The 113,067-nt window shown below is 34.3% G+C and overlaps 1 protein-coding gene across 1 annotated transcript; it reads left to right on the top strand.

Moving 5' to 3' along the window:
* The first annotated feature begins 45,969 nt into the window (after positions 1 to 45,969).
* LOC149085605 (putative sodium-coupled neutral amino acid transporter 11) lies at positions 45,970 to 97,052 on the top strand. Its single transcript, XM_089233743.1, has 13 exons — positions 45,970 to 46,123; positions 47,622 to 47,678; positions 53,063 to 53,150; positions 58,797 to 58,930; positions 62,438 to 62,513; positions 69,498 to 69,563; positions 70,213 to 70,319; positions 74,052 to 74,131; positions 76,130 to 76,200; positions 79,546 to 79,707; positions 84,850 to 84,962; positions 93,613 to 93,738; positions 96,689 to 97,052. The coding sequence occupies exons 1-13, from the start codon at positions 46,067 to 46,069 to the stop codon at positions 96,953 to 96,955; spliced, it is 1,404 nt and encodes a 467-aa protein (XP_089089869.1). The 5' UTR covers positions 45,970 to 46,066; the 3' UTR covers positions 96,956 to 97,052.
* Positions 97,053 to 113,067: the final 16,015 nt, after the last annotated feature.

Genomic DNA, 113,067 nt, shown 5'->3' with positions numbered 1-113,067 from the left:
TAGAGGTGGGCCGCCAGAACGTATTGGAACAGGATTAAGCCAAACATGCGATTTATAATTTTATCGAATTTAAAGCTTTACAAGAATAGAAAATAATATTCCTAACATTAAAATACGAGCAGCAAATAACCGTAAACACATACTTGTTTAATCTTTGTAACAACAAACGTCTGTAGATTGAATTTTATCATAGTTTAAGAAAATTATAATACTATGTTCCTTAAAAGACATCAGCTTGAATTTTGAAAAGAAAGTACTCTCGCGAAAAATCATATCCCGCCCGAATTTATATGATATTTACTATGATACGAATATATTAACGATATTGCGATGCATCCGAATATTAACGATGTATACAATAAATTTAGACGCTATTTTCAGATACTCTGCAGAGATTAACTGTTGTTCACTCATTTAATTTTTCCAAAAAAAAATGGGGTAAAACTACTCTTAAAATCGAAACCATTTCCAAACCAAGACCGGTCGAGAGACAAGATCGTACCTAAACTACGTGGCTAGTTATCAATCGATTAAAAGTAATAAAATATCGTAAACTCTTAAAAATAAAACTGTTATTTGATATTCTTCTGAAAGGCTTAAATAAATATTCTTATTAATTTTAGTTTTCTTGTATTGGGTTATTTTTCACACACACACACAAATATCTTCAGTATATATATACCGAATTAGTATATATAATTTTTCTTTTACTTTCCAAAATGTTCTAAATTCTTTTGAGCTAATAACTTTCTTTAGAAAACATTTTTCACAATAAACGTTCGAATTTCACGACAAAAACTTGAAGAAATTCAAAACCTTGAAATGATAATAAATTGGCCTTTTTTAAAAAATAATTAACATTATTTTTCATCTGCTAAATATATATACGATGATATATAGTTAACACACACACATGAAACTGAATTGTTCTATTGGTGCTATTCAAATTACAAAAGTTGAATTTATACCGATTTCTTGAAATCGTTAAATAGTAAATCTGTGAACTTTGTAATTACTGCTTGCTTACCAATGTGCAAAAATTAAGGCTAACGACAATATGGGTTGTTCCATCCTCAAAACTACAAAGAAAGCAGTGTACATATGTGTAAAGGATAATGAAAGCGATGTTGATACAAAAAAAGAAAATATTGCTGGATTTTTCCCATGAAAACAAAAGAAGAGAATAAATATCTCCAGGAAGCTAATAAGCGATACACATCTCGTGTATAACGAATAATAGAACTTTATAAATTTGAATATATTCACTACACACATGGGGCACGGTGACCTGAAGAACGAATTCTTGAAGAAAATGATCATTACCATCTATAAATACTACCAAATACACTTCACCGTTTTCTTGTAACACTAAAACCGCTATTTATACATCGTCAGCCGCATCACGCGCTGGTTTATATACCTGTAATACCCGTCGTCTCCGATTGCTCATAATAGACCTCCGACAGCATTAAAGATGTGCTGTGGTGAATGATTCAATCGGTCTCAATTCGTTGCACAATATCAATCAAGAAAAGGGAGTTACTGTACTGCGTGTGTGCATTGCAATGGCCATTTAAGGGAGGACCCGGGTTTTACCCTCACAGATGACACGGAGGTGGTCGAATAGAGTTGGTTTTCATACGGTCGTAAGAATATTTATTCATAGTCAGTTTCTGAATTAAAAAACAGGTAGCAGCACGTGAAACATACATTGATGAATTTTACATATCGTCCCCCTCATGCTAGAAACAAGAATGTGCAAATTTTCACATTTTTTATCAGCTGGTTCGATACCTTATTTTGCTATCTGAGTTTTGCCAGAAACGCGAATGTGTTTCCCTATCGAAACACGTCACGAAACATTTTAGGAAAATAACTTCCATACAGTAATATGAGTAGAGTGAACATTCAAGCGTCATTTCCCGCAGTTTTTTTTCAAAGGACATTGAACATTCGTGCCTTTGGCATGAGGGGGGATGATATATGTGTGTACATGCCAATTTCATTGAAACTGAAAAAACTGGACTGCAATGTCCAAATTTCCGGTTTTGGCCAGCCAGTTCGTGAAGTCCGATAACAAAGGATATGATTCGGGGTCATCACCAAGTTGCCGTATTTTTCATGATAATTATGTCCACGTTAGCTATAGCAACACATTAAACCGCAGTCACGAGGCGGTAATCATTTTTTTCCAAATGTGACAGAAAAAACTTTGTCCGTATTATATAAAAATAGTTTTTCTCTCAAATTTGCATTTTTCCCCTTGTCTCTCTCTCTCACACACACGTGGATTTAATCCAATACAGTTACTATATACTGTATAGCCATTTACTACACGTTGGAGATGACAAAATGGATTTGATGCCTGCCGGACCGTATTACATCAGTAGATCGAACTTTGGCCAGGGATCTTCGGTCGCTTCGTGAATAACCCGTCAAAGCCTGAATAATTTCTGAAAATCGGACTTTGGCCTAACGTCTCAGCCATTTCGCAAATTTGCCGCGCTTCGGACTTTGGCAGTACCATACACACTGTTAGGTTCCAAAAAAAGAAAGTTTCCACACAGTCACCTCTTCGGGGGTAAAATAGTATTAAATTGCCTTAGTGGCAGTAAAGCAGGGCCGGTTTAACAAGTAAAACCATCTACATGATACTTATAAAACACAAAATTTCTGGCATTTTCTACTTTCGAAGCATGAAAACCTGGATACCAAGTGGAGATGAAGTCTGGAAGGAATATTCACATGCCTCTGCAGGAAATCGAACCACCAACTTCACGCGAATCGGAGGAATGCTTCATATCCGCTTGGCATCCAGTCTTTCGTACTTTATATGAACAGCGGAGAGTGACGTCGCGCACGTTTCCCTCTCTATACATTTTCTACTTTCACTTCCAATTTGGAAGATATATGGCAGTACATCTCGTACACCTGACACACAGAAATTATATATAACTTAAGTGCACGGGCGCGGTAACCTAGGTCGATAAGATGCTCGCCTAAAGTACCAAAGGATGTTTAGAGGTGTCGCGAGTTCGGTACCCGGTTCGTCCTTGTCAGAAAAATTTCCTGACACAGGGGTCCAACAAAAACGACAATAAGACCGCAGGAAAAAATTGCTACCGCCAGGAGTCCCCCATCGAGGAGTTAGCGTACCAACCCTTCGACGAGTATAAAAAACAAACCTGCCGTTCGGAATCGGCAATAAAATGTAGGTCCCGTCTAATAAGCCCTCGTGAGCAGAAAATGACCGTGGTGCGACAAAAATGATCAAATGAATGATCAACTTAAGTGCACGCAGATATACCGTACATACAAAACATTTCCCAGCATGTATTAATTCGTTGGAAATTCGTTAAAAGAATGTTTACTAGGTGAATGCGCGGTTTATAGTAGAAACACTCGGGAATAGGATTAGGAATGTTCTTCATTATGTGCTCATTATACCTTGAGTTCTATATAAGCATACATCTTATATCATTCACATGAGAAAACACCAATTAAAAGTAATCTTCCACGGAAAGAAAATACCACTTAAAAAAGACGAAAATCGAAAGGTTTCTCAGGAACCAAAGGAATATAAATGCTTAAAAATCATTTCTTAAACAATGACTGTGAAAGAGAATCAGCAGAGCATAATTTTCAGTTGCTTAAACACAAGTTAATATCATGTTGGGTGTTACGTAACATCTTCCCAGAGAGTATATATATTGGTATTTTAATTAATGTAAGCATATCTTTCAAAATTACTTTTAGTAAAGAAAATTCTGTCATCTCAGGAGTTTCTAACGTAGCGGATTTCGAAAGAGAACTTGAAGGGTTTGATCTACATACATTAGCAGACTAACACAAATAAACTTTTCTAAAAGTTGTATATTTTAAGCTCTCGTATTGAATAGGAATTTCAGTGTGAGGTAACTTTCATCAGAAATTTAAAAAGGTGCGATTACCACAAAAGATTGCATAATCATTTTTGAAGAATGTTTCGAATATTTCTATTCGAGTAAAATTATGGTTATTTAAATATTTTATTGTTCAAAATGCAAAGGCAGAGTCATCGCAGGGGTGTGCGACAGGTGCAGTCACACCAGGCCCCACACTTACGACATAGTCCAGGCAAACTAAGATAAAAATACCCTTAATCCTGGCAAAATTGCAACAAAAACTTTGTAAATTGTATTTTAATCAGTAATCAATAATAAACAATATATCCCAAATCAGACAAAATAAGAAAATGGGAACATTGCTAAAAACGGATTTCAAAACCTTGTTTACATGAGCCAGATTGGAGATAGCGAGACAACTTTTTTTCCCTCGTAGAGAAAAATAAAGGCAGAAAGATTTACACCCTATATACAGTATATTGGTGGTTTCTTCCTCTTTCCCATAATCCTTTATTGAGATTTTTCCCTATAGCCAGACATCAAAGAAACCGATTTTTTCATACCCCATGTAAACGGAGCTAAAATAGCGGGCAGTGATGCGTCGTGTTAGGTTGTGTTTTTCATTACTCTTGTGAGATTTTTTTTTTCTGATTTTTTGTGCATTTGTAGTATTATAGCAACTGATTTGCTGTATAAAAATGGACAGTACTGATATTTTTACGATTTGGGAGCAAAAATTAGACAATGGAGCAGACGTAGTTAACGTTTCGCAAAAGGAAGCAGATGGTATAAATGAAGATAGCCGGAGCTATCGCAATGTACGTAGTTTCAACTGCTGGAATAAATGTTCATGTTTTGCGTCGGAAGACATTTAATGGTAAAAAGAGAATTGAAATTACAAAACAAAAGGCTAGCCGAGAAGAAATACCAACGAAAAGTTTTCGCTTGTCGTATTTACTCGCGTAGGAAAAGGTTTCTGTTCGATTTGCACTGCTTCGAAAACCTAGGCCATTGCGCGAACAAATATCTAAACAAAAGTGTCACTAAAAGCCAAAAAAAAAAATCAATGAAAAATGGGAATTAATTTAAAATAAAACTCGGAAACTAATTATAATTTTGATGATTGGAAATAATATAATTCCAGATTCATCAAATATTCAATATTGATTAAAAAAAAATTAGAATCAGAAAGTAAAATAATCGGAAATTGATCACCGATCATTTTTGTCGCACAACGGTCATTTTCTGCACACGAGGGCTAATTAAACTGGGACCTACAACTTATTGCTGATGTTGAACGGCAGCCTTTTTATTCTATACACACCGAGAGGTTGGTGCGCCAATCCCTTCATGTGAGACTCCCTTCGGTAGCAATCTTTTTGTGTGTTCATGTCGCCGTTTCTGTTGTACCCCTGTGTCAGGAAAGTTTCTGACAAGGACGAACAAAAACAAAAATTTATGAAAAACATAATTTTCAGAATTTGTGAAAGATTTCAATACTTTTGAGGCCCCCGTGTTTGATCCAGGATCCCGGGCCAGACACAGTGACGTCAGATCTGAGGATGCAGTGGGTGCAAAAGCACCCACTGCTTTTGTAGCACCATTCCCCCACCCTAGAAGTAATTCAGCATTCGGTTCTAACTGAAGTTTCTAGCTCGTGTTGAGGTCGATTCAGAATGGCCTCGGACTTTCTTCTGGACAGACGAAGCGCATTTTAACTTGGATGATGCAGTCAATACTCACAACTGCCGAGTGGAACAACTTGTTGTGGAACATGCGATCTTGCTATTTCACATCGTATCTGAAAATGATCCCCAAAAATGATAGCAAAAACAATTGTAAAAGTGTTTAACAATTGATAAAATTGTAAACGTTTTCCTAAATATGTCATTTCTTAATAAAACGCCCTCCGGTGACGACATGTGCAACTAATTTTTCCCCCTGAAACAAATTCTCATCACTTCATGAAGTCCTCCACAAAATTTCCCACTTTTCTGATGGCTGGTTTCGCCTGTAGGTTCCTTAAAAATAGGGTCTTTTAATTATGGACGCTCTGTATATGATATCCTCCATGTGCAATCTCTATTAGATCGTGAAAACTGCGAGTTGCTCCTGTTTCTGCATGATTTCACCGCTGCGATACCACATCCAGAATTTTTTCGATTGGGAAATCCCGAGTATTTGTTAAACTAATGAAGGGGACAGAGCTACGTTATGTTGCAAAAACATTTTGTTCTTATTCGTGCCTACATTATGATATCGCTGTCGCTGGGAGAAAAGCAATGCTTCTCTATTTTATGACTGCCAGTCACTGGAATACACAGCGAAACTACATCACAAAATGTTAGTAGGGAAGGTAACCACAGCAAGATCATTTTTCAGACCTAGACGGATTTGCCCCCGACGCACAGTGGTCCAAATCGGGAAATTAGCTGGAAAAAAATAAAAAATGAAGTTCTTGCTCGGGAGAAAAAAAACCATATATGGGTGTATAGAGAAATGTCTGGTGCATCTTGGGGTGATATTTGTTTATATCCCGGGGGGTCAAAGGAAGGTAATGACTCAGTCAGATGAGGCTCTGTCATGAAAAACTTAACTTTCTTAGGTTGTTACTCGGTTGCGTTAGAATGAAACCATGAAGTTCTTTTTGATATATTTTCATTTTTAGTTCTCTGTCCTTTTCGGTTAGTTATTTTCCAAGCTCCGAGTAGAGTAAATAATTTTTGTAATTCGTCCTTAAAGTTTGGCTTATTTTTGAGTAGTTTTGAGTACAAGAAGTGAGTTATAAAAAAAAGGTTTAACTCTGTTCAATCGTGAAATGTTTTTTCGGATGTTCCACACACTGTTGGTGAACGTTTTGCACTATGCGTAGCCAACGCCAGCCGCTCCTTTTTACGTAAGAAATTTTTGAAATGGCTTTATGTGTGACTCGTGTAGAGTTTTTTGACGTTATTCGCACTAATGGTGGGTTGAGCTTGCCTTTTAAAAAGTCAGCAGACCTGTTAATCCAATATATTGATGAAAAGTCAAAATTTGAACATAACCTGGAAGTCAAGAATAGTAAGTTTCATCTGAAAATTAAATGTTTCATCAGTTTCTTATCAAAAAAGTGGAGAAGTAGTAACAAGACCTTGACACGTTTCTTCTAGAAAAATTCAGCATGGCGATTTTAAATGTTCAATCGGTAATCAAGCCCACAAATCATAGATTTTGTTTATTTTCACTGTTTATTTTTAATGTTTTGTGTTATAAGAGAATATCTTATTATTTTTAGAGTAAAAAAATTTTTGATTTTTTACATATTAAACTTCAATTAAGTGTTCCCCCAAGTTTTCACGGCGGCAATATTTTGTTTAGAATGTGCTTTGGTATTATTATAATTTTTTAAATATTATTCGTGATAAATATGAGTGAAGCATTATTATATTTTGGAGACAGTCAAGCAGAAAAGTAGGAAACATCAGTAAAAGCTGAAAAGTAGGAAACATCAGTGAAAGCTGAAAAGTAGGAAACATCAGTAAAAGCTGAAAAGTAGGAAACATCAGTAAAAGCTGAAAAGATTAATTATGGAAATAAGCAATTATTTCATTGAAATAGAAAGAATTGCAAAAATGTAGAAAATGTAGTAATCATGCCAAAATAGTTTTAAAATTACCAAACGTTAGTATTTTTCAATTATACTTCTCAGCCTGTGTGGATGCCTATTTTTGATGTGAAGCAAAAAGATTTTTTCAAAAATATTCATTAGTTTCCGAGAAAACATTTTTTTTCCTCCTAAATTCGCTATATTGACCACTGTGTGACGGATTCTTCTACAAAATATCATAGCTATCGAACTTACAAATAAATATCTGGAAAGCTACTGAAGAATGAATCGAGCTGAGGCATGTAAAAAATAACGCATGCTACGCAATACTCTGTGACTTACCACCAGCTCCAGATAAGCTACTCAATATGATTCGTTGTTCCTGCAAGACAAACTGCGCTACTTTACGATGCTACTTAGCAAGCGTAATAGACTACTCTTTTCAACACGTTATGGGTTGTGCCAAATCAATGGATGTAAAACAACCTCACTTCTAACTATGAATCTGATGAAAGTGATGAATGATTAATTAAAGTTGCTTTGCTTTATTGAAACATTTCTTTAATTATCTTTCTTTCGTCTCTTTTTTTCGTTTGGTCATATTTCTCGATCTCTCGGTAAATTTTTTTTTTCTCTTTTCTCATATTGCTGCAATTGTATGATAATAATAATAAACTATTTGAATTTGGACAAAAAATATTTTAAGCAGTAATTTGAAAGAAATAGTGGACTTTTGTGCACTGTTTAAAGGTGCTTCAATTTTAAGTCTGATTTTGGATACGTTGTTTCCGTTCAGTAATGATTATTGATTAAAAAGTAATTTAAAAAGCTTCTGTTGTAATTTTGCGAGGGTTCATTCACAAATTGCCTGGGCTAAGAAGTGAAAAAGATAAACATGTATTTATCAAATACATTGTTTCATAGTTTCAAGATGTCTAAGTTTCAATTGATTTGATTCTAAAGATGTTCATCAATTCTGAAATTATTTGTCATCAATTTTGTAATTAATTCCGTCATCAATTTTGTAATTAATTCCGTCATCAATTCCGTAATTAATTCCGTAATTATTTTTGTCATAAATTCTGTAATTATTTCTCTCATTAATTCTGAATCTCCATCAATTCCGGGATTTTCACCTAACAATTCTAGGATTTTCACCTAACAATTCTGAATTTCCATCAATTCTGAGATTTTGGCTTTGATTAATTCTGAATTTTCAATGGTGAGTAGATATTTTTCAGCATTCGTGTAGTTTCTGTGATAATGCATGAATTTTTGGATGCCCGATGCCCCCTCCCACAAAAATATGAAATCGTTCTAAGGAGCCCCGAAATTGTTTTCATACCAGGCTCCGCCTCTGATGTGGGCGGCCCTGTACGACGGTTATGTGCAAGAGAATTTATAATTTTTACAACGTTATCTTTGGGACTCGAAACTTAACCTTCACATGTCCAAGATCAAAAATTCGATAAAAGACCAAGATGGGGGTCAAAACGGCTTCAGTATATATATCATGTATTTTTCAGCTTCAAAAACTTACTTGTAATAAAACAGTGTAAATAAAACTTAGTGTATAAGATAACCTACATACATTGAAAATATACAAAACTAAACTTTTCTTGAATATTTTTGATAAGCTAAAATAACTATCCACGCGTACTAAAAGCACAAAAAAGGCAAAAAAAATGAATTTCTATCTGATAAAAAACATCAATAAAACATACATATTACGTATTTCATGACGGATTATTAAAGCCACAATATCTACCGAAATATAACCGTTAAATTATAACGCAACAATACAATTTTCGTGACACCACATCATTTCACATGAATACCAAATTCACCACTTTCTTAACCGCTTTAACTTTTAAAAAAAATGTGGAATTATGAAAATTATGAATAAAGCAAGTACCAGGAAGAAATACTAGAATCTTATTTTACTAAAGAAAACAAATTAATGCAAAAAATGTAAACGTAAAAAGTATTTCTTGTACCCACATATTTCACAGCGCACATGAATAAAAATAGAAACTTAGTTTATCATCTTAAGGCATAATATTGCGAACTTTATCCGCTAAACGTTCAACTCGGCATTGATGTCCTTGATAGAAAGCAAAAAAATTGCATCAAAATATTAAAAATCTTTCAATAAAAACCACAAAGTGTTCGAAAAATAATAAATGTTTGTGTGTGCACAAATATATACAAAATTAGAAAATTTTAAAATCTCTCTGTATCAATTCAATTCAATTTTGTTACTTCAGCATAATTCTCCTAGCCAGGTAGCAATATATACAGTATCAGAACGCTTGTGTAATCATAAAATTGAATATTTACTAGCAGCCAACGTGAACACAAATCCCTCTGTATCGAACGTGGAGAAAATTAGAAATTATTATTCTCTAAGAAGCCACAAGAATTATGAAATGAATCGTAAAGTTTTAGAGAATAACTTGGTCACCAAGAATTCATTAGCACAACAAACTTGTAATTGCACAGCAAAAGCTTCTGCATCTTGCTTTTCCTCGATGACAACAATTTAAATGTTGTATATCGTCACTGACAGTGAGTGTAATCAACAGACTCCATTAGCGCTTAGGTGGGAATGGGCTTGAAGGGGGTCGATCCCCCTGGGCAAGAAACACGTGTAGTGGCATAATGAGCTTAAACTCAATCATCTTTAACAGAATATTTTAAATTCTCGCGTATTATTGGTTTACATTTTTCTTGCGAGGACAAGCGTTTCGCTCCGGGTGTTAAACGACCAATACTAGACAAAATCTATGTCATATTTCATAATGAGTATTTACGCAAGTAAAAAAAAAAAAAATTCCCCCTTATTTTACGTCGTATAGATGCAATTTCTTATTCAATACATACAATTACAAAGAAATAACTATCGTTATTTCTTTGTAACTTTTCTTCGCGCGCGAGTAAGGTTATTACACAAGACTGATTCCTTCTTTCCGGAGAATTGACTTTGCTGTTTCAAGAGAAAGGTTAGCGGAAGTTTTCAAAGACCGGTCGAATCAGTCGTGGTGGTAAGTCAATGGGAAGAATTTAGAACGAAGCTGTACTCTGTTTTGCACGACGTCATACCCTTTATTCGAAAAAAACTTGTTTATACATCGCACCCCCTATGGTTCACGGATAACATACGTAAACATTATCTTGAAAAGAAAAGAGCATTCAGAGAGTGTAAAAGTGGGCGAGTTGGCCTGACATTGTTTACAAATAAAAGAAGGGCGTTGAAGAAAGCGATAAAGGATAGTAAAAAGTAAGTTGAATCTAGGTTCGCATATAACATTGGCTCTGACCTAAAATCATTTTTTAGGTACGTCAATAATGGATGTAAGGGGACAGTTTGCCTGCTCTCAATAGGAGGATCTAGAGCAGAAAGTAGTGTAATAGGTATATGTAGTACTTTCAATGACTTTTTCGCTTCGATTTATAATAGAGAAAAGGATATTCAGTGCACGGGTGTTGCATGGGGTAATAAAATCCTCAACGATATTCAAGTGCAAAATGCGGAGGTCCTAAATCTTCTGAAAAATGTATGTGCAAAAAACGCACCAGGATCAGATGATATCTATTCTAGGGACCTCAGGGAATGTGCTAATTAATTGCTAGGGCCAGTCACACAGATTTACAAGAGTAGTGTTGCTGACGGTATCGTCCCAATGGATTGGAAGCTTTCTATAATGTTGTTCCGATATTTAAAAAGGGTAGTAGAGAAGCTGTGTCCAATTATCGTCCAGTGAGTTTGACGAGCTCCCTCTCGAAAATTTTGCAAATTATTAAAAGGCAATTGGTGAAGTGGATAGACAAGAATAGTGTATTGTCGGATAATCAGCATGGGTTCAGGAAGGGGAAGTCATGTGTAACTAGCCTCCTTTGCTTCTATGATCACGTGACTAAAGCTTTAGATAATAGCAAAAGTGTAGATGTTGATTATGAGATAGGTCACAACAGGTTATGGTGAACGGGAAATTCTCTGATTGGACAGGCGTCAAAAGAGAAGTTTCTCAAGGAAGTTCCCTTGGCCCCAGGGCCGTAACTAGAGGGGGCAGGGGGAATCTGTCTCGAGCGGCAAAATTTAGGGGACGGCAGATTTTTAGGTGGGAACAAAGCCATTTACTTACAAAGCCACCATTACAAAATTATCGAATTCTAAAGTTGTGGGGGTGACAAAATAATGCTTGCCCGGGTGGCAAAAATCCTAGTTACGTCCCTGCTTGGTACCATACGTTTTTCACTGTTTATCGATAAACTCGATCAAGGCGTCGCTAGCAAATTCGCAGATGACGTAGTCGGGAATCAAAGCGATAACGAGTTGCTCCAGGCCAAACAGCATTGCAGCATGAGCAAATGAATGGAGCATGACGTTTAGCGTTAACAAGTGCATGGTCGCTCACTTTGGTTCGAACAACAAACGTTTCTCTTACGAGCTGAATGGTGTCACTATCCCGGATGCAAATAGAGTCAGCGATTTGGGAATTCTCATTGACGAGCGGTTTAGGTTTTCTAAGCATTGTTCAGCGGTGTTTAAAAAAATGAATAGAAAGCTGTTTTATTCTTGAAAAGGTCTCTTCGCATTCTCCTATAATCATTCTTATCCTTTTTTGAGACTTTGTTCGTCCTGGACTGGGGTTTGCTGTAAGGTTTGAAGACCATGGCTACAGAGGGACATAGACTTGGTTGAAGGGATGAAGAGAAGAGCTACGCGTGTCCTTGCTGGCACACAGGGCTTGAGTTATGAGGAGAGACTTGTTTACATTGAAAGAGCGCAGGTGTCGGGGGGATATGATCGAAGTTTTCAAAATTTTCAACGGGATGGATAAGATGGACCATGAAATATTAATAGGCTGTCAATCAACTGCCTTGACAAGGGGACACCAGTATTGATTGGTGAAGGAGAATTCTAGGTTGTGGTATCACAGGGAATTTTTCTATGATAGGGTTGTTAATAAATGGAAATTCTAACGCGATAGACACGTTTAAAAAGAAATTTAAACTATTAACATGTTGTGGTAAACCGAGAAGCTATCTATACTTAGAATAAGACAACCATAAATATATTTTATGGTCATTGCATAATATTTTATCATTGTGTATATATAGTTTTTAGTTTTTAGAATTGAATTTTTAATTGGGTTGCTGTATTTTAGCCATCCATATTTATTATGGGCATCTTTTTCTCAGCCACATCGTTGGGCATTTTGCCTGCTGTGTCCTTATATTTGTATTTGTATTAAGCAGCCGAAGGTTGTTGCAATAGTCAATCGACTATCACGAGGACAGATCACCTGCTTCAATATGGAAGATATATAGTTACGGTAAATGTGATAAATTGGTAATTATTCATAATCACCATTCGTCTCGGTAAGTTTGATAAATATAGAAAAATCAACGGAAAATCACTTAAATTCAACGGAAAATCACTTAAATCCAAATACTTTGCAGAACATATGAACAAAATTCATCAAACTAATCAAAATGGTGAGTGATTCTGAATAATAAACAGCGATTATACATAACCACCGGATTAATTGATTTACCGTAATATTGTATGCACTATTTGAGGGAAAATATTTGTTTATCAAAACAACTCTATATTGGCAGCTGCTACAGAATTGGGGAGCCGATTCTTCATTTGTTGCGACAAAAATTCATTTGTTGCTATCTCTGGAACGGATATTCGTCATTCAAAATTTGAAAGTAAGACGAAGGTATTCCAAAATTGCTTGCTCTGTATATTACGTCATAAAGTGACTCATAAATGATACAGTAGAACCTCTCGATAACGGACAGCCATGGGACCGAAAATTTTGTTTGCTAACGGGGAGTGTCCGCTAATACGGAGGTACTATGTACAGTAGAACCTCGTTTATACGACGTTGGGCTTCGGTCGCGATTAGTTCCTATAAATATTGATGTTGAAATGTATATGTTACTGTGTGTGCCTAAAAGTGAACACCAGTGCGGTGGTTATGCATAATCACCAATTGCCTCAATAAAGGAAGTTTGATTTGAAATTTCATTACATTTTTTCTCTTTCACCTGCGATTATGAATAATTCTCAAATAAAAATGGAAAGTGCGCTATAAATATGGAAAAATTTATACCCTTTCTTCTCTTCGTTAAAGCAATTAATTATTTTTACTCGTACATAAGTGCACTACACGTATTTTGCAATAAAAATTTAATTAAATTAAAATAAGAGTGAAGAAGATAAAAACATTCATAACGACATTATCAATCTTGTAATGTTGGCTTTCTTCTTACGTATTAACATGTGCAAGCAAAACTAACATTGCAATTCGGAATCGCCATTCTGGACCATAGTTACGTTCCGTTAATCAAGCAATTGATTGCCGGATTATGATATTTACCAATACAAACTTTGGATTATTCATAACGACCGTTGAATATGATAAGTTCTAGATTAATGGACAAAAATTAATAAATTATAGTTTTGAAAAAAAGTTAGAGTTTGTCTGATTTTACTGTCCGCTATCGAGAGTATTCGCTAACTGGGAGTGAAATACATTAAAGCCCTATTCCACGGGACCGGGGATCAGAAAAGTGTCCTCTAACGGGAGGTGTCCGTTAGGGCAGGTTCCATTGTACTGATAAAATTCTCTAATTTTTAACGTTAATCTGCGATACCGTTGCGATGAGAGCATCAAAAGAAAAGTCGTTTGTGAGTTTGTAAAAATAACACAAAAGAAAAGGACAAAGAAATTACGCCCACGAGAGAAGAGAACAAGAAAACCACATCACTAATGAGGAGCACTTGCAGGTATCAGCTAAGTTTTTGTACTTCTTGCATTCCATGATGATTTTTTTTTTCCGTTCTCGTTAGTTTTTTTCCCCCCTCTTTATCTCTTTCTTTCATTTTGTGTGTAGTTGTGCCTAAATATTTTCAGTATGTTGGCAGACAAAATGCCCAAAGCTAACAATATAAAGAAAGAAAAAGAATATCTCCATCAATTTTTTATTCCGTTATTATTAAAGGATAAATTACTAAAGTTGCAATAACTCTTTTCTAACAAAAATATATAAAAAGCAAATAATTTCGTACTTTGTATTCTCCTCGGACGTCTCGGTGGGACTAATTTGTTGTAACTGTACTATGAGAAATGCTGCAATAATTTCATTTGCCAGATCTTTTGTAAAAGATTAAGGTATTCATAACTTTGATGTCTCTCAAAAGTCAAATAATAACTAGTACACTGAGTAATTCTGAGCATTTTGTTAAACATTTCTGTTAGAATGATCTTCCGCCAGATAAATATTGAGCTTTTGATTTAATGACTTCGAATTTTGTAATTTTTATTTCTTCTTATTTGATGGTTATCAGTATTTCTTACACAATTTCTGAGAATATTTCAGATAACCTTATTGAATTTATACTGATACCGTGTCTCTATTTTTGTAGTTTTGAAGAATGGGATTCATTAATTCAAGAATTAATTACAATTTGTTAGATACAATTTTACTGTTTTTAAGTTAGTTACAAACATAGTCTAAGTTGGAACAGGCTTGATTACACAGCAGTACTTAATCATTACTCGTTGCTCTCAAATTAACATCATGATCATGAGACTAGACATTTGAAACTAATCTTCCGTGAATCATATACGCATACTTCAAGAACTTTACTTAAGTGCAAGAATTCTTTTATATCAGTCATAACTTTTGATACACTTTAGAAAGAAACTGCATGGGTTTACTGTGAATAGAAGACGTAATGATGATGTTCAGCACCCGTGAAAAAATCGCATAAAGTTTTAAGCACGTTCTTAGTCATATGAAAAGACTTAAAATGTAAACTTTGTCTCCTAAAGATCAGATGGTTATCTATTCCTCTGAGTACAAAGCTACTGAGCCGAGAGACAGCTGCCAAGTCGAGATTCGGTAACGAGAAGAAGTTTCGAGGCAGCTCTTAAGAAAATTTCTTGTGCTCCACAAAGTTGTCAAGACGGTTTTTACTGAAGAATTTGACTAATTTTCTCTCACACGAGGAAAATAAAGTGATCTTTATTACCACTACTGGTGTGTCTTCGATGAAACTCGCAATTCTCTTCAAGGGCAAATTCGTATAGTCTTGTATAGAGGCTGAGAAAATTATAATATTTCCTCGGTATTTTAACACCTTCAAAAGGGATGGCCATTTAAGCACGCGCGATGTAATTTAAATTCTACGTAGAAGAAATCAAAAAAAGAATTTGAAGTACAATGTTATCAATAATCATGTGCAGAACAGTATCAGATAATAAATACGTAACTTAACCATCTAAACGACTAAACAGATCATAGCCTATATGTATTTAGAAAAAAAAAAACACTCTCAAAATACGGTCATTAACTTGTTAATAAAATTGATAAAAGTAAGTATTCAACTGCCTTTATATAATGAAATTCATTCATTCATACCTATTGTGTATAGCAATATCAAGCCAGATTCAATGAAATAAACTTCAAACAGTTCCTTAAAATCATAATACTCTGCTTCAAACAAAGTCGCCAGGCCTTTCTATTGAAGGCGCAACTTCTGGACAGTATGGAGTTTATACAACTCATATACAAAAGAGCTTTACTGGCTTTTCAAAAGAAACACACACATGATTCTCTCTTGTAAACTTATTAAATTGGTTAACTTCTTGAAAAGACGCAAAGCGTAGTGTTTCGGTTCATTCGGCGTAGGATTCTGATAACAAGTAGTAGTCTTCGACAAACACGAACAAGAACAAAACTTCGTATATCATTATATAGGTTTTCTAGAATAAACCAACGTATTTTGAAGTACGTGGAACTGAGAAATAATTTCGTTAGATTATAGTAAAGATTTAAGTACGATGACAAAGGTAAATAGAATAGTATTTGATTGTAAGAAAATGATTGTAGGAATAGCTCGTGTATTTTTATTTCCCAATCCAATGGAATTTTCAAGATAATACGATCTTATAGGATAATATATTCTTATGAAATACATGCATTTTCATATGCACAACAAAATTCAATGGAGAAACCAATTTATCCATACTAATCACGTGAAACTAATCTTCTTCCGATATTTCAAAACATAATTGCAAAATGTGTTTAGTCACTTCCTTGCGTTTGTTTCTGTCGTGAAATAAGATTATGAGGATGGGAACACTTTGGCCTCGATATAGAAGTATTCACACTGATTGTGAACTTGACGTTATATTTCATTCAAATAACCCTTTAATCCGCTGAAAATTAATATCTCATACAAAGTTAACAAAAAAATAATTAGTGAATAAAAAAAAATTAAGTTTAGAAATAACTTAAAATTACTCTACGCGTGTAAACAGATACTTTTTCTTTTACACCTACTTTTTGAACTCATCTCTATTTATATTGTTCTATAATATGTCATTTAAAACTGGACCGTGCACCTGGATAGCTGTATAAATTTACATGGCATCTTACAACTCTTCAGAAGCTCTTTAGAACGGTACAAGGAATACACAACTGCACTTCAAAGGAAAAAACTTCTTTTAGTGAGAATTATCATATACAAACAAAAAGTTTTCCCATAAACATTTTGTTTCTAAGCGAAAAAGTTTTGTATTGGTCTATTTTTTTTTTACTTAATTTCTGAAATTAAATTTTTGTCTTTTAGTTATCTTAGTGTTAAATTAGCTTTTTATGGACACAGCTTTTTTCTTGCAGAAATTGTTGAACTGAATTGTATCATCGACCAGATATTCCAGCGATTTCTAGAAAACGTAAGGAACGGTAATCGATTTATTCAATGTAGATAGTGAAGTTCTCTCAACCACCCTGTTAATTAAATTTGTGATGTATCTATCACAGATCAGATAACATACTATAAAGCACATATTCAAATGTGCAACTCTAAATTCATTCTTGAGAGCGAAGAGATGTGTTAGATTTCTTATGAACCAGGTTCAGACGTTTAATCTCCTTCTAGTGTGAAAAATACGGATGAAGTAGGTAGAATAAATCTCCTGGTTCCCATCCTCCAGGGCAGATGACAACAAGGATATGACACGTCCTAGTTATTAACGAAAATTCTTTTACGGAAAATAATGTTGCCAGAAAACCCTAGAGACGTTTCTCATACTTTCTTGCTACCAGCACTTCCTCAGAGTAGCATTTTAGGCTTCATGAGTTATATTTTGGATGTAAAAGTCAGCTATAAATATTATAAATAATATTATAAATATTATGCAATATTCTTAACATAATTTGATCATCCTATATATATATCTCAAAATATTTAAATAGATTTCACTGTTCAGAAATGCATTTAATACTTTATTTCGTCTATCTATGATGTACAAAATTCACTATACCAGCTCTGTAACACTTCATGTTAAAATTCAATATGCAAAAGTTACAGTCAACCAAAAGAAATTGTTCGATAACTTGCAGAACAGGTTATAACTGAATAAGTGAATGAGAGAATGAAGTGATAATTTATGAAACGAGTTCAGTTGTGGTACAACAAGAACTGAATTGGGATGCCGAAAATACATTCATAAAATTTGTTTGATGATGCATTCACAAAAACTTAACACGATAACTCAAGTTGATAGGACACATGCTCAAGTTTGGTCGTCCACCAAAAGCGACTGTGGGCGGTGAACATGTAACACGTATCCGTCCGTAAGCGCAAGATTGACCTCAATGCACAGCAAGTGAGCGAAGATTGTTCATTGTAAACGATGTTGAGAGACCAAATGTTGACGATGACAGGATACGAGCAACTGACGACACAGGAATGGCATTCGACGTGTTTTTCTGCCTCTCCTAAGTCCAGTGCATTTGTGTTTGGTTCAGTTTTTTAATATAATTTGACGCCACTCATATTTTTCCAAAATTTTTTCGCTCAAAATACTTCATGCTCTTCGTGAATATGGAAGATAAAAAATTAAGTTTAAAAAATTTCTTCAGTGCCGTACTTCAGAAGACACCTTTGTAAAACATGAAAGTCTGAAACTGTGATTAGAATTTATAACCCTAGTAAAATATTATTCATTATGATTTCCTATCGCAAAGTTGTGATATAAATAATTATTTCTCTGTGACATATAAACACCATTATTGCTACAATGAAACCTCCCCTAACGGACACTCCCCGTTAGTGGACAAAATTTTAGGTCCCATGGGTGTCCGTTATCGATAGGTTTTACTGTGTTAATAAAAGTGTTTCACGCTCCAATTTCACCCGGTATGAAGTACATTTGTGACTGAGTAGAGCATGGGGAATAGCATCCGGTGGGAGACATCAGTAGCCATTAGTAGTCCGACTAAATGTCGGCTGTATTGCTGACGTTTTTTGTCGGTTGTAGTCGCTTCCAGTGGACGACCAGTCTAATACACGAAATGATATTCAAAGTTCGAAACCGCTCAATACTTATCAGAACCTTTCTTGACGCAGAGGTAGCATTCAGGGCAGTCTTAAGAGCATCATGGGCCCCCCGGGCCAAGCGATTTTCTGAGGCCCCACCTGGTTAATTCTAGAAAATTTCAACCAGATCTCATTTCTGTGGGGCCCTCAGGAAGCCCCTCTCCTCTTGAGGCCCCCAGGCCGTGCCCGGGTGGGCCTATGCGTTAAGACGGCACTGGTAGCACTTCCACCTGTTAAGGGAGATACCACTGAAGACAATCACACTAGCATATAGTTACAAAAAGTCATTACATCGAGTGGTGAGGGCACCAATCTCTTAATAGACAAACGATATTCGATAAAGTTCATTTCTGGCAGCGTGATAGAATTTTTATAACTAAGTAACCATTTTTTTTCACCTTTTTTACGTACAAAAGTTGTGAGATCCGTGATGACCCTTCTTAAGCGTAGGAAGGGTCAAGGTTCAGAAAGGAGGACTGGACAGATGCATACCAGAAGTCGAGGGACGGTGGGCAGAGATAGGTGGTCAAGGGAAGGAGGTGACAAAAAGAGACATTCGGAAGAAGAGGATGTAAGCAGCTCATGGGAAGAGCTGGCCAACCAAATTATACATAAGATTTAAATAATTCAGTGTACGTAAGTAACATATATATTAATTGAAAGTTATACCTCTGGCGACAAAAGTGTAGTTCTCGCCGTGTTTCGGCTACGTCGTTTTTATACAAGTATTACAGCAGTTCTTTCCCAGATTGTAAAATGCATTTCAATCTACACACATCTAATTACTACATGATATAACAACACTTCCATACTTCACACACACACACACACACAGTCTATTTATTCCCCTTTCTCATTTTCATTTACAAGCAAGTTTCTAAGACCAGGAAATCTTGACTAGCAAGCCCTTGAATTTGGTAGATCAACAAAAAAAGATTCAGCTCAGGTTAATGCCAGTTCTGTTTTCAAATTCAGTTTTTCCGGATTTAACTTGTTTATGTTCCCAAACCGATCGATCGCAATTCACCCATCATTTAATTTACTCTCAACACTTAAATAAATGTAATTTTTCTCCTGAACTGTTATGGGTTTCTTAGAATGCCTATCAAGTGTTACTGTGACAAGATTATCTAAGCAAATTTTCTATAAGTAGCAAACAAATCAAATTACACTATAATCACTAGAAAGAAATGGTTCACTTTAATTTTTTCGTCTTTTGAAACATTTTATAGCGAATGAGTGTCCAAGCAACAAAGAAATGAAAAAGATATTCACTCATTTTTCCTGGTTTTCTCACTTTGGTCAGGAGAACAACACATGAATACAATAGCCATATTGTATTCATGTATTGTTCTTTCTATGTGGTTTTTGTTCTGTCTTTTATATGTATTTTGTGTTTGTTTTTGCAAATAAAAAAATTAAATATCTCCTAAAGTTTAGTTTCAATAGATTAAACGAATGAAATTTCATACGTATTTCGGTCATGCCTTTCTTCATCATCTTTTTTAGACCAACTCATACAAATTTTATTTGAAATCACAGCTGATTCTTCTCATATGCACTCCTAATTTTGAAACATTTACAACATACACGATTCACGTGAAGAAGTTATAAAGGTTCCAGCAAAATAGGAAAATTTGAAAACACAAAAGTTTTTTTTTTGCTTTAGCATAACTGTCATTTTCTTGTTTCTAAAACACTTTCGAAGCAAATGCTCAAAATAATTTCTTTGTGTGAAAAATTTCCAATGATTATATTTCTTTTCTAAAAGTTACAAACAATACGGTTTTTGAGTAAAATATTGTACTACGAAGAAAATATAGATCTATTTATTAATCAGCAAGCTTACTACAATTATTCTCTCCGTTCGTATTCGAAATATTTAATGATGTCACCCAGTATGTACGTCTATGTTTTTTTTATGGGTAACTGAATTTGGAGATCCATTAATTGTAAGAAGTAGCAAAAAACCAAGAATTTCAGTCATCGATATCACGATAAATTTTCATTCAAATAATTACGGGGTGAATTCTTTCAGTATAATAAAGAGACGGAAAAATTTTACCATTCGATATTTTTCTTATTCGGAGCCATAAACTTCTGTGACAAATTATTACAAATATTTTTAACAACACCTTATTATTTTTTTCAAGGAAGGAAAAAATCATCTCTGCCTCTACCGGGAGTTGAACCTGGGTCCCTCGATTGCCGGACGAGTGCTCTGACCACTAAGCTACAGAGGAGATAGAGATTTTCCTTCGCTAGAGCGTATATATGTGCCGAACGGAACCGTGCAATGGACGGGGAACCGATCAGCCAATAGCTCCATTGCACGGTTCCGTTCGGCACATACATACGCTCTAGCGAAGGAAAATCTCTATCTCTTCTGTAGCTTAGTGGTCAGAGCACTCGTCCGGCAACCGAGGGACCCGGTTTCGGCTACCGGTAGAAGCAGGTATGAGTTTTTCCTTCCTTAAAAAAAAAAAAATTAACGTCTCAAATAATAAATATCTTCACTGTCTTCCGTATATCTTGTATTAACAAGTGAAGACCGACATTCATGTCAACACTTTACTTATTTTTGCAGATATCTGTTTTATATTTTACTTTAATTTTAGAATCAGCTGTAATTTTTTTTATTATTTTCAGACACTCTTTCGGAAAAACCCTGTATATGTTGTACATATGTTCGTAAAATATCTGTTCGTTATTGGAGAATCTACGAGTTAAAACTCTATTCCAATGTATTCTTCAAGTATTTACTTATCAGCATTTCTAAGAAATTATTCTTGATTATTTACGTGTAGGTGTTGCAGCTAATTAGCTTGCGTAATTAGTTAATTTTGCAATTTTCTGCGTGATTTAACGAGTAACGTCTTCGATGAAGTTCATCATTCTTTCATCATCGAATTTCCTAGAGTGCTGCTGCACGCACTTCTAGAACCACGAGAACGCTATTTCGAAGATGTCTTGAATTCTGCAGGGCGTTGTATCTCTTTTCTAATTATCTTTAGAAAATCTGGAGATGGTTCATATGAATATGTATAAAACAGAATGATTTTTAACATAAATCACATATTATGTCTTAATAGTAAGAAAAATGAGTTATTCCAAAATCGCCAAGGGCTTTAAATCAATGTATAGGTGAAAAAATTAATGAATTCTGAAATCTTTGGTTAGTAATAGTGGTTCGTTTTTTTAATTGGAAATCGAAAAGTTTTTATTTTATAAAAATTTGTTTTAATTACAGAAATGTTGAATTATAATGGAAATTTTCAAAATAACAATTGCTTAAAAAAATATATGGTTTTATTACTCGGTGAATATAAACGTATGCATCGTACATATTACCCGATAAAATTATGTATCATTTCGATAGAGTTGCATGAAGATCGCTAGGTTTTTCTAGATTATAAAAGTTTCAATCTGTTTAAAAGCAATGGTAATATTCTAGAGGGGGACGGAATTTTTATTATTCTAAAAATAGAGGGGATTACTTTTTAACTAGATCATTTTCTTAGACAGAATTTTAGGCAATTTCTTTATTGCATTAGATGGCATTTTCCCCTATTTCTCTTAAAAAACTAATAAATTCCGACATGACAGCTTCTGAATTCCAACATGGCTACCTGGAACTCAATTGTCTCATTCCGATTCACCTCACAAAGAAAGAAATACACAGTTGGTACTAAACAGTCTTGATTGGTTTAAGATCAGGACTTCGAGTGGGCTATAGACACATCTGTGAGACATTGCTTTCTCGTTCTGGTAAAGACAATTGCCGGTTCCATAGTACGGCCACAGCGTAGGCATGGGCGGAAATACGGGGGGCATGGGGGGAGCACTCCCAACATCAAAGGTAAAGTCGACTGATCTAATGTATTTGCGTATATATGAATTTACATCATCATCATGCCCCCTTCCCCCAGCAACAGCAATCATCATGCCCCTCATACTTTCAAGTCTATTTCCGCCTATGAGCGTAGGAATGACGCGATTGCATAGAATTCAATATAAATTATATGCATCAACACATTTTTACCCTATATCTGTTCCGTATCATCTCGTATTTCTCCCGTTCTTTCTTATACAGCTGAGGTCTGGGACACCCACACCTCTAGTAACATCGACAAACTCTTGAATCTATCCAAAATAAATTCTCCCGCTTTATTCGCGACTGCTGGTTATCTTTTAGTTCAGTTTCTGATCTTAAACTCGAACTTAATCTCCACCCACTCATTACTCACCGACTTATCTTCCGCTTAGTCATGCTTTACAAGATTATTCATGGTCATTTAAATTTCAATAATTAAAATACGGAAAATAAAAGGTCATTAAAATACGTCCGGTATTCTGACGAAGCCTTCCTATGCCTCCAATAGACGTGACCACCCCAAAAAATTAAAACCTATTTTTGCCTCTACAGGTTGTTTTAAATTCAGTTTCTTTCCCAATACCATAGTTGAATGGAAAACAAGCCCCCCCCCACCTTCTACTATTGTTAACTCCCCCACGATCTCCGATTTCTTGTCAAATGTTCTAAAGCATATGTGTACAAATCTACTGTGTCCCCTTGTATAGGCCTTGAATGGCCAACAATATTGCATAAATAAATAAATATCGATAAACAAATGGGTTTTTACTTACTGTGTAAATGGATAATTTTGCTCTCGGCAATAAGGGATAAGAGTCGTAATTTTGTTGATTATTTCGCTTTAGGACGCAAATGGATAAATAATTTTCCTCGTAGTTGTAGTGGGATTACAATGACAGGGACACAACATTAACTAGTGGCCTAAGACCACTATATAGATCTCAACCGCAAATATTTCCTTGGACCGAAACTTTACCATTGTCGAACATCACAGTTGGTGCCAAACACTCCAGCAGTTGGCGTTTTTACTGGCTTATTCTTTCAGTAAAGAATGATTTTGAATCTTGATTCACATTCCATAGTACTGTTTTACACTGGTAGAGAACTCGGTTTCTCTTTAAGAGAAACTAAATTGCCATGAAGTCCCAGTTTCATTCCATTGCCATCCGAGTGTCACAGTGGTAAGATGCTCGTCTACCACCATGAAGGCTGCCGTCAGGTCCACGGATTCGGTCCTGGGCAAAGGACGCAGAAAACTAGTTCTTTCTACCAAACCTGAGGTCACCACCGGTAAATGGCGTCTTCATTTCTACCCAACTGGATCAGTTATAAATTGCTGTATGACGATAAGAACGGAGTTGGTATGTGGTAAAATAATAATTTCACTCCATTTTCTTTTACCATCAGTGAAATTATTGAAACTGATTAATAATCATTCACTTCACCCGTTTAACTATGCGGCTTTTCTTTTATCGAATGGATTGCTCTATAAAGAAATATTTATACTTTTCTTTCTCTGTTAATATACAAAAAGTGACACAATGCGGTTGTAGGATAAAAATAACACGTTTTCTACTCACTACTTTCAGTTCCATAAGATGAGAAAGCGAAAATAACGCTAAATTCTTTTTGTTTCCACCTGAGCTGTCAGCATGTGAGGATAGATGAGCTTATTAAGATAGAATCTCAGTACCTTTCTCACCCTCAGCACCAAAATTATTGTGTCTTCAATTTGATGTACTCCTGACTGCAAACGGATTGGATTACCTTTATTCCTATAAAGCGTCTCTTCTAATATCGTATACTCCGTCGTATTTTATTACGTATCAGTTTATTTGTAATACCACATTGAAAGAAAGAATGAAAACAAACATGAAAATTCCTTAACTTTCTATCTTCAATGTCAGTACATTGGCTTTTTACGATCTTACCGAGTTATATTTGTTTCCGTTCTACTATATAAACCCTTAACTGGACCTCCAATTGACAGCCTGCAATTTACGACAGATTTACTATCTATAACTTCACTACATCTATTTTCTTATACTTAGATTTTTTATTTTAGCCGGACATTTTAGCTTAGTTATTTATATTTATATTATTATTTATCTTATATTTTTATTATATAAATATTTGTTATATAGGTATAGTTAGCATTTCATATTTAATTGTACGATGTCTTTGACGTGATTCAGTATGGAGCTTCCGCATCCTGTAACTGGCCTTCACAAAATGGGCTCAAAACTTGAATTATGTTTACAAAGTTATGCGGATTTCGATATCTTCAATGAACAGTTTGACTATGATACTAAAGAGCTGGTAGAGAGAGATACTGAAGAATGCAATTAGCTGGAACACCAGCTGTCGATTTCATAGGAATAGGCATTATTCGAATGTGGATGTGTTCATGAAGTTTCATTTGAAATAAATTTTTTTTTCTTTTCCAACTCGCAATTCCCTACGACAATCATCTTATAGTAATTCATTACCATTAGCTACCGAAAGGGCAGGCATGTATAGAGGTGGTAGGAGCAGGCTGCTGTATCCAGCTACCACAAGAAAGAAGAAAGTGCCCAGGGAGAATCCAATACACGTGTATATGCATTGGTTCGGAGACAAGAAAGACAGAGTCTTTACAAATCAGGCTTAATTTAATGCAATCTCTGAGTGCAGAGAAAGAAAAAATATATACAGTACGGAGCATGATTGATACATAGTAAGCCTTGCCATTCAACAAACAAAATGAATAACACAATTTTTTTACGTTTTCCCCTAATATCAATTACATTTCCAATTTTAATTCCGACTGGAGAAAAATATCCTAAAACTAATCCCAAGAAGAAAAGCGCGCATATACACACCACTTGACAACTGAATCAACTGTCTTGGCACGTCATTAACGTACTTGTGGACAAGGAGATTATCCTAGTCTTAAGGTCTTTATAACTCATCTCAACAATCAATACAGATGTCGATAAGACCGAAAGACAAAAACAAACGTTGTCCCAACACATGAAAGTACGAGGCTGCTCATCTTTTTTTCTCCATCAAATGAATCTATGGAAAAAAGACAAAAAAAGAGCAAATATATTCTAGTTTTTTTTATTTTTTTCAAAATATATATAAGTTCGAAATAATTTAAAAATTAATAGAATCTTCTTGCGAAGTCGAGAGAAAAAAATCTGGTCTATTATTTTTCAATTCTAGCAAAATAATCCGGAACTTCTAGAACTGAAACTATTTTCATTGTGAAATGAATTTTTACTGTTTAAATGAATACGTATATATATACGTAAGCATATCCCAAGCTGAAGCAGAATAAAAAATTGCAAAGAAAAATTTAAATAGCTAGAAATTGGAGTAAACTAATCTTATGAAATGTAAACTAACATGACACATATAATACGATGTGTTTCAAAAAGAATGACCGACAGATTTGATTTCCTAGGATCAAGAATTGTAAAAGAGGGAACTTGCACAGAAGAAATAAAAAGACGAGTTGTTCTGGGTAAAACAGCCATGAGAAAGCTTAATATAATAATGAAAGACAAAGATGTCTCAATGAAAACAAAAATTAGAATTATAAATGCGTTGGTCTTTCCTGTCTTCGTGTATGGATGTGAGAGCTGGACACTACGGAAAGCAGATAAGAAAATAATTGATTCCTTCGAACTTTGGTGCTGGAGGAGGATGCTGAGAATTCCATGGACAGCTAAAAGGACTAATAAATCGGTTATCGAAGAAGTCAAGGTTGACTATTCTCTAGAAGCAACAGTCATTGAACAGAAACTCTCTTACTTTGGCCATGTAATGCGTACAGAAGACTCACTAGAAAAAATGGTAATGCTTGGAAGAATGGAGGCAATGAGAGGAACAGGCAGACCAAGCACCAGATGGATAGAAGAGGTGTTGCAAAGCACTGGAATGAAGCTAGCACAACCGAGACATGCTGTGAATCACAGACCAGCTACGAGAGCCATGATCTATAGAGTCATCAGGAGTCGAAATCGACTCGATGGTTCCTAGCAACAACAACAAGCATGTTTAAATTGGTTATTATACATAATAACTGGTTATTATGCATACTTACTAATGGTCTTTGTAAATTCGATAAATTTATCACTTACTTATAATTATGCATAATAATCAAGTGTCGTTGGCAAATGTTATAAATACTTGGAATTTATCGCCTTTATTTGTGATTATGCATAATACCATAGTATAATATGTAATAATAGCATAAATATGAAAAAAATTCCAAATGAGTCTAGTATGTGTGAGGAATATAGTTGAACCCCGATATAATGATACCCAATTTTACGATTGTAACCCTGATATAATGACACAATATATGCATGAATTATGATGTCTAGTATATCATATACTACGATTTATAATGTTTATCAAATAAAATTCGCTTGGGTGCTATGCATACTCACCGGTAAAAGTGATAAATGCAGGGAAATTTATCACTGAGTGGAACAAACCATTGAAGAACAAGAAAACAGAACGATGTGTGAAACATAACAAAAACCAAATATTTTACAGAACGCTTGAAGCGTGCGCATCACACGACACAAATCGCTGCATGAGCTGTGACGGCGAATCATCTTCATCTGCATATCCAACACAATATGCATATACTACTACGTTCCAGAAGTTCCGAGACTTATTAATTACGAAACAATGAATACAGACAGAACCTGTTTATTTGGTGTTTTTCTTCAAAGTAGCTATCCTGTGTAATTATGAATTTTTGCCATTGTTCATATAAAGATGTAAATGCGTATTGTGCAAGTCTTTTTTTGTTTAAGGACCAACGATTTTCAGGTTCTGAAAAGCGAGCAGTGACGAAAGTACTGGACGATGTGACAAAAAAAAAGGCTTGCAATCCACATTTACAACTTTGCATGAACAATGGCAAAAATGCATAATTGCACAAGGTAGTTACTTCGAAGAAAACAACCAAATATAAACAGGTACTATCATTCATTTTTCCGTAGTAAAATGAGTCTCGGAACTTTCTGAAAGTTGTAGTACAATGGTCATTCAAAGTCACACCGGGACTGTAATAGAAATTTTTATATTCCGTTCGGCGTTAACGAACTTGATATTATGATAACTACATAAGTTTTAGTAAGGAATAAGTCTCTGATCTTCACTTGTGTTTTCGACTGATTAAAACCAAAATGCTAGTTTTAACCCTCAGAATGCTCCTATCATCCACAGATGATGAGCGCAGTAGCCTGCTCAGTCATCCTGTGATGATCTGAATTTTTTCTTTTTAACATAAAGTTCTTAAAATGACGTATAGATGGCGTACGCATGTACATATATATTCTACTTATTTTTTTCATTTTTTATTATTTCTCTATTCTCTAACAGGTTTTTTTGTACTATATAGAACGGGTGTACGTTGTTGAGTAGTGGTAGATTGCCTGCCTCTCCCCAATCACTTTTTTTTTTGTCGGTGATTCTTGGGTTGAAACAAAATTGTCTGTTTGTATCGCACCCCTTTTTTTTTCGATTATACTATACAGTGAAACCTGTGCGAAACGGAACGTCAAGAGACTGAAATAACATTCCATTCGGGTTTCCGTTTTATAAAGGTGCACACACGTGAAAACACTAACCAGTGAATTGACTGGTTTTCAGAATTGGGTTTGAATTGACTCAATTTTTGCTACATAAAACTACCATATTTAAACATGATCATACTTTCATCCAATTACATGCAGCCTGACCTAGGAAGAGCGCTCATATTGAAATTTGATATTTTTATGTGATGAAAATTGTTATAAATGTTAATTGTTCACTATTTGTGTAATATGTTATGTGTATGTCAAGTTCTTCGTTCTACAGCGCCACCTGTGAGTGAACTTTGAACCTTTTTTTTTCAATTAATCAAAAAAAAAACTGATGATAAGTATGACCACTGACCACGTCTGCAATATTGCAAGACGGCCGCTGTGGTGGTCGAGTGGTCATAATGACGGACTCGCATCGCGGGGACCCGGGATCGAGCCCCACCGTCACCACAGTGGTGGTCGGCTGAAGTTGGTTTTCTGTGGTTCCCAAATTCAAGGCACAAATGCGAGCCGATCTCCCCGTTAAAAAGTCTCGCCACAGAGGGCAACAGTCCTATAAACAGTACAAATATTCAGTCATTACACTACACTCACTTCACTTCTGAGATATAGATGGCAGCACTAAAAAATCATACACAACACTAAATACGCACTCAGACTGTTAGGTACACATACTTACACTTCCGGCACAACTCACTAGGTAGTAAATTGCCCATGGCGATAGACCTGAGTTGTGCTCGGCTTCAAAAAAAAAAAAAAAATATTGCAAGACGAAAAATCTGGCGTTATTTCATCTTCTACTTAAATAAAGCCAGTCACTAACATGAATCACCTTACGAGGACATGTGCTATAGAAACCTTGCGTAATTCATTAACTAAATGAAATTTGTAAAATTTAAATATTTTAATTATACCTGCATTCTCAAATTTATTAACTAATTTGACAGTGACTCTATATGCATACATATCAATAAAATAATTTGGAGAATGAGTTTATCTTTTACGAATTCGGAATATTTTAAGCTTTTTCCTTAAAAAACACTAACACCATTTTAAAATTTCGTTTTCAAAAACACGTGTGCAAGGGCACCTTTATTCCGAAAAATACGTTACTTAATCTCATGCATGCTCACATAGAATTTAGTTTTGATCTCAGGTTCAAATTCAAATACGTCGAAAGACAAACTTTTTTTGTCAGACTCCCCAGAGAACAGTGCAATAAATTTTCGCTCATGATGGTGTGTTATTTTACCCAAGCCTCAAAACATCATACTGCGATTTGTAGATATGCTATCGCTGGAGAACCCAAGAGACTCGTTGATACCTTTTGGACATCCATAATAAAGTCTGTAGCAGTTTTTTTTTTTCATACAAATGTGGAGTGCGTTTTGCTGCTGAATAAACAGCTTGTATTAAAATTTTAAATTCGGTTATACATTATCTGTAAATATTTACTTTTTCCCGTCATTTTCAAACACATAATTTATAATACATGCGTAAGAATATACCTCTGCTATTTTTTAAAGAAATAAAATGAATCAAACAAATGTACGAACAATAAGAAAAATGTATTTTTTTTTAAGTTGAAGATAACTACTTTGATGATGATTAATTGCATATTTTCGGGAAAATAATTGCCGGGACTGAACAGGAAAAAAAGCACTCGTGCTTCTGCATACTTCAAATGTTCGTTGAAAATTAATGATAATGATTGTAGTTGAGCGTTCTTTCTATCCCCACCCGGAATTGTATTTCACCAATCGCACTTGACGCCTCCGAAGAAAATGATGAGGAGCAAATACTGTACCTGCTCCGGTAATATTTCTGTGGGATTTCTTCGCCAGAAACCATTGCATCACTGAAATGTCAATAATAAAACACTATAGTATTTATTTTTTCCCCCTCTTGCTCTTTTTTGAATAATAAAACAACGTAAATCGAAAAGACCTACTTTTTTTTCTTTTAGCTAAAAATAAAATACACAAACCATTTTTCATTGCAAAATAATCATGTTTGAAAAAATACTGTTTTTTTATGTTGCTGTAATGATGAATGAGATACTTGTTGTTGTGATTATTGGAAGGCAAATAGAAAGCTTTAGATCTTAACTTTTTTTTTAATTTTCGGCTTGATAAATATGTATACTTTACTGAGCAAAACTTGGCTTATCGCCGAGAAAATCTCCAGACTCAACCATATAATATGAGTTTTGATTGGTTAAGTGCGGAGAGTACCAAACAACTTTTGAAACAAATATTTTTGGAACTACACGTCGGGTTCATATGCGGTAAAATATAAATAAAACAAAATACAAGTGAAAGTGATTCTGTCTTGATGAGCTGTCTCTCTGATGATTAGATTTCATTTTTTCAAAAACTGAGTAAAGCTAACCAGAAATTTTCTGAAAAGGAAAATTTATTCAGTAACACAATAACCCATATTTATAAAATGTACACAAATATGTCAAAAAAATCAGATATCGATGCAAGAAACGACGTTGGCTTCTTGAAAAAATATTAATTCTCACACACAAAAAATTGCACATCAAAGCTTGCATACTATTAGTTATAAACAACGAAATAAAAATTCATATAACTATTAGCCAATTGTTGTCTAGTTTTGGATTTAGTCAGTTTTTTTCAATGTTTGAAGCCCAGCAATTGATTAAAATAAAATGTGATTCCCAATGCAAGTCTCAGAAAGTTTTCGATGAGCATATACATATTTTTATTATTATTAGTTTATATATACTGCCTGGTTTCACTGATAATTGGTTTCATTGGGATGGGGTTCACCTAAGTAGGAGGCGGATCTGGGAGGTTTACGATAGGTTTATGTCAGGTTTTTATACTCCCAGACCAGGTAGACGCTAATATGGGTTAGTTAATGATGATATTGATGGTATTCACAGGGAACTAACTACCTACCTCTGACTTGGATGGCTTCTCGATTGACACTGAATCACAGGGCAAATTAAAATGTGTGATAATAAACGACAGGAACTTCGGTAAAAAGAAATATTTTTTAGAAACTATGATAGATGTGGAGAGCCTAGACCTGGTAGCCATTACAGAATCTTGGGAAAACGATGGGGATGAACCAACTATGATTACGAATCTCAGGATACGATACTTTTATTCAAAAATAGATCTGTCAGAAAAGGAGGTAGGGTCTTGATTTACGTGAAATCATGATTGCAGACTGGAGAGTGTAGCATACAGAGTAGGGATATTGAAACTGCATGCGTTGAGCTTGAAAACAAAAAAGCGCCATAAGCTTATGGTGGGAGTTTGTTATAAAGATCCGAACTACACCTCCAAACTTCATGAGAAATTTTCCTACATGTGTAAGCATAAGAGGATTGTCATATTAGGGGATTTCAATAGCCCAGATATCGAATGGGAGAACCTATTGGATAGAGATCAATATGAGAAAGGCTTTCTTAAGTTGGTGCTCGATAATTTTTGTATCAGAAAGTATCAGAAACCACTAAGGGCACATCTATTTTGGATTTAGTTCTAACTAGTTCCGAGGATCTTGCTGAACACATTTCGGTGGAGGACGAATTTCCTTCTCCAGTGATCATCGTCAGTTTTCTCTGTAACTTTTCTTCTGGTAAAGCTGATAACAGTAGAATGATTTCTTGTTTTCGAAGAAGGAACTTTGATGTTTTGAGAGAAAGGTTAGTAGGAGTTTTCAGAGACCGGTTGAAAGCAGTTGGTGTGATACGTAAATGGGAAGAATTTAGGGCAAAACTATCCTCCGTTTTGCATGACGCCATTCCTTTGTTCGAAAAAAGTGCGTTTATTTGTCACACCTCCTCTTGTTCACGGAACAAGTGCGTAATATTTATCTTGAAAAGAAAAGGACATTTAGAAAGTATAAAAGTGCAACTGACGACCTGTCAACATTTACTGAAAAAAAAGGACATTGAAGAGGGTGATTAGGGAAAGTAAAAAGGAAATTTAATCTAGACTAGCAGATAACATTGACGCTGACCCAAAATCAATTTTCAGGTATGTCAATAATGGATGCAAGGAAACAGTTGGCCCGTCTTAATGAAAGGATTTAGGGTAGCAAAAGGGCAATGCAGGGAGCAATGCAGGCATGTGTAGTGCTTTCAATGACTTTTTCGCGTCGGTTTTTATTAGGAAAGATGATATCGAAAGTAAGTGTGTGTCATGTGGTGATGAAGTTCTCAACGATATTCAAGTAGAAGATGTGGAAGTCTTAAAACTTCTAAAAAACATATGTGTGGGCAAAGCACCAGGACCAGATGATATTTATTCTAGGTTCCTTGGGGAATGTGCCAATGAACTGTTGGGGCCAGTTACACAGATTTACAGAAGTAGTGTTGCTGAGGGTATCGTGCCAGGATATTGGATGCTTGCTAATGTGGTTCCGATATTTAAAAACATTAGAAGGCAAACCCTGTCGAATTATTGTCCACTGATTTTGACGAGCTCCTTCTCGAACATTTTGAAAATTATTATCAAAAGCCAATTGGTGCAGTGGATAAAGGAGAATAACGTATTGTCAGAAAACCAGCATGGTTTCAGGAAGAGGAAGTCATGTGTAACAAACTTCCTTTACTTCTATGATCACGTGACTGAGTTTTGGGAAATGGTAAAAACTTCGACGTAGTTTATCTTGATTTCTAGTAGGAATTCGATCCGTTCCAACATGGTGAACTCTTGAAGCGTTTGCATGAGATTGGGATTGCGGGCAACTTGATGAACTGGATATAATCGTGGTTGAGAGATTGGTCATGAAGTGTTATGGTGAACCAAGAATTTCCTTATAGGAGAGGTGTCAAAAGTGGGGTTCTTCAAGTCCTTTGGTCAAATTCTTCTTTCACTTTTTATCGATAAACTCGATCAGGGTATCGAATAGATTCTTAGAAAATTCGCAGATGACGTGAAGCTAAGTAGTAGTCGGGAATCCAAGATATAGGAAGATGTTCCAGACGAACTTTCATATGATTGCAGCATGGGCTAATGAACGGAGCATGATCTTTAAAGTTGATAAATGCATGGTTGCTCATTTTGGTTCGAAGAATCCACGTTCGTATTGCCGCCGCCGTCCATTGCACTGAGGCATTCAGCATATACATACGATCCGAGGAGAGTGAATTCTATCTTTCTTCATAGCTTAGTTGGCAGAGCACTCGTCTGGCAAATGAGCAAATGAGAGACCGGGGTTTGAGTTCCCGTGAACTCAGAGATGAATTTTCCTTCCCTGAAATACCGATATCTCTTCACTTAGCTAGTTTCCCGAATCTCTTGTATTAACAGGGGAGAGTGACGTCTTTCTACATATATAAAGAATAAATCATGGAATTAAATTTCCCTCTCAAAATATCATGAGATGATTTTCCCTTTACTTTAATCTTGAGGATTCTTACGATATTTTTTTTAATGAAAAAGAATATAAGTTTAAAAAACAATTTCTAAGAGAGATTTGCTCAATTAATACCTCTTATTTACAGATTTATTTTTATTAGGCTATTTTACAACCATATCCAAAAGTAACGCGGAATATTTATAGGCGTAAATTTTTTGGAAACATTGGAAGCGCTCAGAATTATTGGGGACTGGGGGGAGGCTCAAATCTAATATTTCCATAGTTTACTATACAGATGGTGGGGAACGTTGGGGGGGAGGTGGTTCAATTCATCTCGGCCCATCTGTTGATAAATTTTCAAGTGAGTGTTTTGACTGAAAGTGGTTGCTACGAATTTGATATTCTTGTACATGTACATATTTTCATTCTCTTAGGGTTGCCTATTGAAGTTAAATAGAAAGTCTGTTCAGTAAACAGTGCACATTCAACCTGCTGGGTGAGCGCCCTAGCAAGGAATGACGTATTTTCAGTTTTTTGATCTCACCCATAATTAATGAGTTATAACGCTTTAAAAATTCATGACGTCACTTCAAAATCCTGCCAAATTCACCAAACGTATAACTTGGCGTTTTTAAAAATGCCCCAAATGTATTAACCCTCACACAGAAATCCAGGAAACGAAAGAAATATAAAAACAATTTTTTCCCCTAGGATTTTTCAGGAAAGAGAAAAAAAAACTTTTTTTACAATCAGAATATGTTCTTTGGCGTTACAACGCCAACTTTACAGAGGTTATAGATAAGCGTTAGTCATTTTGTTTTATTCTGCAGAAAGTGCGGCGTCTTTTTTTTTTCGTAATTTCTAATTTGATGGCATTTAGTATACAAGGATATTGTGACATGTACTTTATATTAAGTGAGTGCCACGATCATCCTTGCAAGCAGCAAGGCTATACAGTCAACGGTATGCAAAGCGAAAGCAACCAGACCATGAAGTTATTTTGCGACTGAACCTCCGATTACGCGAGTCAGGATTTGTTCTACCACAACCAAACGTAGACGCTGTGCCAGTATCGACAGTACGAACACCGGCTTTCGAAGATAACGTGTTGTCGTTGGTTGAATCGGATCCTACGACCAGCAGTCGAGAAATCACACGAGAATTAAATTCAAGTCACGTAACTGTCTTAATAGTTTTGCACGATGAGTTCTTGCATCCGTATCATTACACACGGGTGCAAGCACTTTCATCAAAAGATTATCCGCGAAGAAAATAATTCTGCCAATGGCTGCTTCAACAATATTCCAATGACAGCACTTTCCTAAATAGGATTCTATTGACGACGTTTACTCGTGAAAGTGTCTTCAACAGCCATAACAGCCATATCTGGGATTCTTTCAATTCCTATGCAACACGTCCAAATGCTTATCAGGTTCGTTGGGGAATTAATGTTTGGTGTGGCATTATAAACAACAATCTTCTGGGATCATATCTGCTTCCAAGACACCTGACCAAGACATCTGATTGCTGAAAACAACTAAGTTTTCTTCAGAGATTGCCCCCCCCCCCACCCGGACTTTCTTGGAGACGTGCCCTTGTCTATCTTGCGAAATCTTTTGCTGCAGCACGATGGAGCACCGGCCTATTACGCCTCAAATGTCCGCCAGTGGTAAAATCAAGAATACCCAAGGTGGATTGGTCACGATGGTCCAATACAGAGGCAAAGAGCATGTACTAAAGGTACGCACATATATATATATATTTGTGCCCCCCCCCAGGCGGTTGACCAATCCGAAAATATTTGCGCGCTTGCATCGGCAGCTGTGCGAAACGGGATCCTTTCTTGCTTCCCGGTCTGATGCAGGTCGTACAAGGGCTGCCAGACCGGATGGATACGGTTTCTTCTTTTCTCCCAGGTTATATTTACATGCATGGTGTTCTTTTTCTCCCGATAAATTTTAAATTTCAACTGGAATGCCGTTTTAACGTTTGTGGAGCAGCCGTTTCGAAACGCTCTAGCACGTTTGTATTTCATTTTAGACCATGCCTTCTTGGATGACAATTGTTTGTTTTTGTGTGCACTACCACCTCTTAAACTTTTTCCCATCTTCTCTGAATCACGCTGTATGCTTTTATGTTGGGTTGCTGAATTTTGGTTATTTGACATACATATTTTTTATGGATATTTTTTTATGTGTAACACATTCAACTAACTTCAAAGTAACTCTTCGTTTCACTTTTTGAAATCTATTCATGGTAATAGATTAGTTCCAACATGACACTAGTTGAATTCCGAGGATGATATCACTCTCCGCTATCCATACGAAGGTTTTTTAACAGACGGCTGATGCGAAGATATATTTAGGAAAGAGAAAATTCAATTGTCTTTGCGGGGAATCGAACCCACATCCTTTCACTTTCCGGGTGAACTCTCTTTCCTAAATATATCTTCGCATCAGTCAGCTGTTAAAATCTTTCGTATGGATAGCGGAGAGTGACATCATCCTTTGATAAGTCGCGATCTGGTGGCAATGTCAGCAATTGTGAGCTTTGGCCTGAGTTAGGTCCGGCCGTCCATGTACGGTCCCGTTCAGTGCACGCGAGCTCCAAGGAAAGATTGAGATATTTGTTGTCTTAGTAGTCTAGTGCAGTGGTTCTCAAATGGCCCCGGGGGGCCATGGATGAAAATCTTGTAAAAGGGCAGGCACGCCTACTGATAAGGGGGCCACGAAGAAATTTGTGAAAAGAGTGAGAAAAAATAATTAATTTCAAATGCATAAAATATCTTATTCGCAATTTTCCCCCATTCAAATAACATTAACATGAGGAAGGAAATAAAAAAAAAGTGTTGCATATAAATTCTTAGGTTACAGGGCGTATGACATTTTATTGGCGAACCGTTGGTGCTAGAGGCATACTTCCAATTATAAAAGGTATCCAAACAACGTGAAGTACTCAGATATGTCATTCATGTTGCAAGTTGTTTTATAGTTATTAAAATAAATATGTTAACTTTTTATATGGACACCCTGTGCTCAAAATCCCAATTACCAAGTTGTTGCCCTGTCTCTCCCGATGCCAGCTAAAAAATTCCCACGCTTCTAAGTGCAATGAGATTGCGCTAAGAGTGCGAATTCAAAACATGAAGGAAAGTTAGGGAAAAAAAAACAGCTTTAAATACGGATATACCGTTTTGCCTGCATTTAACGCTGATTAGAAGCGCGAAAATTTTTTAGTTGTCATAAGGAGAGACAGGACAACAACGTTCTAATTGAGTTTTTGATCACAGGGTGGTCTTTATAAAATGTTAACATCTTTATTTTAATAACTCTACAAAACAACTTGCAACGTGAATGACCTATCTGAGTAGTTCACGTTATATGGATACCTTTTATAATTGGAAGTATGCTTCTAGAATCAAGGATTCGTCAGTAAAATACCATACGCCTATGCATCTATGCACCCTGTATATACACTGTCACTTTACTAAATCTGACATTATTTTTTGCAATGTGAAAAAAGCTATGACATTTTGTATTGCTTTTTTCTTAATTTAATTTGAAATATCAAATAATGACTTTAACAGAAATAAGTCGGAAACGTATTTAGCTACTATAGGAAAGCTACGTAGGGGAGACCAGAGATGGTCGTCACACTTTTTACATTTCAATTAAATTCGGGTATGTAATTCAAACCAATTTCCACAGGTTTTTTAATGCATCTACTTCAAGTCTGAACATTCGCCGTGTATTAGAGCTTTTTGCGGATACAAAAAAAAATCCCTCTTTCTGTGAAAGATAATTTTTTTTAAATTTCTTGTCGAGTGTGGCAGCCAACCAACCGCATATACGGGCAAGTTGTCACAAACTTGGGCACGTTTGTCACACAACATTACTTAGGTATTCACTCATTATAGAACATTGAAAACGGTAGAATTAAATAAGCTTTACAAAATTTATCATAAATTCTCTTGTTTAACTCTATTTTATTGTCAATCTGCCCATCAAAATGAAAAAAAAGCTGAAATAATTTATTACTTAGGTTTATATAGATATTTTTTTGTGTATTCCTCTTCTTTTGCTTGTTACACTAGAAAATTATGAATGTTGATAATGTAATTAAACTGCAATTTGTTTGAATTTTACTTATGGCCGCTTTTGAACAGTAATTTCGGCTCTTGTGACAAGCGTTGCCACTTGTAGACAGTGGAATCTTAACATCTCGTACCGTGTGAAGTGGAATGAGAGCCTCCAAATTATTGAGAATTTTTATTAATACACATATGCAACATTTTAAATAAATAATTTCAAGGGTATTATGTTTATTTATTTATGTTTATTTATTTATGTTTATTTATTTATGTTTATTTATTTATGTTTATTTATTTTTTTATGTTTATTTATTTTTTTATGTTTATTTATTTTTTTATGTTTATTTATTTTTTATGTTTATTTATTTTTTTATGTTTATTTATTTTCTATGTTTATTTTCCTTTCCCATATTTTCATAAATTGAAAATTAATTTAATTAAATTCAAAAATATTTATGCAAACAATATTTGAATAATCTTCTAAGGGGAAAACGGGGGGTGGGGAGCAGTAGGAAATTAATCATGGTCCCAAAAGGGGAACCAAAGAAATGAGAAATCGTTGAAAGAGGGCATGGACAAAAAAGGTTGAAGACCACTGGTCTAGTGCGTTCACCCGGAAAGTGAAAGGACGTGGGTTCGATTCCCCGCAAGGGCTGTTGAATTTTCTCTCTTTCCTAAATATATTTTCGCATCAGCCAGCTGTTAAAAAACCTTCGTACAAGTTAAAATGTTTTACTATTTCATAATATAAAGAACAACTGACATTAAAAATTTCTAGAACATTATTGATTTTCATACACTAATGTGATATTTTTTTAACATAAATCAGTGTAAAATATCCTGTTATTCCAGCTTTTGCTTCATTTAGGTATGAAAGTGAAACACGTAGATGCGTGTAAAAATACACCCACATTCTCCTTGGTGACACTAGCTGCTCCCTCACTTTGAATTCCTCACGTTCCATCCGCAAGTTACTTTGATCACGTTCTCTTGTTTTATCTGTCTCTGTCTTTCCTGAGTTCTGCCTAATTACTTTTTTTGCTCGTTCAGGAAAGAAAATCCACTGAGGACGACTGTTCTTACAGATGATAATGAAAGGAATAGCTCGTATTTCTTTTGCCGGAATTTTGCTCCCAATAATCGGGTGTGAATGCCAATAGAAAAACGGCAATTAAAAAAATACAATTTATTTCGAAACGCATTACAAAAATACGGTACATGCTTTTGTACGCATAAATGTCTTCAATTTCTCAGAACTCATCGTGTTTATTTTCATTAATCAAGTTTACATTCCACCTCTACTCTATTTTTTTTTCTTATGGAATCAAAAATAACTGTTACTATCCCCTTCAAATATTAGTCATTTAAATGCTTCCTGAAAAATTTCCAGAATATTTTTCTTTTTGATGAACAAACTGATGTTCAAATTCTTTGTTATCACTGATATTGGCATTCGAAGAACGAAAATTTGAAGAATAAAAAAATGTTATGCATTTTTTTTTCTATTATATTGTTCCGGAGAATGCTTCTCACACAAGTCCTTGAAATGAGCAGAGGATAAAACAAAATCCAGGACGTCACAGATTTATTTCTAACAGCTATTTACACATGTTTACAAGCAGATATTTGACGAAGCACTCTAAACAGAAAGCGACTTCTCTCACATACAAGAGAGAAAACTTAAATCTTCAGAAACTCAACATACTGCCCTTTGTTCCACTCTGGTTGCACTTTTATGCAGTCCAAGAAAAGTTGAGAAGCTTCTGGAAAGATCCTTTTCTTTCTCTGGTGTCATGACTTCGCCAAATTATCGCAGTTTGTTGCCAGTTTAGCGAGATTTACATAGAAATGCGTTAATTTTATTTTCGCATAAGATACTGACCATTTGCACTATTTACAGACTAAAAATAACATAATAAATGATAAATTGTTTACATGATTTTTACTCTGTATTAACATAATTTTCGTAACAATATAAAGATTTGGTATATAATATGTATATATTTGTAAATATTGCTCTAGAATCAAGTGATGTTGCACTTTATTGTTATTTTTTCTCATTTTTCACACTATATCATGGTTAGGGGAAGACAGGATGCATTATTCTTACTCGAAAAGAAATTCTATTCTCTGCGATAAGTGTATGAGAAAGCAATTTTATTACTTTTATGCGTAAGTGTAAGAAAAAACTTTCAGTAGCCAATGAGATTTCATGCTTGAAGCTGCCACAGTGACATACTTCAAAAAAAGTTCAAGAGAAAAAAATACTGAGCAGCAAATAATTTCGAACATTTCTAAACTGAGGTAAATTTTAAAATTTACTTTCGAAAATTCAATTTTTCAATACAGAGATGGCAAATGATTTTATTCCAGATTCCGAATTCAATTTCTTATAACAAGAAAGACTTCTGATTTTCATTCTTTTTCTTTCTCCACTAGTAACTTTTTTCCAATTTTACCTGCTTGCGTAGTCTTTCATACTTTTTTTGCCATATGTGTTTTTGTGTTTTTAGTTCTGCTTTCTTGTGACGCCCCCGGAATATGAATTCATGCTCTCTATAACGCAAGTATAGAAAAGAAAAAACTATTTTTATAACTTGATAGGAAACCTTTCACTTGATATTAGAGTACTGTGATATCCGTGTATTTTCACGATATTTTATTTCAGTTGCGAATCAAAATGCTTCGTTAGCTTTAACTCGAATGAGCAAATGGTAACATTTCAATAACTGTTGATTACAGATTACTCGGACTGCAAGTGAATCATCATTCACAAAGGTTCTGTGTTTGCATTGCTACAAAAAATTACGAAATATGCGTAAACAATTATGAACATAAAAGGCCGTTCTCGAATACTCTTCTATCGTGAAGCTAGATTAACTTGTATCCACCCAGCTCTCTCTGCATTAAGTTGTTTTTACCGTAGATGCAGTGAACCCATATTTCAGTTCACGTGTAAAAAAAACTGGATAGAAACGTGTGTATCTACATAAAAAACATTCCCATTCGAACCCAGATGTGTGTTTATATTTTTGAAATCTTCTCCATTTTTCATCCATTAGATGAGAAGAACAAAACAATTCAACAAAAGAGTATAACTGAAGTTTTGTTATTGTTGAATTTCCGAAAGATTTTCAGTATAGATAAAATTCTTCTTGTTAATGCTATTGGTTTTATAATAGAATTGCATCTATTGCAAAACCAAAAAAATCCCCCATTAAATATTTCACAAATAGAACATTTCTCGCAACCTCGTGTCATGAAAAAATATTTCAAAATTTTCTCAAAAAGCTTTTTATTGGTTGATTAGAAAAATCCCAATACTTTTGTAGTTTGAAAGCAACTAAACTTGAGCGAAAAGAATATCTTGTTCTATAATTTCGAACTTTACGCGTTTGCAGTTTATTTCCAGATGGTTTGATTGATGTTGTACAATAAAGATTGTTCATTCAGAATACTGTTTCGATAGGCTAGGAAATATTCGTAGTTATGTAAGCTTAGTTTCTCATACTAAAGCATTCACTTTATTCGACTAAATCTATATGCCTAAGGACACAAATGTCAGACATTAGGTACATCTCTCGCAAAACGGAGCTTTACATATTTGCATTCATAATTTGAGTGGATTTGACAAGCGTTAGAAGGACACTCTCCAAATGCTAAGCAGAATAACCAGCATTGAATGTGCACTGTTTACTGAACAGACTTTCTATTTAGCTTCAACAGGCAACCCTAAGAGAATGAAAATATGTACAAGAATATCAAATTCGTAGCAACCACTTTCAGTCAAAACACTCACTTCAAAATTTATCAACACTATTGTTTGGATACATACGAAAACAATGCGTGGAGAAATCAGAAAGCAATTAACGAATGTTTCAAACTCGCGTACTTACGCGTTTCTCAAAACACTTAGAAATTCTACTGGGAATTCTTACCCACGTTTATTTGACCAAACTATAATGCTCTTGTTTGTTTTCGGTTTATTTAACACTGAATTATCTAAGTGCCATTGCTTTAAAGATAGAATTATAGTGAAAATTATGTCAATTATTTTTATAAAGTAACTACGTTTTTTTGAATTGATGTTCAGCTAAGTTGAATATAATATCGATGCTCAATCAATATAATTGATTGAGAATGGAAATACTTTATGAGGATTATTATACATATTACGTAGTAAACTAGTAGTCATGCCATGAGTGGCTTATGATGTAGTAAGAGAAATATTGCATAAATATTTAGAAAAATCATGATAATTTGTCGACTTTACTGACAATGGCAGCAAAAGAATAATAGTTGATTGTAACATGAAAATATTGCCTTATTTTTCACAGCATGACTTGACATGATAATATACATACAGCACAGCATGACTTATACTCAAAACACTCTATCCAATATAATGCAGTAGACTCTCGACTATCCGGCTTGCGGTTATCCTGCCTCTGTACTATCCGTCCTAGTTTAAAATACATTAATGAATTAAAATATTAACTTTTCACTTTTATGCAATCATTTATCAATAAAATTAAAATACGTTTAAATAATTTTTGTAAGTACTTCACCTACGTTTTACATTTATGTTTTGTTCATTTTGAAAGTGAGTACTGTACAGCAAGTGTGTGTTTCCAAACCTCTTAGTGGACTCCATTTAGTGAAGGTCAAGGCACCACGGACTTCTTGTAGAGAAGGTAATTTTATACGCTACCTCCCCCATGAAATCCAAAATGGGTTATTTTTCATAATTTGCATATCATAAAGAATTGTAGTAAATTACAATTTCACAACACTAAAAATGTGTCCTTCATACAATAATAGCAAATGAAAATGATCCATATGATCCCACGGACCCACGGGGGTCCGTTCAAAAACACTGCTGCACAGTGTGCATGATTTTATGTTTCCTGCAATTAAGTTAGACATTATAAACTTTATCTCGAAAATGTGAAATATTTTTATTCATAGACTTTCTTTTTCTGTTCTAAATTTTTAAAACAGTACAGCTCAAAAGTACATAAACATTTATTAAGTACTCGCCTGTACTTCGTGGTCAGAAAATATGAATAAGAGCTGGTTTTGGTATATATATATACATAAAAAAGATGTTTTGATTGTATGGGGGAGGCTAGGAAGCGAGTACTGTATTTATAGAACTCCGGCCCCGGCTTTTTTGTTATCTGGCCCGCCCTTCCATCATATTAAGCCGGATAGTCCGGAGTCTACTGTATATCGAATTAAATTCTGATACAATTTACCATTAACAGATTTCATTATGTATGAACGAGAATCTAAAAACGTGTACATAGGATCAAACTTGTATAAGTTAATGTTCTGATAATATTATGTCATATTTAACGAATAAAGTGTGGTGATGCTATTGTGAAAAAATTATTTCAGAGGCTTGCGACGCTTTGCTGATGTGACACACAAAAAAAAGCAAAAGTAAGTACTTAAGAATGTAAATAAACATTATCTTATTATTTTCAAATAATTACTTATTGAACAACATTTCATCTCTACTCGGAATTGATATTACATAGTCTAGCCAGTCTCTTTTTACAAATGTTTTTGTGGAATGAAAGAAACATGAAAATTTATTACAGGGTAATAAATTTTATCTTGGAGAAAGAAGTGCAGTGCATACGATGTGGTTCTTCTGTTTATGTAAAAAATATTTTCTAATGTTTTTTCCCACTGCGGCACATACTCTTAAGCATCGCTAATTCCGAAAAATTATTATTTGTATTTTCCAAAGGTTAATGCTATTAAGCCCACTATTTATACCACCATTAAAAAAATTATTGTAACGTATTCTCCTGCATTAGCCACCATGTTGGGAAACAGCGAGGGGGGACAACATGTCTGAAAATTCGATACATAGATTCTGGGAAATTCTTAAATATCTGGATTCTAAAAGTCGATTGAATTAGCTGAATGTCTAATGTGATTCTTATTAAACCTCGTGTTTACTGGCATGCCGGAAACGAACAGGTATCAACATTCAAAAATATGGTGTCCCTTCAATCTTACAGCATGCCGGCTAATGCGGGGTATACGGTACACTTTTTTAACCGTAATTTCTTAGTCAGTCGTTCGTTGACGTTTTTTAACCGTTCTCGTCAGAACAAATCAACTCGTCCTCAAGAATATGATCGTTTTTGATTATTTTTCATTGTAATTTATATGCAATTTACATTTCATTGTAATTACATGTTAAAACTTTTTCTCTAAAACGTATCTATTTTTGGGGTGTCGGCTTTTATACCGGTTTTAAATTTAACAGAGAAACATGCGAACCATAACTTGTAATATATTATTGTAAATAAACCTTGTTAACTCTTTAATAAAACTGAATTCTTTTCAACAATGCTATTGAAATTACAACTTTGCAGCATGCATATTTCTTGGAAAGCTACTAACTCGTGTCTACCCCCGCCCCCCAAAAAAAAGATACTATTCTTAGAATCGACTTTAAAAAATACTTCGCATTATTGGACATGTGAATCGTAGAATTGTTTCTCCTTAAAAGTAAAGAAAACAGAAATGAACGACAGTGTAAAATATCTAAGTAAAAACTTCGAACGTGATTTTTTCAAATTGGAGATTTTAGAGCTGGTCCGTAAGATTAGAGAAAAAACTACTTCACCAAAACTGCTCGCATTCTGTAAGAATTTTTAAACTACCAAACATGCTAGTAAAATGAATTTCAATTTCGTAACGACAATTAGGTAAAACTTTACGAATTTATGAAAAGTTGAAAAAATAGGTGTAGGCCCCTATATAATTTTTAAAAACTTGAATTCAACAATTTCGGAACATATATGTCAATTGTTTTGTCGGAGGTTCATTTTAATAACGCGAAACGTATTTATAATTCCTTAAAAAATTTCAGCAGTATTGATGCAGTAGGTTGTTCACACTTTTACAGATGATCTCTGAAAACTAAGCCGTTTTCAAAGATTTTCCTCAAACATTTTTACGCGCGCGCGCGATATCATTAACTTCCATTTATTTGAATTTTTAGAGAAAAATTGACTGATCAACAAGCATTTTTTGCATATGATTTCCAGTATAGAGTGAAGTCGCACTCTTTTTTTTTTTTTTTTTTTCAAAATCAACTATTTGAAGCCTTGAAGGGTCACGAGATCTGCCCTGCTGGAGGCAACTTGGTACGTACTTGTATTCTGCGAATTTCGTAGGTGATTGGTCAAAGCATGTAAAAATGTTAGTGGGGGGGGGAGGGGGGGGAGATATACGTGTTTCAGAGGGGGAAAAATAATTTACTCAGGAAAAAAACAAAATAATTCTCAAAATCTAAAACCTGAAAAGGAGGACAAAAGGGCGAATTTTCTAAAACGTAGCTGAAGGCTTGAAATGACATAAACAAGGAGGATGTTTGGCAACGTTAATATGAGACGTACAGTCACATCCGTTGTAATGCAACTATCTTCATAACTAGACTCACCATATTTGCATTAGGAAAATACGGGATATTGTCAATTATTGCAAAAAAAAATACCAAAGTAAGCAGAGTTGCCAACTCATGTCAAATTCACAGAAAAGTCGCCAATCGTGGGAAATAAAGTGCTACTGCAAATTGCAGTGTATTAAAGAAACATGACGCAAATATGTGAGATGAATATTCTTACTTGTAGTCGTGATTATCGTAATGTAATTTCTGAGTTGGGAGGATAATTGTAATTGCTGGTTTGAAGAATAAAATGAAGAAAAAAAGTTAAGTTGGCTTCGATGAAAATACATGAAAACCGGGACATTTTTGCAAAAAACTCGGGACAGCCAGAAAAACTGAAAAAACGGAACTGCTTCGGGAAACAGGGGACGTATGATCACCTTAATTATCACGAGCATCGACCGTGTAATTTTTCATTACAGAAATAATTTCAATCCTTGATTCCAGTGAGAAATAAAATTATAAAAAGGAAATATTAGAATAGCAAAAATTACAGGAAAAACGAGTCGTATGGTCTTCATTTTTACACGGGACGTCTGAAACATGAAATGTCCTCATTTATTTAAAAAAAAAAATTAAAAATATTTATTAAACAGTTTTGAAAAGTCTGAACACCAATTTAATGAAATAGAAACCTTTTATTCAACAATAACTCGAAAAATGAGTGAGAATGTGAACTCCGAGTTTTATCCCGAAATGTTAAAGGGATGACAAAGGGATATTGACCGTCTGAATAATTTCCTTTCCTTCTCGGAGTTTTTGTCGTCTGCTATTTTTGATCAGTGTTTTTCAAATTTTTAGCGAAATTTTCTTCAAAATGAATCGCGGTAGCTCTCAAAATGATGGTTTCAATAATGCCAGTAATTCACAGGAGGTATTGAATCAATTTTTCATTATTTTTAAAAAATATATATTTTGCCTAAAAAATAGTTTTCAATTCGGACACATCGATATATATTAAAAATGCACAATATGTGAACAAACCCTCAACAATTCCTTATTCATGAAAATAATGCTGAAATAATTTTTTCACCTTAAAATTTTGTATTGTAACCAAATATGATTCCATTGTGACCTTCAATAGGGATAAATATTTCTTATATGATTAAATTTGTATCAGCGGAAGCATTATACAAGTTTCTTGTTAGCTAGCAAATATTTGTGACTGAAGCAGTGTTTTCCTAAGTGTAGGGTTTTTGCGCTGTATGCGGTGTGAGGAATCGTTAAAAACTTGTTTTTAAGGGTTTTTTTTTACCAATCCCCACCCTCACTGCACGTGGCTCAAGAAACCTATACTTAAGATAACACCACTTTATACTATGTGAAAAAATCATTGGTTACAAATGACAAGTTTAATATACATATGTATATCATGTTAATGTAATGTTCTGCATGTAAACAACTGAGTACAGCGGAACCATCATAACAGACACCTCCGATTAACAGACAGTTTAGAAGTCTATGAAACAGGGCCTCAATGTATTTTATATTTTACTATATATTGACATGCACTCCCCCTGTTAGCAGGCAAAAAAATAAGCTCATTGTTTCTGTTATTGATAAGTTCCACTGTATCAGGGTTTAAGCTACAGTCGCATTTTTTCGAGACTGTAATGTAATTTTCTTTCGCATTTAAAAGAAAATCTTAGAATGTGAAAGAAGTAGTAACCATTTTCACAAAAATGCGTCCAGGATATACGAAATGAGAAGACATCCAACCATAAATCATTAGCATTGTAGCATTTTGCTAAAGCTTTTCCCCCCATTTTCGTTTTTTTGCTGAAGGAAATTTTTATCTAGCTTAAACCCTGCACTGTATTGCCATAAAAAAAATAACAAAGAATACTTATTCTGTATTATTTAAAACTATGAAAAGGAAGTAATGTGGGTAAAAAAATTATGCTGATATTTATGAATATTATCTTTATAGAAAGAATAGAGAAATAATACTTTTTTTGACAGAATTAAATTTGTTCAAATATGAAATTTATATGAATAAACTTGGTATATAGTCCGCCGACCACGAGATGAATTTTCGCTGCGTCATGTCACGTCACGTCACGTCGGATGATTTTATTCAATTTTTTTTGGTAAAACAATCGCACATCGAGAAAAGTTCATCAGTGACTGAGCTTTCATGATTGGCATGTCCTTCTAGGATAAAATAGAATCGTTTGACGTGACATGACGTGCCGCAGCCAGATCTCATCTCGTGGTAGGAGGACTATATTTAAGACTATCTGTTTTTTCCCACATTTGCATTGAACTTTTAAATTTGAATAGCTTTTTTATAGTCATTGAGAACATTTTTACAAAATAATTTGCTTTTCTAACAATCAGATTCTTCTAATTAATTGTTTTGTCTTTGATAGGAGGTTGATATTGCAGCACAAGATGTTTACTCATTTCAAGAAGACAAACAATTGATTGTAAGCATGACTTTCTAAATGATTTTTTTCATTGAAATTTTTTATACAGTAGAACTTTGATATCTTGAAGTGCTTCCAGCAATTTATATTTCTTTGAGATACCAAAGATTCCAGTTGTATGAGTTGCACTCATTACTAGAGCCCAGATTATATGCATTAAAAAAAGGCAAAATATGCAAATATGCCTTAAAATTGTTAAAATATGCATCAAAAATAAAGAAAATATGTACTAAAAAAACCGAAATATGATATTGAGAATAAAAAAATATGCATTAAAATTGGCTTCATTCATTGTACCTACAATTTAAAAATATGACCATGCAATAAAAAATCCAAAGCACATATTAAAAAAAAAGTAAAAATATGCTAATTCTGCAAAAAATACTTAGTTTTCGGAAAACCCGCTGCATAATGCACTGCATATCATTAAGAAATAATTTAAAATATTCTTATACAAAAATATATCTTACTTCGTAAAGAAGCATGATTCGTGTTGCAATATATAAAAATATGCTTTTCATTGTTTTGTATAGTCATGCTCGGTCTCTTATCCTGTAGTAGAATTCTACGTGCAGAAAATGTCCTTTCTATGTCTACAGAGCTTACGGGACAATATATATAAAATTTGGCTTTCGATTCTTGAATTTCAGATGGTAATTGGATATCTTCGCATTCAAATAACTATTAATTGTCTTTAATGTGTAAAAACCATAATTTTTCTCAACACACCATCTCCAATTTCTTTTTTATGGTCTCTTCCATAAAATCAGGAATGTCTGAAACACATTTTTGAGCTTCCTTTACAACCTGTATGGCTTCGTTTAGTGAAAGACCCCCAGGTTTCTAATTTAGTATGCTGCTCGGCAATCAAAACAAATGTGTTCAATTAGACACAAATGTCTTCTCAGTGTTTCACTGGAAAAAACTGCTTTCGTGGCAAGTATGGCAGACAAATCATTATCCAAAGAGTCAACCACACTTTTCATGTTATTAAAATTTTCAGAATAAAAATAATGCTGCTTCTACCCACGTTTCCCATTTAGTCAAAACAGACTCAGTGTCAAGGGAATGTTTGGACATATTTCTTTGTGCGCTTTTGATCGCAATGGGGTTTTCTCAGAAATAATTTTTTGACTGATGAAATGACTTTGATCATAACACATTCAGCTCTCTAACTTTTTCTGCAGTGCGATGTAACCCATGAGCTAAGCAAGGCATGTGTACAAGGTTAGAAAACACTTTGAGTGCTTTTCCGTCATTCACCATGTACAGGGCAGTATCACTGATAAAAGCAAGGACATTTTCACAGGAGGGATCGCTTCCTAGCCATAAAATACACAAAAAATCATTTATGAATCTAGTGCTTCCAGAATGATCCACTTTTTCAAGAACCTTGCTTGTGAGCAAATGTGGTTGAGACGGCTTTTTAAAATCCATTTTTCCACGTATCAAATGCGCCACATAGCATGACCACAAGCATCAGTTGTTTCATCTACACTTACCCAAATATGGTTGTTTTCTAAACTTCTATGAATTTCTTGGGCCACTTGATCGTATACAATCTCCAATAATTTTTCTGAACTGTTGATTCTGGAACATTCTGATTTTTACAGTGCTTTTTTTATATATATATATAGAAAATTTCTACAACTTACATTATTTAGTTTGTAGAAAGGAATGTAGTGTGCTTCTCTCTCTCTCTCTCTCTCCTACCAGAGCATTGTATAAATCCATTGAAAATTTGTTTTTCTCTTCACACTGTGAAGCTGACACGGTGGTCAACAGTGTCTGCATAGAATGTTGTTCACTCTTTCTTTTCCTAGCAGTATGGCCACTTGTTTTCACGTGCTGGTCAACTTGGAATTTCTTTTTGCAAGCAATATTTTTTTCACATAGCCTGCAATATATTTGCCCATCCGTGTGTGTCATCAAATCTTTAGCGTTTTCAGAAATCCATTTTCTTAAATCGTTTCTGCATCTTTTTGTTTTAGGCATTTCCAAGTGCAGTCACTAATGAGAAAAAAAAAATTAGAGAAAATTTCGGAAGAGGAAAGCATGACTTGCTCACGCCAGTAGACTAAAGAAAAACAGAAGTGGACGAATATGTATACCTCACATTTAAAATCCTGCTATAAATAAGTGAATGAAGAACCTAGGGCTTAGTTAAGAAATGGAGGGAGGGCTGATATAGTCTGCCATCAGAAAAATGTCAGATTTTTTTCATTTGTACTGTTAAAAATATTTTTAGAATAGCAAATATTCTTTCTTTTCTTTTTCTGAGAAACATCAAAAGATATGAAAATAAGAAAGAAACCTGTTTTTTTTTATGGTGAGCTAAAATATGTCTCTTCATGAAAGTTTGAATAATTACCCTGCATCTGTTGTCCTCTGCCGCCTAACGTGTATTGCTAATCGTCATTTTTTTTCCGGTTTCGCCAGAGATTCCCGCACTTCCCAGAGGGGACAAAGTGCTTCCAGGTACAGAGACTAGGCATCTGTTTCTCGGGTCCAGTTAATACCTCCTATAGATACGTATCTAGGAGGTATTGGTCTAGTCGGCGTTCCCTTAACAAGTGAAAGAAAAACAAATTCATTTATTCATCTATGGAATTTACTTAAATCACTTCCTGAAGTAAAAACAACCGTTTTCAGAACATATGGTCGCTATTCACTTTTAACCTTTGACAAGGAATGGATATCTCTTTGCAGAACAAGAGGGACTGACACCCCAAAATGTAAAAAATATAAATAGTTGAAATGTGATAAGCTTCTTTTCTGCTTTTTTTTCTTACCTTCTCTTTCTTGCGGTACAACATATACCTTTCTATATTGATCAATGTTCTTTGCAAGTCCGGAAAAAAAAAAAAAAAAAATTAGGGGAAAAAGACAACAAACTTTGAGAAATTCAAAGAAAGCGGCTGAAATTGAATAAGTATATGAAAATATGCACTTATTTTGAAAATTATTCAGTTTTATGCATGTATATGATTTAATGAAAAATTACTAAAATATGCAATTGCATATGCTCATATGCATTTGCATATAATCCAGGCTCTACTTATTACACTTTGACTGTATTACAGACTAGCTATCAGGAAACCCTTTTAATGCAATGCATAAATAATTGTATAGTCATTCCATTTTTTTTTCTATTTTGTTTTGTCATGCAATGGTCATTTTATTAGTTCAGTTGGGTCAGAGGCATAGGAGGCTCCATATCAGGAAAGGCATAGGGAGGTCCCCGTAGAAAAAATTAAAAATGGTTAATGTTTTTGTAAAAAAATCAAAATATGAAAGAAAATACCTATAGGCCTATACACTATGTTATTCCCTTTCATAGTACGACTTATTTTTTATTTTTGTGGTCCTAACTCATACTGGCTCCAGAAGGCTCACTAGAAAAAATGGTAATGCTTGGAAGAATGGAGGAAACGAGAGGGAGAGGCAGACCAAGCACCAGATCGATAGAAGAGGTGTTGCAAAGAGCACTGGAATGAAGCTAACACAACTGAGAGATGCTGTGAATGACAGATCAGCTTAGAGAGCCATGATCTATAGAGTCACTAAGAGTCTAAATCAACTCGATGGTTCCTAACAGCAAAAACTCATACTAACTCAGAGATTTCCCATTTAAAACATTTTCCTGCTTACAAAATTTTTTCTTATGACGGTTTTGGAAAAACGTTATAAGTGGAATTCACTGTGATAGCTTTTGACTATAACAAAATATGTTTTACCCAAGAGTCCAGATACTTAAAAATTATCCAGAATCTGTGACTTGGTAACAGATGGTAAAAAATATGAGTATTCCTGGTTGTTTTCTGGCATGCCAGCTAATGGGAGGAGGATACGGTAATTACTTTATTACACAAAATATCTACAAACTAACTTCCAGATTTTAACCTTAAATTCTATTATAGTATAATTTTGGTATGAAAACATTAGTATGTTTAATGAAGCTACATCTATATAGCTATATTGATATTTCATTAGAAAGTTATTTAAAAAAATTACAGCCCATTTTACCATACTTACCGCAGGTCACCATATGTAAATGTAAATAGCAGTATATCCATGAAGTACTGAGTCCACCATAAATTATGTAGACCTATGACCTTGATAGCCCTATTTATTAATTGGTAGACTTTGTGCAAGTGATATAAATTAGGATATTTATGCATTGATAGCATACTTTTGAAATTGAATTTTAATACAATTTATTTGCATCAATATTAAACATTTAAAATATAATATAGAGCTCATTCATGGGACCGTCTGGTCTCAAGACAGTTAAGAGAGTGTGTGTATTCTTATATTTTCTCATCCTTTGTCACTTGTTGGACTAGCCAGGTACAAGAGTTTGCCACATATACTTTACTGGATACATGTACCGTTGAGTCACCTCAATATATATATATCAGTGTTAGTAAGAACATACTGTAAAAATTTAATATTTCTCATACTTTTATCATACTTATTTTATCCATTTCTTTTTTTATGCTCATTTTCCGAAGTAGTAAACAAAATGGGTTGTAAGTAGCAATTAGGTTTTGAGACACGTCCTTCAAAGAATAAGAGGCTCTTCAGCTAGCAGGCCATCATAATTTCAACTTTGTTTCTCAAACACCAGCAATTGGTATCATCAGGAGATATTACTTCAATCTGACTGAATCCTGGAAGGAACTATTTATAGACAGACTTGTTGGGACTAGTTTCTTCCTTTATTCTGATTAGGATATTTTAGATATGTTTTATCTTGATAATTCAGAAGTTAATAGGCAGAAATTTCCATTCTTATTCAATTTACTTTTGTACATATGTAAATTGATTTTTTGTTTAATTCCTTTTGTTCCTGTTTTGTTTTTTATATATATATTTAATTTCTTTTTCTTATCTTTGTGATGATTCATTTTATTTTTTATATATTTTTTTCAGCTTTTAACCCAAACAACTCGTATGATGGGACATTCACACAAGACCTCTCACATTAGTTATCTTGGAAGTTATATGAAGATATACAACTTTATACTCGACACATGATTTTCAGGTTAATAGGTTAATAGAATTAAAGGCCCAGTTATGAGAAAGGACATGAACATCACATCATACAAGTTGATTGGGTAAAATCTGAGTGCAGTGTTTGCACATAGGGTGTTTAAATCAGTGTTGATTAGGTTAAATTATTGAAAAAGATTTGCATTTGCAAGTGCTGTTCAAGCTATCTTTTTCTCATTCAATATACTTATTTGCAAAAATGTGCATTTATGAAACAGATCATACAAACTGTGTAACATTAGGCTAATAATAGTTTTCTTTTATCAAAATTTTTTCAGTGTATGAAAATGTTGTGTTTAATAACAGTATTGATGTTTTTTCCCCTCCAGAACAGTGAATCTTCGAATGTATTGAAAGGAGGATTGACACTAACTAGTTTTAATTATATAAATAGCATAATTGGTTCAGGAATTGTTGGTGAGTATCTTCAATTATATTTATATATTATTCATATCTTCTATGCAGAGACAAACCCTGATTTAATTAATTAAATGAGATTGACAGTTTTATTGGTTGGCTTCCAAATTTCTATTACTTTATTGATCAAATCAAAGTAAAATATATTAAAATTATCTTTTATGTCCAAGTCCATAATGTCTGAATGATGAAGTGGTGTTTTTCTTTAAATGAAATTGATTTTTCTTTTTGCATCAAAAAGCACAAAAATTAAGTTTTTGTAAAATTAACCTATTTCATGTCAATAATTTTCTGCTTATCAGAACAGTTCAAATTGATTATTTTAATACATATTTTGGTTTATTATTACTAAATATATCATGTTATACTCCTGTTAATGTTTTTTTTTTCAAAGATTTAATTTTTTTAAATAATTCCATATTGTGACTTGCAAACGGTTTCCGGGTTATTAGGCCATGGTCTAGGAGATTTTCTTCCTGACGTTTCGCCCACATCTGTGGCAGGCATCATCTGAGGTTAATTCGACGTAAGTCTCCGCGGCAAGCGAGAAAGGCTTCGTACATCTACTGTCATCGACTTGTTCTCTATATGCATTTCTGAGACTTGATCGGCTGCAGAAGAACCGCATTGGTTGGCTTGTGTGGATGTGTTGTGCGCCGATTGGCTGCAAGTGGTGTCTGGCGACGATTGGCTGTCGAGGTCATTTTCTCTCTGGCATTCATCGGGGCACATCTCAACTCTCTGCGGCGCTGAAGTACCGGGACCCAAGTGGGATGCACCTTCATCGTCTCCTCCTTTCGATTCATGTTGTGGTGCTTGAATATTTCAATGGCTTCTCTATGAAGACGAGCATGGTAGTGCACCTCCGACGATATTACCTAGGTCTTTTCAAATTTAATTTTGTGGCCGGTTTCCCACATATGTTCTGCAACGGCTGAACTTTCTGTTTTACGCAGGCGGCAGCTCCTCTGGTGTTCCTTTATTCTTGTAGCAGTACTTCTTTTTGTTGTTCCTATGTATACCTTTTCACACGAGCATGGAATCCTGTAGACACCTGCCATGCACAGCGGGTCTCTCGGATCTTTTGCCGAGCGTAGCGATTGTGCTAAATTTCTGGTGGGTTTGAAAATGGGCTTGATGTTGAACTTTTCCAAAACTTTACCGATTCGATCGGTGACCTTCCAGATGTAAGGTAAGTAGGCTTTGGCTCGGGGTTCCCGATTTATTTCGTTACTATTATTGTTACTTTCCAGGCGCGGTCGTAACACATCCACACAAGCCAACCAATGCGGTTCTTCTGCAGCTGATCAAGTCTCAGAAATGCATATAGAGAACAAGTCGATGACAGTAGATGTACGAAGCCTTTCTCGCTTGCCGCGGAGACTTACGTCGAATTAACCTCAGATGATGCCCGCCACAGATGTGGGCGAAACGTCAGGAAGAAAATCTCCTAGACCATGGCCTAATAACCCGGAAACCGTTTGCAAGTCATTTAACGCCGGCCATGAAAGCCTCAGACAATAATTCCATATTGTGTTTCCAAAACATGAACCTATTGTACCTGAACCTGTTTTACTGAATTTTTATTGGATGAACAATCACTAAATTAAAAAAAATTAACCCGGTTATGTTTTACCATTGTAACATGGGGAGCACACACATGAAGTATATTTTCAAATTAAGTAAGTTATAATTAACTTGTGTGAGCAGGAAGTACTGAAATTCCAGTATCAGAATTTTGTGTAATTTTTTTTATCAATTTCTATAATTATACCTTATTTATATCCTGTGCATTCGACAATCATGTTTTACTCTTTTGCTAGCAAATAATGTTTCAAAATGTACTTCATTGTATGGCATATACTTTTACAAATTTTTGCATTTCTATCTTGCAGGGCTGAACAAATCCCAGTTGCCAGGTCGACTCAATTTTTTTTTTTCACATGTGAATACTATAGGAAATTTGAATTTTTTGGGACTATAATATGCAGCATTTTTGAAATTAATGTTTATTTCTGTAAGCAAGTCTTAACAAGTTCACTAAAAATAAACTTGTTTTTCTCAGCTCTTTAACCGTTTAAAGGCTGAACTGAACAAAATCACTTATTGTTTTGAAATTTGGAATTTGAGCTCTTTTTGCATGCCTATACATAGATTAACTTTGAAATTTGAAGAAAAAAAATTTTTTTTCTTTGTTTTCCACGATGTTCTATAAATGGAACATTGGCACTTGGGGAGAGGTGAAAGTGGGAAAACTGGTATCATCTATATTCTCACGATTTTTTATTTCTGGAGTACAACACAAAATTTTCCATTTTCTACTACAAATTCAAATTTGCAACACATCCCATTTTTTTAAACATAAAAATGTGTGTATAAAATTCAATTTTTTTTTCTAATGTCCGCCGTAATAAAAGAAGGAAAACATCTTGGATGGACCCGTTGGTCACATTTGCAGAATTTAGTGTTTTTTGGTAAACCGCTCCCTCTCCTTGTGTGGCAGACACAATATAATGGCCATCAGATGATAATGGCATCTTTTTTCAGTTGAAAATGTGGACCTGGATGAATAATTAACCCCCTCCTTTGTTCATAGAAGGTTCATTGTCACTTCTCTTCGAATTCCAAATGCGTTATAAGATCCGCTTCTCGCAACTCTGAATGAATTTTCCAATGTATTATAATAGGGGTCACATAGCAAATCTTTTCCAATGGAATCCAGAGCTAAGATTTTCATCAGATTCTAGGAAGAATTTTTTTTTATCCCATGCATTGGTTTTTTTTTCTTTTGTTTTGGATTGCTCAAAACTGTCTTGCCTTTTCTTGAAACTTTCACATGAGTGTTGCACACTTTCTGCCCTACATCTTTTGAAGAACAAGTTTTGGGAGTTTCTAATACGTCATTTTTATTGTTGAAAAATATATCTAGTATTCCAGCATTTCACATACATCAGTTGGAACTGTTGTCACTAAATCATTTTCAACACAATAACATGTTCATCCGTGATGTTCCCATTTTCATTAGCAAGTAATTGGCATATATCTGCAAATTATAAATATTCAACTAGTTATGTATATCTAAAAGTTTCTAAATATCCTACAGCTTCTTCTAATGTAAGATATCTTTTGGGCACGGTTACATACAGCTGAACATAACAAGACTATCTACAATTACCTATCATGGTTTGATTAGTCTGCGGTTCACAAAAACATGTATTTCTAAGAATTCAAGAATAAAAAAGTACTCAACCAATATAAACAATTCACCCCAGAAAGTACATTCCTCTGTGTCATATTCCCAGAATTCGCCCGATACACATGTTGAATGATGACATCACCCTGGGGTTCAAACGGGAAAATTGAAGCAGCGTACTGCACATTAGATATCTCTAGAATCCTGCTGTCTTGAAAGACCAATGTTCCATAAACAGAACACGCATAGCTTGTTCACCTGTAACAGTACAAAAAAAAATTGATTTACTTTGATATATCAAGTGGTAGAAACACACAAAATAATTTTCAATTTACCTCAAAATTAAAAAATTTGGCAAATTTTAATCAAAATGGGAAAAAAATGCCCAAAAAATGTCAAATTTCAAAATTCTGTCATAAAAGCTTAGATTAACTTGAAGTTTCTAAATTTATTTCAAAAAATACTTTGAACTCTTCTCTATATACAATAAAAAACCAAAAATATGTAAATTAATTTTTTATCAGATATTTTTGCAAATAAAAACTATGTTCCATTTATAGAATATTTGCCTTTAAATGGTTAAAGATAAGTGTCTAGAAGAGGCAGAGTAAGGCAAGCACACTATAGATGTTCAATTTTTCAGTGTGCTTATGGCTGTGGGCAGAGTCAACACCATCTATTGCAGAAGGCCTCTGTGCGAAGCTTGTGCCATCACTGAAGAAGGTCATCTCAACTATAGCCTATGAATATAGCAGGCCAATTCATGCGCCATCTTTATCCTTTTTTCTAGTATCCAATGGCCATAGGTGAGATGACCTTCTTCAGTGACATCATGAGCTTTGTGCAAAGACCTTCTGCTATAGATGGTGTTGACAGAGTGGAGAGGGAGGAATAACCACAAATTTTGGGAAACTTAAGAAAGACAAAAGATTGTGTGCGAAGAACGAGAGGAAAAAAAAAATTGGTTGGTGAACAATAAACGAACAGTAATGGGAGTGGTGGGCATGGAAAATAGGCATCAACCAGAATGGTAGATGAGGAGATAGACCTATTTCCAAATGATGAGGAAACCAATAGCTTTATGGGTTTTTTTTAACAAGGCTGTGCACGTAAGTAGTACAGTATTTGTCTCACCCTATCTGCCAAACAAATGCAAAGTACTGTAATTATTGAGTTTTTCAATGATCACCTCAGGTTTCTTCACGTACTAAGCGGAACACATAAGTTTGAATGAAATAAGCAGGATACACTGCATTTATTTTACAATTTCTCAGGAAATAAAGTAGCTGTAGTTAACATGCTGGGGTATATAATCCGCACTGAGAAATTGCAGGCTACATTTGTGAATAATAAAGTTAGTACTTATGTTTTTGTAAATTTCTATTCGTAGGATCATACCCATTCATTGATTTTAAAAATTCCAGAGTTACATTAATTTCTCAAATTTATTGTATAATGTTTGCCAATTCCTTGTTATTCTGATTTTATGAACATTTTCGCAATTGAAGCTTGGCTGCTGTACTTTACTATTACAAATAGCAAATGCAATTATTATTTCATTCCCTATTCCCACGAGTGCTTTGGCTCCCGTTGAGTGTGATCACAACTGTTACACTAGGAATTTATATTGCTTTGAATTATAGACTAGAAGAATTATAGCCATCAAAGTTAGACTTCATACACACAAAACTTGATGTGAACTTGTAAACCCGCTATTTTTAGGGTGTGTAGCCATAACAGACCCAGCGCTTGCGGGAATAGAAATCCAAAAATGTACACAAATTTTTTTTTTGTTCTTGGTTATAACACAATGTGGTTCTATACAAGAAATTAGTGATAGTTATTCCATCCTGTGCAAAAGGGTCTTGTGTGTAGTAAAGGCAGCCCTGGGGAATCCAGAACCTGTTGATGGATATGTAAATCTTTCAGCTAACTTTGCTTCAAAAATGTAACACCATCTGTCTGGGCATCACAGAAATTTAGTACCTTTCTACTCTGGCATTTTCTTTATGCACTTCCTAAACATATACTCTTCTTACCATTTAGAATGTTTCTTTCTTTTGTATGGTAGTCTTCTCTTAGAAATTATAGAATTAAACTAGTTAATATTACTGTGGTTAGCAAATCAGTTTTATTTCAAAATTTACCAGGCACAAATTCGAGAGGGGCTGTGTCTGTACCTGGCACCTAAAAAAATTTGTTTGCTCCTAAGTTTTTCCAATTTGTCCAGCCCTGCTATCTTGTATTGTTTTGAACTTCCTTGTAAAACTCTGTTTTTCAATTGTTAAACTGCAGTGTGGCCAACTATGATTTCCAAGTGATAGAATTATGTCTTGAAGATTTCAAAAATCATTTTTTTATGCTCCTGTAATAAAATTTCATTTACAGAATAGTAGTGAATCAATAATCATAATATGCTTACATAATGTAATAATAATAAAATATTTTTACAGGTATACCTTACGCATTGCAGAGAGTTGGATTTGGTATGGGTATTATCCTCTTGTTCACAATCGCTGTAATTACAGACTTTTCATTATGTATCTTAGTTGAAGCTGCCAATATTGCTGGAGTCTCTACATACCAAGTATTTATCCTAAAGATGAATGTATATCTATTTATGAATGTTTGGAAATTTAATTAGTTAATGGATATTCAAATACAAGGTGTTTATAATTAACCTGACACTTCTCAAGGTCATCTGTAGCTCAATCTAACAATCAGGATGACAGCAAAATTGGTAGGGAAACTAATGATAACATGGAAAGAGAAAGATTCAGTGAAAAACTTTTTTAGCTCCAAAAGTAGTAATTGTCAAAAATATGGTGCTGTTTTAGTTTATGTAACCAAGAATTTTCATGAAGTGCAGGTATCAGCTCAGCTCAACATGTGTGTCTTACGTTACCACAGTGTTACTTATGAAATTGTTTTATTGTCTACAGTGCAACGCAGTGGCCACTCCTCACAAATTTAGAAACTTAGCTTTAATTTGAGTACTATTAATAATCTATAGCTTTGGCTGTAGAGGTGTCGATCAACAATGTTGCAACAAAAGAATTGCCTGAAAAAAAATATTCAGCTGCTATTTCTTACTGATTTATAATTCAACCCTTTATTTACAGATAATTGCAAATATAGTAAAACCTCTCTTATCAGACACCCCACAGATGTGGTCATCCCTCTTTTATGGCCAAATAATAATTTACCTTTGTATAATAAAAGCATGCTTTTCAAACCCCTGATCAACGGTCACTCCTCTTTTACGGACAAATATTTTTGTCCCACGATGTCCACAAAAGAGAGGTTTTACTGTAATACACTATACAAATGCATATGTCACTTAAATATGACAATTTTTGATGATAGTCAATGGGATAGGTAACATGAACTACTGGGAATAGTACTAGTCACCCACAAGTATAGTAGAAAATGCTTAGCATTTTCTTTCTTTGTTATGCACAGCATTTTATTCTCAGTTCACCTGGTAGAAACCATTTTGTTTGAAAGACTGGTGTTTTATAACAAATATTGACCATTTCATTGTTATATTCATAGCTTTTAAGCCATTTTATTTTCACATTCCTTTGAAGGAATGTAAAAATTCAGACCTTTGTATGGTGATATGGATGAGAGAGTAAACCGGTTGAATAGATAATTTTTTATACTCTTGTCCTATTTCTGTATTAATATAAGAAGAATTAGATGAGTGGATGCTGTTTCGATGGCATAAATTCCCATTTAAATGAATGTTTTTTTTTCGGTTTGAAATATTTAAACGTAATAAATAATACTATGTAAGTGAATGCTTAATTTTTTTTGTTTGCATTCTTGCCTATCCATTTGCACAAAACATGGAAAGCCTGCTTGAAGTTTAAATTTACACGTAATAAGCTATATATACAGTAGACTCTCGTTAACTCGACATCTATTATTCTATTGGTTGGCCCAATACCAATTTCCATGAAGGGGAAATTCTCTAACTCCACACATGTTTGGCTTAACTCAGCTTAAGTCGACTACGATTTTTGTCCCTTTACTACGACTGGTTTTTACAATTGTTCGTGTGTTACCATTCAAAGAATTTTTGACATTGTCCGTGCGTGGGTACTTCAATAATCCTTTGTTTCTTTGTTCTACATGATGGGTCCCTTTTTTGCGCAATGGGTGGGGGCGTGCCTGTGAAGAATGAATGCTTAAAGCCTCTTGGCCCGCCTATGATTTTAGTGGCGTTTCCAGGACAGGTCTCGTTCTTTTCATGGCCAAAAGAAGTGTGGATGATCCCTAAACTGTGGTGTGATCCCTATTGTATGTTGACAATTTCACATCCAATAGGGATAAAAATATTATCGATTGTGAGTTTTGATATTGTCTGTTGTGGAGAATGTTTTTGGCGGAACTCAGTTTTACGATTTCTAGGAAAAAAAAGCTAAAGGCTGGTTAGATGCCGAATATGTCATTTGGTTGTCATTGTGAGTATTGACAGCTATGAATTCAATGGCTCCACGCTAACTTCATACTTTAACTTTAAAATCAAAAGTTGAAATTTTCATAAAACTAGAATCAGGAAAACTCAGAGTTAACTCGCTGAAGAATATGGAGTTGCATGGAACACCATTTCAACATTTGCTAAAAATGAGGGGAATTTTTTTTCAGCATTTGAATCATGAACCAAGCAGAAAACGCATAAGAAATCAGAATTCGGCGATGTAGAGGAAGCAACTCTTTTGTGTTTCAAATCCTTCGATCTCACTCAATCCCATTATCAGGATCAATAATTCAAGTGAAAGCAAACGATTTCGCAAAAAGTCTCAATCAAGGAAATTACGAACTATCCTAAGTATGAAAACTTTTTACAGAAAATTACAGACAAAAAATTTGTGGATGTTAGAATGAACGCAAAAATGTCTGTTTTAGATGGAATTGAAATGATTGATTCTGCATGGAACTCAGGCATGAGTGCCACGATTCGAAACTGCTTCCGTCATGTTGGTTTTCGTTCTGAGTCTTTGGAAAACAATTATTTCTCCGAAGATTCCTCCCAGATTAAGTGTGGAGAAAGCATAAATAGCACTATGGGTGATTGTATATCGATGATGAATTTGTGAGTATTGACTCTGATCTTGTAACTTCAGGACTTTTAGCAGACGACGATATTCTAGAATCAATCACCCAAAGCAAGTGTTTCATGTTTCGAAGAAATATAAAGTCCAGAGGAAGAAGTATCGGTACCATCTCTCATTGATGCACTAAAAACTCTAGATGTGATACGTCGCTTCTTACGCAGTCAGGAAAAAGCCAAACAAACTGAATAGTGTAGAAGAATTTTTGTTTTCTCTTCGGAAAAAAAAAAGCAAATGTACTTTATTTTTCATGAGGTAAATTTTTTTATACATTTTGATTATATTTTTAAACAACCCTGAATTAAAATTAATGAGAATTATCATTTTATTAAATAAAATTGTTAGAATGTACATAATTATGTACACAAAAATGATCTGACAAAAATTTAGAGTGAAACCCTGCTAACTCGACATTGGCTTAAGTCGACATGTTTATTGATACTTTTGGGGTGTCAAGTTACCAAGAGTCTACTGTATTTACGTGAGTATGTGATATAGTACATGGTAAATGAATTTAATGAACTATTCAATTTTTTTTTTCCTGACTGGATAAGTAGAATAAACTGTTTTTGTGTGGATATTGTGTTTTTTTGGTTCCAGCAGTATCTATTTAGAAAGGTTTGACTAAGCTAATTTTTAAATTATAATCTTGATTATTTTTGTAATTTTTATATTGTTACTTATATTATCATTCACTTTTTTGTCATTTATTTTTCCAAAACTAAAAATTCTACTTCTCACTTTAACCGCTAAATTGTCATAAAAGTTTTTCCTTTTTGCAGTGCTTATTTCATGTCAAAAATGTTTCATTTTTGTTTTCTGTGGAATTGATAAGTAATTGCTGATTCTAGAAAATGCGGGAATTTTCCCTTTTTATCAACTTGACAGCAGGCAACTAATTTTACCTGTATGTATTGCTATATTTTTTGCTAAAAACATAAGAAGCATACATTTTGTTTTTCTTTCCATTTTAGGGTCTAATCAGATCTCAGTTTGGCATGACAGGATATGTATTCTTAACCTTCATCCAATTTCTTTATCCATATATTGGTAAGCTTTTAATTAATAAGGTATAAAAATGTTAACCCTTATGATATAAAATAAACCCTTTTGAAGCTTTTTTCATCCTGCAGACCAAGCATTTTTGAAGTAGTTTTGTGTCAACACTTTGTACCGCTGGTCGGTTAATGCACAAACCTCTCACTTTGCATGTCTGAGTTTGAATTCCTAACCTGAATTTTTGGGCTTGATTATGAAATTTAATCTGGGCTAATTTGTGTTCATTGTGAAACTTTTGAGAGTTGAAAAAAAATTTATCAAATGCCTTATTTTAACAGAACACAGCTCAATGGTATATATATAACAAGTACATGACCCTCCCACATCCTGGAGCTGGGAGCTTTGGTGGGCCCCAGACCGTACTTTCTACTTGCCACTCTATAGTAAAAATAAATGTGTGAAAAACAAAAAAATTTTGACAATCGGCCGGGTTCCCTTTCAGCCCCACCCTTGTGGGAGACATTCACAAGTAGTATCTAGATTTTCATCAATTTACTTACCAGTACCTAATCTACCTATGGGAGATGATCAGTGTAACACATGATTTCTTATGAAAGAAAAAAAAGTGATAGAGAAAAAATATTCATGAGAGTTAAGGAAGTAAATTGGATAATGACATAGCTCATTATCCAAAACCTGCACAATTATACTACAGGATTTTCTTTTTATGAGGCATGAACATTTACAAGGACGTACTTTCTTACTGTTGGTAATAGTTCTGCACTTCTTTCTTCTGCATTTCTTCTTCAGGAATACTATTACAAGCCACTCAGTAGTGAAAAAAAATTCAATATTTTTGCAGTATGTTACATATTTTCATTATTTTTTCAAAATCACAATCTTTACAGAGTAGCTATGGCATAACCACTAATTCATATATGAATGTGACAAAATGGAAGAGTTTGAGAGAAGACAAATATCAGACTAGGAAAGGGTCAGTGATCAAATATATGTATCATTTGCCATTAAGAGTGTTGTGACATAACATTCAGGCTGAATTGAAAGCAATACGTGACTAGCTCATGATCCAGGCGGATATCAGAGCATGAAGATGGAACAAATAACAAGGGTCTAATATTGGGACTTTGAAAAATTGAAAAAGTATAAGGAATATATTGTCACCTTATAATGAAAACCTCGTACATCAATTTATTTTTTCAAAAATGAATTTTTGACAGTTTTAAAGACAAAAAAATTTGACATAATGAACTTTCTGATAGTTTCATATTGAGAACATCATATCTCACTTATTAATGCTGTTAAAAAAAAAATCGCCGCAATGATCTGTTCTCTATGGAAAAAAAATTAACCCCTCTTCTGTCTTGTTCTATGGGACATTTCATCCATTTTTTGCTCGTCCTGTAAAGTTGGGAATTTTTGATGTACAAGGTTTTCACTGTAAGGTGGGGATGTGTGAAATCTGTCTTGCTAGGGGGCACATAGTCATTTTCACACTGGTTCTTGTGTCTACTAAGGGTGGTTCTGGATTCACGAAGTGCCAACAATGACTGGTTTCAGGGCCAGTCAGTAGAGAAACAATTTCGAATACTCCACATTTTTATCATGTTTATCTACCTTATGTAGTGCCACCAAAGCACGGAAAGCTATTTGTCCGATGAAGGGAAATGATGGGAAAGAGCAATGCAGAGCTACAACCTTATGATAGTTTTGACAATTATGCCCACAGCCCTGATTCATAACAAATTGTTTTATGCTTAATCTCAAAAAGTATGTAGTGTAAGTCAAAAGCAATGGTTTAATCAGATGCACATTGCAGAGGTGCATCCAGTGATATCATTCTGGTTTCAATATATCTTCCTGTCTAGGCACTAGGCCAGTGGTCCTAATTCATAACAAATTGTTTTCCACTATATCTCGAGCAGTTCATAAGAAAAATAGATGACATTGGTATTGTTTGTTAGTTGTTCCAAAGACAAAGCCGATGATAATGACATAATTTCATTGTGTCAGTACCTACAACATGATTCAAGGCACAAAAAGTGTATTCATGTCAAAACTTGCGACCATATCTATGACACAACCTACCCTAATTTTTTCCCATCACTTTCTATTTAAATTCCTGTTTCTGACAAGTTGCCACTCTATTTACAATTTTTTCGTCAATAGATTTTTTTAATTTTCTCAAACAAATTTTCATTTCCTAACCCTTCAAGTGACATTGACAAGATATCTCCTCTCATCAAAGACCCTTTTTCGGGTATTGATAAGCCCAGATATTTTGTGAAGTTGATTAGAAACACTTTTCCCTATACCCCTTGCTTTGCACCTGTAGAAAATTGGAAGAAAGCCTAACTTGATTAGAAAAGATATGGCATTTTATAGGGGGTTTAGGAATTTCTGCTGTGCCAGTTAAAGTGTTAAGAAAATGTCCTCCTCCTGGCTGTCCCCAGTAGGGTGGGACAAAAAAGTTGATTTTTCGAGTATCAAATTCTAATAGGACTCAAAACTTGCGTATTTGCATGCTGATTAATGGAAAAATAATGAAAAAAATCATACATCAAATCTTTAGTTTGCACAACGGGCCTAAAGTTTGGAAAAATTGACAAAAAACACCCAATTTTTTACTTCTCCCTAAAAACACACAAGATACGTTTTTTGGTTTCTAATAGTATTTAAGTAGTTCATTTTATAGCATAATAGAAAAAATATTTTTAAAAATCATATGCTTCATTTTTAGTTCACTCATTAGCTTTAAAGTTTTCTATCTGTCGTAAAAAATTAGAATTTTACCGTTGCACAAATATACACAATAGTTTACTAAATCTAATTACAGTAATTCCGACCATGATGTAATCAACTGAAATAGACTCGCATCAAAGTAACCTGTCCCTGCACCTGTCCTCCATTCTTTCCGTGAATGTGTGTGGGATAGGAGGAAACAGTGCCAGATGCCATTTCACTCTTTCTGTGACTGTAGTACCTATCAGTTGTTACTCGGCTTCCCGTGCGAGAACGTCTCATTGCAGTGGTGTTCGTATGAATAGTTACATTGTAGTAACAAATCAAGCATTAATATAATGTGAGTGATACTTTTTTTTTGCATTTCAATATTTTCTTGTGACTGTTAGCTGTTGTGAAGAATGCGATATGGCAACTCAGCAAAAATGTTCGTAGCAATAACAAGATTGACTCACTGTTGTCCCATTTTTGTTTTGCCAACAGAACTCAGCGGAATAAATCTACTGACATACGAGGACATGCTACTAAGTTGCTTTGAAGAAAGCTATAAAACTTTATTATTATCAGATTTGAAGAAGAAAGTAACATTTTCAACAATAGCCGATAAGTGTTGCTTTTCAAATAGAGAAGATATATTGTAAAGTCTCCATTCCTGTGATGACTCTTACTCGGGTTGTGCAAATGATAAAAATCTACCATGATACATATCATAATTTAAGAAAATCATACAACCAAGACAAGGAAAAAGAGAGTTTAAGGAAAAAAGTAGAAGAATTATTAGGTTAAGTGAAATCGGGGCAATAGTAGGTGAACTACAATTACAGGGCAATCACAAGTACATACGTTTTTCCCACATGCACAAGAAAATGTCATGGCACACAAGATGAAATATAAAATACTTTTGATTTCACTTCACCTATGAATTCTTCTACTTTTTTCTTGAAACTCCTTTTTCTTGTCTCGGTTGTCTGATTTTCTAAAATTATGATGTGTATCATGGTAGGTTTTCATCATTTGCATAACCTGAGTCATCATTGCAATGGAGGCTTCACAGTATATCTTCTCTATTTGAGAAGCAACACTATCAGCTATTGTTCGAAATGCTACTTTTTTTTTTGAATTCGATAATGAAGTTTTATAGCTGTCTTTACAGCAACTTAGTAGCATGTCTTTATATGTTGATAGATTTATTCTGCTGAGTACTGTAGGCAAACCGAAAATAGGACAAGGGCGTGTCTCTCTAGTTACTGTTAAAATTCTTTTTTTTTTAGTTGCCACATCACATTCTTCACAACAGCTAACACAGTCACAAGAAAATACATTTTTTTTTTGCATTTCAGTATCAATCACACTATACTAATGCTTAATTTGTTACTACAATGTAACTATTTATATGAATAGCGCTGCAATGAGATGTTCTTGCACTGCAAGCCGAGTAGCAACTGATAAACCCTATAGTCACGAGAGTCACGAGAGTGAAATGGCATCTGGTGCTATTTCCTCCCCTCCCACACACATTCACAGAAAGAATGGAGGACAGGTGCCGCTGCAATGTTTATCTTGCATTTCCCAGTTATTTATCATTTTTACCCCAGTAACCATTGAATGGATGACAATAATGAAGGAAACAAGACTTTAATTAAACTATAAATATTTATTCAATTATCAGTTAACTATTAGTATAACATTTTAACAAACAATTATCACATTTAACCTTTTCTCTTAATATTACAATGAAACAATAAAACAGAACGATCTCACCGCCATGTCCAGGTATTCACGTATTAGTTCACATCATCCACAAGACACTCCAAAATGTCTACTTCATGGCAGAAGACTCCCCGACACCAGGTTCAGACGGGTTTGGTGTCTCGAAACACACGTTGAGGCCACAGCTCAGCCACTGCGTAGGAAACTGGAGGCGAACGTCCAAGGGTAGCTGGTCTGACCACTATCCAATCCACAGGCAACGGGATCACGACGACGGATTATCACATGAAGTCAGGCGATGAGGCAGGTGAGGTGCCAAAGGCACACATTTCCAATTTTAACTCATTGTTTTGAGAGACGATCTGGCTCACACCTCAACAGGGCGTGACGCCTTTGTGATGAAGGCAAGAAGTTAGTCGGAAGTAGTAGAGTAAGTCGCAGGAAGTAGCTGTTCGTGCAGATCTGTCTGGTTTTTATACAGGAGTGTTCCCATAATGCTTCATGAAAGAACCAATCACAAGGTTGAAGATACGGTATTGAGCTTGCGTCTAATTTACATAAGTTCATGAGAGAGAAGGAAATATTGAAAAAATTATAATACTGAATCTGGCAACCAAACACAAAATGGCGGCCGATTGGCAGACACACGATCCTGCCGATCGATCCAGGAGATAAAAAGGTAAAACAAACTAAAATCTATTAAATGACTAGGATGAGGACGATTTCCGCAGGGGCCTAATGGTAATGTTACACCACGGCAGGTTACTTTGATGCGAGTCTATTTCAGTTGATTACATCACAGTCAGAATTACAGTAATAAGCAAATTTAATTACGATTTAGGCTTGCAAGCATAAATAACACACAATAGTTATGTCATTTATTAAATTTAGTAAACTATTGCGTATATTTGTGCAATGGTAAAACTCCAATTTTTTACAACAGATAGAAAACTTTAGAGCTAATGCGTGAACTAAAAATGAAGCTTATGATTTTTAAAAATATTTTTTCGACTATTTGCTATAAAAATGAATTACTTAAACGCTATTAGAAACCAAAAACGTATTTTTAGGGAAAAGTTAAAAATTGGTGTTTTTGTCAATTTTTCCAAACTTTAGGCCCTTTGCGCAAACTAAAGATTTGATGTATGATTTTTTTTCATTATTTTTCCGTTAATCAGCATGCAAATACGCAAGTTTTGTGTCCTATTAGAATTTGATACTCGAAAAATCAACTTTTTTGTCACCCTAGTCTCCAGCCCATTTTTCAAATTTTAAAATAACTTTCTATCTTAAAACAAAATTATATTTATATTTTCAACAATGTGTATTTTTTCATATTTCATCTCTTATAGTTTTAAATATTTTTTATCAATATTTTATAGCCAAATGAAAATTTTCACCAGCTTTTTTTTTCATTTTTGACATTTGAAAAACATTGGTTCAAATCGTACAACACTAGTTGCCACTTATCAAATTTTGTGTTGGAAAGGTTAAGAAAAATGTAGCCATCACTTGAACTTCCTTTTAAATCAATTAGAATTGCAAATTACTTCACAAATCAGACTTATTCAGGAAAAAGAGGCGAGTGTCTTATTAAATGTACTTCTCTCTTTTCTAGCTACTTTTTTTGTGAGAAATATATAATTGAAAATTCTTCTCAATTTATCTCATGTTTTTGTTTTTAGAGACTTCTACTTGTATTATTTGATAAAAAATTAAGCATGTTGAAAACATGTGCTTTCATAAATAATGCATTCATATTTTCAATAATGTGTATTTTTCATATTTTGTATTGCAAAAACGTAAAAATGTCTCTCTCCTAGCATTAGGTCAGGCCTGTAGTTGGAAATTTTGTTTGGAGGGGGACCACTTACATTTTGGGAGTCAACCAAAGTGATAGAACAATAGATTTGGCCATCTTTTTAGGGGGGACCAGACACCCCAAGTCCCCCCCCCCAGCTATGCCCATCTTTTTTAGGGGGAGACCAGACACCCCAAGTCCCCCCCCCCCAGCTATGCCCTTGTATTAGGTGCCTAGAAGGAATGTTTGATCATAAGTTAAGGGAGAAAAAAGAAAAAAAAAACTTCATTGCAACATCAAGGTACAGTAATGTTTCATCTAAAGATTTTGCTTTGTTTTGCTAAAGCATGAGTTGCATTCTCAGAGACAAATTAGAAATCTCTTGTGTCCATAAAATTGACAAAAAGAAAAAGAGTGAGAAATACAAATAAAAATGTAATTGGAAAATTATATAGAGTATCAATGCTTGTTCAATTTGAAAATAAACTACCAAAATTTATAGAAAATGTTACGGGTGTCAAACATAAATATCAAGTGCTGAAATAGGCAAAATGCCACATTGGATTTGGCTATTTCTTAACATGATTATACTTAAATTAATTTTTTTTACCATTAATTTTGAACAAACTTTGCTGCTGACTATTTTATTTATAAGCAGGTAAAGAAGTCTTCGTAAGAATTTTTTGGTTGACATTTAGTTTTGATAATTTTTTTCCATTTTTTAAAATTTCATTATAATCACCCTCATATTTTTAAATTTTTAGCCATGGTGAGTTACAACATCATAATCGGGGATACAATCACAAAAGTGATAAGAAGATTCTTTGGTCGTAAGTTTTTCTATACATATTTAATAAATTAGTGTTTTGTTTTCACTGTATTTAGTTTGAGAGATACAGCTAATGTAAATTCTTTTATAACCTGTTAACTTTTTTAAAATGTTCTTTTTTTTTTTTTACCTGTATTATGAACAGATTCTGTTCTAAAAATGTTAAGTACCGTTGACGCTTGTTTTAACGACCATGCATTGTAGTGATCAGTATGAAAAGTCCTAGATGTTTTCCTATTCATGCCATGTTATTTTTCATTGTAATGATGTGCACAGATCCTTCAATCCAATACAATGCCCAAAATCAGCTCTTCCTCTGTCACTTGGACTTTATATTTTATGTATGTAAGTGCTAGAGTGGGAAATAAATATTCACAATTTTATTATTTTCTAACCTGATACATTTTCATCGCAACTGTTTATATTATGACAAAATGAACAATATTATTTTTCTTATTCCATCCAAACATGGAATTCTCGAGAAGCTAATTTTTTTTCAATAGCAATCGATATAACAGACCTGGATATAACATCCATTTTTCATGGGCAAGTTGTCCTTATAACAAGTGGTGACTGTATAAGAATTTCTGAAAGGTTGCATGCAGAATCTTGTCTCCAAAATAATACTTTCTTATTTTTCCATTTTTCAGTTACAACCAGTGACTTCTTTGGAAACCGAATTTTAATAAGTTTTATTGCAACACTTTTCATCACATACCCTCTTTCTTTACTACGAGCAATTGTTAAACTTTCTTGGGTGAGTATTGTTCATTCGTAATTAACAAATAGTGGTTTCACTCATATACTGGCGGGCTGGTTTAAGATGGTAACAACTCAAAAAATGGCATTTTTGAGTTATGTACACCATGAGAATGGTGGAAAACACCTAAGTATCTCCCAACACCTGAATTCCAAACTCTGCTTATAGCCTCCCCACTGCAATTAAATGTGAGCCTACTCCCAATGAGTTCCATGCAAAGTGAATATCAGCATTTTAATGCTGATATCTCAGGGGGAGGGGGAGGGGGGAAGGAGTTTTCTCTCACAGAATTTTGAGTTGTCATCTTGGACCAGCCCGTTGATATTGTTATACAAACACAAGGCCACAACAGGCAAAATACCCAACGAGGTGGCTGAGAAAAAGATGCCCGTAATAAATATGAATGTCATGTATTTCTAAAATACAGCAACCTAATTAAAAATGCCATTATAAAAAATACAGACCATATAATGCCTTCAATATTAAAGACTGACATGAAAAGCCATTGAAAGCATTACACATACATACATTGTGCTCTACTCTTGACCCTCCTATTGTTGGTTCTCTTCAAACAAAAAACCATTCTTCTGTTTTCAACTTTACCTGAAAAAAATTACATGGAAAACTAATGACACTATGATCACTGGAAGAAAACTCGTCCCCAACCGAAACATGTTCAACAAGATCCTTGAAACTAGTGAGAACTAAATCCAAAATAGCAGTACCCCCAGTGACTTCTGATACTTGATACAAAAACATTATTGAGCATCAACTTAAAGTCTCTTGCTGAAAGGTTTTCCTATTCAGTACCCGGGTAACTGAAAGCTGATATGATAACCCTCTTGGAGATATAGTTCTTATCTTTATTCGGTGGATTATAACAAAATCTTACCATAAGCTTATGACACATTTTCTTGTCAAGCTCAACCCATGTAGTTTCAATATCCCTATTCTATGTTACACTCTCTGGCTTTCAAACATGATTTCACGTATATCAAGACTCCATCCCTTTTCCTATCAGATCTATTTCTTAAAAAGTATGATATCCTGAGATGTGTAAGAATGATTCATTCCCATCGTTTGGCCAACATTCTGTAATGGCTATAAGATCAGGCCCTTCAAACTTCTGGCATTTATGAGAACACATTTTTAATTTGTTTTATTTTTTCATATGTTGTCTTTGGGTTTCTATCCCCTCTTCACCCAAGAAACTACATTCTGAACGAATTTGTTTTATTTAAATTATTCATCTTTTGTAGTCACAAAAAGAAAGGTGCACTTAGCCAGTGGTTTTAGAAAAATATTACGTTGCTGTGTGAATCATAATTTAAAAATCATCAAAATTTTAAAAAACGATATAACGATATCCAAACACAATAATATAACTGGTATATACAGTCACAAAGAAAAAAATAATTGAATATTAAAAGGATTATTAATTATATTAAATTTTAGAGATATGTACTGATGGTGGAACCTTGATAGCTTGGGACCCTAAGGCTATCATCTCATCTTGGCTGCTAGAAGTACTATTAACCTTTATCAAATGCATAGGAGAAAACTGGCAATATTGTTTTGTGCTTGTTCAACCTTCGAAATGGTTCTTAGTTAAACTATTCTAGGGAGCTGTGGATAAATGTTGACTAATTTAATGGAGCCATGGCTGTGTCAAAAATTTGAGATCCACTGGGGTAAAAGAATTGATAGAAAAACATGTCAAATTAAGAAAATATCAAGTTAGTGAGGTTTCACGCTTAACAGTTTTTTAAGCATTGTTTATGCACATACATATTTTTATACATAGTTGAAAATATTCTATTGCATCGTTCATTCCATCATCCATGAAATGTTTTTACCAATATGTTTCTATGAAAAATTTGTGTTGATAATAATCTCAAATTAGATGAAAAAAGGTATATTTGATTGTCGTATAAGATTTGTTATTTGTGAATGAGCAGTGCAATTGTTGAAAATAAGGAAAACTACTTTTTCTCATTCAAAAATTTTTGATCTATCTTCCTCAAACATTGTTCAATTTAAGGCATTCACACCTGTTGCTTTTGTAGTCTATAGGTTGATTTTTCAGGTTAACAAACAGCTAGAAGTATGGGAAGTAACATTAACCCAAGCTTTGAGAGAGAATCTTTCACAAACATCAAACAAATGACAAAGAGCAATGAAACAAAAATTATTGAAATACACTAGGGCAATTTAAATTTTTCTGAACTGGTCAATGTGCTGGCAATATGTAAAAAAAGAATTCTAATTGATACAGTGGAAATCATAGTCAACTTAAGAGTAAGTATTCAACCTTTTACCTCTGAGTTACAGCATTTTTTTTTTTGCAGTAAAAACAAAACAAAAAAAATCAGAAACAACATTCAGAAAATGATTACCCCCCCTTTTTTTGAGAAAATCTTGCATATGTTGCCAAAGCAAGGTTTAGCTATTATATGTCAAGTTAGACAGGTTTTCTCCTATTTAATTTAATATTATACAAATCAGGGGAATAGAATGTGATAAATGTTGAAATCTTAATCTGATAAGGTCTTGCAGAAAATAGTGTAAATTGATGTCAGCAAAAAGCCTGGTAGCAGATGATTTTGATCTCTATGGGCCTCATACATGTGTAATAGAGTATAGTAAGCACTTTTTTCTAGTAGTTAATTACTGTCTACATCATTCCAAAGAGTATTGGCCCTGGAGTTCTAAATGTTTACTGTCCTAAATGTTTGTGTAAATTACGCAAGTATTATTGAATTTTTTTCAGCTATGTGATCAGTTCATTTGACGTCAGATTTGATTTCTGAATTAATTCTGCTAGTGCTGTCGTGTATGATTCAGAAAACAATGCCACTAGCAGGGGTGGGAACTCTGTGCCAATTGCGCTGCACTGTGCCAAAACTAAAATGTTGTGCCATCCTGCTCCAATAGTGTATTTTCATATTTTTCTGTGCCAAATAGCCAATTTTGTTTTAGTATGCCCCGGAATTTCAGAAAGGACGGCAAAATTTTTTTTTCCTGCTTGCAGCAATACAATTCTTTCAGAGAAAAGCGTGTTTTATTCCTCTGTACTTAAACTATTGCCTTATTTAAACTATTGGCCCCTCATCAGGCTTTCCATCACGAAACCCAGATAATATCCGTGATCATGAAACAGAAGATAATTTGCAATGGTCTTTCAACTTTAAAGCGCAAATGTGAGTCAGTTTCCATTTTAAAAAAAAGAAAGAAAAAAAGTCGCCACTGGAAGCAGCAGAAATTACTGTAATCAATCGTCATTGTGTTAAATCCTGATGTTTCATGAAAAGAACTTTTCGTTCCTAGAGTAAAAGAGCATGTCCACCGAATTACGAATGCTAATTTAGAAACTAATAAAGAACCGAATAACCACATTGTTACATCAGGAGCCTTCCACACATTTGTTAATCAAGTACAGATAATTATGGGTCAAATACTAAAATTTAATTTTCTTATTTCATTGTTGATATTCAGAAAGCATTCAGCCAACTACCTATTTTTTCTAATATTTTCATATCAATATTTGCATGGAGAAAAAGCTTTTTTTCCTAATAATAATAATATGTTGTAGAAGAAAACCAATGATAAAGGCAAATAACAAAGCTAAAATTTTGCTATTTTATTTTATTGAATTTGTTATTGATTTTCTTTAATGCATCTATGATGAATGCTGTAATAGTAAATTATTAAATGGTGTTTACTCTTTAGGTTTCCTTCATTTCTTTGTCGTTTGCTCTTTCTATCATGGTGTTTGTAATTTTCCGCTCATTCAAAATGTCCGGAGTCATGTAAGTTTCCAATTTATTTTTTAAATGTACATTACGTCTTTTCTTCAAATATGTATGCATTTTATATATTCTCATATTACAAGCTCTCTGATCTGATAATACTCTTATGTATGACACTCTATTTTTAGGGTTAAGGCTTTGAAGTTATTTGCATTGTTGTTCCCATTTCTCAAGGTGAATTTTTTCTTCAGTTATCCAATGGGTTCATTGAAGTTCCTGCTTCAATTGCGAAAAATACTCTATAAAATGATCATAAATGAATATATAAACAAAGGAGAAAAAAATTCACTTGAAAAATAAAAAAAACTCAATATTTTGTTATTCTTAGAGTACAAAGTTAGTTAACGATGTTAGTTTGTAGAAAACACACTCTTTGAAAAATCTTCTCTCCCCACAAACACTAGCTGAATGTGAATTTTCAGTGTTCAAGGCAAATGCAGTGGTGATGCTTTTTCTAAATTTTGCTTCTAAATGAGTCTCAAGTCCTGTTAGATGCCCACCAAATATCTTTACTGTCTTTTTATTTGTTAGTTTGACAAGAACCCAGTCACTAACCTCTGCCTCTGAAATTTTTTTTGGCACTGTGGCTATGAAGAAGTTTCATTCTTCATAGATAGTAGCGTATTTTCGTTCTGTATTTCCCAGACACTCATCTTTTAGGTCTATAGAAGCAGCTAGTATTGACTCGGGAGCTTTATTCTTTTCTTCACTTTTGTATTACAGTTGATAAAGCTAATGCAAGTTGGTACGTGGTAAGTGTAAATTCATTAGATTCTGCTTACTCTAGTACAAGAAAAATGCAAGGAAAATTTAACCCCCCCCCCTTAATTCCTACTTTACCTTAGATAATATCATAATTATACTGTAACACATTAAAAAATAAGAAAGGATTAATTTGCCTCATAAATATTGATATTAGGTAAATTGGTACTTCAGAAATACTTGAAATAATAAGAGTACAACATGCACATACATACACACACGGGGGGGGGGGGGGAAGAGGGTAGCAACATGATCATAACCTAACAGCCAGGGCACCAAGCAGATTTTTACAGAAAAATTCTGACAAAGAGACCGTACACAGAAGCTAAGTGAATCATACAAATTATATTCGGTTCTACTTACCCTGGTGTACCTTATGATAAAGCGTTCAAATATCACATTAACAGGCTATCAGAGAAGTCATAAGTAACAGTTTTTGTATTGTATTTTAAGGTATATATAAGGTAATATTGTGTGTGCATTGTAAAGTATTATGATACATAAATGAGCATTGTGCATCACTATGGGTGGGCTGAAATAAAGTCAGAGTGCCTTTTAACTGCCGAAAGAGAGATGCTAAAATGCTTGTTTAATCTGTAGCAACATACATTATGTATCAAGAATCACTGCAGCTGCCAAGGAAGTTCGAAAATCTCTCATAGCTTATAACACAGTAATGAAGAAAAACATAGGAAAAATATGCAATCAAAGCTGCAGAATATTATTGAAAAATGAGGCATCAACATGTAGGAACTGAGAAACATATTAAATTAAGCCATTTAATATCAGTAAAATTTAGATGTCTAACTATGCCTACTTTGGCTTTTTGAATGAGCATCTTGGAGGAAAACAAAAGCTTTGCACAGATGTGAAAGTTATTCTATTGGTCCCCAAAGGATTTAGGAACCGTCATCATGTGGATTATGTCAAAAAATTGTACAAATGATTTCAATTTATCTCTTATCATAGTGTGTAGAAATTGAATCGGTCCAGATATTTACTTGCATAGCACTGAGTTCAATTTGATAATCTATTGAATTGATATTAAAGTTGGCTAATCAATAATCTTTGCTTTGCTTACAGTTTCAAGATATCGTGCTATGAATTAATAAAGTTGTACATTATTTGCAATTGAAAAAAAATATAATTAAATATTTTATGCCATAGAATATTTGAAATTTCCAATGCAGCACAGATTTACAAAGAGTTTAATGCAATTTGTTTTACTTTTTTTAGACCCCAAACAAATGATGCTTTTAAATTTTTTGAGTCAGGTGTTACTGAAGCTGTGGGTATAATAGCTTTTGGTAAGTTTTAGTCTCTTTACTATTTTGTTAAAAATAAAAATAGCACAAAATTTAAATTGCTCTTTTTATAATATTTCTCCCAGTTCTATTAAGTCACCTGGATTAATGATATATGATAATTTTTGTTGCCCCTTGGTTGTTTCCTGCCCACCAAAGCTTTCCAAAGTTGTTAAAAAAATTCTGTCAGTTTCTCTAAGGATTCAAGAATGAGCTATCATTAACATTATCGGTCATTGTTAACCTGGCTAACTATACTGTGGTCCATGATGTACAAATGATAGCAGAATCTAAATGACAAGTCTTGACATGTCTTTTCATGTCTATAGCTAAGAGGTTGATGTCGTTTCATGTCTATTGCTGAGAGGTTGGTATGCTAACTCCTTGGTGGGGCGATTTCCTGCAGTAAGCACTGTGCTTTTTGTGGTAATCTTAAATCTTATCATTTCAGGTGTACCTTTGTGCCAGAAAATATTCTGACAAAGACTCATGGGTATAAAATACACACAGCAAGTTCTTTATTACTGTAAATGTGCGCTACTTTGGCCTATTTTTTAAACTTTCAAATAAACCCAGTATTCAGAGATGGTATTCTTAGTTAACCCAGTATTACTACTATATACAACCCTGCTAATCTGAAAACCCACTTAATCCAAATGGCTCTTTGAGAAAGAAAAAAAGATGTGTGCCAGAAATTTGAATCAACAACAGAAGAAACAAACTCTCATAAATTCTGCATTATAACATAACCTTTTACGTATGGGAAAATGAATACAAGATCATACCTCGTAATGATGAATTACGTAGTTGCCTTGAAAAAAATCTATTTCTATTTCACGATGCAGTTTTTAGCCATCATCTCAGAAACATGATGTCTGCAGGGATTGCATTATCATGCTGCTCCAAGTATTGAAGGGCAGTTTCAAAAGCAACCACAGCTTCAGAATTAGCCTTTGGTGGTAGAGCATCATAATCTAACTCAGAGGTTCTCAAACTTTTGCTATTCATGGCTCCCTTGATATGACAATGTTTATCCTTGATAGCCCAGTATAGTCCAAGAAAGAACCATTCCAAAGCATGGAATAGACAATCATCAATGTTTGGAACTGATGCGGCACCCTTGAAAAACGTTGACAATGTCTCTAGGAAAAATGATATGCACTTTGAGAACATCTGATCTACCCATCACTTGGCGATGAGTCATTGACAGTTGAAAGTTCAGAGATAATTTTTTCCCCCCTTGAAAAATTTAATGGCTGTTACAGTCTAATGATAACATTTCAACCACATCTTTTTCTTTTGCTTCCACGCTCTACCAGAGATTTCTCTTAAAAGCTTTTTCGTCAGATTCTTTTGGTGTTTCATGATTATCATCTAAAGCAAGTTTTGGCCATAATTTTTTTCCCAGGTTTTCTTTAGCAAGGTATCCGTCATATTTCCCATGCTTCTGTGGGCCAGTAAATGACATTTTTCACCAAATTTTTTATCATTTTTTGTAGAATGGAAAGAAACTCACTCTCATCTTCAATGAGATATCAAAGCAGCATTTTTTTGTACACCTGTTTTGATGTTTAGTAATGCCCTTTGGTCCATTGGCAAAGATTTAACATTGGAAGGTAAAAAAATCACATTTTTTACCTTGCAATGTTTACAAATTTACAAAATTTTCCTGCAATTGTTTTGGTCATTGTTAAATAAAATTATCTGATCTAAACCTTATCTCACCCATAGGGATGCTTGCTATTATTACAGTTTGAAAAAGTCATGTTTAAAAGACAACCCCTGGTAATCCAAACTTTCTGCTAGTCAAAACATGTCCCGGTCCCAATTAGTTTGGATTAGTATGCTTTTAATTTCTGGTAGCCTTTTTTATATTGATAGGCTATCTTATATTATATTGTGTGTAAACAAAAAAAAAACATGTTTTTAACTTAAGCCAATTAAAAAAAACATTTTGGACCAATGTTGCCCCTTCACATTTGTAACTTTGGCCCACTTCACTTTTTCCTATCTTAAAGCATTAAATGAAGAGCTAGGATACTTCTTGTACCTGGGCTTGTAATCAAACTTCACCTTGTGAAAGAAAACTTATATTTTAAATTGTTTGTATTGGTTATAAAACTAGCAATATTTACTCTCTCTCTCATTATTAGTATTAACAATCTTATGTCTTACAAATTGTTGACCAAAAACTCTTTTAGCAGGCCTTGGAGGCTTAATTACTTCTTTTGTGTCATTCCAGTTACATATACATCAAAATGTCTGTCCTGGGGCTTCTTTCAAAATTTTTGGTTACACTCTAGTCCGCAATAGCTCCTCTTTCTTCCACAGCTAACGCCAATCCTGGAAACATTTGGTGATTCCACTGAACCATCACAAAATGTTTTGTTTGCAATTTTTTTAAAAATTATCTTTTGAATTGTTTGAGTCTAATTCCTTGTTTGAACCAATGTATAATTTTCTTGAATGATTTCTTTGTGTTCATCCTCATTGGATGGGAAAATCTTACTGTATTCCAATGACACAAGACTAAAATTGTCACAGTCTTCGTCTGTTGAGAAGTCCATGTGTTTTATGTTTTCACTTTTCTAGGTTGTATTTTTTTTTCACTTCGCAGTATTTGTTGCTTCTGCTTTTTCTGAAATTTCGGTACTGAATTCCCTGGCACTGAAAACCTTGGGATGACTTGGTGTGTCGAGAAATGTTCTCTTAAGTTTATTTTTGATGGTTCTTCAGGGTATTTGAAAATGCTCTGTATCATGCTTTTGGGTCGTCTCACCAGATCTAACAACATCTAAACAGTTTTGAAAATGTTCATTGTTGTAGTCTGCATATATAATTGTGTTTATACATCATCTTTCTAGTCTGGAAACAAAAACTTGAAATCAGAAAGACATTTGAAAAATAAGCATAATTATATATTGTGGGACCATTGCCAGAAATGTCGGAGGGAAGCTACTGGCATTTTGGTGGGAAGGACCAAAGTGATAAAACAATAGACTTAAGCATTGTTATTCCTTATATATCAGTCATTTTACAACATTTCAGAAGGGTGCAGACCACCTGGTATCCCTTCCAGCTAGAGTCTTGATACAATGCATAATTATGTTTTTAATTGTAGGCCTACTCACAAACAAATTACCAAGAGTTGCAAAAATATGACCACCTTTGGCCATCAAAATGCTGGCAAAAATTGCGTGTATTTTTGCTCGAAGTAAGACTGTTCTAGCATTGCCTGGGCAGCTCAACAATGGAGCCTTTTAGCTACATTAGATTTTGTGTCTGCTGTAACTATCAAAATATTTTCATAATATGTTTATTTTCAAATCTGAATTTTTTTTTTTTCAGCTTATATGTGCCATCACAATTCTTTTCTTCTATACGAATCTCTTGAAAATGCTTCTCAAGAAAGATGGAATCGTGTAACACATATAAGCATGGGATTTTCATGTATTGTAATTGTGATATTTGGAATTAGTGGATATACAATATTCACAGGATTCTCTCAAGGTATGTTTAGTTTAGTCAGACATGCAAGGTTATTGTCTTTTAAATTTTTTAAGATTTAGATTCTAAATGTCATATTTAAGCATGGATATTTTATTTTCCAAAAAAATTCATAAACTGATCTAGTCTTGTCTAGTAAAGTATCACTACCCTAAGTTGAGCAGTTCACAACAGCTTAGCCCTCAAACTATGCCATTCATACTTTATTCATGGAATGGTATCAACTAAGTTGTTAAATTTTCATCCCCCAGATATGGAACTACTTTATTTCACAGATATAACACAATATAAAAACTTCTTTCAAGTACACAATTTAGTGTGAATAGCCATATATAGCAAGAATTTTTTTCTCTTCCGTCTATAAAGCAAGTGTGAGGCATTGCCTAAGTGGTCTTTTAATAGAGAAAAAATTTATATTTAATCTATTGAAAGAAATTCTGGTCCAGAACAAAATGGCTCTCAAGGAGTTGGCCTTCTAATGAGGTTTTACTATGTCTCATTTGGACATTTTTGCAGCATGTATTGTAGTCATGAGTGGAGATACGGGGGCCATGAGGGGTGCATCAAAGGTGGAGTCGACTGATCAAATGTATATATGAATTGACATCATCGTGCCCCCCCTCCCAGACTTCCAAGTCTATCTCCGCCTATGATTGTAGTGTTTTCGTACAAGGCAACTCAATATAATGTTATTTTTTTAGTTATTTGTATTTCTATTGTTACCATAATTTCATGCCTGTAATTCACTCAAAAAAATCTGTGCATGCAAATTTTGATACTTTGGGAGAAAAATGTAATTTTATAATCCATATGTGAAAATTTCATCCACAAATAATATAAAAAGCTGTTGGTCAATTTTGTTTTAGGAAAAATTTGATTCTTCTACTCGTATATCTCTGTGTGTGAGCATCTGTTATCTTTGGGATGAAAATTAATATTAATGTTTTAAATTTCTCAGAGAAAAAGCAGGTTACATAATTTGCACCAAGATATTCAGATTTTTTTAGTGGATTAATTCTAGTCTTCATATTATAAACAGAAAATTATGGTACTGGAAATGTAAAATTTAAAGTTCAATATTGCATGTCAGACAAAACAAAATGGTGGATGTAGCAGTAAGCAGATTTGTCTTAAAAATATGAATGTATATGTACAATGAGTATACATGTAATATACACACAGATAAAACGAAAAGTACAGGTGATGAGTAGGTGACCTTTACAATTTCATTAGCCAACTAGAGGTAGATGTTGCTATGAATAAAATTGTGAGTAGGGATCCAAACGGATAACATATCTCATCTGCTCTAGAGAAAGGAGTTGTAAGCAAGACATTTAAGTCTAAAAAATAGCCTACCCCACCTTGAAGATTATGTCATCCCACAGAGTATTTCTAATATAATTTCAATCCAGAATTTGTGGCAGCAATTGCCTTGTTAGCCCATCCAAATGAAGCCGGAAAGCATGTTGACCTGTTTTATTTGCATATTCCGGTTCTCTTTGAGATAATGATTAAGGAGACATATAACGAGCTTATTAAGAAATCACCAGCGAATAAGGCAAATGTACAAAAAATACAAAACTCCTAATGCATTTCTACACTAGGTAAGTGTTGTCTCCAGAGGAAAAAATATTTTACCATTAATCATGCTGACCGAGGATCCCACTTGGGTTGGATATCAAATTTTAACTCTCGGTTGCTCAGCGGAAAAGTATGTCTGTTCACTTAAATGTCATGGTCAGAATGAAGATGAGATCCTGTGTGTAAGACTGGCACCCTGATTGGACTCTTGTGAAATGGAGCTACGTAATTGATCTATTCAAATTTTCTTATAATTCCCACTCGTAATGAATCTAAGCCATGGTGTTGCAATCAGTGGTGTTGATTCATTGTCATTTATTAATATATTTTTGAAGGCCCGAATATATGTGCCTGTGTAGAAATCTAAATCAGCTATGGACTTTGTTAAAAACTCTAGCTTCCTGAAATTTAAATCTATAGCACTCTTGTCAACAGCGAGCGGCAATGGTAAATTTTTCACATTCCTGATTCTTAACACAGCGAGCATGCTCATTTGATCTTGTTTTTATGGGTCTCCTTGTCTGGCCTATATAACCACATGGGCAATCACCACATGGAATGTAATAAATTCCTCATTGTTTATGCTGTGGTATAGCATCTTTAGGGGGCTTGAAACCAAAGGTTTTAGTAGGCACATCTATGGTTGTTAGGTTAAACTTTTTGAGAACCGGTTTGATCTTCAGTGAGGTTATTGGATCGTACGATATGACTAGACTTTCTTGGAGTAGCCTCTCTCTGTAATATTTACGAAAGCAGTTTCTCGTGCCAGTTTCAAAATTTTCTACTTATTTTGTCGATCATCTTAGTATTGAACAGTCTTTCACAATTGCTCTAATGGCTTCAAGTTCACGGCCCAATGTGTTTCGATCTGAACAGATGTCAAATTCTCTTGCTACATAAGTACAAAATGGTGAGAGTTCCTGTTGCATGGGATGACAGGATCTAAAATGAGGTGGTAGTGAGACAGAAAAAGGCTTATGATAAACAGAGGTTTGGAAATGCGATTTCTGTTTAGTTACTAATACTTCCAAGAAAGCAAGTTCATTGTTTATTTCAAATTGGGCTGTGCACTGAACGTGAGGGTCTATGTCATTCATAACGAGTACACATTTTTTTAAGTTATTTTTGCAACTGTTCCACAGCACAAAAGTATCATCTACATATCTCTGATAAAATGAGAAGGGCAGGATGTTCGATAGCTTACTCTCAAACGCATCTATATACATCATATAAAATCAGGTAGTGGGGATTACCCATTGCTATACCGGTTGCAGCATGATTAGTGGTTAAATATTTTTTCCTCTGAAAACAATACCCTTGGTGTGTCAAAATGCATTAAAAGCTTTACATTTTTATATATTTGCCTTATTCGTTGGTGACTTCTTAATATTCTTGAGCAAAGTTAATCTACTCTTCCATATAATGAGCTGTCTAGTTTCAAAACCAGATACATAATTTTTTCTTCAAATTATGTCATTTATTTTTAGTTTTCCTACAGATCTATCAGTAGGCAAAGTCGTAATATTCAATAGCAGCTAAACGCTATTAATTTTGTTGTGCGAAAGTACCAGTTGGTTGTAAATCTAGATAAGTAAAGAAATCAGTTTCACACACACACAAAAGCAGATAGGTCAAAATGCGTATGGGCATAGACAGACTCCATAGCTTGGTTGCAAAATGAGATTGTTACAAAAGAATTTATTTTCTGTGTCTCTCAAAAATAATATATATACAGAACTAAAATTTGGTTAAGACCTGTAGCTATCTCTAATACCAATTTGTAAAAAAATAAAAAAATTTGTTTCATAAATAATGTAATTACACTGCTCAAAACAATTAGGGGAGCACATGGTTTTAACAAAATTACGCAAAGATGTATACCGATAAGTAACATAAAATGAATCATCCATAATTTAAAGCCTAGCAGGAAACGGAAGAAGAAAACTTCATATGCAAATCAAAGTTCATGACGTCAAAAACCAGAAAAAGGAGATAAGGGCAGAAATCGGGATGTTGCAGAAACGTCTGTTTTACTGCCGTAACTGTGAAATTCGATTGCGCAGTATTTTTTTTTGAGACAAGGTGACTTGAGGATGTCTCAACAACGTGATTTACCGGAATCCATGGCATGGCGTGTTATAGGCAGACTGGAATCCGGGCAAACACAACGTAGTGTCGCGGACGCTGTTGGAGTCGACAGAAGTTTTGTTGCAAGGCTGTGGAATCGATTCCAAGAAACAGGAAATGTTAGACGTCGACCAGGGCAAGGTCGGCCACGCTCCACTACAGCAACTGATGACCGGTATGTACGGTTAACAGCCCGTCGAAACAGAACAGAGAATGCTACGCAGCTGTAAAGACGGTTGCTCTTGGCAACAGGACGAAGGGTGTCCAGCCAAACAGTACGTAATCGGCTTCATGAGGGAGGGCTCTATGCACGTAGGCCAATGGTCTGCATTCCGTTGACCCCACACCACCGTGCGGCCCGAAGAAGATGGGCTGCTGAACATCGAGATTGGGAGCAACATGATTGGAACCAAGTGTTGTTTACAGATGAGTACCGATTCAGTCTGGAGTGTGACACCCGACGTGTTCTGGTATGGAGGGACAGGGGCACTCGAAATAACCCCGCATTCGTTCGTGAAAGGTCACAATACAGACGAGCTGGTTGGATGGTATGGGGTGGAATCAGCATAGGCGGACGTACGGACCTGCATATCATTCGGAATGGCACTTTGACTGCCCGAAGGTATGCAGACGAGATACTGCGACCTCATGTCATCCCTTACGCTGGAGCCATTGGAGATTCCTTTGTTTTCCAGGGTGATAATGCCCGACCACATAGAGCTCGTCTGGTGGAGAACATGCTTGAAGCTGAAACAATACAGCGTATGGAATGGCCAGCGTGCTCTCCTGACCTGAATCCAATCGAGCATGTTTGGGACATGCTCGGACGATGCATTGCTGCGCGACCAAGGCCGCCTGTTACTGTCCGAGATTGCACTTCTTGAGGAGTGGAACAGTATTCCCCAAAGTCTGATCGATAACCTCATCGCATCCATGGCAAACAGGTGTGCAGCAGTCTTAACTGTTCGAGGAGACCACACGCCCTATTAAAACTCATGCATCATGCCTAAACAGTACTTTTTTTTTATCGTTTACATGTAACCAAATTGTTGCCCTAAATCATCTTTTCATGTTTTTTCCATATTTTCAAAGAATTAAAGCTTAATTCCAAATTTTTTTGCGTCTTTTTTCTGTGTTGCGCATTGATACGCGTGTACAATCCATTGTATGCCAATACATGGCTGTCTGACACGGTTTTCTTCACTTTTTTGCTTGCTCCTCTAATTGTTTTGAGCAGTGTAATTCGTTTTTTGTTCCTCTTGAAATTTTTTCAAAAATGATCTATCCAGTTTTGGAACTACAGACTCGTATATCCCAACACAAGCTGAGATAGGTTAATTGTCAGATAGCTTATAACTTGATGTATGAAAATATTAACATTATTTACTGCTTTGCTATATTATTTCATATATTTTCACAACTTTTTTATTACTCTAGGTGACTTGCTTGAGAACTTTTGTTTAGATGATGATCTAGCTAATTTAGCTAGAGTTGTTTTTGCAATCACTATCATGCTGACATACCCAATTGAGTGTTTCGTAACCAGAGAGGTGAGTTTTCCCCCCTATAATTTATATAATCAAAACTCATTGAAAATATTTAATTTTTATATGAACTTGACTCTCACACACACACATACATACACATATTAAAAAAACTAATCAGCCAGAAATCAAACATTATGTGTCTATTTGAATTTTCTTAAAATTCTTGCTCATAATGAATTTAAGCCATGGCGTTGTGATTGGTGATGTTGATTTATTGTCATTTAGTAACACATTTAAGCAATAAGGATAGTGAAAGGAAGTTGAATCTAGGTTGGTAGGAATTTCGCTCTGACCCAAAATCATTTTTCAGGTATGTCAATAATAGATGTAAGGGGACAGTTCCTCCCCCCCCCTCCCGATAGGAGGGCGTAAGGTAGAGTATGTGTAATGCTTTCAATGACTTTTTTGCGTCAGTCTTTAATAGTGAAGGTAATATACACAGTACCTGTGTGGCATGGGGTGACAAAGTTCTCAACGAAATTCAAGTGGAAGATGTGGAAGAACTAAAACTTCTAAAAAATGTATATGCAAGCAAAGCACCAGTACCAGATCATGGAGTCCTATACTATAGAGTACTCAGGGAATGTGCTAATGAATTTTTGGGGCCAGTCCCAAAGAGTTACTGGAGCATTGTTGCTGAGGGTATCATCCTAAGAGATTGGAAGCTTGCTAATGTAGTTCCGATATTTAAAAATGATAGTAGAGAAGCCATGTCCAAAATAATAGCCTGTCCAGTGAGTTTCAACGAGCTGCCTCTCGAAAATATTGAGCATTTTTATCAAAAGACAATTGGTGAAGTGGATAGATGAGAATAATGATAGGAATAATTCTCAGATAATCAACATGGGTTCATAAAGGGGATGTCATGTGTAACCAACCTCCTTTGCTTCTATGATCACATGACTAAGGGCAAAAATGTAGATGATGTTTATCTTGATTTCTGAAGACTTTTGATGGGATCCAACATGGTAAACTTTTGGAGTGTTTGCACGAGATTGAGAGCAACTTACTGAATTAGATAGAATTGTGGTTAAACAAATAGGTCACAGTGGGTTATGGTGAACAGGGAATTTTCTGATTCGACAGGCTTCACAAGTGAAGTCCCTCAAGGAGGTATCCTTGGCCCAATATTTTTTTTTACTTTTTATTGATAAACTCGATCAGGATATTAATGGGATGGCTAGCTAATTTGCAGATGACATGAAGCTAATTAGAGTAGTTGGGAATCAAAGCGATATAGGGAATCGCTCCTGACCAACCTAAACAGGATTGCAGCGTGGGCAAATGAATGGAGCATATCTTTTGGTGTTGACAAGTGCATGATCACTCATTTTGGTTTGAACAACCCAAGTTTCACTTACAAGTTGGATGGTGCTATTATTGCGGATGCAACTAGTATCATCGATCTGGGTGTTTTGGTTGGGTAGCTTAAAACATTTGAGCGACTTCCTAAACATTGTTCTGCTGTGGTCAGGAAATCAAATAGAATGCTTGGTTTTGTAACATGACTTAGGATCCTTCACAAATTCTTTCATTTCAATTAATTCTTAATTCTAGTTTAGGCCCCAGGGACCTCCCATTTACCGGAAACCACCCGAGGTACCCGCTGGCATTCCGGCTCAGGCCAGTTATGTTTGCTAAGTCTGGCAGTCAGGGGGTGGGGTCTCCTGGCTGTCGCGTGAGAACGGGACCAGAGGTCAGGCTACTGATGTCCCACATAAATTCCGCTTACACCTGAGCAGAGGATCCTGGAGCTTGTCATATTGCCTTTCTCTCCCGATCTTAGGGTCCCGCAGATTGCTGGTGGGTATCCCACAGAGTCTCATCTAACTCCATATAAAGAATATGAAAATATAATTGTGTAATATTAATTGTGATAAATGTTTTGCAATATAGCTATACAATAGAAATGTACAATGTTTTTACCTTCAAAAATGCTGTTTGTGGGCCGCGGACCACTCTACGGTTAATAACTTCTTGAGAATTTCAATGAGCAATAGTCCTATTGTTGCAGACCTTGGCCAGGTCTTCAATGTGTATTTCTTCTATGTTGCCAACTTCCATGTGTCAAAAGTTGAAATAGTGTTTTATTCCGTATGAATATGCAAATGAGTTTTGCTGTTCGAATATACTAAGTTTTTACAGGCTACTGATCCAGCTGTCTGATTGGATCTTGGCATGGGAAGATTCCCTTAAAAGGTCGCCAGTGTGCTGAGAAGATAAGGAAAATACACAAATGCACACACACACTCAGCGATCTGTTTTAATAAGATGTTCCCCTCCGAATAGGCATACTTCTCTCTATGTTCTGGTGAACCAACAGTCTAATCAAGTTTGGACGTAATGGCTTAGGGTCACCGGGACCTTGTTCCTGTCGACCACAGTTTGGGCATGATGGAATGCTAGTCCTCTCACTGGGCTCTTATTCCTGTCGGCCATAGTACAGGTGTGGTGGAGTGTTGGTCCTCTCACTTGGACGTTGACCTCTCTTCTGTCTGGAAACCTGGTCCTGTATGATTCACATGGGATCTCGTTCATGATAGCCGAGCTGAGCTGATGTCGCCTCGGAGCTCTACCACCTGGGACACACAGCGGTAATACTCGTGCAGTAGAAGAAAGGTGCAGCTGACATGAAAATGTGAATCTCATCTAACTGACTGACAGATCAGTGAGATCTTATCAAATTAATGTGCAATATTTACTGAAGTTAAAACTCTAAAAAATTGTATTTATGTTTAATCCTTTTAACTGGTTAAAAGTTCTAAAAAATGTAAGAAAAACAATGTTGTAATAAATCTTATTAGTGGAAAGAAAACTGTTTCATTGTTGTCATTCGCAAATGCTAATTTTATGTTGGGAAAGATAAAAATAGAATCCGGGATGTAATGATGGCTAAGCAAGTAAGCAGTTCATTACAGTTCGAGTCTCGAAAAATCTCTTTGCATTCTCCTAAAGTGATCCTTCCACTTTTCTGGGGCTTGGTTCGTCCTGGATTGGAGTATGCCGTCAAGTTTTATAGATCATGCTTAAAAAGGGACATTGACTACATTGGGTGGGGGGGGGGGCAGAGAAGAGCCACTTATGTTCTTGATGGTACACAGGGCTTAAGCTATGAAGAGAGACTTCATTTTTTGAAAATATTTACATTAGAAGAGTGCAGATGTCAGGAAGATATGATCAAAGTATTTGATATTTTTGTGATGGATAAAATGGACCATGAGTTATTAATACATTGTCAATCAACTGCTTCGACAAGGGGCACCAGTACTGATTGCTAATGGACAATTCTAGGTTGTGGTGTCACAGGGAGTCTTTCTCTAATATGGTTGTGAATAAATTGAATTGCTTACCTCTGGGGGTTGTGAATTCGAATGCAATCAACATGTTTAAAAAGACATGCAATAAACATATTGAGATGTTTATTGCATGACTCGCCGCTGTGGTGGTCGAGTGGTTATAGTGCGGACTCGTGATGCGAGGATCCGGGTTCGAACCCCACAGTGGTGGTCGGCTGAAGTTGGTTTTCTGTGGTTCCCAACTTCAAGGCGCAAATGCGAGCCGATCTCCCGTTAAAAAGTCTCGCCACAGAGAGCAACAGTCCTACAACGGTAAATCATTCAACCATAACACTTCACTCATAGTTAGAAAAACTGGGGGCAGATGACAGCACTACACATAACAAGCATTACACAGAAACAAACACTTTACGTCAGGTTGCACTACACGTACACGCACATTCCCGCATGTACCGATTCGTTGGGGGGTTCCGCGGGGGGGGGGTGCATTTGGGGTGTAGCAGTAGTAGGTAGGGCCTCCAAAAAATGGCTCGGGGATCCATGATGTTCTTAAGTCAGCTACCTCGTTGGGCAATTTGCCTGTTGTGGCGTCGTATTTGTAGATGAATCTAAAGCTATCCATACTTAGATGAGACAACAATAATTTTTTATGGGTAGTATATTTATATTTTATCATAATTATTAGTTTTTTATTGTTCTTACTGAGTTGCTGTATTTTTTGATATAGTGTAGAGTTTTTATATTTGGCATTCATATTTTTTGTGGGCATCTTTTTTCAGCCACGTTGTTGGATATTTTGTCTGTTGTTGCCTTTGTATAATCATTCTTCAACCTATGGATGCACAAACTTGCTGACATCGTGTCAGACTTATTAAAACATTCAACTTTCCTTTTTTTTGTTATCACGGTTTGCCATCGTGCACTCATTAAAAGGCTTCTGATGAAAGACTTCAAAGACCTAAAACACAACTAAATGAACTGTACCAATATTGTACAAATCTTTTTTCCAACCAATCACGATGCATACATCCACCTGCTCCTTACCTAACCATGCACCCGAGAAATACAATACCATGGAAATTCCGTTAATTTCTGCTTTCTCCCGCTCAAGGAGAATGGGATGTACTCAAAGTGATTTATATATAGTGAAGAAGTGTGTGGTGTGGTTTCTTTTGCATTAAAAGCCTGATTAAGAAGCTAAATACTGTACACGGATCAGCCTGTCCTTGTTATAAGTCTATATGAAGCTGGGTGACTTTTTTTGTTGAAATCTTCGTTTTACCCTATTTGTGAATGATATTGTGTCAATCGATCGAAATGTTTTTGCAGGCCACCAAAATAGTGACGCCGGGCCAGGGGTTGAAGACCCCTATTCTAGAGCATAAAGCCTGACCCAGAGATTTGTGACGTCATTGAGATCCGTCCTCAAAACCCATCTTTCCCTGTAAGATCGTTTTCCAGCACCACCATACACTGTAACGCTGATGTGTTATATATTTGAATCACGTTGCTATATTTTTTCTCAATGTTATAGAAAAAGAAGCCGAATTAGTAAAGACTTGAGCACTTGAATAGACAAGTTTATACTTATAATTCATTATTTCCAAGTATCAATTAGGACCAGAGTTTTAATAAAAATTTAACAGTATTTGAAAAACTTACCCTTTGACCTCTAAAATTTTCTCAAGAACATTCATTTTTTAGAACTTCATTTCTGTTGATTTTAACCAAAAAAATATACATTGAATACCAAAGAAAATTGAGACCAATTCAACTGCATAATATCCTTTATTTTCATCACACATGCAATATATACTTTCAATCATTTATGAGAAAAATAAATATGTAAAAACTTTTCATGAAATAAATATATGTTGCTTTGCTCCTTCCACTATGGATTGGATATGGATGATTGCACGATTCTCATTCATACACAGATGCATAACATTCTATGCTAAGATGTGATTCAAGTAGTAAAAATCTATTTAAAAAATAGTGCTTTTTTTAAATGTCACCAGCTTCCTTTTTCCATAAAATTTTTTAAATATAATTTTTCTTTAAAAGTACATTTTTATTCAAAGGTTCTTTAGAAATACGTTAGAAACAAATCCACAGAATTACTCCCTCCCACATTCTAAAACTTACCTCAAAGAAATATTGTTAGTCTATACATTTTCCAAACCTGGCTTTTGAATAAGTATTTGTATATATTTTCCATGGAAAACCCAATTCATCAAGACAGTATTTTGTAATTTCTAAAGTTGTTTATCATAGCGCATTGCGAGTCTATCTCAAAAATGCACCTTCTGTATCCATCATTGACAAACGTAGATTAATTTTGAGAATTATATTATGAAGCAATGTGTGATCTATGTTCAAGAAGGGTAAAACATTAACCTAAATGAAGTTTATAGGTGGGGTGAAATTATATTTGGGAAGAAACACCATTTTTTAATACAGCCAGCTTTTCTGATATTTTTAATCAGATGCACTTCTGATATTTTTAATCAGAAAAAAAGTGGTCTCTGGCCCTGTATGTTGAAAGGCGAGGATGCACATGGAAATTTATACGGGGACTAATGGACAAACCCACTATTTTGTTATTAATGCAATTATCAATTGTGATGGCTATAACAATAAAGCCAATAACATCCAAACGTGGATCAATTTTGAGAACTACATTATGAAGCAATGAACCATATATGTTCAAAACAGGCGAAATATGTATCTGACCAAATTTATATACATGGGGTAAAATTTTATTTAATACTCTATGATTAATAGTTCAATTTAATGCTCTCTATTCCCACGTTGGACTACTCCCAACAATATAATAATCACTTGAATATTTTTAAGTTGTTTTATATGAAGAATTTATATATAGTTGAAATCTTGCCTTTTGGTGTTTCCAATACATTAATAAAGTCAGAGAAATTTGTTAATTTATGTGGAAAAATAGAATGACATTTTTTTAACATAATACAGTCAAGCCCAGTTATAACGCCAACATCTGTCGCAAAGAATTTTGGCGTTATATCGGTTAATGGTTAGAATAGTGTTTCAGAGAGAGGCTTCATTACATAAATTCACATGTTTATAATGAAACACTGTATCTTTGTTTTATTAGTGTTATTCTATAAATATTTCAACCCACATTAAATTTTAAGAAGAGAAAATTCATAAAATTTAAAAAACTGTACAATATATTACTTGAATATTTCTTGATATAAAACTTAAGAGACACATGTTTTACACTTATCTCTGAAATTATTTTAGTTCTACATTACATTTTAATCCCTACGTTTTTTACATTATAATCCCAATATGGAAGATCTGTTCACTGAAAATTTCTGACAGCAAGCAGTGTTGGCACTACAACAGGGGGTGCTATAACGGGGTTCAACTGCACTTTCAAAATATGCAGGAACATTAAGATCACTCACATTTACTATGAACAAAATCTGGGGATAAGAATGCACCTGTAGTGACAGATTGTATTCTACATCGTCATCTGCCTAAGCGTAAACCACACAAGCACAAAAAGTATACCAAAAGACTCATTAGATATTTGGATGCGGCAAAATGCTATTCACCTCACTGTATTTCAAACGCATGCTATTTCATTGTTAATTATATCTAATCAAAATGTTTCACAAATGGGGAGGGGAATAACACACACACACACACACATCTCGACTTGGCTGGTCGTAAGATAGCACGAGGCAAGTCCCATGGAAGACAGTCAAGACGGTTGCTTGGGGCTAGATTTGTTTGATAACTGGTTGGTAGTTAAATAATCTATACAAGTTCCAGTCCTTGCTCTTCTTGGGTGTTCAGCAAATTCACATGATCCCACGATACTGTCCAAGTCATACGCTGAAATAAAAGCATCATTAGACTTTTGAAGTTTTTTAAAATTTGTGAATGTATTTAGTTGAAATTATAACATTAAAAAAATTTGGGATTTTCATTACTTTGACCCTAGCAGGTGGCCCTCCACAGATCTTACCAAGGGACCCAGTTTCAGGAGGAGGGGGGCATGAAATAAAATATTTCTTTTCATGTAATTATTTGAAATTCCATCGAAGGCTCCCGTGAGGAATATTGGAGTGGGATCCACTAAAATTTTTATCATAGAAGCTCAGCTCCAGGATGTAAGGGGGAAGGGGGGGCATGAAATATATTTTCTGTAAATTCTAAATTCCCTCCAACTGTTTATTCGATAATTTCTTACGTTGGAGGATAACATTAAGAAATGATTCAAATAGTACATCACCAATATTGTCAATTAACTTAATAAAGCCCTATCCCAAGTATATCCAGTGTATAGCACTGAGTTTATGAAAATTGGGATTATGAGATTATCAATGTTTGCAATAATGATATTACAGAATATTCATCAATGCATTTCATGTAATAGTAAAAAATGAACTCACCTGTGTGATTTTATATGCAGCTGTACAGATAGGCCTATACTTCCTTCACAGAAGCTTGTTGGTGGCCGGATTAGCTGCTGTTTTTTCAACGATTCTTTTTGAATTACTTGGGCAACAATATTGTTTATTGCCTTGCCAAAAAATGAATAAAATAAACGTTTAAACTAGAAATTTATCATTAAAAAACTTTGTGCATGTGCGTGCTAACGCCTGTCAATATGGTGATCAGGGATAAGCAGCTTCTGATGACGGGGAAAAACAGGCCGGAGCGGGATGATGTCACGGCATCAAAAATATTGCGAGCGAAGGCTTTAGAAGGTGTTGGTTCAAACCCCACTGTTGCTACAGTGGTGGTTGGCTGAAGGTGAGTTTGTGTCGTTCCCAACTTTAAGCCTCTAATGTGAGCCGATCTCCCCTTTAAAAAGTCTCGCCACAGAGAGCAACAGGCCTATAACGGTATGATTATTCAATCATTACACTTCACTCATAGTTAGAAAAATTGATGGCAGATGGCATCACTACAGATAACAAGCATTACAGTGACAAACTTCATGTTAGGTTCACAACATGTACACACACATTCCAATATGTACCAATTCTTTAAAAATTTGGCAGAGGAATGTGGACGAGGTGCATGTGTGGTATAGTAGTAGACAAGATGAATATGCAATGCCTCATATAGCCTACTGATCTAGGAGTCTTTAGTATACTTACCATTGTTATTGCAAGAAATATCTCGTCTGTCAAGTCGAAGTATGTAAAAAATTCAAAAATGTTTGCTCGTCTTGGAAGAAAGTTCTTGCTTGTCGAGTAAAAATTGGTTAAAATGTTTTGGTTGTCTTTCAAAACACTCTTAAACCAAGTTACTCATAATCCAAAGTTTTAATGTATCTTTTAATAGTATTCTACTCACTATTTTAGGTGTGTATGCATTCTGTGCTTCAAAATCATGAACCAGCGGTTCCTTTTGTTACTACTGGTATTGTAGCCACAGCATTTGCAGTTTCATGTGTTACTGATTGCTTGAATATAGTACTTGAAATAAATGTAAGAGAGAGTTATTTACTTTTGCTAATTTTTATTATATTGTTTGCAAATTTATTGTATGTATTATATTTATATTTCTAGCTATTATATATTGTATTTATTTCTTATGTTCTATTAAATTAGTATTCTTTATGGGGATCTCGACAATAGAGCAGTAAAAGCTTCTGTATCTTAATGTTACGGAAACCAAAATGATCATTTCACCAGCTGGAGAGCAGTAAAAGCTTCTGTATCTTAATGTTACGGAAACCAAAATGATCATTTCACCAGCTGGAGCTTCATTGCTTTGATAGCAAGTATATAGTTATTAATGAAGACAATTTTGAAACCCAATAAGGATTTTTTTTCTTTTTGTCTCCATGATGTTGCATTTCATGTAAGTTTGTAAGTTTATGATTGTTAAAGTATTCAGTAAAGGCAAGGATATATATATATCATGTAAAACACATTAAATTTTGGAAAAGAACACATAAAAATTTAATACACACATTTCATTGTTGTCTTTACTCGGTAAGGACCCATGCTTGTCCAACAACCTGGGTTTCAGGGACACGTGCAAGTTAGAATAGAGTGACTTCACTGATATTGATTTAAATGAAATAAAAAAACTCTGTAAAAACATTCATCCCTGAAATGACACCAGATCCAGATTTCGTCTGTGAATTATTTTATAATGTGATGTTGAAAATAAATTTTGTGTAAAACAAAATCAAGCTTCTATCAAATTATTTTAATATTTCTCAGTTTCTTCTTCTTTTATCAGAAATGTATTATATTTATTCTATATTTTTGGGCATACTCTGAAGAAAAGAGAGCTTACATTTTACAATTGTAATATATGTGCACATGTTTGTGTAAAAAAAATTAGAACATCCCAAAAACATGAGAGCGTAATTCATGAAATGGAGTGAATTAATTACCTACTGAATCTCAAAATACCTTTTGCAAAAAAAAACATCTGAATGAAAATTCTTTATTGCACAAAAAGTTTTATGCAAATGAGTATGAACTTGCTCAAGTAAGTGTTGTATGCTTCTTCTGATTGTGTATGGAAACCTAGGGTCCTTCAATCTTAGCATCACGGGTACAAAAAGATGACATTTATACAAAAGTGAAATTGCATGTATATTCTTCAACAGTATGATAAAACACATGCTGATATCAGAATATATTGCACTCTGGCAATCTTCAGTTTTCATCATGGAATTTACCTCAGATAATTATCTGAGATGTGATTGAATTTCAATCCAGATACATACCACAGACTCATCGTTTCCATGATTGGTAATTGGTGAACTCTATAATGGGTAGCTAGTATTTAGATAGCGCCTTTTTTAATACGATACCACAACTTTTTGATAAGATTAGTATCAAGTACTATCATCAAATATCATGAAGCCACAGAAACATCAATGAAGTTTCATGGACATAGCATAATTCTTGATGGAAACTTTATGCTTTTCCAAGTTTTAGTTCTCCAACTGCTGTAATTTAGAAAGTAGAGACCAATATATCAGATGACTACTCAAAATGCAGATGTATGCTGCTCTCTATTTTCTGATTCCAGAGGTTGAAGACTAGTTTGAAGATGGCAATTTTTCATTTCCTACAATTTTGGCCATGTTCATGCATCAATGCTGCTGCAATTCAGATGGACAAAATGTTGGTTGTGTGTGTTTGAGGAATTCTAATTACTTGCTGAATTTAGCATTTTCCTACTTTATACATACTATAATCAAATCATTATAGCATCAATAACATAAAATAAAATAATCCATAAAACTTAAAGTGAAGCTTTTCTGTGCAATATCTGTAACAAACCTGATGCAGAAGATGCTCAGATTTTTTGATAAATAATTTCTATTTTAACTGTAGCTAGGATTTTATTTTTTTGCCTTTGTCAAAAAATTCCTGCAATTAAATCAGTGTACTTTCTTCTTTTTTGATCCCTAATTTCTAGTTTATCTTTTCTTTTGTATTATAATTGTTTATTTTGATGTAAAACATGTGTTGTTTGTAAGATGATGTTTGCGAAGAATGATGCCAAAGTTACTTATGAAAATATTATGATGCCCTTGAAAAGTTTTAGATAGACCTTGGCAATATTTGGCAAAAGCTATTAAAACTTATTCAAAAGACGTGGTTATGAAAAAAATCAATGTGTCTCATCAAAATTTATCAATTCTGTTAAATAGAATAGTTATGTTAAAAATAAAAAATGTTTTAAATTTTTAACAAAAAAGCTGCAAAATGTTTGAATTAAAAGCAACTTGTCATCATCTGCTTAATTAATGAAGCAACAATATGTTAGATACATGCAGTAGTTTGCAAGATGTGCTAATGCTTTTACGTCATACCAATTGCAGAACTATTTCACATACATTCAACTAATAAATGCAAAATATATTCATATATAATTTTCAGTTATTATATGTATTTAATTTATAAAAAAATTCAGACATTTATTCAATTTTATCTCCTGCAGTATGTAATTTTCCTTGTAGTTTTATTCTTTTTTGCCATAATCTCTCCCAACACTATCTTAAAATTCACCTATATGCATAATATGCTTTGAGGTGTAAGAACCATTAGTTTACATTAAATTAGATATTAATTTCAAATCCAATATTAAATCTACAAAACTTGAAACCAAGTGGAGCTTTTCTCTGAAATACCAAAAATTCTCTCATTGACCAGTGGGTAGTATAAGCCATACTTCTCATATCACAGTTTAAACTTATACATAATTGAACTTAGGTCCAGGTGCTTGGAACTCAATGTAATCATGACCACAATTTTTATACTTGTGCAAAATTAAATTTTATGAAATCCTAATTTTTCTCTCTCTATCCAGTTTTCCCTTTTCATAAACAATAATTGTGTTTATTTTGTTTATCTGATGACAATTGAACAAAAATTTTAGCGTATTGAAAGTTTTCATTATTTTTAGGGTGTTCTTGCAGCTGTGCCCTTAGCATACATTCTTCCTGCTGCTGCATATATCAAGGTAGCAGAAGGTAAGATATTTTCATTGAAAAAAGGATCTGCTGCTGTTCTTGCTGCTGTTGGTATTATTGTTGCAGTTGCAGGACTAGTGAATATTGTTTTAGATGTTCGAGAAGGATTTACATGTAGCCATGGGATAGAATTGCCATATTGCAAATTTACAAATATTAGTGATTTCCATGGATTTTTTAATGCATCTAAAAAAATTTAGCTTCATATCATCAAATTTCATTCAATTCCTTATAAGAAAAAAAGTTGTAAATTAAAAAAATATATTAATATACTCCTGTTTTGCGACAAAAATCAATAGCCTTATTTTACAACAAAATACTTTTTTTTCAGATTTCTGTGATTATAAATGTCAAACACTTTATTCATGTTTCTGGTTGCTCTGTTTCAGAGGGATGTATATAGTGCATATTTTCTTCGAATGTTTGTAAGAAAAAAATGTTACATTAATTTAAATGAAATTCTAAGACTCTCTCCACTACACTATTGCATATTCATTGCAACTGTGCATAATATAATTTGGTTTATGTAAAAAAATTCAGACTATTGGTAGTTTCACAAATCAATATAATTTTCCACTTTATTTTTCAATATTCAAAATTTAGAGCAATTTTATCCATACTGTGTCTGAGGTTCTTTTTTTAACTGCAATTTTTACATGTTTTTGATTTTCAATGCATGTTCTTCTGCCAATAAAGGTCTTGACAGGACTGTATGACATTCCAGAGCAAATTTAGTGTCTTAGTTCCTGCTGTACCCTTTTGAACATCTATATAAGCCATCTTTTTTTTCAGTCACCTAATTTTAGCTACCCATCCTGTACAAGTGCAACAGGATCACCCTCACATAAACTTTCTGCTTTATATACGCTACTTGGACTACTAACTGTGTCGAGACATGGACAAATTCATGATATTCACCAGTCTTTATCAACTCATTTGCATGTGAATGCCTCTCTATGCCTGTTGATGAACATGTCTAATTTTTTGTCCAGGAAATAAACACTTGTAATTGAAAGTTTTTTTATGCTGAAACAAGATGTTCAGAGATTATAAAGTGTTTAAATCAGATGAGCTTGAATTTAAAAAATATTTTTTGTTTTTCAAGATCGTATTGTTACTAGTTGAAATGTTTCACTATTATACACTTAATTTTTTTGTAAAATTATATTTTGTTTTTCAAATGTTCTGTTTTCTTTTTAACCGGCATAAATATATTTAAATATATTTTCTTTCTGCATTTATATTTTTATCTGTGCGTTTGTGTTTTGATCTAGGTTTTTAGCAATTTCTCTATTTTTGCAATGCTACAACTCATCTACTCTAATAAATTTGTGATATCTATGCTTACATGTTTTGGTTGTTTGAAACATTCAGTACATGTTATAAATGTGCAACTATAAATGGAAACTGCCATATTAAAGAGAACCTTTACATATCTTTTGTTGTATTGTTAAATCTTTTATATTTGAAAATTGTTCCACATGCATGTTTTTAATTCATTTAATTCATGCAAAAGTTTTAAGTTTGATTGTTTATATTAATATTTGTTTATACTCAATATTGTGCTTCTTGTTTTGTTTCAATAATTATTGATTTGAAACTATAAATAATGCGGTGAGTGCTAGTAATTTCAGTTTTTTTACTTCTATTTTTTTTATAAGAATTTAAGAGTTTTTTAATGCTGTAAATTTGAAATTAATGAGTGGTTTTATTCATTTGGCTTTATTTTTTTCAAAGAGAGAGAGAGAATCTCAGTATTTCACACAGTAACGGTTTTATACATATTTATATACATTTTTTTGCTTTTCTTTGTTTTTGCCATTAAAATAATAAGTTTACCGAGGAAGAATCTTCAACTCATAAATCAAGTTTCTCTTCAACCAAAATAATGAAAACTGTAGAAATCTTGAGTTTGCCCTATTGAAAAAAATTCTGGAAAATCAAAAGAGTTTGAATTCATTCATCAAGAAATATTATTTTTATTCTGTGATATATAAAATGTATGTACAGTGAAACCTCACTGCAACAATATTTTTTCAAGTCTGGCTTGGAAATGCCTAGTCTAATGATGAATCGCTGCCTCTCAGTATAATGATATAAATACCTCTACAAAAATATTTTTTCTTTTTCTTAGAGTATTTATCAAGATTTCACTGTAGGTACACAAAACTGAGTAGTATTTAAATTTTATACACATACCCCCATAGTATTGGCAGATTTTTTTTCAAACTAATTACGTGTTTTTCAAAATTATTTTGTGGCTTTTCTTTCTTGATCACAATGTGCTTATGATAAATTTCCCTTTGTTCTTCACTATTTGTGTGAAGTCAAATTATTTTTGAATATTAGTGAATATCCTACTAACATCATTACTTTTTTTAAATCAACATGCAAACTTTCATAGTCAGAGTAGTTTTAACAACCATATAGCAATTTTTTAAGTTCCTAACCCTTTAAACAGCATTGGTAAGATATCTCAACACCAAAAAAGACTCTTATTTCAGCATTGACAATAAAGTTGATTTCTCAATGGAACACTTTTCCCTATAATTTTACTTTACACCTGCTAAAAAGCAGAAGAAAGTCTTCAAAAAAAAATATCACATTTTGAAGGGGGTTTTTTAATTTCTGCTGTGCCACTTAAAGGGTTAAGCCATGGTCTAGAATTGAAGGGGGAAAGTTTTTTCTGCAGCTGATGACACACTTTCAATAAGTACATAAAGACAACCGTTCTTTTTGACTGGAATGTCTCAACTGCTTTTCCCTTTGATCTTATGCAGCACAGGATGCCATGCTTCATTCAGTCTGAGGCATATCTATCTTGTTCATATTATTTGGTGGTTTATAGATTTCTATGGCTTTTCCATTAACACAAATAAAGTAATTAATCAATTTTGAAACAACCATAATGGCGTGGAAACTGATATTATGGTTCTCTTCCGAGAGAGAGGAAATTGTGGTCAACTACTGCTGACTTCGTGCACTCACCTTAAACTTCATGATGTGAGTTTTTCCATAAGTTTCCTTTGTATTGTTGAATTATTTTATTTTCTCCATGGGATTTGGAAAACAATTTTTGTTTTGGAATTGTTCCCTTGATTAACAAATGATATAGGTTTCAGTTTGTGTTTTTTTAGTAATTACACTCTGAAAATAGACCTTGAATGTTTTTTTTAAATAATTATGATATATAGATTAATTTCACAATGTATGTGGTACATGACTTTAATTTCAATATAATCTAGTTTAAATAATGTGCAGTGTGTTCACGCTTCATCATTGTCCATTACCTGATTCTTCCATTGTTTGTAGAAAAGAAACTTTTTTCAAAAAATCATATTTCAGATTTTGTTACCCATCATCTTAGAAGTTGTTCAAGTCAACAAAATTATTTCTGACAAAGTTACTTAATTTTAATACCGTCCCTTCATTCTATAAATCATACATAGTAAAATAATTCTTGCACTAATATACAAAACACACAAAAAACCCACTATGATCAAAGGAGGTCAATTGATAGCTAATTAATATTGTAACATCTTTTTTGTTTAGAAATGAGGGTGATGCACAAAATTATTTCTGAGAAAGCTTCAACAAATGTCTAATATAACAAGCATGGCTTATAACAAAAATCTCACTATTATGAGTGATTTCCAATGCATTGTCAATGAGCTATAGATACAAAAATCAGACATTTGTAGTGAGCTGAAAAATTAGGAAGCATTTGCTATAACATCCATAAAATTCTCTAAAAATGCTAATTCTTTCTCTCTGTCTTCAAGAGTTACACTTCAGGAATGATTATTACCATTATAATTGCATACATTCCTCATAAACATTCCTCTGAGGTACTTACAACAAAAAGAATCAACTTTACCAATTTACAAATGGGACAGGTGATACTCGTGTGTTGACTTCATCCCACTTATGAAGTCAAAACTATTTAGATATTTTACTACTTTATTGTATAGGCCTGATTAATTTTATTTTAACTAACCATGTGCTTAATTCTCTAAAATATTGTGATTTAAATGTTTATAGATGCTACTTACCAGTCCTGCAAGTACTTGGTGTTAGTATCTACCCTGTGTATTTATGTAAGATGCATATCTTATGTATAAGTGTATACAATGTATGGGCTATATATTAAAAAAAACATATCATTGTTATTTGAAAAATATCAAACTAATAAAAAAAAAATTTTTTGGAAAGAGCTAAATGTTTAGTGATTTAAAAACGGTATTTTAAATCTAAATTTGTACTGTATATCTGATGCTTATTTAAAAAAAAAATTGAACATATATATGTGTGTGTGTGGGAATGATAATGTTGAAAAGAGAAAAAAAAAGTCTTGATATATGGTGAATATTTAATGAACTGAATCAGTTGTTGCTCAAGGGCAGTCAGAGACATAAGATGATAAGGCAGCTACCTCTGGGTGGCGCATTAAAAAAGGGCAGCATTATCACAATTGTTATCAATTGTAATGCAGAGTGGGCAAAACGTCTCTGATACATTTTAAAAATTAATAACAAATCAACTAGACATAATAAGGTTTGGTTTGCATTAAAATACTTATCGTGGCCTAGATTTTTTTTTTTGATAAATTTAAAAAATTCAAATTTCATTCACAGGTGGCACTGTAAAATGAGCTCAAGCTACATCTAAATGGGTGAAAGGGTGCACATGTTGAAATATAGTAGTTTTATGTAATGATCAGATGAATCATCCACTGGCTCACAATTAGATCAGGTCTATTAGGCAGCCCACTCATGAAGTTGAACGAGTATTAAAAATAAAGCAATGGATGAATTTGGTGTCCAGGGTGCCACATATGCTTAGCCCTCCCATATTTCAGGCCAGTGTATATATTTATTACTTTTATGTATACATGATTAATTTTGTTTCAAATTTTATGTGAGGACTTTATATACGTAACTTCAGGGCCACTCTTACCAGATGCGAAAATGATAGTGGGGGGCCAGAGGCATCTTAATAATTCCGGGACCTCTTAGCCCCGATTTTAATATTCTGTGGAAAAGGGAGAATCAGCTCATCCAAAAGTTCACACATGACATAGCATACAAGAATGCTGAAAAATTTCCATGCAGAAGAATATAGACAATTAAATTTGAATTAACAAAAAACCATTTATGAAAATTTCTTACAGAACAAAATTTTAAATTGATGAAAGAAATAATTTCAAAATCTATTGTCAGAGAACTAATATAAATTCCGATTCTATAAATAAAAATAAGAAAAATAATTGACAGAAATAATTCCAGATCTGATGAAAATTCAGAATAAATGAGAGAAATAATCCAGAATTCAAAAAAATCCTGGATTCTGGAATGAATGAAATTTTGTAATTCCAGAATTGACAAAAGTTCAAAATATACAGAATAAATGAAAATTCAGAATAAATGGAGTAAGGGAAAAGGAAATACTTCGAATTTATGAAATTACTGAATAAATGAAAGAAATAATTAAAGACCTGATAAAAATTCAGAATAAATGAAAGAAATAATTCAAGACCTGATAAAAATTCAGAATAAATGAAAGAAATGATTCAAGACCTGATAAAAATTCAGAATAAATGAAAGAAATATATCCACAATTGATGAAAATTCGGAATTTACGAAAGTATTACTGTAATAGGATTACCGTAAATGCAGGACCCTCTCTCTCTCTCAAAAATGTGGGGCCTGGTGTGACTGCACTTGTTGCACACCCCCTGAGATCTCTCTGTGTAACTTATATTCATTTTGGAAATTATACTTGCTTAAACATTTATTGAATCACAAATGGTCATAGCAGCATTGCCATTTGGGGAAATTATGGCATTGGAATTAAAAAGAGATTTGCTCAAGAGAATATAGAACTTATGAAGTGGACCTATTCCATGGCCCCCCAAGATCACCAAAAATCACACTGCTGTATTTTTTTGTGCTGGGGGATATGCCAAGGACGTTGTCTACTTGCTCCCCTTGCACCTTCATTTGAGGAACTGAAACTCAGAATTGCCATCCAAACTGTTACACTGCAAATGCTTGAAACAGTTGGGAGGAAATTTAATTTCATCTTGATGTCTTATGTGGCATGAAAGGCAGCGACATATGGAAACAAATTAACTTTATATAATTATTAAAATTTTATGAGTGGTACTTTTGATTCTGTAAGCATTTTATATTAGTTTTTATTTGAAAGAGGTTATGAGATAATGAAATCCAGACAATAACTTGTGTACTCTCTGCATTACCTTATTAATAGGATAGAAGTGGGGAAAAAATTATTTTTTTCTAAATACCATCATTTAGTCTTCATACCTCGAAAGGCAAGGGTATGTAGCAAAATGTCTAAGACCAGCCCTTTTGCTGCTGATTCTTGAAGTATTAAAAAGTTGCTTTCACATTGAAAATTCTTATGTTAATTATAAATTTAACGAATATAGTCTGTAAGTTTGGAATTGCTTCTGACTAAAAATAATGATGTTTTGAAGTGATTAGTTTCTCTTAATTATTAAAAATCATTGTTATTTTTTGATGAAATTGTTTGTTTTTTTTCATTTTCATCTTGAATTGCTTTGAAATGTCACAGTGCAAAAGAACTCTATATTTTTTTTTGAAGTTTACTTCTTAAAACATTTCTCTTAACGTAAAAGGGTTTTGCAGAAAGTATAGATACATTGCATGTAGGCAGAAAAATGTTTTATTGCATACGTTGGCTTTGCTGACTTTGGCCATGATCCACTAGCTTTTCCCTCATGATCTTTTGTCATTGCTATGCCAAGTCTGGTTGAAGTATCATGTGTTGATAGTCGCAGCCTCAGTTCTGAATCCCATTAATTCTGAGGCATGCTCTGTCATACATTTCCTCAAATCTGAGCACCCAGTGGATATTCACAAAGAAATAATTTTTGTTTATGAAGGGTGAATGAAATCTGCAAAATGTAAGTGAGTACTGCTGTGAATCCTCCAGAAGTAGAACTGATGCTCGTGAATTCAAGCAACAGTCATCAGCAATAGTGCCAAAAACCAAGAATTCCCCTAAAGCAAAGATATTTGAAATCTCAATTTCAGCGAAAAAGTATAAAACAACTTCAGGGATGAGATTTCTGTTTTCTGAAATAAAAGAGGCATTCTTCTGGTTGACTTCATACCTCCCAGTATCACTATCAATACTGCTGCATAGTGCCAAACCTTGCAACACATGGTTGTCCAATTGTTTAAAAATAAACGAAGGGGAAAGGTGACAAGTGATATCTGCCTGCATGGGCTCACACAGTGAATGTCATCAATGTATTTCTCCAAAAAATTCAAGTGGTAATTTATAGACAAGATTTCTATGATAGCGGGGGGGGGGGGACAGAAACTTGACAAATATTTGGATGAGAGATGATAGTAATCATGTAGAAAAATAATATATGAACTAGTAAATAATTTTTAGTGCATGTTTTGTCAATGTTTTCAATAAATAATAACTTTTGTATCTTTACTTTCTGTTCCCTTCATAAAATGTATAAGAAATATGTATGTTATTATAAATATGATAAACATGTTACAGATGGGCTTTCTGATTACATGCTACATTTATATACATATGCATGTTATTTTAAGATAAGAATCTTACTATATGATAAATGGATAAGTTTTTCTGGAACTGTGCAAAATGTTCTGAATATATAGAGAAAATATGATGTGGTTCTCTAATCTATGTGTAGTTGTGCTTTTTTTATATTTCTCTGTTTTCATATATATTCTCTATCAATATTACTGAAAATTTATCAATTTTTATGATGTTTGATTTTTTAAAATAAAATTTACAATTATTTACAAAAGCATGTGATAATTTTTGATGCAGTATTAATGTATTTTATAAAGCAAGCCAAATTTATTGAGTAAACTTTCATGATGAAAAGAATCACAATAATGCAAAAATTCTTATCCATATCAATAATTTGCTGATTTGTCTAGTCATATTTTTGATTAACTTAGTTATTGTTTTAAGGTGGTTCTTTTTCTAAATTGGGCATCTTCATTCTTAACTATAAGTTGTGATTGATTTTGATTTATTTTAAATTTTATAAATGTTGAGAAATAGCATTTATATTTATTTCTGTTGAAAACTTTTCAAATGTTTTGTCTGAAATAATGTTTGATTTTGTTAATTTGTTCACAAAGCAGCTGATATTGAAGCTTTTGTAAATGTGTTTGCATTTTTGATTTTACACATTCCAAAATTGTGTGCCTTTTTATATAGAGCACATCTTTATCTTCACAAATGAGGTATATTGATATTCATGATTTAATGTCTTGATGTATGAATAAAACTTTAAAATAAGATTGACTAAATTTTTCATTTATTTAGTTGCATTGGTTTTTGAAAGTTGGGATGTGTGTAATCACGTTTTCCTCACTCTCTCTGAGTAAACTTCTTAAAATTGTTACATTTCATTTTTAAACAAATCAGTTTCCTCTTATTTCTCATATATCAAGCACATTTTTACAGGCTTTATTATAAAAATTTCAAATTATTATTGCTGATTATATATTTCATCAATCTTATGATCTTGACCCATTTGCATCTGGAAGCAGAATAATAAAAAAAAATTGTGGTTACCCCTTATTACAGAAAGAACATTAATCCACACAATACATTTAATACTTGGTGGTATGGAACAGTTAGTGAGAGAATTCAAAGGGAGTGTGCAAATGGGTTATCAGTTTCGGGTGATTAATTTTGTGTGTGAATAAAGATGTGAGATATTGCTTCAAATTGCATACTAATAACTGCATTTTTAACGTTCACTGCAACAGCGGACAAGAAGATATTTTTCCCTCGGGGATGGCATACCTTCATGCCAGGGCCGTCTTAATATGCTCGGCCGTAGTGCCCGAGTGGTAAGATGCTCGTCTACCATTGTGAAGGTTGTTGTCAGGGTCGCGGGTTCGAACCCAAGGGAGGATATAGATAAGATATTTTCCCTAACGAACTCGAGGCGACCACCGATAGACAGCGCCTTCACTTCCAACCCATCTCACTAATGGCAGTAAATTGCGATATGGCCAGAGTTGGTATTTGGTGAAGTAGGGCCGTCTTAAGAGTATCATGGGCACCCGGGCAAATTGATTTTTTGAGGCCCTACCGAACAAATTCTCAAATTTCAACCAGATCTCATTTTTGTGAGGCCCCCGGGCCGTGCCGGGGTGGACCCATGCCTTAAGACGGTATTGCTTCATACATAGGTGCCGGAACCTAGGGGCTGAAGCCATTTGAGCCCCATAAATTTGAAAGTGGCTGAGCTCCCCTCCCCCAATTTAATTTCTGAATAAACAATGCAATTCACCTTCCCTATCCTATGCATTTTAATCCCATATATAGGACGACCAGCAACTTTCAGCCCCCCCCCCCAATGTTTTTTTCATGTTGGTACCTCTGTGCCTTTTCATAGTTTATTTTCTTGGTATATATGCTGAGGAATCTCTCTTCTCAGGGATCTGCGGATGACTGGGGCATGATGGAACATAAAATGTTGGTGAGACGGGGTTGATCCTGATTGGTTAGGACAGAATTTGGAAGCTCCTGGTCTTTACCAGAAAGTACTCGATCCTGCCATCCAGGAGAACTTCATTTTCCCCTTACCTTCCTTTTCAGAGGCGCCGGATGTATTTCAGAACTGTGGGTGCTCGGCTTGAGTTATATGAGGAGGATTTTGATTTCGGATTAATTCTGGGGACGCCAGTCTCCCCGTGCTAAAAAATTCTGGGGATGCTCGAGCATCCACAGCATCCTCGGCTCTGACGCCATTGTTCCTTTTCTATAGTGAAGTTGGTGATTGGATGATGTAGGCTCCTTTAACTTGTGGAAAGTATACGTTCGCTGTCTTCAATGAAACAGATATACAACTTTTTGGAGTCTACTAGTATATCTACCGTTATATACTTCGACTTTTTAGAGGTACTAATGACTGCGGCGGAGATATGAGGGCCATTGTCTCCCCCCCCCCCCCCGCCGCGCGGTAAAATTGGAGTCGACTGATCTAATGTATGTGTATATATGAATTGGCATCATCATTGTGTCCCCCCCAAAATTTCAAGTCTATCTCCGCCTATGCGGCGGACAAACATCCGTCAAGCCTCACAATTTTCAAGATGCTCTTTCCGTATCGTCAGGCCATCACGGTTTTCCTTTCGTCAAAATAACTTAAAAAAAAACAGCCTTCACACATTATACTTATACAGAGTTGAGAGAATAATCGCTCTGTATCCCAAGAACATGTTACAAATGTTTCATACTTTGTCGCGCATCAGCCAGACGCACTCATTCGTATAGGAGAGGTTATAATATTTTGACTGATCAGAATGTCTATACATTCCTCCCGTGGGGACTATGGCATATCAAAGGGAGTCATTCGGTAAGAGACAAATGGGAAAGTACTAGAAAGAGAACTCAATCAAAGTCTTTCATTGACTTTTCGTTTACGTAAATATTCTAGATTATTGCAATTTGGTATCCAGTATTTTTTCTTAAATACTCGTAAACAATAACACTATTAAACGTTCATCTTATCTCTTTTGTCATTTTTCCATGGATGAAGATTATACTACTAATCTAATGAGATTTTTTATCCTCAAGCGTAGCTCATACATAAAAACCACGTAACGGTTCTCTTATGTTAATACGTAGTAGCATCTGCTTTAACAGATGAAATACTGTATTTTTGGTGGAGAAGCATGAATTTTCTACCATGCATAAAAAAAAAACACGTGCACCTACAAACAAACAAATAGACTGATAATGAGCTTGCATCATCAAGAAAAAAGTGAGAACCCAAAAACGGAAGTAATTCAGTTTCTTTCACTCATTTTCTTACGTCTAATGTCGATAAAATTAGAATTTTCCTAAACAGAATCAATCTTCTACTACAAACGCAAGTAATGGCTTGTAAGAAAATAAAATTGGAACAATAAATTTTGCTGTAAAGGAGCTCGGTTCTTTGTGAAGACTTCATCTTACTAATAGAAAACCATCATCGGTTTATGACCACTCTTTATATTTCGGCTCTAGAGTATCCGTAATTTATTCGACTTGGCGTCTTTCTGTATTGCTACCTGTCTACAAGAAATGATGACTATATTCCCCATGATTTTTTTGATATTTTATAAAAACTATTCTTTCATTCTTTATTGGAGAGTTTTTTATTTTATCGGTTTTGTTTACTCATCGTTAACCTCTTCGCTGTTTCATTTTCTCTTTTTTTTCATCTCACTCGCATTTTAGCTGTAGAAGAGAGTAACTTGTAGAAAGTTACCAAAAGTGATATCTTGGATTAAATTCAGTATATAGATCATGGAAGGAAAGATATGAATAGAATTTAGTTAAGTGTTTCCTCCCGCCGTTATCAAGGTGGAAAAATAAACACACATTCTGTCCCAACGAAAAAAACGCATGTTTATTTTTCCACCTGGATAACGGCACCCACGAGTGCCGAAACATATGTCGGTGTCGTATAAATTGTTAGTTGTCCTCATCACTTTGTCAATATTCTTCTATAGTTTCGGGCAAAGTTATTCTTTTTTGATTAATGGAAGACTTCTTACTTTAGTCAGGTAGTCCCACCGAAAAGATTAGAAGTTAGCGTTCTGAATGAAAAATTATTTTAACCTTTATGGATTTTTCTCCTTTGTAAGGCTATCTTTGATGTTTCAACTTGGCAGAGACAAATAAATAGTTGTACGCATTTTTTCTTCTATAGGCCTACTGCTGCCGACGTAATATTACATTGAAAACAGCAAGGAGAATAACCAATATTCACTTTTATAATGTACAATTGGCAGGTGATCGTAACTATAATATTCACATTTTATATCTCATTAGGTGGCACATGTCGTGTCCCTCAGTGGGAGAATATTTTGGGGGGAGACATCCCGAGTGGCAAACAGACAAGTTGCTGCATAATGCCACCCGGCAGCTGAATGCTTAATATACAGACAAACCTCACGCTAATCGAGTCTGGGTTTGAATCCTAGCTGGGTCATAGTTACCGTTGCCCAATCGTTTAGAATCGGCTCTAAACTGTAGTTCCCGTTCAGTAAGTCCTTGTGACTGTTACAGAAAGTCGAAATCCTTCGGCAGAGAAATGAGAAAGTGCGATTCGCTGACCGAAACACGACTGCTAAAACATCTATCAATACATTATAGTCAAGTATTCAAGAAAAATATTAACATCGGTCTTTTGCTTTCTTCAAGTATAACAAAATGGAGTATGCCAAGAGAAGTCCTTGGGTTGAAAATCGACAGTAACAATGAGCATTTTGTTTTTTTTCGACCAAAACCGAACTGAAACGATTTCAAGATACAGCTCACATCATGAACTGGAAAGAGGGAAAATTTTCTGAGACGTAATGCTGGGCCGTAACTAGGATTTTTGCCGCCCCCACAACTTTAAAGTTCGATAATTTTATAACAGTGTTCTTTGTGTTCCCACCTAAAACTGCCGCCTCCTAAATTTTGCCGCCTAGTTCTGGCCCTACTTAATGTAACATGAAACTAGGGAAATTTTGGGTATCAGGTTTTTGTAAGAAGCTTTGAAAACTTCGGCTGCATACACCTAATACGCGAGCAACATATAAGAATTAATATTCGCTAGATAGAATCGAGCATGTCCACTTTTCAATAGATAGACTCAATGTATGGTCGGGGACATCTGTATTCGTAAAAGGGGTGGGTACGGACTTTATATTTTGGACCGTATAAATATAAATGTTTTATAAGTATTCTATGACCAAACAAAACAAACGAAATCATGGAAACTGCCAAAGAAAATGTCTGTCATTTCCGAGAACTTGGTGTACCGTCAACCTAGATGCCTAGATATCTACCACTGAATAACATTCAGTTTTCATTTACCTAACGATAACACTTTAGTTTCATGAGACTATTCTAGTACCTTGATTTTTATATTTTATTATTGGATTTTAAGTGTTCCACTCGTTTATTATGTCTAGTCGTATATAATTACTTATAGTTATCATTTAGAATTCATGGGATTTCAGAAGAATACAAAATGATTAGAGTTGAATAATATAGAGACGGGTTTTACATTTTTACGACTGATGCTTATACAGTACATTTATATAGAAGCTTTGAAAGGATGAACTCACCGAAGGTACGAGGACGGTCGATTAAGATGCAGAGAACAGCAGTACCATTGGCCACAAATCGAAAGACGGGTCCATTAAATATTCAAAAACCTTTCGACGTCTACAAAAAAAAAAAAAGTCTCTCTCTTTGGGATTGGAAAACTTCTCTTTTTGTTCACAAAATGGTCTGATTGGAAAGTCTATGTGATGGGACCCCTGAAGAGAAAGAAAATGCTAGTTAGGAAGACTAGAACAGTGATCAAATAGCATAGTTTTTCCTCTCTTTCCAGAGCAGAAAATAATAATAATCTCTATCTACTGCTTCTTTATGCAAGAATGTTTTCCTTTGATCAGCTCACCATTTCTTGATTTTGTTCCTTGAGAATATAAGTCTAGAAAGAAAATAATTTTATTTTCATTTTATAGGGCCCCTTCTTGTTGAATAATTCCTTTGAGTTTTAGAATGATGTAGCTCTCAGAGGCTTAATAATTTTGAATAGTTTTAATTAAAAATAAGTTTAAAATACGTTGAATAAAAAAAAGCTAAAACAGTCACGAGCAATCCGATCTCAATTTGAGAGGTCTCATACCTTTTAACATGGTCAGAAAGCCTCAAAAACTAGGCTCTAGTAGAAATATCATTAAAATATTAATTTACTATTGATTTATGGGAATATTTGATACATTTATATTTGATTGCATGCACAAAAACTTTCTTCCCAGATGAAGTTTGAAGATTTCCATCTAAAACGCACTATTCGATCACAATTCACAAATTACTTAGAACCAAACAGATTTTTTTTTTAATCGAAAAATGCGTTACTGAGACTTTCTCGATCGATATTCAAATCCCCATTGTGATTGAATCATTTATTTTCTTGAAAAATAATTAGGTTCATCAACTATCATTGTCCGATATAGTCTGATGATCAAGGCTCGGATGTTCTAAAAAATTTTGAAAAAGGACTAAAAATGCCCTAAAAATTAAAAAAAAAGCAAAGTTCTCTTGAAAAAGTGGTTATGTTCGAATGTCGAGAAAGAAAAAGTTTTAATAGCATCAAAATCCCATATGTAAATATTTTTCCCAATTTTTTTCCCTCTCGTTTGGATTTCATCAAAAATAACAATTTTAATAATAAACGAGTGATAATTCACGAATCGGTTAGGAACGCTGGCGGTTAGGAACCCCCCCCCCCCAAGGGTGGTGCTGACAGGGCTCCGGCTTGGGGCCTGAGATGATTCTTATCATTTTTTTGTTTTTTCACAAGAAATTCAGTATTGAAAGGTCCGTGAAGTATCTAATCGCAGGACCCTGTTGCTAGATGTGCGGCCATGGCTGGCGTATTAGGGGAGAGAGAATAGAGTTTTTTGCAGTAAAAGACGAAAAATGAATCTCACCCCTTTCTGAGAAAATTCTATGTATGCCTATGGTTAGGAAACCAAAGAGCATATTTTTATTTCCCAAGAAATTTAAACACATTTTTTCATAAGTGCTCAATGCAATGTGTTCATATAGTTTTTTCAATCTTTTTCATTGTCACAAAATTTAGAAAGTGAAAAATATCGTGAAAATGCCAAAAAAAGCCCCAAAACTAAAAAATAATGCCTTAACAGTGAAAAAAAAGTAGAAAAGTGCAAAAGATGCAAAAAAATGCAAATGTCATCAACATCCTGGCCCTGCCGATGATCATTCAAATAATCTATGAACCCGCAGAGATGAATCTGACTATTTCATTTCTGGAATAACAAAAATATAACGAATGAATGATCATGAAAATTTGCATTTTGTGCACAAAATTGTTGTCAGTAATTATATACTGTATTAAGGACATTCTGGTATCCAACGAGTGAAGGGCTTTAAGAAACTCCCGTGGCTCTTACTGTATAAATAATCGAAACTTCTGAATGAAAGCGTTCGCTTTCTTTAATGTTTCTTTTCTTTTGGTAGAGTATATAGTGATCTTGTCTTGCAAGTTTCCTTGGGCTATGCATCTCAAATATTTATTGTACATGCGAGCACGTAAAAGTACGTGACTTTAAAGAAGATCATATTTGTGAGCTGATTGATACCTTTTCCTACAGTAAGTCTAGAAAGCGAGTTACGAACTTTTCTCCACAGTGCAATGGTGGGTGCTTCGAATGAGCTTCTCGGCTGAACGTATCATATGCATGTTTTGATATTTTTAAAGCTGAGTGAAATAAAACTCTTGAAAAAAAAGTGAAATCACAGACCTTACTGGGTGAGAGAAAGTGAATTTTTTTTTCTCCCAGAAACGCGCATCTTAGTCCGACGTGGTAACAAATTTGAAAAAAATATCACTTTATCAAACACCACATCAAAATATGACGATCCATACTATCCCGCGCGAAGGATTTAACTTTCGTTCTCCATTATAAATTTTCTAGTATACAATATTCAAGTATATTAATGTGGTGGCTATTTTCTTCACATTATTCCATTTACATGTTTCACAACACCAACTGAAAGGCCATCTTGATGATAGAGTGATCACTGCAGCTTTATTAGTACAGTATTTACTAAATTGAGAGCTTGTTTTTTTATCAGTGGAATGTATTTTATGCAGAAGTTTTACGCTGACTGGCAAACACGAAATAATGATCTCAAGAGCAATTATTGATTACATTCGATTTTCTAACTGTCGAAAAAAAAAATAATTTCGAGTACAGCAGTGCTAGACAAATCGCAAAAAAATCTATTCGCCAGAAAAAAAGGTTTTAGGCGACAAAAATTTTTTTACCTGAAGAAGAAAGGTTCAAAATGAAGCTTCTTTTAACTTTTTCAAGGTATAGTGACCTTCTTTCACGTTGGCAGATATGCTGCTATAAATTCCAATGCTGTTCTCAGCCTGCAGTTCAGTAACTACACAAAGGAAATTTTAGACGCCAATACCAAAGTCGCCATGGCGACTTTGCGCCAGGGATTTGTCCAGCCCTGGAGTACAGTATTTGCGTATTTATTAGTGCAAAGTAAACCAGTAGCTCCACGATAAGCTATAAAATTTTACTCATATTTATAATTCATCTTATCTCGAAACATAATTGATAGAGTTCCCGTTTGTGTAAATTGATATTATGAACATATATAATATATTGCTCTTGAGCTGTGTAAGTTTAGAGGAATCGCGATAATTTAAGATCCCAGTTTCACA

The sequence above is a fragment of the Pholcus phalangioides genome, unplaced genomic scaffold (assembly GCF_987345545.1).
Source record: "Pholcus phalangioides strain wild (caught in Gottingen) unplaced genomic scaffold, Ppha-v1.0 ptg000007l_1, whole genome shotgun sequence".
NCBI lineage: Eukaryota > Metazoa > Arthropoda > Arachnida > Araneae > Pholcidae > Pholcus > Pholcus phalangioides.
This window is presented reverse-complemented; position numbering and strand designations above follow the sequence as displayed.

Coding starts and splice junctions, on each gene's coding strand:
- LOC149085605 (XM_089233743.1), top strand. CDS start 46,067: ATGAATCGCGGTAGCTCTCAAAATGATGGTTTCAATAATGCCAGTAAT. Junction 58,931..62,437: donor CTGGAGTCTCTACATACCAA/GTATTTATCCTA, acceptor TTTCCATTTTAG/GGTCTAATCAGATCTCAGTT. Junction 84,963..93,612: donor AGTGTTTCGTAACCAGAGAG/GTGAGTTTTCCC, acceptor TCACTATTTTAG/GTGTGTATGCATTCTGTGCT.